Genomic DNA, 138,674 nt, shown 5'->3' with positions numbered 1-138,674 from the left:
GGGGCAGGAGCTTGCTGAGCCAAGTGTGGGCAGCCTAGGGCCGCGTTGGCCGAGAAGCTGGCCGCCTCCAGAGCCCATGGAAATGAAGAGAGGGCTGCCATTCTTCCAAAACTGTGTGCTTTTTGTATATTGTGTTGTTTTTAGTAGGCAAACTCACCCTACAGAAACAAGGGAACTAAAAACAGGTGACGAGATAGAACTCAGGTGTTAGAGTTTAGCCTTAATTGATAGGCTTGAGTGGTTCAAGCTGTGACCTGGTAGGCTTAAGGAACTGCCTTGGAGAACAGACACCTGTCCTTTAACACCTGGCCCTCGGGAGTTTTTGCCTGGAGGGCGGTGACAGGCGGCAGAACCCCCATTACCTTCAGTGACACCCCGACTAGGGACCAGACCTACAGCCTTGGCATAACGGAACCATGCTCTGACCACCTAAACTACCCTTCCAGGGCAAAATAATAAAAACTGATTTTATATACCCAAGGATACAGAGTTAACATAAATCCACACTTCTTTAAAATAAAATGACTGACTGAAATCTTTTGGTCTGCTATCACCCGCCTCAGGCCAGACCAGGCACTCTGCGGGGTTCGGGGGGCTCCTGAGAACAAGCTTGTTCACGGACGCCCCAGAAACAGGCCCGCCGGAGGGAGCGCTGGACTCTGTTCAGCCCCAGGCCACGGGGGGGGGGGGCAGTACAGCCCGGGGCCGCCGGGGGCAGTACAGCCCCGCAGGGAAGAGGAGCCAGTGCTACAGAAACGAAGTGGAGAAAACTCCGGGAACCGCCCCCCGCCTTCCCCAGCGGACGCCCAGTCTCGCTGCGTGCCCGCCGCTCGCGCATCCAGCAAGTCTAAAGCACAACGCAAGGTCTGGCTGCTCTTTGATCTTCACGGAGAGCCTGTGCTGACCAACACTTTTCCTTAAGGACCCAGGAAAGCCTGGGGAACTGGGGGAATTTGTCTGCTGCAGACACCGCAGCCTCTTTCCCCGGCCCCGGTGCATAAAGGAACGGAGGAGAGGGGACGGGAGAGAGCACTGGATAACCCTGGTGATGCGGCGAGAGAACAGTCCAGGACTTTCTTCGGCCATTCGAGGAAGGCAGCTTCCGCTGTCTCCACCGCCACTATACGCCTACAGGACCGAGGTAACATCTCCTTTCTTGGGCAGCCTTATTGCAGCAAAGCCTGTCCCTCCGCAGCCCGTGATCATCCCACTGGGAGGGAACCTCTCAAGAGCTTTCAAGGCCAGACTTGGCACGGTCCTTCACCGGTTGCTTCCTCCAGAACTTAGAGGAGGAGCCGAGGGGTCATGAAGCCCCTCCCCCTCGAGAAGTCCCGGGGCGGGGTTCAGCATCCCGGGGGGCGTGGCCAGAGGGGGCGCGGAGCGCATTTCAGAGGGCCCCCGCTAGCATGCGGTGGGCCTTTGTCAGTCCCCGCCAGCCGAGGGACAGAGAGCGTGGTGGTGTCAGGGTCAGCCACCGCGTGGGACTCTTCGGGTGAGGGCGCCACAGCGGCGGTGCTCGTCATGCGGTCAGGGCGCTCTTCCCGGGTGTTGCCAGGGAGCGAGGTGCTCCTTCCGGAGCCTGTGCCCCGCACCCAGCATGCGGGCCGGCTCTCAGCCGCCTCCTCCCGCGCCAGGGCCAGGGCCAGGGCCGAGTCAGCCACAGTGAGGGCCGTCTGGAGAGAGGGACCACTTGCAGATCGCCCAGCAAACCTGGCCATGGAGATGTGCCTGTGGGCCACCGGCCGTGCTACCAAGGTTCTAGGTGTGCAAGACAGGTTTCGATAAAAGCTTTGGACAGTTAGGTAAACCGGCAATTACGGTTCATGACCCCAACGATTGGTCTTGAAACCAGAATTGTGTCGCTTCTCTCAGTCGTTGAGGATTCAGCGCACGGAGAGTCACACGACAAGGCGGAGCCTGCTGCCCCGTGCACCACTGCCGTTTGCCCGGGGGGCATCTTGAATTGGACGGCTGGGCGTCCTGCCTGCTGCCGGGTGACGGGTCTACGTCTGCCCCAGCCAAGGTACCTTCTTAGAGCGTGGTCCCCCAGTGATGTGCTCCTGCTTCTATCACATAAAAGTCTCAGAGGCAAAACCTGGTACCGAGACCACGTGAGTCACACACGCGATAGAGGACTTTGTTAAGAGGAAGTTTACCCTCTTTTCTGTGCAGGCCTTGCCTTGGCAGGCAGAGGGAGGCCTGGGAGGGAGGGGGCGCCTGGAGGTGCACACGGCCCTGCTCTCGGCGAGAGCGCCCCGCAGGCTTGGAAGCACCCCGAGTTTGAAGAGGGAGGTGAGCTTGGCTGGGAAGATGGGGTGAGATGACTCACCGAATACAGACTGCTCTGAGGGAAGACGGGCCAAGAGCAACCACGGTCAGGCAGAGGGGGAAGATGCCCCACTGACGTCTCAAAACTGGCTCTCCAGCGAGCCCCGCGGAGAACCTAAGACTTTCCCCGGTTTCCAGCCTGGCCGCCGGCGGAGGGGCGTCCTCGGGCGCCACCTGCTGGTCCTGGGGGATCCTAGCGGCAGACGTGGAAGTTGAACGTTCCGCTTTCAACCCCACCCTGGACGGAGATCCTGGGCACCCTGCGACCATCAGAGTGATCTTTACAAGGGACCACATCTGCTAGGAAAGCGGCACCTGGACATCGCCCCGTTAGAAGGGAAAAGGGGAACTAAACTTGAGTTGCAAGAACGAGGCAGGGTGGCCACGCAGAAGCGGCATGAAGAGGCAGCATGAGGAGGCAGGCTCGGGTCCATGGCTCCTCACGACGCGAGGGGGCGCACTTCACATATCCCTACCGCCTTCGGGGCTCCTCTTCCACGGGCTAGGGCCTCGGCGCAGGAAGGGAGACGCAGAGTTCGGCGGTCAGCTGTGTCGGGCTACAAGTTCTGCAGTAAGGGGCTAGCACACGCAGAAATCCCGAGCTGGGGAGGCCAGCACTTCAGGGTGGAGCCCCCACCCTCCCGCCATCCGCCCACCTGCTCTGGCTCACTAAGAGAAGGCCCTGGAAGGTAGCCAGCACTGCCTTGCTGAGCAGGTTTCTCTGGGTAAACTCCGTGTTCAGTTCCTGCGTCTCACAGGGTCAACCCCTGGAGGCTCTGCGGCCACCCCCCCAGCCAGGCAGCTGCTCCCCTCCCAACACTCGTGAGTCTGATTGTGTCTGCGTTTCCCCACGGAGCGTGGCCCCGGCAAGAGGCGGCTAACCGGAGGCACCACGGAGACGTGGGTCAGTGCGAGGGAGCCAGCCGGGCTCCTCTCTGGGCCGCAGACCCTACTGTTGTGTCCCCGCCTCTCAGCCTCCCCAGACCCCAGTACAGAAGCTCTGCTCAGCCGGGGCGGGGGGGGGGGGGGGGGGCGCAGGCAGTGGCTTAATGCAGTGCAATGAAGCCTCTTTTTTCAAACCCAGCTGGAGCCTTCTAGTATAGGGTCGCCATCTTTTACCAACTCCCCCCCCCCCCAAAAAAACAATTTCATTCGCAGGATAAAATCCTTGCCAGCTCAGAGTCAGCCTCCAAGGCTAGGCCCCCAGCAGTCCAAACTCCACCTGACAGTGGCATGAGCCAGAACTGGGGCGTCAGACAGCCCTGGGCTAACCTGGAATTGAACAAGTAGCACAGATAACCAATGAAGGCCAAGTCCACCTCATTTCCACGAGCCAGGTGTGCGCTGTGATTTAGAGCATCAGCTGATGAGCACGGATGGCGGTCTCACTCCGACGTCTGACCTCCTATAACGTCCAAGCAACTTTAGTTATATTAGCAATTTGATGGGCATCCAAGAGAGGTGTCCAAAAGTGGAATCGATAAAAAGCTGTGTATTTATTTTTACACATTTAAACTTCAAGCACCTTGAAAGCACTTTCCATCTGATGCAATACACCTATCGAAACATTGATTTCCACCGCTCAAAAACAGTTTTCGAACTTGCTTTGATGCCTTTTAGTGCTGCCATTTTTTGTTTCACTTCTTCCACATCGGCAAAACATTTCCCTTTGAGGACTTTTTCACCTGGGGAAACAAAAGTTGCTCAAGGTGAGAGCCGGCACCCAGGGAGGGTGGGGCACAGGAGTCATGGGACCGGTTTTGGTCCCAAACTGCTGAACACTCAGTGCGGCGTGGACAGGCACACTTGTGAACACCCACCGTGGAATGGGCACACGCACTGAGAAGTCTCCAAAACAAATTCTCTGGAGCCAAATGCAGCTTCTCACAACAACGCCAGCTGGTCCACTGCTACAGATGGGTTCTCCTAGGGCCTTCACCTGATGGGGGAAGCCTGTGCTACAAGGGGCCCGTCCTGTAGAAGATAGTTCTGGTGTTTTGAGGTCTCCACTCACATATTTTTACAGCCAAGCTATCCCCTTAAGTCTCCAGCTTATTTCTCAACACTAAAGTTTATGTGCTAGCCCAGCACTACTAGCCCAGCCAGCTCCCATAACAAAGCAGAAGTCAGCTCATTAGCGTCATTAGCACGCTAGCCACGGAGGACACTGGTTGATTGCTACCTAGTCAGGCAGACATAGCTTCAGGGAAGTAACTTGGGGACTCCAAGTCTTCAACTCGGACTAGGGTTGAGAGGGCTGGAGAGCCCGCTATGCTTTCTAAGTCCAGGTGATTTTACCAAGTGGGGACAATGCAAGACAGGCACTTGAGGGGAGATTGTTCTGCACCATGGCTGCTGGTGCATGCAGGCCAGAACACGGGTTGCTTGTGCAAGCGCCTCTTACACGCTGATCTTCATGATCCTTCTGAGAAACCAGTACCCCTCCCCACCTCCTGCTAAGTGCTGGCTCCTGACCTGGCCAGCACGTCATTTCCCGTACCTGGTAGCATTCAGGTACTGGTACCGCTGACGATCCCCGCTGCACCCTAATGTCAGTCAGCCGACTGCTGTGGGAGCCCTTTCCTCTTGCAGGCACCCAGGACACGCCTTGTAAGTTTCCCTTCAGGACCGGTTCGTTACCAGACTGAGGGGCCTGTCTCGTGGGTCTGTCTCTGCCCTCCCCATGTAGAAGGCGATTTTCAGTCCCGGAGCCTTTCCCTGGTCTGTACATAGGGACACCTGGCAGGCAAGCCAGCCAGAGACAAAGAAATGGTCCTCGGGGAAAGAGGCATCTGTGAGAAAATCCAGGGTTGGACACCCACGTCTCCGTGGAGTGGGGTGGCCCGTATGTTGGATACAGGTGGGCTGCAGGAGTACGGGGAGACCCCCAAGACATCGGACGGTGCCATGCATTTGAGGAACGATGCATCACATGCTGTCACAAAGAAGGGAAGTACACGGGCTGGGCCCTCTCTTGTGGGCGGTTCAGCTAGCCGCCGCCGCCCAGGCTGAGGCAGAAGCAGAAGCGGGGTCGGAAAATAAGAACCGAAATCCCAAGATGAAGTTAAAATGTCTAAAACCCTGTTAGCGTCGGGACTGGCTGACAGAGCCGAGGGGCAAGACCAGCAGGGGATCTGAGCTTGTCACTCTGCTGAACCTCGAGGGGACAAGCTGCCACAACCTCAGGTCTGCACGCAGGGACCCAGCCAGGCTGGGCTGCAGAACCTCGGAACAACGCGCTGGAGGGAGAAGACGGCGAGGGAGAGGGCGTTACAGTGGTAGACGGTGAGACGGGTGGCAACGCCCCGTGCCATCCGGCCCTGGGTGCGGGAAAAGGCAGAGACATCAGCAACAGCAGCCCTGGGAAGCCTTGGTCCCACACGGGAGGCCCCCAGGAAGCGCCGGTCTTCACCTGCTGGACTAGTCGATGACGTAGCTGCCGAGCGTCAGCCCGAAGCCCTGTTGGGCACAAACACTTCACCTTCGCACACGCACTCCCTTTCACATTTGCACTTGGGCCGTTTCTCCCGCGGAACAGGACCTGGCCTTCTCACGTGAGGGAGGGAGCCGTGGCCCGTGGCGCCAGAGCACCGCCAGTCCCTGGCGCGGTGCCCGGCACCCACGAGGCGCCGCTCACTCATTCATCTACAGAAACGCATTTCCCGTACAGCCGGGTCGTAGCTAGGTTCTGCTGCTTCCCCAGCACGCTCAGTTGGAGAACGCCGGGCTCCAGAGGGCTTTCTGTTGGTGCCTGCACTCTCGGCGTGCGTGCCGGGGCGCGTGTGGTCCCCTCCTGACAGGTAAGCAGGACTCTGATACTCCACATGATCAAAGTAGTACACCCTGATAGGTTGGGCTTTTCACCTCTGCAATTATGCTTTGAGAAACAACGTAAAAAAAATCGACATTTAAACATGCAAGTCCTTCAAAGTAGTTTATACTTCTGAATGTTCAAGGTCCATAGGTTTCCTATAATACAGTACAGTTTTTAAACAACTCATTAAAGTGACACTGATTTGATTGTCTGGGGTCCTGTGGAATTCAAAAGTTCCCTATGAGGTGAATTTGTTCTCCACAGGTGAAATAAAGTGATTAGTTTATTGAGATTTATTTTACTCTCTAGCTAATACAGACAGAAAACTAGTGGTAATTTATAGCATCTTCAAGTAAGTAAACAAAACATCCAAAATGTTGTTAACTGCTATGGGCATGATTCTGGGAGAGGGACAGTCTTTACAACATTCAAGAAGAAAAGACATTTCACCAGTTACCAAGAGCCGTGTGACCCATTACCCCCTAGGGCGTGTCTTCAAGATGACGGGACAGTTTCCCCTTGGTCCCGGCGAAGCTGATTTCTGAGTGGGTTTTCCCTCCCGAAAGTCAATGACCCAGGGCAAAAGTCAAGAAACGCAGTAGGTGTTTGGCCCGGCGATTTCGGAAGGCTGCTGAAAACGCACAGCTCCGACAGTCGGTCTCTCTGCACGCGGCCAGTGAGGTGAGGAGACAGGTCACCCCCGAATGTGCGCATCAGCGCCGTGGTGGGAGAGGATGCCTGCCTTGCCACTCACTCTCGGACCCGGTAACGTCGTTGGTTTAGGCGTTTAACAGACTGCCAGCCAGAGAGGTTAGTAATGAGAGGTGGAAGTTATAGCCCACACAAAGAGATACATTGTGCCCAGAGGCACGTGTGTCTGTGTGGAAGCTACTGCGTAAAGGGGGAACCTGTCTTCATTAAGGTCAATATGATGTCAAACGAAATTGGTGCAAGTTCAAGCACACCATCATTTAATTGTTAAAATGTTTCAAAGACTTGATACGAATTTCATAGTCCAAAGACTCCAAAAAGAAAATTACCACATTCCTTACCCTGCCTGAGCTGAGTCATTTTAAGCCCCCTTTGTAATAGTCCCTGTCTGGGTGGGGGAGCAGGCGGGAGGATGTGGGCGGGAGGTGCCAACAAAGGAAAGCATCTTGGTATTATAGAACTGTTTTCTTCCTCGGGCCTTCCAAAAATTTACATTCTCTTTGCCTCTAGGTAGTGTGAGCTATATACAATGGCTGGCTGTCGAGAAGTTGCTTCCAGAAACTGAAGTTCCAAGCCTCAACCAAGTCTATACCCAATGATCAGCTGAAAGTGTTTTGCAGCTAAAAAGTTCCTGAGGCTTCCTTTTTCAGGTCATCTGCCGATTTATGTAGTGCCTGTAAGAAACCTAGCACAGCTTGGGTTTCAACTGAGATGTCTTCCAATCAAGCAGTTATTTACGTTCTGGACGGTGGTATTGCTCGGCTCCTTTCCTGGCCACGGCTGCAGCATCTTAAATGTACGAATTGTGTCTCTCTTGGCTGCAGCATCTTAAATGCACGAATTGTGTCTCTCTTCTCCGGGGCAGCAACAGTAACACCCGAGTCCAGCCGGGCAATTGCATCTTTACCCACTCCTTCCCCCGCTTCCCGGCAAGGGTGCTCAACGAGCTCCTGTTAAAGGGGAGTTGGCTCCACCTGAAGCGTCAGCCAGCTTCATCCCTGTCCCGTAGCCCCCCCCCCTTCAGGTAGGGCGCTCTCCATTTTACATTGCCCGTTGCCCCTTGTGCTGCTTTTTGAAATGTTCCAACTGTTGTCATCCTGGACCCAGACACACTGTTTCACTTTCCGTACAATCTCATCGGAATCTACTTCGACCAACAGTAATTTAAAGCTCTGCTGGTTGCTCCAAATAAGCTTCAGTATAACTTTTCAGGTTTAAAAGTGAACCATTTATCAATTCAATTTCCTCTGGGTGATACTGGCTTTGGGTTCACCGATCAGTCTGTATTTCTTCCCACTCCACAATGGCTTCTGGCAAACAGGAGGTTTGTCAATTCTCATGGGTTTCCTAGGGGTTTACTTTCTAGACGTGAAAATATCCCGGATGAAGGGGTTGTTACTGGTTACTACGTACACGTGAAAGGGCCAGGACGGATTCTAGTCAATGACTTTGTATAGAATCGCAGCCCAGTGGTGGTGCAACCTTCCTCCACTTTGAATAACAGCCCCCCCACCACGGGGAACAGCTCACAGAACACTCCACAGCACATTCTAACGGCACCCCAGAACTGTGAATGTCATGTCGGCATCATGGTGACCCAGGAAGAGGAAATGGGGAAACTCAGTGGAGATAAGAGAGATCGGGTCGCATTCAACATCAAACAAGTCTCCCGAGAACCCGGGGCTCAACCACCAGGTCTGCACCTTTGTCCCTGACACTGACAACACGCAGTGCTCGATGTCAGCTCTTCTGCTAGCCTCGAGTGTCAGCCCGTTTCTGTGCACTCGTAAACTCCCTCTGAGTCCAGCTCCAGTAACCACTGTCCCCCGGAAAGAAGTCTGGGGGTGGCTTGCTCATTGTGTTTATTTTCAGCATCGCGGCATTCACAGCGAGGTTCAATTTCAATAAATTCCTGAGTGGACGCGTCCTCAGTGAAGCCATTTCTCCCAGTTTCCCCATCAGTCACTTTCAGAACTGCCCTCACCCTCCGCCGTCCTCTCCTGATTTAGAGGCCGGCCCTCGAAGTTTCTGGGTTGGAGCCAGGGCCACCTTTTTCTCCTGAACAGGCCACGTGATCACCACCAGTCTCCGGGCCACCGTGCCTCAGCTCCTGGTGGCTGGCGGCTGGGCGGGAGCACCACGCACCCACCAGGCTCCCCAAGGCCGCACGAGGGCCTCGAGCATCCGGAGGGGCCGACACTGCCTGGGGATGTGCTGGCTCCCCCTCCCCGAGGTCAGGGGTGACACTCAGAGTACCACGACTGAGGAAAGATGTCAGAGCAGGAAAGGATTTCATGTAAAATCCCTTTTAAACTGGAGGGAGTGAACTACGCCAAAGAACACGGGAACAGAGCAGCGGAGACACACTCTGGACCACTTCCAGCTGAAAGAATGATACAGGAATGGAGGAAACGGGAGGATCAACTGCAAAAACGAAACTGTTTTCACATGCATGCTGCAAAATGGCCCCAGTTAGGAGCGGGTAGGAAAGACCGGGTCACACGTCCCAGGAACAATGGCTTTCCGGCACCTACAGAAATGATTGTGTGTGGAGCCAAATGCCCCGCCGCAGAGAAAGGCGCTGAGGACTCGCTGGCGCACCATCGTGGTGCCGCAGAGACCTGTGGAGAGATGTGGCCTCGCTCTGCGCACCGGAACTAGGGCTGCACAGGACGATGCCTATGGAATGTGAACCCGAGATTGCGTCTTTTCACAAATTTGTACTGGATTGCAAGGAAGAAAAGTGGATTTGGAATAAGCCAGATTGGGAACGTGGATGAAGTCCCGCTAACCTTTGATGTCCCATCAAACAAGGTTGCTGATGGGAAAGGTGCCCAAACCGTGACCGTGACAACCTCAGGGCATGACAAAGCCCATTACACACTTGTGTTGTCCTGCCGTGCAGATGGCACCCAACTGCCACCAGTGCTGATTTTCAAGAGAAGAAACATGCCAGAGAAGAGGCAGTCCCAAGAGGAGTTACTGTTCATGTTCACGACAGAGGATGGGTGAATGGAAATGGCATGAAGAAATGGATAGAATAAGCGAGGTCCAAACATCCCGGAGGACTTCTGGAAAAACCTGCTCGACTAGTGCTTGACCAGTTTAGGGCACATATCACTGAAGCCACAAAAAGATTTAAAGGAGAGAAAACCCATCTAGCCATAGTTCCCGGGGGGCTTACCAGCCAGTTGCAACCTTTGGGCGCTCCCAGCGACAAGCCACTTCAAGGTCTCGTGAGAGAAGAGTGGAACAAACGGACGGCTGCTGGAGGTCATGACCTCACACCAGCTGGACGAATGAAGAGGCCCACTGTTACCCAGGTCTGTGGGTGGGCGGAAACCTCACAGCAGGCAGGGAAGGATGGAACCGTTGTGAGGTGCTTCAGAAAACGTGGCACCGGCAATGCCTTAAGGTGGCTCTGAACATGACGTCCTCTACAAACAGTGAGGAACAGAGATTCATTATAAAGGTGGACCGTAGTGACGAGGAGTTCTTGGGGTTCCCTGATGATTAGGAGTTTCCGTGCTTAAAGCTTAAGGTCAGTAATAACGGTTGTTAATGCTGCTGTTGAGTTCTGTGTACATTTACATCGATGAAAGTTATTTATATTAAATATTTTACATTTTTGCTTCAGGTTTTTTTTCCTATTTTCCTCTAAAACTTGGGTGCGTCTTATGGTCCGAAACATACGGTATGTGGTAGTGGAGAGGCGGGTAGTGGAGGGGCACCCGAGGGACCGTGTTGTCAGCCAGTGCTGACGTGCTGAAACAATGGGCTGACCCCCACCCAACAGCGAACTCAGCATCCGTGCAGCCCAGGATCGAGCACTTGTGGTTTCCACGTTTTAGCCGTCACAAGGGCACCACTGAACATTAATCGTGGCTCCGCCACTCCTGGAAACCACCTCTCCCCGCTGATTTTCTTGCTATGGGGAGGCTAAGGATCATTTATTATTCAGTCAGCACCACACACCGGGTAGAATCTGGGTTCATGGCCGATACGCACAGATCATGTGGCCTGACCTTTGTCACCTCTGCCCTGCAGTGGGGCAGCCTCCCCTGAGGACCACTCTCCCCCCCCACGTGTCCGTAAATCTGTGGCCGACTCTGCAGCACCCCCCCCCCCCACTTTGGGGAATCCCTCAGGACACAGACATGCCAGCTCCCTGAGAACTAGCAGCTACAGCAAAGATCTTCAGGGCGTCCCCGGGACAGACATGCCCAGAATAAGGCTGCAGGAAGCTTCTTTAAAATCAAAACCAGAGGCCAACTGTCCCCAAGCGTGTGTCAGCGGTGCTACTTCATCTGTTACCTTTGAGTCTCAGCTCATTCGTCTCCCACCGCACCTCTGCACCTCTTTGGACTACTGCCTTGAAGACAAACACCCTACCACTCTGCTGTCTGCGTCCAGAGGCTCGACAATGCCACGGGTAGGGGCCTGGGGCCCACCCCGCCAGGGGCTTCTCCGGGCCCAGATACAAGCAGGGGTATCGAGGCAGAGCAGGTCTCGGCCCTATGCAGCTGCGCTCGGCCTCAGGGGTATTCCACGTTGGGCTGAGGAGGTTATGCCCCCCGTTGGAGGGAACAGACTCCGAGGACTCGACCCTGCCTGGCCGGTTCCCGGGGCCCGTCTGCTGGTCAGATCACTTCTCCCCAGAGAGAAGATGCAGAAACAGGTGTGTCCAGGTAAATCGACATTCCCGTCTCCATGGAAGCAAACAGGCAAGAGCTCCCTAGGCCAAAATACCACCCCCCCAACCCCACCCCAGTGTTTTCTGTTCCTGGGACAAAGGACCTGGGCCCTCTGCTCACGTTTCAGAGAAACGGACTACAGAGAAGACCGGGAGCGTGAAGAGGATTTGGAGCTGGAGGCAGTGGTGTGCAGCAGCCAGGGTGAATCCCCAGAATGCTTAGACACAGATCCTCAGAGTTACAGGGAAAGGGGCTGGAGCCAGCTCCGCAGAACGGGAGCCTGAGCACGCCCTGTGCTGAGTGTGTGACATCCAGAAGCTCCCCACGCCTGCGACACGCAGAAGGACCCACATGCTGAGCAGACCAGATTGCACAGGCTGGCCTGGGCTTCCGCCAGGATGCTTTCCGCAGGGAGCAAAGCACCCTTGACCCCAGGCTGCAGGGTGTCGGGCCTGACCCCACCACACAGCACTGCAGGATGGCAAGGAAATGAGGGTGCAAGTTTTGACAATACACTTGAGCACAAAGCGGCGAGCAGGCACCCAGCCTGTCTGAGTGCACAGACTCTTGGGGGTTTGGGGGCTTTATGCCTGTAGTAGCCAGCTTCTAGGTTCCCCCTCCTCCTCCCCTGCTTCCAAACCTTGGGATGAACGCAGTTTCAAAGGCTCTCTTTTCCAGCTAGTGGAAATCATACAGACGGAATTTCAAGGGCTCCCTGCCTCCTGTGCTGGGGAAGAACATCACGGTTTTCCTTGCGATGTTCGGAACTCCTGGCAGTCTTCTCAGAGCGGGCTCAGGAGTGCTGGATTGCCGGGTGAGAGGGGCCTCCCCTCCTCCCATCCTCCCCCTCTGCCTGGGTTTACTATCTACCCCACCTAACAAACTCATTTACGAGAACAAGGTTAAGTTGCCTGGTTCAAGAAACACGACTAAGACTGGCAAAGGCTCAGCCCTTCCTCACGCGTTAACGAAAACAGCTCAGGCTCTGAAGGCAGATTGGAGCTTGAATCCTGGTCACACCCCAGCTTTTGACCTGGAGCAGGCCATAACCTGACCCAAGGGAGAGCACGTCTCCCAAGGTGCTCGGGGGGGTACGCCTACTATTCTAGAAAGAAAGGGTCCCTCCGGGAGGCTGAGGACGAGACCACCACCTGTCCTCAGGCTACCACTTTATTTAGTTAAAACAAGGTTACGCAGGAGCCGGGTGGACCTTAATCCACGGTGGCTGGTGTCTTTTAAAACGGGGGTGTTTGGTTCACAGACCCTCAGGGTCTCAGGCAGCAGGGGAAGTCAGGGAAGCATGCGTTCATTTTGTAGCTCGTGGGAGGTTTTCTGAGATGAAAGACTTTTTTTACAGTTTATTGAAGTAACGTTGGTTAATACCAGTCTAGTATCACTCCACTATCATTATACTTGACCCCCTTTACCCTACGCACCCTTCCCTCCCCTCCCCTTTCCCCCAGTAACCACCGTTCTGCCGTCTGTATTTAGGAGTTTGTTTTGTCTGTTATTTGCAACAACAGGGGCGGACCCCAAGGGTTTTATGGGGAGTGGAACACGTCAGATGGAAGAGGACGAAAAGCGCATGACTTCCCTCACTGGACTTCTCTGTGCGAAATAAGGGGCAGGGGCCGGAGCGAGTGGCCCAGACCCCGGCCGCTCAGCTCCGCTCCGCGGGAGAGGAGAGACGGGGAAGGGGGGAGGAGGGGGCCGCAGCACACAACACGGGCTCGGGCCAGGTCTCTGCAGCCGGGGTGGCCGGTGGCAGCCAGTTAACCCTCCTCACCCTGGACCTCAGAGGGATCGAGTAACCCAGGTCTAGCTGCCTGTGAAGTGACGGTTTAAAGAAATAGCAGGTCAGTAAAACTTGAAGCTCTAGTCCCTAGACTGTTGTTAAAACTGGTCTGAAGCTACGCAGTGACCCCGAGCTCTCCTCTCGGAGGCCCATCACCTGCAGATCACCCTCAGGTGGGGACGCACCTGAGGCCCCGGGCAAGCACAGGTTCCACGTGCTCCACACCCACCGGCTTACAAAGCACGCCGCCGCCCGTGGGCCTTGTTAAACACCACTTGTGTTCAGCTGCGAGGCCCACAGAGCAATCCAGCAAATACATCCACACTCAGGGTTGGAGATACTTCTTGCTCTTGGCCTTGGCATTCACGCCCAGAGGTTATCCCTGTTGCCTAGGTTTATACAGGTGGGTCGGGGGTGGGGGGTTGTGTTATCAAGTCTTCTGAAAACCCAGAGGACAAGAGCAGTGGAGAGCTTTTGGGGTGACAGCCCAGCCCTCAGTAGTTCTCCCTTCTAGTAGGAAAGCCCAGAGCTCCACCCCAGCATTCCAGAATCACCAGGTGGGTACCGTGTGGCCAGGTGAGCCCCAGGTGACTTTGCCTCCAACCCCCTTCCATTGCTAAGATGACCATGAATAGACCCCCCTTGATCCAATTGGGGAGAGCGTTTCTGGGAATCTGTAGGCAAGGGGCTGCCCTTGGGGAGCACTGGGGGAGATGGCGGCACCAAGGCCGGCTGCAGGGGGTGGGGGTGATCTGCCCCAGACACACTTCAGAGATGGCCCTTGGGTGTGGCACACCCGAGCTACAGGGAAGGATCCAGAAAGGCCGATTCCTAGATGGAGCACGGCCCCGCCCTCCCAGGATGGGGACTAGACCCCCCCCCCCCCCCCCCCCCCCCCCCCCCCCGGCAGCATGCCCCTGAAGAGGGGAATGCCCACCTCGCTCCCTGCTGCTCCCGGCACACAGCCCTTTGTAGGGGGCCCGACCCTCTTGAGCAGGAAGGAGCAGTTGCCTCTGAGCCTGGACAGCAGAATGTGGGGGTTGCAAGAGAGCGAGTAGGTTTTACGGGCCTTGGAGAGAAGTTCAGAACTCCTGTCCGATCCCTCCTCTCTCTGTTCCTGCCTGAAGCTCCTGGGAGCAGGGGCCTAACTCGTCTCTTCTGTGCATTCCCATTCACGGGAGCGGGGACAGGGCTCTGAGGCTGAGCGTGCACAGGAAGACGGGATTCCCGTAGAGCCACGCGTCCCCAGCCCTCGCTTTACTACGAAGCTTGCAGCAGACGTGACCCAAAACCCATTCCGGCTCAGCGAGGGGAATCCGTAAGGCCTCCTACACACACCTGACGCCAGTTCTAAGGGTTTCGTCCAAGTTACCCGGCTCACGTGACCGCAACCAGCTTATCCGAAGCCAGCCCAGGGATTTCCTCGAGGAAGATCTGAGGAGGTGCCCTAACAGCACGGTTTCCAGACATGCTGATTTACACTTTGGAATGCAGTGCAAGTCCAGGCGGTGCTCTCCCGGTCCATTCCCTCCCCCCTCCAGGGCACGACAATCAGCTTCATTGGGCTCACCTGGTGGGCCCCTGGCTAAGGGAAAACACGTGGCCCCTGTTCCTACGATGTTTACCACGTGGAGGGGAGGCAGGCCGACTCGTCCAGCAGGCGCAGGAGTGAGCATAACACGTACTTCAGTCTACTTTGAGAGTCCAGTTGAAGGGACTGGCCTCCTACCCCTGCCTGGGTGCCAGGGAGACGGTTACACAAGTGAGATGCTGCGAAGTCCTGGACTGACACGTAGAATCACTGTGGAGACCCCTCAGGTCCCCGCTGAAGGCCAAGGGCACACTCTGTCAGACTATATTAATGAAGGTCTGGGGGAGGAGATGGCAAACTCCAGGGAAAGTGCTGGAACCACAGCTAGGCAAAGCTGGCTCCACCCTGGTGTTACGGAGCCCACCACACCGAGATCACCCGCAGAGGAACCAGGGGAATGGCGCCCTGTGCCCTTGCCTTTCAACCCCGGCAAATGCCTGCCAGTCATGTTTGCAGACATACTTATGAATTTTTTACCACAATCGGCACCACTCCCCACCCCCCTTCTCAAGCTCCTGAGCACCTAGATCCACACAGGGCTTCCACAGAGCCTGGCACCCTGCCAGGGACTTGGGAGCGTTTTTACCCAAGTTTGCTTTATAGTCTTACGTTGAACAGCGTTAAGTACGACAAGGCTTTTTCTGCACCTACATAAGGGTTTATCCCAGCTTGCAGGAGGCTTGAGGTTGGTGCCTTAGTGTTATGCCCCTAAGTCAGCCCCTTCCCATCACATGAAAGCCCTCGGGGTGAAATTCAACTGTCACACCTGCTCTAAATCCAGTCCATTAAGGTCTCAATTAAATGCTGGCTTCTCAGAATAGTTAACAGCCCTCACTTGTGGTTTGCGAGTTTCTGCTGGAAGAATCCCAGCATTTTGCACCAAGACAACATTTCCAGGGTCGGTCAGTTCATAGAGAGACCTTCGAGTCTATATTGCTCCTTAGCTTGCATTTGGGGTGTTCGACCACCCCTTGACTCCAGACGGAAGCCAGGGACGGGCGTATCAGAAGTGTTTGCAAGGGAAGGTTGAACTTTCAAGTAGTCAGGGTGGGTGGCTTGAACATTTCAGTACTTTCGGACAAGTAATTCAAGGTAAAGAACACCGAGGCCCTGGGGCAAGAACAACTAGGATATTTCCGGGCGGCCAAGGTCAGCTTAGGGGAGAGAAGCCAGGCGAAAGGGTACAGTGTAGATGGGGCTGGAGAATCCCTGAGAACTATCCCAGGGGGTCTGGTGGGCCATTTCAGGAACTTGCAGCTTTTACTTTGAGACTTGGAGCTCCTGTAGGTCTTAAGCTGGGGAAGAGTGAAAGTGTTTTCAGTCTGAAGGAAGCACCCAGGCTGCAACCTGGAGGACAGACGAAAGCTGGGGAGGGGAGGAGCCCAAGCCAAGGTAACGCAGGGACACACCTGCGATAACTACCCCAGGTGAGCCTTCGGAACTTGGTTGCGCAGAACAGCCAAGGAGGCAGAACATGCCTCAGCTGGATACACTTTTTAAAAAACAGCCAACAGAATTTCCCATTACACACGAAGTCACGAGTCGCTCAAACGTTCCAAGCCCAAGCTAAAATAAAACACGAAAGTACAAGCAGGCTCTTTACGTCTTCTCACATGGACCCTTCCCCGCAACTCGGGGGGGGGGAAAGATAGTACCCCCCCAATCGAAAGGTGAGGCTCCAACACCTCAAAACCCTCGCTTTCCCCCCTAAGAGCCGTGGCTTTGATCCTATAAAATGAAATTCCCCTTTCCTTCTGCTTTCTTGATGAGGGAAAAAACCCCGCGTTTCTTGGAACCGACACCCCTCCCCCACCCTGCACGCTCTTGTTGGCTTAGCTTTTTAAGTTACGAGAACGCTCGGGCCCAGCAAAGGACACCCCTCAAGTTCCTGAGCCTGCCGCTGTTTTTGAGGGAGACTCCCGCTCACCCACTTTTTTTTTAAGAAAAAGCACTATGCTTGCAAAACCCCAGCGGGCGCCCCAAAGCTTCTGCAAACACAGGGCGCCGACTGGGCCGGAAGCCAACGGCTCGGGAACGCCCGCTACGCAAACATAGACATGGAGGACTTCCCCAGGCTCTTTCTTCCCCCCTTCGCACGCCGAAGCTTCTCAGCGCCCCCAAAGCCCAGCCTCCCACAACCCAACCCTCCTTCCCAGCACCAACCCCGCCACCGCATCCAAACACAGTCTGACGGGAAGCGCGGCTCGCGCCACCTTTTCATACGGCCGCCGGGTGACGACACTTCCGGAGGCGGGGCCTCCGGGCGGGGCCCGCGGAGGGGGAGGGGCGCGGCCAGGTCCGCGCAGGCTCGCCGGGGCCGCAGCGCCGAGCCGAGCGCTTGACTATATATGGTCAAAGCTGGGGGCGAGCCGCGCGCGGGGCCGCGCTTCCGGGTTCGGCGCGTCCGCAGCGGCTGCGCGCAGGGCAGGGCGCGAGCAGACCTCGGAGCCCCGGCCTCGGACCGCCCCCTCTGCGTCCGGCACGCCCGGCGCCGCCGTCGGTCCGTTTCCCCGGCTCGGCCTCGGCCAGGTCTGATTCGCAGCGCGGGCAGCCCCTGAGGATCGCGGCGGGCGCGGGGCGGTAACAAGTGGGCGAGGATGCCGTACGAGATCAGTAAGTGCCGCGGCCCGGTGCCCCTGGGGTGGACGCCCGCGCTGCGGGACCCCCTCGGCCATCGGTGGGGCGTGGGCGGCTCGGCGGGGTCCGCGGACGCGGGGGAGGGGTGCGGCGCAGGCTCGCGAGCGCCTTGTGGCTCTCGGGGGCGACGTCGATCTTGGGGGCCCCAAAGTTGGAGCCGCGGGCCGGGCCCTGTGGAGCCCCCGCGTCCCCGAAGGGCCTGGAGGGGATAGTGGACCAGGAAGTCGCACGATCCCCTGCGCTCCTTCAAAGTGCCGTCCGCCCCTCCCGTGGAGGCAACAGGTGACCGGCTGAGACCGGTCCTGAGCCCCCGCTCTGCTCCCCTCCGTCCTCCGCCAGCAGGGGACCGAGGCGGGGCGCTCCCTAACGTGCGCCGCTGCGTTTGTGTCTCCGCAGAGAAGGTGTTCGCCAGCCTCCCGCAAGTGGAGAGGGGCGTCTCCAAAATCATCGGCGGCGACCCTAAAGGCAATAATTTTCTCTACACCAATGGAAAGTGCGTTATTCTACGGAACATCGATGTAAGTATCCCCTTCCCCCCACCCGGCGCCGGTTCAGTCCTGAGCAGCGTAGCTCGTGGTTAATTCTCCTTCCCCTTCCACCCTTTCCTTCCCGGACCGTTGGCCTGGGAAGGAGAGGACACCACGCCCCCTCAGCCACGGGACCACACCTCAGAGGCCCTGGAAGACTGTTTTGAGTTTATCCAGAACCGGCTCTCTTCATGGGGAAACCGAGGCTCGGATTGATTCCCATAAGCGTAAGGGCTCTGGAGTTGGGGGACGACACAGGCCCATCAGCTGCTGCTTGACCTTGGGGTGGTTGGTGACTTAGGCCTCTCTGAGCCCCAGTTTCCCCTTCTGTGAAGATGATGAGCTGAGGCTCCCCCCACTTCCCCTGGCCGCCCTGCCCAGCTGAGCGAGAGGAGGTGGCCCTCCGGCTCAGCACGACTGGCACACACCCAGCACTTGGTAAATGGGCACTTGGGCTTAATCTCTGGTAACACGGGGGTCTCCCAGCGTGGCTGAGCCCCCACTCACACCCAGGCCTCTGCACTGCAGCCTCACCTTCCCCTTAGGAATCTGAGCCCCAGTGCAGAATCAGAAACCGGTTAATTCCCATGAATCACCAGCCAAGGCGGGCCTCCTGTCCCCAGGCTAAGAATGCTTCCAGAGCCAATTCCTTGGGAAATCCTCGCAGATTTCTGCACTGCTCTGTGATCATTGAAATGACCCAGTCTGCTTGTCATTCTCCTCACTGCCAGGGTGGCACACTGAAACCTTTCTTCTCCCTAACTCAGTCTGAGGGACAAGGTGGGGGGTGGAAGCGAAAGATGCCAGCAGGACCATTTGGGGCCAGAGAGGCTTCTCCTCAGCCAGGCCCGGCCCTTTTGCACAGGATGTAGGTGGGTGGTTTTGCTTGGCGATGCTCCCCAGGGGTGTCTGCTTCGCATCTCTCATGAGTAGCTGTGCTCCATGGGCTGGGATTGTCACTGAGCAGGTGTGCTTGCCTTCGGGAACCCCACGGCTGGCTGACGGAATAAAGGGCGTCTGTGGGCCTCGGTTTCCTTGTCTGTAAAAGGGGAGCCCCTCCAGGGTCAAGGTGCTGCTGGTTTTCCCCCCTCTCTCTGGCGAAGCCAGCCACTGCTGCTTCTCTGCTGGAAAACAGGAGCTCGGTTTAGCAGCTCCTGCCCAGGGCTGTTGGGCACCTCCAGTGAGGGGGCGGGTGGGTGTGAATGTGCTTTGGGGGTGCTAACAGCTAGTCTACTACTCACACGGGTTCTTAGAAAGCTGATCTGGTCTCGCTCAGAACTGGGGGAAGCATCGCCAAGGACTCTGATCTTAATGACCTCCACAGTGATCTCCAGAGCGAGGGCCTGAAATTTTGAGAAGAGCTGAGGTGGCCTTAAGTAGATCCTCACTTGTATAGTTCGGCAAATAGAACGGACGAAAGCATCTCAGGGATGCAGGCTGTGGACCCCTTGGGCTTGCCCCTGGCAAGGCAGGCGCGTGTCATGGCCGCCTGCACTCACTACCAGACGCCGACCTCACACGAAGTACCTGCTGCATCCGGTACCGTGACCGGTTGTTACACTGCAGTGCCTCCTTCGACCCCACAATGGGCCCATGGCTCTCAGGGCGTCGGGCTCCGTTAGGTGAAGGCGGCCAAGAACTGGAGCTGGTTCCTGTGGAGAAGCTGTTGACAGCCACGGACAAGCACCCCCATTGCAGGAGCCGGCCCCTGACTTGGCAACCCCGTGCCGGTCCTTTTTTTTCTGAGCCCTGTGCTTTGACCACCACCCCCACGTTGACCATTCTCCTTTGAGGATGCAGTTGCTTTCACTTCCCAGCTGTGTGCAAGTTTCTGCAGGGCCAGGCCAGGACGGGATGCCGCTGAGGTGTCCCTCCGTGGTCTGGGTGTAAACCAGGCACGCGGGCCCTTGTGTGGTTGGTGGGCCCCTGGCTCTGCAGCAGAGCTGGTGCGACTCTCAGGCAGGAGGGCAGGTGCTCCTGTGACAGAGCCCTCGTCAACGTGCAGGACTGGTTGGAGGACAGGCTCGGCGTGTGGAAGAGGGGCAGGAAAGGGGGGTGGGGACCGGACGAGGACTATCTGGTTGGCATCTCAGCCTCAATGTGCCCAAAGGACACATTGGGGTTGCCCGTGTGTCCTTCCCCTGAACAGCAGTGCGCTCCCCTGCAACCCCAGGGCTTGGCTCGCTTCCGCCCTTCTCTCCCACACCGTATTTAACTCTTCGTGGAATCCTGCTGATGCCACATTCACAGTAACTTCAGAGCCTAACAAGTTTTCACTACTTCTGCTTGCACCCTCATCCAAGCTACCATCCCCTCCTGGACGGCAGAAACACACACAGCGCCTGGGTCTACGCCGTGCCCCACACTGGACCGGTTGCGTTAGACCAGGTTGCTCCTCTGCCCTCCCACACTGCTGCGGCTGAGGAGGCCTGGCCGTCTGGCCCCAGGTCACACCTCACGCTGCTCCAGGCAGAGCCCGTTAGAGCCCGTCCTCGGTGCTTGCTGTCTGGCAGGGAAAGCCAGCTCGGGAGCCAGGGTTGACGCAGAGGGAGCTGTGGGGCACTCCACACGGGAGGCTCCGGGCGCCTGCAGGCTCAGGGGAGACCCCTGGAGGGTCGGTGGTGCCAGTCGTGGGGAGCATGGCTGGCAAGAGGGCTCCCCGGGATGGGTGCAGGGTGCTGGCAGTGGGCGTCAGGCAGCCCTACAATGGAGCCCAGCCCTGGTCCAAAGGGCACCAGAACCATTACAGAGTTACCCAGCCAACAGTGAAGCCTGCCGTAGAGGGAGTGGATTCTCTTGTATCTGAGATTCGGCGCAGGGTGACCAGTTCAGAAGCCACCAAGGATGTACGTACCACTCAGCAAGTGCTCGTCAGCTGGTACAGCCAGTCTTCGCTGCTTGGGGTTCCCCGCACACGGCCAGCCCCATCTCGCTGAGCCCTGCCTGTGGCCGCGGTGCCCAAGGCTGAAATCAGGGCTCCTCCGGCCGGTTGCCCCACCCCCTGGGGGGATATTCAGCGATCTCGGAGGGCATCTCTGTGCTGTGCTACTAGTGGGCAGAGGCCAGGGATGTTGCCCAACACCCTGTAAGGCCCAGGACTGCCCAGCAACAGAGTTACCCAGCCCAAGATGTCAGGCGTGGCCGGGGAAGAACCCTGCCAGGTGAATTCTGATGCACCGGGTTAAGCACTTTAGAAGAAGAGTGTCCCAACCAATTTGGGGACAGAACCAAAGACCCACGGTGCCACCGAGCAGCAAGGAAGGCTTCCAGAGAAAGGGCACTTTCGAGCTGGGGTTCGGGGGTGAGGGTGAGTTCTCCGGGAGGAAGGTTGAGGCAGAGGCTGCAGGGAAGGGGAGAAGCCAGACAGGAGTCAGCGGTCTGCCACCGAGACTGGGAGAACGTCCTCTCTGCGCTGTTCGGACTCCCGTGGGGTGCGTGGGGACGCCGAAGCCTTGCTGCAGGAGAAAGAGGAGGTTGCAGCCTCCCACGTGCAGCCAGCGGGGAGGTGGCCGTGTTTCCGGTTGGGCTGTGGACATTGCCCCTTCCTGGGAATGGCTCGCCCAAGTCCTTGCCCAGTTCCGACCCTTGGGAAGTCCCTTCCTGCGCCACCTGCCCCGCCCAACAGAGACTGTCACGCAGCCTTAGGGGCAAACTGCTGTGGGGACCTCTGGCCCTGGCTCCGCACCCAGGCAGGAGTGCAAAAGCTTGGGGGCGCGGGGGCGGCTCAGGTCGACACTGCTGGTGCGCAGTGGACATCGGTGGTTCCCCTTCTGTGCTGCGTGGGGCTGGTCTCCGTGGGCTGGGCTGGGCAAGGTCTCGCGGTCTGTTGGGTGTGCTGCCCGTGGGAGGGCCCTCTGCACGGGGCTGGGGCACAGACAGGGACGGTCTGAGGCTGGGCCCTGAACCTGCCCTCCAACAGCGCCATGGGAGCACCCTCCCCCATCCCGCAGACGTGCGGTGGGGCGGCCCATGGTCCAGAGTCCTGTCATGTTTGGGACTCCTCTCTAATGGTGTCTTGTGTGTCTCACCTGCAGTCCAGCCCCGGGGTTCAGCAGCGGGGCACCTTGTAGGACAGAGCATCAGGCCAAGCAGCTCCGGCCCGGAGCTGAGCCCTGGCAAAAGCGGGGGCCGTGGGGTCAGAGCTCGTAGCTGCTGAGGGAAGGGTTCCGAGGCAGGAGTGGGAGACCTGGAGACCACGGTGGACTGCTGGCAGATAGAGATCAGGGTCTCAGGGAGGGGGGGACAGGAAGAACTCAGTGGAATCTGGTTGGGGTGGAGGGAGGAGGTGGGTTTGGGCACTGTTAGAAGACGGGGCAGGGCTGGGGTGCCGGCAAGGCAGCCCCTGCCCACATCTGCACGGCGCCCCCAGGGCCTCGGCGCCAGGCCTTCTGCCCAAGGCCCCTGACTGCCGGAGCTGGTGTGTCCGCAGCTCAGGAAGGAAGTCCCGGGGCTCGGGCGCCCCCCTGGAGCCCCTGGTCTGCGGGTCTCCCGAGGATGGGGGAGGGGCCCCGGCCCAGCAGCATGGCTCCTTGGCCCACCCACGTTTGGTTTTCCTCCCTCCCTGACTCCCCAGGTGAGCTGCTCGCCCCGGTCCTGCTGGGCCCAAGTCCTGGTGCCTCCGGGCCCACTGCCGGGGGATGGGCCTGATCTGTGGCAGGACGTGTTGGGGACAGGGAGGGTGTCACTTCTGCCACTGGTGGCCAGGCTCCCTGTGTGGGGAGGAGTGACACAGGCGGTCCTGTCCAGCCTGCAGACCGCTGCCCCCACGGGCCGGTTGTATTTGGAAGAGGAACATCTTGTCCAGCCCAGAATTACGGGGCTGAGCCTGCCAGGGGCAGCCTCGGGAGTTTCCCACGCCCTGCCCTGCGCCCGCAGGCGCCTGCCCCTTTGGGGGGAAGGGATTCCTAGGACAGCCTCCTCTCGGGGCCACTGCCCGCTGCTCTTCCGTCACCCACCCCTCCCCGAAGGCCCCCCGGGCCGTGAGCGCCAGCGTGGGTGGGTGGTTGCCCTCCCGGTGATGGCCTGGGCACACTGTGGGTGCAGCTGCTTTGTGGGGGACTTGTCTGGGGCAGGACAGGGGACCCGGAAGGACTGCCCTGGGTGGGAGCAGGTGGGGCAGGCAGGCGTCTCGTGGACTCCAGGTGTCTGAGTTTCATTGAGGGGTGATGGAGAAGGAAGAAGCCTTCCATTTTAAGTACGGATGGACAACTTGAGTTTTTGTGAACTGTAGTCCTGTAACCGCCCCCACAGTCCACAGAGAACATTCCAGTCATTCCACCAAGCCCCCCTCTGCCCCTTGCAGCCAGCCGGCCCCCTCCGCCCCCAGCAGGGACCCACCTGCTTCCTGTCACTTCGGGTTTGCCTTTCCTGGCATTTCCCGTGGGAGGAGGTGTGCGCTGGGTGTGGGCTCCCCGTGGTGGCGGGGTGCTCCCGGCTGGTCCTCGTGTTGCCGGTCCGGGTCAGTTGGTTTCTCCTTCTCCTGGCGGGCGACCTTCTGGTGGCTTCCATTTTTGGGCCCTGATGCATAAAGAGTCACTGGCTGTGACTGTGTGCGGGCTCTTGTGTTTATTTCTCTTGGAGCACTGCCTGGGGGTGGATTGCTGGGTTTCTGCAGGGTGAGTGCGTGCTTAACTCCAAATGCCCAGCCCAGCCCGGCTGTCCTCTGGCTGCTCGAGTTCCCTCGGCAGCGCGGGAGCACCCCAGTGCCCCCGCCCCCACCCCTCGCGCAGGCCGCCCTGTGGCATCCGTCTCTAATTTTACTCGTCCCGGTGAGCACACAGCAGGATCTCACTGGGGTTTGATTTGCATTCCCCGGAGGACCAGCGATGCTGAGCGCCTTTTCATCCCTTATCTGCCACTCGGACTATCTTTTTTGGATATCTGACATCTTTCTAACTTCATTAGCAAATGTTTATTCCAAGACGAATTAATTTATGAGCCCGTCACAGTGAGCGTGAAGTCTCGGGGGTGAAAGAGCAGGATGGGGAACTGTTTCCCTTCAAAAGGCGTTTCTCGGGCACCCGCTGGTCACTGACTGCCGTGGTGGCTGGAGGGGTGTGCACGGGGAGCGGGTCCCAGGAGAGTCGGAGGTGGGGGATGGTGGCGGGTGTCGTGGCTGCCTCACAGAGGAGGGGACGGGCCATCTTGGGGGGCTTGGTGGAGAAGATGGCTCCCAGGGGGAGGGGGTGAGATGCACTGGTGGCGATAGCAGCCAGGGACGTGGGGCTGGCAGGATCGGCGGGAGGTGGCCGGTGGGTGACAGGGCTGGGATTTAGGGTTTGCTGCTCTGGTCTCTGTCTGGCGGGGAGGAGGGCTGTGGGGCTCCGGTGGCCGGAGGCTGAGCAGAGTCCAGGCCTCTGATCTTGAAAGGAGATGGCGGGGGGCTGCCAGGTGGCCGGAGCAGGTTGGGGGTCTGTCGGGGGTCAGGCTCATTGTACCTGCAGCAGCCTAGTCTGTGGGAAGCTGCCTCTTCCAGAGAGAAAGTTGACAGCGGGTTTCGGGGACTCGGGGGCCGAAGTCCCTCCTGAAAGCCATTCCTGAATGGCCTCCTGCCATTCCCTCCTGAAAGCCAGCTCGGCCACGGAAACAAATCGAGAGCATCTCCGTGTGTGTGTGTGTGTGTGTGTGTGTGTGTGTGGTGGGGAGGGGAGGGGGTGGGCGCCGGCACTCACGTCCAGTGAGTCACGTGTGAAAACTCTCCTGTCTCTCAGTAGAGACGCTTCTGGCCCCGAAGGCCGGCCCCGCTCTTGCTGCAGAGTCCGGCCAGTCTTTGGTCTGCGCCAGCCAGGGGCTGGGAGTCCCCCCTTCCCACCCAAGGGTGCTGCCAGGAAGAGGCCCCCAGCCCCGTGCCCTGCTCTGTTCTCCTGCCTCAAAGCAGAGACTCTGGTTTGGGTCCTACCCTGCATGGCCACCAGGGACAGGGCTGCTTCTGGGGGGGGGGGGGTGAGGGGCAGCTCTGACTGCAGAATCGACTGCTGCTTGCACACATCGGAGAACGTTTGCTTCCGACTTTTAGAGAACGAAACTTCTGTTTCGCGTGTATATTTCACAAACACCTGGGAGGGAAAATTACCTTGACTTCTCTAACCACAGATAAGAGAGTTACGATTCCCTAGCATTCTACCCCCCAGAGGTAGGCAGGTGGGTATGCTTCTGGGCTTTTCCTTGTGAAGCTTTGGACTTCGGTTTTGCGTCACTGCCCCCTCAAATCCAGCCGTCGGGAGGGGGGAGGTGGTTCCCGCGTGCCTGCGTTCACTCGAGCCCCCCTTGCAGAACCCAGCCGTCGCTGACATGTACACGGAGCACGCCCATCAAGTGGTGGTGGCCAAGTACGCGCCCAGCGGGTTCTACATCGCCTCCGGAGGTAGGTACCTGTGTGCACGAGGCTCGTAAATGCATGTGGGGCGGCTGAGGCGGCCCTACCTAGAGCCGGGCTGGGCCCCTGTCTCGGGAGGGTGGGGGACGGCTGAGGGGACGTGGCGGGCGTGCAGCCAATGTGATCGGTTCCTTGGGGCTGACAGGAACAGCGTAAGCCACCAGAAAGCCCTGTCCCATTACCTCTTAGCTCGCAGCTTGCCAGCTGGTCCGCCCTCGGAGGTCAGCAGAAAGGCTCTTGTGCGGCTGGCCGGAGGCCTTGCAGGCGGCCGTGTCAGGGTTACTGGAGCTCGTGAGTGTGCGCGCGCGGGCGCCTCTGAATGGCAGCTTTGTCTCCTGCCGCCTTATCTGCTGCTCCCTGCCCGGCACCCCGCGCAGTGCCAGCCTCGGTCTGGGCCCCTGCCCCCGCCCGCCAGGCTGTGGCGCAGTGGGCCTCTGGGCCCAGAGCTCTGCCCCGTGGTGCCGCCTTCGTTCGCCTCGTCCTTCCGGGTAGATCTCGCTGTTCACAGGTGAGAAGGGGGCACAGGTGGCAGCGACGGACCCCGACCCCACGTCCTGCTCGTCTACACGCTCGGCGGGTGTCCGCTGTCCGCCTCGCCTGCGCCCAGCCCGTCTCGGACCCCAGGGAGACAGCCCGGCGAGGGGCTGACGTGGGCGTCCCCGTGGCCCCGGAGAGCGGCACACAGAACCCAAGTGCTGGCGGAACTAACCAGCCAGGAGGGGGGGCCGGGATTCCCACGCGGCAGCAGTGGCCTTGTCTGCACCGCCCTCGCTCCGGGCGTGGCTGGCGGCGCCGGGGCCCAGCCCTGCAGGGTGCACCCTCCTGGCCGCGCAGCCTCCCTTGGATCAGCCGCCTGTCGTCCTGGGCCCCCGTTTTCTCTGCTGCACACCGGCTGCTGGTACCTGCCAGGTCGGTTTGGGCAGGGTCCCGTGTGGCGATGCCTGTAAGATAATCTAAGCCGGCTCTTGTGTGGTGGGCACCTGACGGCAGGTGACCACAGCGCCCGTCACCCCAACCGGACGCACCGGGCAGCGGGCCTGCTGGCTGAGCGCAGTGCCGGCCAGTCGGGTCGTGTAGGAAGGGCTTGGCCAGGCGTCTGGCACATGGTGGGCACTTACTGGGTTTTGTGTGTGACCTACTCCGACTCCTGTAAAACCTGCTCTAGTTTATCTGCCGTGATTTATTTTAGCCCTCTGGATTTTTTTTTTTTTGTTCTGGCCTAGCTTGCCAGCAAAGTGCCTCTTCATTAAAACCCCAGGATTGGCCCTGGGGCCTTGTAAGAGAGTGTCTTCTCGAGAGAGCAGGGTCGGGGGAGGCCCCACTGCCTATGGGGGGCCCAGCTGTTGCATCACTGGCCCGTGTCCTGGGCAGGGCATTCAGCCAGACAGACATCGCTAGCCTTCAGATGCTGCTGCGGAGTCCTCGAGGAGGGCCGGTGCAGAGAGGGTCACAGAGGACAGTCCACACACGTCAAGGGTCAGCTGGACATTCTCTTCCGAGCGCGCGCCCTGGCTGCATGGGGGGCCCGGGGAGACTCGGGCTGCACACCGGCCCGAGTGTCCTTGGGCGGAGCTCACGTCCGCGATTGAGTGCACTGGCCCTCCGCCCAGGTCGAAGTGGGTGACGTGTGCTGCAGAGGCGAGAGGAGGAGGAGGAGGCTGAGCGAGCCCTGTGCTCCCTGCCTCCATGCGTTGCCCGGTGCCTGCGGTGCCTGCGGTGCCTGCCTGGGGGGGGTCCCAGGGCCTCGAGAAGCCTGCTGCTCGCTCCCAGGCAGGGCGCCGGCCCTCTGCCGGACCTTGCGGCCTCTGTCGGTCCGGCCGGTCCACTTCTGCGGAACGTTTGAGCCCTCGGGAGCACCTGTCGTGTGAGGAAGCCTGTGCTGGGGCCTGGCCCCAGCCCCAAGCGAGGCAGCCCGTGGTGTGTCTGCTGTCGGGAGGGGCCCACGGTGCTGCCGAGTGACGCTTCCCGGCGTGGGGCCACCTCCGGGCAGGTCCTCCCCTCTCCCTAGCGTGATGTTGATGCTGACGGTCTGCACCCCCAGCAGCGATTTTCAGGGGACCCTCAGAAAGCAGGATCCCCGGGGCCTGAGCCCGGAGGAGGAGGAGGACGTGGGCCTTGCCCAGGCTGTGGGCTGTGGGGAGCCGAGGCCACTGTCCCCGCAGTCACTCTCCCCTGGCTCTGTGGGGTGGCCAGCACGTAAGTGGCTGTGTACTCGCCGTCTGTTGCCCTTGAGACCCCAGACAGCTGCCTGTCCACGGTGCCCCCGGCACGTGCCCGTGGCGCTCCGTCACTGCGGGGTGACTGCCCGGGGTGCCCGCGCCAGGCGGGGCCCGAGTGCCGGGTCTGCAGCTCCGTGGTGGCGGTCTGGCCGCAGCTGCTTCTGAAAGGAACCTGATGAGCAAGCAGGGCCTGATGGAGCGGGCCACTGGGGGGCGGGGGCGGGGGTGGGCAGCGAGCCCGAGCTGACGGAGCACAGGCAGCGTGTGCCAAGCCCAGGGGGATGGGAGAGCTGGGCACACCCCTGTGCTGTGGGGCGCCCCGGGCCTCGTCCTGTGGGCAGCGCAGCCCTGGACGGCCCTGTAGGCCTGGCCCCCTGCCGTTGCCTCGAGTTTCCCTGCTGGCCAGTTTGTTCAGTCGTAACTCCCCGTGGGTGGTAGATATGCCAGGCGGTCTTACCAGACGTTACCCAGAGAGGACCGGGGCCCCTGGGAGCTCCCTCAGCTGGTGACATTCCAGTGGGAGGCGTCTCCGGTCTGCCCCATGGCTGGCCCGTGGGTGCAGCGCCTGCTCCCGGGGAGGGGGCCCCGCAGAGCCCGCGGTGTGCCGAGGGCTCGCTGAGACTCTCCACCCGGGGATACGTCTCAGCTTGAGGATGGCCCTCCAGGCGGCAGTTACTCCCCCTGCTGTCGGCGCGGGAGGCCCGTTCGGACCCGCTGCAGCCAGGCGCTGGCCCCTCCTCTCTTGTCCCCCGAACAGGACAGAAGCTGCCCTCGAGGGACCACTGTAGAGTCTGCGTTGGGTGCTCAAGCGGCCCAGGGTCCTGGGAGCGGCACCAGCCCACCTGCTGGGAGGGCGTCCCCTGGGCCCCTCGGGGCCGAGGGTTTAAGCCTTGAGTGTTGGTGTCAAGTTCTCTGTTTTTCTGCTAATTTGGGGGTCCGTACTTGTGTGCGGTGGGGTGTGCTTGGAACTTGGCGACAGGCTGGTGGCAGGGAGGGAAGGGCCTGTTACCACGGACCCACGGTAGGGGCTGCGAGGCCTGCCCCTGGTTCTGACGGCAGCACGACCCCTCCCGGCACCTGCCCTGTGCTACGTCTCACCGGAGGCTCGCCTGGGGCCACAGCTGGGAGCTGTGGCCTGGGCTGGGCTGGGCTGCGCTGCACTGCCACAGTCTGCCCGAGGCCCCGGGCGGGAGCTGTGAGGGAGCAGGTGTCTGCACACCCCGTGGGCCCCGTGAACGTCCTGGCCTGCTTCTGTCGGTAACGCACTGACTGCATGGGGGAGGCAGGTGTCCCTGGTGCACTCACATTATGCAAACGAAGAACTTTAGTCCCCTGGTGTCTTGGAAGTGGCCCATGTCGATCCCCTACAGAGGAAGAAATAAAGTGAGGCTGCATCCCAAGGCCTTGGGTTTGCCACCTGTGTCCCTGGGCTTGCCGCTGCCTGTGTGACCTCGTGATGTGGTGGTCACCGGCCAGGGACACAGACCTAGCAGTGTCCTCGTGGAGGCAGCGGCTGGGGTCAGTGAGTGGCCAGGGGCTGTCACCCTGCAGACACGTCCCTCCACCCAGACAGCCTGTGCCCACACGGCCCTGGACCCGTGGTGACGTAGCTCTCGCCACCCCGCTGTGTCTGCAGACGTGTCCGGGAAGCTGCGGATCTGGGATACCACGCAGAAGGAGCACCTCTTGAAGTACGAGTACCAGCCCTTCGCTGGGAAGATCAAGGACATTGCTTGGACGGAAGACAGTAAGAGGATCGCAGTGGTCGGGGAAGGAAGGGAGAAGTGAGTCTCTGGCCTCGGCCCCTCCCTGCCCGTGCCCCCTGCTTTGCTTCTCCCTCGGTGTCCCGGGGCGGGGTGGGGGGGGGCAGTGCAGTGACCTCGGTGTGCCAGTGGGGATTGGGATGTGCCAGGTCCGTTCCCAGAGGCGCCAGGCCCTTGGGCCCTCCTCACAGAGGTGTGACCAGCACGAGCCGCGGGCTCCCTCCGGGTGGGCTTCAGTGACGGGTCGGGACGGGCGAGCCCCCCAAGTTGGTCTCGGGGCCCAGGCACCTCCTCTCTGTCCTTGAAGTCCTGGGACTCGTCTCGTGCCCACACTGCAGGCTGCAGGCAGCGGGAAAGGGGGGAAGGGGGAGACACGGGTCTTAGCAGCCGCACAGGGCCGAGCCTGGCTGCACGGGAGACTGGAAGTTCTCCCTAACTGGGCACGTCACCCCGGGTCCCCCTACCACAGGAGACGGGGCAAGGGGACACTGGGTCGGTGGCCCTCGGTGGCTGCTGCAGTCATGGGCCTAATGCCCAGTGGGGCCGGTCGGTCAGGGCTCCCTCTGGGGCACCACGGCTGCCGTCACGGATTCGACCTGGGCAGGCACAGTCTTTATCCCCCGTCACGGGGGGCTCTTCTTGGTGCATACTGTGGTAGGTACCAAGTCTTCCGTAGCGCTCAAGTCCTCCTCGTTGGTCCTGACGGTTCCTTTTTGGTTTGATCGCACGCGGTAACCAAAACGGCGCACCCTCACTGAACGCCCGCCGAGCGCAAGGCGGCCCCTCCTCCCCCGAGGGGTCGTCGTGAGCGCTGTGTCCCTGGTCCTGCCCAGCGAGGAGACCGGCGGCACCACGGAGCCGGTCCCCTGGCCAGTGCTCTCTAAGGCACCTTCCGTGCGGGAGGCCCGCGGGCCCTGGGCCGTACAGACGTGTCTGGAAGGACCTCTGGTCTCTCCCGAAAGGCACGTGTCCTCGGTGCTCCCGACAAACACCGCGTAGGGCCAGACCTCGGCGCCTTCAGGGTGCACTCTGCAGACGGGCGTGCGTCCTGCACAGCCACGAGCTGGGCCGCCCGGCGGCCCGTGTGTCATCAGCTTCCCAGGGCTGACTTGGATTCCCTGTGACCCTCTCGTTGGTGAAGGTTCGGAGCCGTCTTCCTGTGGGACAGCGGCTCCTCCGTGGGCGAGATCACGGGACACAACAAAGTCATCAACAGCGTGGACATCAAGCAGAGCAGGCCCTACCGGCTGGCGACAGGCAGTGACGATAACTGTGCGGCGTTCTTTGAGGGGCCACCATTCAAGTTCAAGTTTACAATCGGCGTAAGTGGGCTTCTCTCTAGGGTGGCTTCGGGTGAACCTGGTGGTTGGTTTGTGAGGTCGGGGAGCCCAGACCTGCTCGCCGCTGTTGGCAGAGAGGCCGCGGCACAGGCCGGGGGCTCGTGGGAGGGGAGCGGGGCTTGTGAGGGGCTTCGCCCTGGTGGGCACACACCCGTCCCCAGTCCTCCTGCACTCACGATGGTGGGGGTGGTCCCAGCTCCAGCAGGAGGCCCCCCCAGGGCTTCACTCCAGGACACAGTGTGCATTTGGGGGGGGGGGGGGCGGGGCGTGCCTGCGAGCTGTGTGGCCCAAGAGCGGCAGCCCAGGGCTGGCATCAGCCTGCTCTCCCGTTGTGCTGCCTTCTGAGCCACCGAGGTGGCAGAGGAGGTGAGCTCCCAGTGACATTGGGACTTGTCTCGGGTGCCTTCCCGGGGAAAGAAGATGGGTGCAGGGGCACCCTGTAGAGAGACACGCGAAGATTGATGGGTGCTCCAAGTGCCCCAGCGAAGGGTCACAGGCGTGGAGGGTAAATGTCTTGGGGTCTCGGTCCCTGCTCCCCGAGTGCCCCTGACTGGCATGAGGGCCTGACCCTCCCCAGGCCTCCCCCTTCCCATCTGCAAGGTGGGTGTGGGGGCGCCGGCCTCAGCAGGTTAGCCAGGAGCTCAGGCTGTGCTCGGCCTCCCGCAGGTTCTGCCTCATCGAGGGTTAAGTGAGGTCGTGTCCTTCAGGGTGCTCCTTGAGGACGCCTGTTGACTTGGATGTCGATGACGCAGTGAACCCTGACCCCGGGCTAGGTGTAGCTGGGAGGGGTGGTGATGCTGCCTCAGTGCTCCCCAGCGGGTGGGCAGTGGGCGGGACCTCCAGCCCCATCTCAGTTCGGCCCTGAGGACCCCCGGAGGCTCCCTGGCGGTAGTGAGGTGGTCTTCGTTCCATCGGGGGCCGCTGAGCAGGGCCTGGCCGGTGCCCGAGTGCCGTGTGGGGAGTGTGTCCTCCCCAGCCCCCTGCACTCCTCCGCTGCCCTCTCCTGGGCCCACTGCCTAATTTGGGGGGCCTGGAGGGGTCTTTGGTGAAGGCTGGCTCGTGGTCGGTGTTTCCTGAGTGGGGACGTGCAGTGTGACAGGCAGGGCGACCTCTTGGCGGCCGTGGCTGCCCCAGTGGAGCTGTGCCTGTGCCCCGAGCCCCCACCCATTTTGTCTGGTTTCTGGACTGTGGGGGGTGGGGCTCCGGCCCCTGCCTGGGGGGGCGGTTCCTCTCTGCACAGGCGGGTTAAACCCAGCGCACTGGCTCAGGGGCGGGTGAGGGGACCTGACAGTGGAGCCCAGAGCCTGCGCGGGCCTTTGCCCTCACTGCCCCGCCAGCCTTCTCCATGTGCTCGCTTGGCCGGAATGTTCTCTCTCCTTCTGTTCTCCTTTCTAGCCTGAGAACACAGCCCTCACCCTGAGGCCCCGGCCTGGGGTCACGGGTGGAAAGGTTCGCCCAGCTGGCACCCGTCTCCGGGGCGGGCTGGCAGCTTATCCCGAGTCCTCCTGTGGAGCCCATTGCGCCGGGGCGTAGGGAACCTCTCTGCGGGGCGTGGAGCTGTAGCTCAGTCTCCACGTGGAAAACCAGTGGGGAGCGAGCGGCACGCAGGGCCATGCCCACAGAGAGGGTTTCCCGTGGGCATCAGGCCTGCATTGCACCCAGGCTGCTGCGGCGGTGAGGCTTGCTTCTGCTAGAACTCCCTGGCCCTGGACCGAGGCAGCAGGGGCTCACTGCACCTTCCTGCAGTCTGTGCCACACCTCCCAGGGGTGGCGTGTGACCGGCTCGACCGCCTTCCCCCTGGGTCCGCGCCATCCTTCTCTCTGAAGCAACCAGCAGCATCCTTCCCTTTGCCACCTGTAGAAGGTGGTCCCCCGCAGTGAGCCGGCGCAGAGTGAATGAGGACTGCGCCCACGCAATGTCCCGGGGAAGCAGTGAAGGCCTGGCCGGGCAGGGACTGGCTCTCTCTGGCCCTCTCGCCCTCTCTCCCTCCGAGAGTGGCCACGCCGTCCCTTTTTCTGCACAGGACTCCTGCAGTCCGAGTGTGTCTGTTCTCTAGCAGCCACAGCACACACGGGTCCTGCCGGCCAGGACCCGCTGCACGGGGGTCCCACCCAGGGACCTCGGAGAGGTCCGAAGGGACTGGGGCAAGAGCAGGGCACACTGCATGTCGGCCCAGCCCTGCAGCCAGATGGCGCTGCAACCTTTAGGCCGGTTGCCCCGTGGCCCTCCCGGGAAGCAGGGTGATGACAGCCTGCCTCCGCTGTCCCCGCAGAGCTGGGGGCGGGGCGCCAGGGGTGCCGCTGAACGGCCGAGTGTCCGAGTGGAGTTCTGGGGCTCCTGGCAGCGTGGAGTCTGACAGGCTCGGCCGGCCTGGTGTAGAAGAGACAGGAGGGCTAGGCCCTCGAGTCCCCGCACCCTCCTCCTGGAGTGCCCAGTGAAGGTGTGGATGACTTCGGGGGTGGGCCTGCGGCTCTTCGGGGCGCATGTGCCGTGGGCCCTCACAACCCCGAGCGGAGCTGTGATGTGGAGGGCTGGCGGGGGGCTGCCTGTCCACCCAGGTTCCAGCCCCGGGCCCTTCCCTCTGGACCGTAGGATAAGTGGTAGGCATGTGAGGAGCACAGGGGTCAAGTTCAAGTTACCACCTTGCAAAGGAGCGAGCTGTGTTCTGAGGTCAGTCCAGGTTGAAACAAAACTGTGTGAATGGGGGGGGGGGGGCAGCAGGGCGAGGAGTGACAGCAGTTTCCCAGACGAGCCACAGTGACTGGACTCTAGTCAGGCCATCTGCTGGCCGGAGTGAGGGGTCGCAGGGCTGTCCCTTCCCACTCAGACTGGCTGCTGGCTCCCGCTCGGGCCCCCCGCCCAGCCTTAGCCCACGTTTGCCTGAATGTGAAATGGGCTCGTAAGAGGCCGAAGAAGCACAGGATGGAGGGGCCTTCCACCTGGAGGCCTTGTCCCCTGCCACCCTCATTGCAGATGCGGTGGCATCCCGGGGAGGTGACTCCCCAGCATCACAGGACACAGGCGTGGGCGGAGTTCTCCAGGCAGCACGACGCCCACCTCCGTGCTGCCCCTGCCGCACTCAGCGTCTGCACTCGTCTGGCCCGGGGTGGGCTGGGGCGCTTTCTCCTCCTCTCCGGCCATCTGCCCCTCCTCTGTCAGGTGTGCGAGGTGGCTGCCTGGGGGGCGGGGCGCCCCTTCTGGCACCCCTGGGAGCTGCGTCCCCTCAGGCCCGGGTGTTGCACTAAGCGGGGCAGTCGGTTGAATGGAGCGATCGCGGAGGCCGGCGTCGGGGCCCCGTTTGCCCCGGGCCTGCTTGTCCCGGCTGCCACGGCTGTGTGACCTGGGGCGGGGGCTCCTGCCACGGCTGCCTCGGTGTCTGAGCCGGGGGGCGCACCTGCAGTGGAGGGGACACCTGGTCTCCTCGGGGCCGGGATGCGGCAGCCAGCTGCTCTGGGACAGGCCTTCACCTGCCACGTGCAGGTGTTCTTGCATGTCACAGCCGCTCCAGACGGGGGTCACTTCCTGTTAACCGGGCGCGGGTGAGTTAAGCTGGAAACCTCAGCCAGGACTGGTGGTGGAAGTCTTGGCTTCCTCGACAATGAAGTCGGGTTTGAGCTCTGACACTCAGGGTTTTCTGCTGGTGGGTTTTCCTTCCCGTTTTCTGTTTCCTGTTTCCTTGCTCATGACTGGGCTTCACGCTCATCGCGCTTGAGCCATGTGCCAGCCTCGGCCCTCAGCCCCCGGCGCCGGCCGTGCCCGCTGCCCCACGGCCGGGGGTGCGTTAGTGCTGGTCACACCAGGGGTCAGCAGAGCAGGTCGCCTCCCCCCCTCCACCTCCCCCCACCCCATGGCCTTCTGAGCACAGCGCAGCTGATGGCAGGCGAGTGATTGTGGACAGTGGGTGGCCCGAGGGGGATCAGAACAAGTCTTCTGTCCCTTTGGTGACAGGAGGGCAGGCAGAGAGCAGTGGCCTTGGTGTTTGTCAGTCCAGCTGAGGCAGGTGACCGGTGTGGTACTGCCCCTTGAGGCGCCAGACAGGGAGCCGTCGGGCGAGGAGGCAGGCGGCGGGGGTGGGGGTGCCGGAGGATGGCCCAGCAGAGTTCCCAGGCCGGGGCAGAACCCGTTCCAGAGCTCCGGCCGTGGGGCACGCGCCCTGCTCTGGGAGGGGGTGACGGAGGGCACAGGCATGTGCGCCTGTTTCTCTCTGGGGGCTCACGACCAGGGGACGGGCAGGTGGGCCCCGGGCGTGTCAGTGCGAGGGTTGGAAGTGGGGGACAGCACGGGCTGCTGGGACCGGGGAGGGCGCCCAGAGGGACACCCGAGCGGCCTGGAGTCCGGCCCTGGGGCCCGGTGGCTCTCCGTCTCCATCAGTGACGTGGACTCAGATGCATTAATTATTACCTAAGTGCTTCACTAAGCCTCTGCTCTCTCAGCGGCGACAGGGAGGGGGTGGTGGAGGGGAGCCAGTGATGGTGGGGCAGGTGACGGCCGGGGCGGGGGGGGGGGGGGTCCCTGGGAGCTTCAGCAAGTGCCAGCTGGGACTGAAGGGCAGCAGGAGGGGACCTGCCACCCAGACCCAGACCCACAGGATTGCTCTGAGCCACGAGGACAATGGGGAGGGCACGGCCCACGGGCCCCAGCCTAGTGGGTGGCGGCCAGGTCGGGCGGCTGCGGGAGCCCGAGCCCCGGTCTCCTGCAGTGCTGTCTCCTGCAGTGCTGCCGCCCCAGACGTGCCTCCTCTGCCCCTGCCCCCACCGTGGGAAGAGCTATTTTTAGCTCTCCCTCTTGCGGTTAATGGGCTGTTCAGGGCACCCTCCCTTTGAACGGGCTATTTCAGGAGCAGACGCCAGTCTTCTCATCTGGACGCTTGGCTCCAGTTGCAGGAAAAGCTGACAGGAGCTTCTAAAGCCGCTCAGCGCCTGGTGCTCGGACGGGGGCACTTGTCCAGCCCCCACTAAACCCCGTCCAGCAGGGTCCCCCCCCCCCAGGAGGCTGCGTCATTCCAGGGCCTGGAGGGGCGTGGTGGCAGGGAGATGGGACGACAAGCACGTCAGCACATGCCATGGGCCACATCCCGGTGACACGGGGGCAGCCGATGCTGGGGCTGAGGAGATGGGGGCAGTGTTCAGCGAAGGCTTTTCTGTGGCGAGGCGGGGGCACCGCAGTGGCAGCGCTGGGCACCGTGCGGCACCAGGAGGGGTGGGCGCAGGCCCAGGTGTCGGTGCTGCCTTCCAGGTGGGCATCCTGACCTCAGTGAGCCAGGCTGTGGGGGAGGTGCTCTGTTCCTGCCCGTCTCATCAGAGGTGGGAAGCCTGGGCGTGCCTGTCCCCAGGTTCTGGACGCCACCTCTTCTGGCCAGGGGGCATGGGGCCACGGCCTGGACCGGGTGCGTCTGGGGTGAGCGCCGCCTACGCAGGGGGCCCTGTGTTCTGCCGACCCTCCCAGCGGACTTCTCGGGGACATGGTTCCTTCGATACCTGGCTCGGTGGCGCCCTGCCGGGAACCTCGCCCCAATCTCTCTCCTGGACTGGGCTCCTTCCTCAGCGTGGCCAGCACGGGTGACCCGAAGGCCGTCCCGTGAGCGTTAGCACCGGTCACCCGGGCGCTCCCTTCCCGGGGCCCCACAACGAGGTGCCGCCGCCTGGGCAGCGGCAACGGCAGCACGGCTCCCCCGCTCCCGGGAACCGAGAGTCCGGGGTCCGGTGTGGGCGAGGCCGGGCTTCCTCTGCTCCCTTCCTCGGAGCTCCCGGGTCTGCGGGCCAGGCCCCCGCCGGCTCGTGGGAGTGCGGCCCCGGGCCCCATCCGTCTCCTTCCCTCTGTGCGTGTCCGTCTGGACCTCCCTCTTCCAAGGAGGACTCCAGTCAGTGCAGTGGAGCGCACCCCGGAGACGTCGTCTTAACTCCGTCTCTCCCGCAAAGGCCTCGTTTCCAGATAGATGGTAGCGTTAGGTCGGCGCTGTACCTGGGGGAGAAGGGGCAGGTGGTGAGCGCTGCATCTGCTGGTTTGTCCTGAGGGCCGGTGTCCGCCCTGGGGAGGCAGTCAGCACCCCGGGGTGGGGGCGGGGGCACAGCTGCGGCTGGGGTGGAGGGGCGGAGCCGCGGCCCCTGGGAGAAGGGCCCGGGCTTTGCAGTTGGGTTGTTAGAGGGTCGTCGTTACACAAACGCCTCTTGACGCAGTGAAGAGTGAGTTTGCACTTCCTGCACATAAGGAGCCACCCCTGGAGGTCATTTCTCCTCCTCACGTAGATCCCTATTCCTCACGAAGGTCACAAGCACTGTTTAATATCTTCACATACCAGTCGATTGCCAGCCGAGTACCTGCCATGGGCCGGGCTTGGGCCAGGCCTGGGGACTGGGGAAGAGGCCTCGCCTGTGTGGCCGGCGGGAAGTGTTAGAGGCGGAGCTTGAGCTGGCTCTGGGGGGTGGGGGGGAAGCAGGGAGTGCGCTGGGTGGGGGGAGGCTCGGCCAGCGGACGGAGGGCCGTCCAGGCAGAGAGACGGGCCTGGGCCCCGGCGGGCGCTCACTGGGACTCACCGAAGCCTGCGTCGTCCCGTGGGCCACAGACTCACACGGGGGGCGGCAGCTGCTGGACAGAGGCCGCTCATTGCGCGGAGAACTTTCCCGACCCTCCTGTCGCCGTGTGGCTAACTGTCCCCTCTCCCGCAGGACCACAGCCGCTTCGTCAACTGTGTGCGCTTCTCTCCCGATGGGAACAGATTTGCCACGGCCAGCGCAGACGGCCAGGTGAGGGCCGGGGGCCGCGCGGGGGGGTGCTCGTCCGACTCACTAGAGCCGGTCTTGGGGATCCCCCTCCTTCCCACCGCCCACCTGGAGCGAGGCTCGGTCACCAGGCTCCCCGAAGCCCCAGGACACGGCTCTCTGTCCCCCTGTAAACGGAGAACTCCGAGTCGGGGAGCCTCTCTGGGTTGATTCTGTGTGTGAGCCTCGGCCGGGAGCTCCGACAGCAGTGATCGGAGAGAAAGAGCGCGTTTAGCACACTCACTGCCTGGAGACTCGCGCAGGGGACCCACTCGCCTCTCCCCTGTTGGCAGATCTACATCTACGACGGGAAGACGGGGGAGCAGGTGTGCGCCCTGGGCGGCGGCAAGGCGCACGACGGAGGCATTTACGCTGTGAGTGTGTGGCGTCTCCCGGGCTCGCGGTCGGGCCGCGCCTGGGTTCACGGTCGTCCCAGCAGATGGGCCGTTGGGAGCTTCGGGGTTGGGGTGGTGGCACGGAGTACCATGGCCTGGACGCTTGTCCTGTCCCCGCCCTGGCGTGCCCCGCCCCCGCCAGCCTCGCTGCTTCCCGCTCAGGAGGGGGCGGGTGCCAGGGGCTTGCTGGGGCCCCTCCCCCCTCGGTTCTCCAACACTCAGTGCGCCGTCTTGTCGGAGCAGATCAGCTGGAGCCCGGATAGCACCCACTTGCTCTCTGCTTCCGGAGACAAGACCTCGAAGATCTGGGACGTCAACGCGAACTCGGTCGTCACCACGTTTACCATGGGCTCCAACGTTCTGGACCAGCAGCTGGGCTGCTTGTGGCAGAAGGACCACCTCCTCAGCATCTCCCTGTCCGGGTACATCAACTACCTGGACAAGAACAACCCCAGCAAGCCCTTGCGGGTCATCAAGGTGGGGCGGCGCCAGGTGGCCCTCCTGTGTGGGGCAGCGGGGAGGAAGGCGGGCTCCCAGCCCAGGGAAGGGAGAGACGGGGAGGCCGCCAGAGGGCTGGGCCTGGGGCTTTGGGAGAGTGGCAGGGCCCGGGTTGCTTTTGGGGATGTGGCTTCAGCCAAGTGGGAGGCCGAGGGCCCTTCCCATCCTCCTGTCCTGGGCGGAGTCCGGGCGGAGCGTGGCCAGCGGGTCGCAGAGGCAGGCCGGCATGTCCTCGGCTCACCCCGCCCCGCCTGCCGCCCCCACAGGGTCACAGCAAGTCCATCCAGTGCCTGACGGTGCACAGAAACGGCGGCAAGTCCTACATCTACTCCGGGAGCCACGACGGACACATTAATATCCTTTGACTCACGGGGCTGGCGCCCGGGGGCCCGGGGGGAGGAGCGGGTGCGCCTCGCTCCCGCAGTGCCAGACGCGGGGCAGCCAGCTGGCCTCAGCCCCTCTGAGCGGCCGCGGCCTTGACCCGACAGGTCACTCCCACTTTGTAGCCTCGGGTGGTGCTCTCCTGTGCGTGACTCTCATGCTGGCCTTGCCTCTCCCAAGCAGTGGTCACCGACCTCTGGTTCGAAAGCCCGTGGGCCCTCCGAGCAGAGCCTCTGGTCTTACGAACGGGAAGACAGGCCGAGGCTGCAGGGGTGCCTGTGCCGGCGCCTGCTGGCGGCAGGGTCCGTGCCAGAACCCAGCTCGCTCTCTTCCTGGTCGGGGCTCTGCAGTCTCTCGGAGACGGTCCCTGGAGGCTCTGTGCACCCCCAGGCCCTGCCCCTGCCCCCACGTCTGCGCCTGGGGCGCGTCACCCCACCTCCCAGTACCGTGGTGAACACGGAGCAGGGCTCCAGCCACAGGTGCCGGCTCCAGCCTGGCTCCCAGCGGGGGCGTCGCTGGGCCGCCGCGCCCTCTGCAGGGGGGCCGTCAGAGAGCTCCGCTTCCCACGCCTCCTCGGGCCTTCGTTGTTTTGTTTTCCTTTTTCCTTTAAAAGGTTTTACTTATTTAACTTTAAGCGGGGGACAGGGAGGGACAAAGAGGGGGAGAGAACTTTGTGCAAGAGATGCATCCACCTGTTGCCTCTCTTTGCCCCCAACTGGGGACCTGGCCTGCAGTGTAGGCACGTGCCCTGACCGGGAATCAAGCTGGAAACCGTTTGGTTCACAGGCCCGCACTCGACCCACTGAGCCCCGGCAGCCAGGGCTGACCTCTGTTTGCATGAAATCCACAGAGTCTGCCCGCAGTCCTGAGAGAGGAGGGCATTAAAGTCGCCCTCGGCTCCATTAAATGTAAGGAGATACAGGGTAAGGGCGTGGCTGTACCCTTGCTGGGGGGGAGGAGGTGTTAGGATCTGCCTCTCCCGGAGAAGGGTGCGAGCCTGTGCAGCCACACGGCCTCCGGCCCACGTCCTCCCCTCCTGGCGCCCCGACACCTCCTCCTCTCAGTGCATCCGCACGCCGGGCACCTCACAGCTCACAGGCCAGCCCCACTGAGGGAGGTCAGCCCGGGCTTTACCTGGGGGCCCTGGGCCCAGCCAGCCCCCTGCCGAGGGTCGGGGCTCGGCAGCAGCCTCTAGGGAGAGCAGGATGCGGCGTCGGCTCAGGCACACAGCAGTGTCTCTCTGGGGCCTCCCTGCGAGGCGCCGGTCCTCACTGCCGAGCGCCCCCCGTGGTCAGGCTGTGGCCTGTGCACCGTCACCGAGCACCTCAGGCTATAAGTGTCCCTGTGGACTTGCAGTCGGTCAGCTTGCTGGTTTGCCAGATGCCTCTCTCTGAAATTCAGACGTGGCTGCTCTGTCCTGTCCCTCACGTGCTGCCCCAGACGGCGGCTGGCCCTAGGCCCTTCGAGGCGGGGGGCACCCCTCCGCCCTGGAGTTGGGCTTTCCCTTAACTGGGCCCCACATTACTGGGACTCCGAGACCGGGGAGAACGACTCCTTCACCGGGAAGGGCCACACAAACCAGGTGTCCAGGATGGCCGTGGACGAGTGCGGGCAGCTGGTGAGCTGCAGCATGGACGACACGGTGCGCTACACCAACCTGGCGCTGCGGGACTACAGGTGAGCCCCCGGGGCTAGTCACCCGTGCCCGGCGGGTGACAGGTGCCCATGAGGGCAGGTGGGCGGGCGCCCAGGATATGGGCGTGAATGCAGTCACGCTCGGTCTGCCCTGCACCGCTGGTTGACAGTCGCTGGAGCTGCGGGGGCTGCTGTGACGGTCACTGCAGTTCTCAGGGCAGGGCGGGGAGGTAGGAGAGGGCTGAGCCCCACTCCTGGGCAGACTCCGCCCACCACCCGCTGGCCCTTGCCCGATGGCTCTCTGTTCAGTCGTGTAGATGCCACTGTCCCCTCAGAGATGACGGACCCTGGGGGGACGTCTTGGTGGCCCTCACACTGGCACAGCACCCGATCGTAGCAAACACGAGTGCCTCGGGCCTTCCTCTCCTGACGCGCCTGCGTCTGGTCGGGTCAGCCTCGGGGTGAGTGCAGAAGCCACCCCGCAGCCCAGGCGTTTGGGCCCGCCCCTCTGCTGCCCCACGGTGACCCCGGCTGTGCCTTCCCTCGGGGCACCCCGAGCCTCAGCCTGCTCAGCTGGTCACGGGCTGGTCACAGGGTCTTTGGGCCCCGCACGTGGGACTGTCCTCCGCGTGTCGTTTTCAGGAAGTTCGCAGATTTTTCTAGGGTGCACTCCACGGTGTCAGCCGAAAGTAAAGATAACACAATTTTCACTCTTTGAAAGTATTGGGTTTATTTTTAAATGACCTGCTGAGAAGACTGGCTTTGCCCTGGGGTGGGGGCCGCGGAGCTCAGTTCCTTCTGCACCCGGGAAGAGCCCGGGACTGGCGGGCGGACAGGAGACACTGGTGGCGGGTGCGGCCGGGCGGTGGGGGCTCCTCTCGGAGTCACACGGCAGCGGCAGGGACTCCCGGGGCTCCTCTCGCCGCCCCTTTCCCAGGCCCAGCTCCCGCCTCGGTGACTCCCAGTCCCAGTCACTCCCCCTGGGCCCGCCGCCCCTTCTGTGCGGGTTGCGACGGCATCTCCTCGGAGCAGCCGGAGCGGCTGTGGGCTGCAGTCGGGTGTGACACCCACCGAGCCCGCAGCGGTGGACGTAACGCTCCCCGTGTCTCTCCCACAGCGGACAGGGCGTCGTGAAGCTGGACGTGCAGCCCAAGTGCGTGGCGGTCGGCCCCGGAGGATACGCGGTGGTCGTGTGCATCGGGCAGGTATGGGGCGGGCGGCGGCCGCGCGGCGTCCGGTCTCTTCTGAGTCCCGTGCGTCCCCCGGACGCAGCCCGGGCAGACCTTTGTTGAGCGCCGTCGGCCTTCACCGGGTCGGCCTTCACACGCGTTCCCTCTCGGTCCTCATCAGTCCTGTCCGCTCCGGGCACCGTCATCCCCTTCTAGACGGGGACGGAGGCACAGAGGGGACAGCTGCTGGCCCAGGGCGGCGCTGGGTTTGAACCCAGGCAGCTGGGCGGATGCTGCACCCCAGGTCAGGCCACGCAGGGTGCCTGTCCTTGGAGGCCTGCGAGGGGCCGGCCGGGTGGGCATGCTCCTGCCCCAGCCCTCTGGTGGCGCAGCCGTGTCACTGCAGGCCTTCTCCGCCTCGCCCCGTGAGCTTCCGTTTCCTCTGTCTGACAGCGTGCGGGGAGCTGCTTGCATCTTGGTGAGCTGCTTTCCCGGAGAAGGAGGCTAAAGCTTAGTGATCCAGGGACGTCCCCAGGGCCGAGTGCTGGCGGGCGCCAGCCCGGACTGGGTCTGCTGCTCAGCCCCACGAGGGTGGTTCTCACTCCGTGTGGCCCGGGTCCCTGGGTGGCTTCCCGTCCGGAATTTCTGGACTGACGTGCCCTTGACAGACCCCGGCCTGACCCACGTCGTGCAGCATCCTGCTGTCGCAGGCGCCATCTGTCCGCCTGGGGTCCCGGCCTGTGGGTCACAGGGGCGGGTGTGACAGAGCCGCGCAGGCAGGAGAGACGAACCCGCTGAAGAAAGCTGCCATGCGGCACCCACAGCCCCTCTCCCGTCCTGTGGACTTAATTGCTTCAGGGAAGATGGGTCCCGTGTCCCAGATAACACAGACTCTCTGCCAGGCAGGCCTTGCACGCGGCCTGGGTGGTCAGTGGGGGCTCACCGGAGTCGGGGGCTTGCAGCACCGAGGGGAGTGGGGGCAGGGGCTGGAGGGGACGTTCTGGGGCAGGTGGGCACTCCCCAGCCTCTCTCTCTGAACACCTGTCCTTTTCGGGGGAGGTACGAGCTGTGGGGCTTCGGGTACGTGGCAGGTGCTCTCTGCACCCCATCTTCTCCTCCGTACGACCGGGGGGTGATCCTGCCAACTCCCGGGGACTCCGCTCCGGCACACTCCCAGCACGGTGCAGGGTGCCAGTTGAGTGGACACGGCTGCTGGTGTCGCTTGCCTGTCTTAGGGACCCTCTCCTGAGCCTGGATTCATCCTCCCGGGGCCTGGGCCCCACTGGGCTCCTATCCTCTGGGGGGCTGAGACTTCATGAGCTGTCCCTAGAGGACACGGTGGCTGAGGTGGGATCCAGCCCCATCCTGTCTGTCCCCAGAGCCTGTCGGTACGCCCACGGCCCTACCTGAGGACTCACCCTGCCCCCCCAGAGCAGGGAACCAGGGCTGGGGGCGTGCAGGGGTCCTGCTGTGAGCACGGGCCCCACGCCCGGCCTGCTGCGCTGTCGTGCTACAGCAGCACGGAGAGCCCATGGGCCCGGGGTTCCCGTTCCCTCCATGAGACGGGCCGGCGGTGCCCCCCCGGGCTGTGGCGGCGCACGCCCACCGTGTCGGGTGCTTCACAGGTGGCAGGTCGGGTCACGAAGGGCGTGTCCTCGGGTCCGAGAGACCAGGACTGAGAACGCTCGCGCCTCGGGCTCGTGCCCAGGGCCGGTTCGCAGCCCCGTCCCTCCCAAGTGCCTCTGTACTCGTGCGCCTCAGGCAGCTGGTCCCCAGAGCGCGCTTGCTGCGCTCGTCGTACAGCCAGGGAGCGAGAGTTCAGACGTCAGTCGGCTTCCCGAGGAGTGGGCGCTCGTGGTGGTGACAGCGACAATAAGGGGGTGATGACCCCCCCACCCCCCATGTTCGCTGTGATCTCGTAACTAGGACCTGCTCCTGTCACGCTGACTGATGAGGGAGGGCGCATCACTCAGGGCACAGGGCTGGGGCCGGCCCCCGCCGGGCCCGCTCCTCACAAGGTCGGGAGCAGAGCCCGCCCAGCCCGGCCCCGTGGTCTGACTGGCCGCCGCGTGTCCCCAGATCGTCCTGCTGAAGAACCAGAAGAAGTGCTCCAGCATCGACAGCCTCAGCTACGAGCCCGAAGTGGTGGCGGTGCACCCCGGCGGGGACACGGTGGCTGTCGGGGGCGCGGTAAGCTCCCTCCCCGCCCTCTGCCTGGGGTGTCTGCCTGCGGGGCTGCCTTGGGTAAACAGGAGGGAGGTGGGACTGGGGCCCTGGAAGCCAGCTAGGGGCACCTCCTGCTGCCCAAGTGACAACCTCCATAGTGACCCTCAGTCCCCGGGGGTGGCCCAGCCCCCGGCAGTGTTCGTCCTGGTTCTCTCTCTGCACCCGGCACAGGACACCGGGGACAGGGCGTTTGGGACCTCGCCGGGAGACCCTGACGAGGGTCTCTGGAACACGGGCAGCTCAGCCGTCCTAAGGTTGCAGCCGGTCCCTGGTGTGCTCCTGGGCCAGCCTCAGGCGGTTGCAGGGACACCGCCACCCACCCTGACACTGCTGTTCCCTTCTCCGTCCCAGCGAGTATCAGGCTGCCCGGTGCCAGGCCCCAGGGGCATGGAATCGAGGGCTCCCCGCCCCGCAGGGGATGTGCTCAAGGTGCATCCACCCTGGTCAGGCTCCCTCGGCACAGGCGGAACCATCGACATTGGCCCCTCCAGAGGCCACGGCCAATGGGAGCCGGGCAGAGGTCGGCCACGGGCATCCCTGGCCCAGGTTCCCCGGGGGCTTGGGGACAGCCATGGGGCAGAGTGGCTGCACGAGCCCTTTGAAAGAGTAGGAGCCTCTTCCGTAAGAAGAGGTGCCTGGGGCAGCACGTCCTCCCTTGCAGGACGGAGGGAGGTTCCGCCAGAGGCAGCCAGGCGTCCTGGGGGGCGGGGTACAGAGACCTGGAGAGTGCAGGTGTTTCCCAGAGCCTGGCCTGGGAGCGCCTGCGCCAGAACTTTCTGGACTGTTGGTAAGATAATGCAGACCCCCGAGCACCCTGTCAGACAGAATGGGAATCGGAGGTACCTAGGGCCCCTCACCAGCCCACCTCCCTAAGCTGTGTGTGTGTGCACATGTGTGTGCACGAGTGAGTGCTCACAGACCACGGGAGTGGCTCACTGTCCCCGTCCCTGTGCCCTGCAGGACGGGAACGTCCGCCTGTACTCCATCCTGGGCACCACGCTGAAGGACGAGGGCAAGCTCCTGGAGGCCAAGGGCCCCGTGACCGACGTGGCGTACTCCCACGACGGCGCCTTCCTCGCCGTGTGTGACGCCAGCAAGGTGGTCACGGTCTTCGGCGTGGCTGACGGCTACTCGGTGAGTGGGCTGTGCGTCCCCGGTGCAGGCTGTGCAGGCGGCGAGTGGAGGCTGTGGCTCTCCCCTCCTGTCGTCACCACCAGGGGGAAGCACGAGACCGCGTGACTCCCTCGCTCTTAGAGCGTGAGTGACGTGGAACGCAGCCCTGCTTCCTGGGAGCCGGAGGTCTTGTCGGAGAGCCGGGTCACGGTCGCCAGGAAGCTGGGAAGCTGGCGACAGTGGCCGTCTGGAGCCGAGGCCGCAGAGGGGTTCAGCTGAGGGTGGCCTGGCTCTCTGGGACCTGCCTCTCTCTGGGCAGAGGGCTCTGTTTCACGTCCTGGACGGAGGGTGTGGGTCGTCCGGCACTGCCTTGCGCCCGGGGCATGCTGCTGCGAGGGGGCCCGGGGAGGGAGGGCCTGGGGGCCTGGAGGCCCCTGGGAGCTCACTCTGCTCCAAGCAGAGACGGCGTGGGAAGTAGCGGTGCACGCGTGAGGGTGGGGACTGCGCCCCGGGAAGCGTCCATCCTGTCCCACAGAAGAGGGGGTGCACTTGGGGGGTTCAGCCCTGAGCGGGGGGAGGGACAGGCACAGGCTGCCCAAGACTGGGAGGGGCTCCAGCCCCAGGGCCTCCCCCGACACCCCAGCGGTTGTGACAGGTGTGGAACCTGCGGTGGAGGGGAAGGGATGCCCCGTCTCGCCGCTCCGGTGAGGGGTGCTGCATCGCCTCATCCGGTAACCTGGGTGCTGGTGCGTCCGCAGCAGGTTCCAGGCCGTCGGTGTGTTTCCCGTGAACACTCCCCATAGCCTGCAGCCGGTGGGCCGGAGCTCAGTAGCCGCCTCTGGCTGTAGAGTTTGTGCCGGGTGACAGGTGCCAGGAACGCAAGGGCGCATTTGTGCTCACCTGCCTGCAGCCTGGACCTCCTGGCCCCGCGAGGGTCCCACTTAAGTGGTTCCGTTCGCCTGTGACGAACCGTGTTTGAGACGTGCTGAGCCGTCTTCGGGCGTAGAACGCACTGGGGCCGGAGCAGGCAGACCCGAGAGACAGCCGTGGCCAAGCTGGCCTTTCCTGGGGCTGCAGAACGAGAAATCCCCCAGAGGGCTTTGAGGCCGGGCGCACTCTGCACGTGGCCGCGGGCAGAGCCCAGGGCTGGGCCCAGGCCGCCCAGTGCCCTGTGCAGGGAGGACAGGAGGGACCTCCTCGCACTTCCCCATCTCCATGCTCCTGTGGGCAGCATTTCCGTCTGTCCCCTCGCCGGGCTGAGAGCTCTGAGGGTGGCCAGTGTGGCCGGCACTGTCCAGGGGACTCTGGAGGGCGGGGGCTGGTCAGTGATGCCAGGCCACACCTTCTAGGAGCAGGGGCCTCGTGGGCATTTACAGGGAAGCTGGGAGGCGTTGCCTCACGCGCACTGTCGGCCGGGGGACAGGGAGAGGGCGTGTCCCCCTGGGTGGGCGGAGCCTGACCTGCCGCCTCTGCTGTCGCCTGTGCCCAGGAGACCAACGTGTTTTACGGGCACCACGCCAAGATCGTCTGCCTGGCCTGGTCCCCGGACAACGAGCACTTCGCCTCCGGCGGCATGGACATGATGGTGTACGTCTGGACCCTGAGCGACCCCGAGACCAGGGTCAAGATCCAAGGTGACTCACTTACCTGTCTTGGCTCCCAGGCAGCCGGTCCTGGGCACCTCCGGTGGCCCCCCTGTCCTTCGGGGAGGGCGTCCAGGGAGGGCGAGTCTCTGCCTCTTCTCCATCACACCCCCGGCTCTGCAGCCCTGAGCTAGGCCTCCCAGGGACCGAGAGGTCCCAGCGCGAGAGTAGGTGGTCTCCGTACACGGGACGTGTGCTGGGTCGAGGGGCTGCTCCTGGCGTTTCTGGCTCAGTCCCTTCTGCCCACTGCGACAGAAGCCCACGCACGGGGTGGCTCACACGTGACAGGAGTTAGCTGCCCGCAGTCCTGGAGGCTGGAAGGCATCGGGGTCGGGGTGCCGGCGTGGCCGGTGAGTGGTGCGGACTCCGACCAGCGGTGTCCGCGGTGTCGTGGCTGCAATGAACAAACTCACACGGACTGCAGAGGTCCTGTGGGGACAAAGGGGCGGCACGGCCACTCTGAGTGAGAGAGGGCCCCGACCCCCGCCTGGACGGGCTTTTACTGCTTTTCCGGGCACGTCACATCCAGGGTGGTCCTTGTGTGCTGTGCACAGGTCCCTGATAGGTGGTCACCTTTTACAGGTGACAAGGAAAGGATGTTTCTTTGAAGGAAAAGAACAGCATGTTGCAAATTCTAAGGGGAAAGCAGTCAAGCTGGTTACACTCCGTCCTCGGGAGGATTAGCACAGACTTTAAGAAATTACTTTAAAGATATGCAGTAAACGTTTGCCGCTTACGTGGGTCGGTTCCCTGTGCACGAGGGCCTCCTCCGCATCGCACACTTCTCGCGTGCGTGTCCCCACGGCGTCAGGCTCGGTGGGACCTCTTTCACGGGAGCACTGTTCCTGTCCATAACCCGAACTCCTTGCAGCGCTGCCTTGTGCCAGACTGGGGTGTTCAGCCCGCTTTGGGGGAACAGTAACACTCACTGGAATGCTTGCACTCCGGCCCCTGGAGGGGCCGCCTCGCTTCCCCTGCCCTCCGGTCTCATGTGTCGGCTGCAGCAGCATCCAGGAGGCGCAGCCTGTGAGCCACATGTAGACTTGGTGTTTTTCTAGCAGCCACGTCCCAAAAAGTCAGTGTTCTTTAGCCCAGCATTTTATTTCCTTGAGGTGGCAGTAGCTCATGCCATGGGCTGTGTTGACCCCGTGGCTTCTGCCCTGGGTGGGACCGTCCTGTGGAGGACAGGGCCCCGCGTGGCCAGTGGCAGCCTAGGGCACGCCGACCTTCCCCTCTCGTGCCCGGGTCCGATCCCTCTGGGGAGAGGGGACAGGGCCGCTTAGCAGCAGTTGTGTTTGGCCTCCCGGGGCCAGCTGGTTTCGGCACGGGTCGCTCCGTTGCCCTTGCCCAGGGTGGGGGAGGGGCGGAAAAGCTGGGTTTCCCTAGAGAGGGTATCCTTCCTCCGCAGATGCACACCGGCTGCACCACGTCAGCAGCCTGGCCTGGCTGGACGAGCACACGCTGGTCACCACCTCGCACGACGCCTCTGTCAAAGAGTGGACAATCTCCTACTGAGGACCCGCCTCCGGACGGACCGAATCAGGGACTAGAGTTTCACCGCAGCAGAACACAGCGATCCTCTAAATATTTCTGTAACGCCCCCGCGCCCCCGCCCGCTCTCGAGGGAGGGGCCCTGACTCCCGGCGACCCTCGGCCCTCGTCTCCGCAGGGCGTCCGTGTCTATCCGTGTCCTTCTGAAAGCTTTAGACAGTGACAGTTTGCACATGAAAATAAAGCGAGCACTTAAACAGTGTGTGGAGCATAACTCAAACCCACCCCCAGCGCAGCCCGAGTGCGGAACATTCCAGAGGCAGAGCCTCAAAAGCACACAGACCGCTCCCGTGGCTCCTGCCGTCTGTCGAGGGAGGCTGTGTCCCAGGCCCACCTGCCCGCGGTGGCCGCGCAGGGAGGGGAGGGTGCGCCGCAGCTCCATGAGGCCCGCATCACGTGGTCCCAGAGTGCGTGCCACGCCCTTCGGTCACCTCCAGGGAGCCTCAGAGCGGCCGGGCACACACATGACCTTGTATTTCACTGTCCGTTTTTGTGCTTGATTTTAAGAATGGAACCGTGAAGGTTTTTTTTCTTTTTAATGTGTCTTAACTGTTGCTTGTCCTTGTTTACAAGCCTAGTGGGTTGTGGGCGCTGTCTCCGGGGCGTTTGAGCCCCTGTTAGCCAGACCGAGGTGTCCTGTCCTCATTTTACCGTCACCCCTTGGTGTTTTTCTGTCTTACCCCTCCTGTCCCCGAGGTCAAAGTTAATTTAAAGGTAAAGAAGCCACTGTAACCCCGTTACCATTTTCACCTCTTCTTTTTCAGTGCAGAAATTAAAAGTAAGTATAAAGCACGGTGATCTGGAGTTTTTTTGCGTGTGTCGGAATCACTGGTCAGGTCGATGTCGGCTAAAAGCAATCCCCCCTGCACTTGTGAAAACACTTTGAGCGCTTTACAAGATCAGACTGAGAGACGATTAAAGATCTTTTCTCTCTACTGTGGATGGCTGACTCTGTGTGGTGGGGCACCTGGGGGCTGGGGGCGCATGCTCAGAGGAGACGGGCCGGGCCCTGGGGTGGTCAGGTCTGCCTTTCCGTTGGGGAGGGGCCCTTGTCGCCATGCCAGCCACCAAGTCCCCGCGTCACCTGCTGGGCCACCACAGCTCAGCCTTTGTAATCTCTCCCTTTACAATCTGAAGACATTGGACCCTCATTCCATCAGTCCACCGAGATCGGCTTGTTGGCACCGCCGGAGCCCTTCCCGACCGACTCACGTGGGCGTAGAAAGGGTGGGCAGAGTGCACCGATGTCCACCTGCGTGGGGTGGGGATGATGATGGCGCGCCTCCCCGAGCTGTGCGGGGAGTGCGGGAGACACTCCGGGTAAACCCTGAGACAGGCTGGCCCACAGTGAATGGAATAAACCGTTATTCCATTTACGTTAGTACATTATAGACGCAGTACGTTACAGGTGTAAAAGGCAATTAGTTATATGTGCATGTGGTAGCTGCCACTGTGGTGGTGGACACAGTTACTGCCCAGCTAACGATACACAGCAAATAGTGCCCCATGTCCCAGCAGCAGCCGGGGGAGACCGGAGCAGGAAAACCAGGGTGGGCCTCCTGGAGCAGGCGGCCCTCCAGGTGGGGGAGGCAAACAGGACTATGGTTGCACCATCCTGGAACATACCCAAGACCAGGTCCACCATCACCCAGGGTTCTTGCGGGGATGCCTGCCTTCTGTGAGGGTGAACAGTTGCAACCCAACATTCTTTGACACAAAAACCTGTTCTTTTCCATGAAGTCCTAGACTCCTGGGAGTGTGGTTTTCTGACTGACCCCTCTGGCCACCACTTCCTCACACCAGGCTCTCAGACACCTCAGCCCCAGTAGCGCCGGGCAGGACGACCCTCTGCTGTGGCGGCTGTCTGCCCCTTGCACGCGGTCGGGCAGTGCCCTGTCCTCTGCACTCTTCGGTGCCCCCGGTGGTGACTGCCGGAAGTCTCTCCCGACACTGGCGGTCCAGGCCAGAGGGCCCCTTCTATTCAGACAGGGTTTGGGGGGGGGGGGGGGCTGCTGGGTGCTGGAAGAGGTTTGCAACTGAGATCCTTCTGGCTTCGTGCTCTTAAAAGGAATAAAGATGAGTTACCTGCCTCTCTCATTTCATTCAACAAAGCCCACTCAAATCCTTTACTCACTCATATTCATTGATTCTCCACTATGAACCAGACACCCCAGTCCCCGGCTCAGGGGACGTGCTGCCCTTGGAGAGGAGACAGGCGGGACTCGTTTCCTGGCTGGGGAAGCACCTAACTCGGGATTCCATCTGTCCAGCACAGCCGGGCTGTGCCGAGCAGGCTCGGGAACCTGAAGGACAAGCCTGGGGTTGGCGAGGATGGGGGGACGGGGGGGCAATGGCAGCCCACCTTTCAGGGTTCTAGAGCTCCCGGAGGTAACCCTGCCTCCCTCCTCCTGGAAGGCCTCCTTTCATTTCCCCGGGCCCTGCTGCGGGCCAGTTGCTGAGGCACCGGTTGTAGTGGTCACCTGGGAACAGCAGAGAGCAGCTGGCAACCAGGCCGGGCGGTGAGGGTGGGTGGAAGGCGGGCCAGCAGGCTGGACGCGCTGGAAGCTGGAAGGGTGACTGGCTGCTAGCAGGGCGCCCAGGTGGCCAAGCCCTGCCCACACACCAGGGCAGCGGAGTTGAGCAGGCCAAGCACCTGGGGAATTCTGGGGCATTGGCAATGTGGGCCTTGGCATGTTAGTTATCTGTTGGGCAGGTACACTATGACCAAAAACCTAGCAGCTTAAAAAAGTGCCTGGTGACTGTCTCGTGGTTTCTGTGGCTCAGGAGTCTAGGTCGCTTGGCTGTGTCCTGTGCGCAGCGACAGTCAAGGCTGGAGGCTCCTCCAGGCTCAGCCGGGGCAGGCTCTGCCTCTGTCGGGGTTGCAGGCAGCAGGCAGCACGCAGCAGCCCACAGCATGGAGGGCCCTGGGCTGGCCGGCTGTGGGCCAGATGCAGGGGCCTCTCCCCCAGGCGCTCCCAGCTCGGCGCGTTGCAGGCGGTCCGCTCTTACATGCGGTTGCTGCGCACACGCAGTCGTGGGTAGCCCTCACCTTTGCCGTGTTCTCTGTGTCTAGAAGCAGGTGACAGGTTCTGCCCACACGGCACAGGAAAGCCAGATCCCGGGGCCTCCTGAACAGTTTGCCGAGGTAGTCACACGGTGCCTGTTCAATTTTTAGATTGTGTGTGTGTACGTATATATAAAGATCAGATCATATATAAATTATAGATGCATAATAAATATGTAAATAGACTTGTAAAATATGATAGCTACATAAATGTATAATATTGTACAATATATAGCTGTAATATTATACAATAAATGTGTAAATATTTTTACAGAATAGAATAGTCATAAGATATATAATACAAATATGTATGTGTATTATACAGGGTCCGACCTTTTTTATTACAAAGTCTTTTATTACAAAACCATAAGCATGTAACTCTGTAACATAACAATATCACACAAGCACGCCCTATGACACTTTAGGTGAAATGTTCAAATTCAAACTATAAATCATGACACCCATACTATTACCCTACCCCCCCCCCCCCACACTCAAGGAGGCGTTACTTCTGCCGGACCCTGTATCTATGTAGTTTATAGATATTCAAAAACCTATGGTATGTTTCGCAATTAAACAATTTCTAAACCATGGAGCCTTTTTGGGGGGGAGCGGGAGAGGGTAAATCAGCTTGACAACGAGTGCTCCCAGGTGCAGCCGAGCAGAAAGGCTCTCGCTGCCCTCGGCGGCAGCAGAATCCGAAACAAGCGCCGGCTGGACTCGGGTGCCGGGGAGCCCCGGCTGACTCCTCCCGTCTCAGGTATTGGAAGTGATTTGGAAGTCACTCCACACATTACACGCTGAACTTTTTTGAAAGTGTCTGGAAATTACTTCAATGCCTGATTTTGATTTGAAAAACGGAGGGAATCATTTAAACCTATAACCGCTTTGCAAAGAATGGGCATTTTTGCAGCCCCTAGCACATGCGCAGTGCGTCCCTGCGGTGGTGACGTCCTCCGCCCCTCAGCAACGCTCGCGGGTCACCGCCCGCGCGCCGCGCCTCCCGCACCCCTGCGGTCCCAGGAGTTCCATGCGCTTCTGCCCGCTGTGACCAGCTCTGCCTTCTTAAACACGACTGCCACTGCCGGGCTCTTCTCCAGGCCCGTGACTGAGTTTTGGACACGCACCAAGTCGTCACCAAACTCCCACACTAATTCCTAACCGTGTGTTTTCACTGCCTGAGGGTCTCCAGGTGCGCACGGGTAACATCTGGAGACCATGGCATTCGGGGCTTCCTCCTTCCCCGCGGCCGTAATAACTCTGACTTTGTCTCCTGGAAGCCAGGCACAGGAAAAGCTGTACCCTTCCAGGGTGTCTGGCACATCCCAGGCTGTCAGCATCCGCCTGGGGCAAGTCTCTTAACCCCGCCTGGGCCCCCGCTTTTTTGTTGAGAGCCCGGGGCTGGCGCAGGCTCCTCCTCACCAGGTCACCGCGAGAGGAAGCAACACCTGCTTGTAGCGCCGCGCCAGCCGGTCTCCCGGCTCCGCGAGCAGGAGGAGACGCAGAGTTGTTACTAGCGTTTGGCGGGAACCAGAAACGCCAGGCCAGGTGGTTCCTTCCACGTGGGTGGTGGGAACAGGCCTATGTTGACATGTGACATGTGTTGTGTCACCTCCCTCCTGCGCTGGGAGCTTTCCCAGGGTTTTCTTTTCACCGCTCCCCCTCCCCCAACCCCAGCCTGAGGGAGGGGCAGAGGCCGTCCCAACACCCCAACACTCGCGGGAAGAGAAGCAGGGCTCCAGCCCAGTCCGCCTGGCTGGGAGGCCTGGGCTCATCCCGCTGGTCCGTCCTGGGGTCGTTCATTCAGCCTGCAGGCTCTCAACCCAGCTGCAGGGAGGACTCCCCGAGGGTCTCTGACAGTGCGCCCGTGCCCGAGCCCGGCTCACACCAGATGGCTCTGCCTCTCCCAGGGCAGCTATGACACACATATCTCTTCAAGGTCATTGTTATGACCAGGGCTGAGAGCCACTGCGGGCGGCAGGGTGGCATCTGTAGCGTGGACATCTCAGACAGTAACCACAGAAGCCTGGCCTCACCTCCTACTCTTTGTCATACCTTCATTATCACTGCCTGTGGTGATTCACTGTATGTGTCAGCTTGGCTGGGCAAGGCGCCTAGGTATTTGCTCCAACATTGTTCTGGGTGTTTTGGTGAAGGTGTTTTGTGGGTGAGATCAACATTTAAATCTGTGCGCTTAGAGTGAAGCAGATTACCTTCCGTAGTGTGGGTGGGCCTCGTCTAATCAGTTGACGGCCTGAACAGGAAAAACAACTAACTTCCCCCGATCAAGAAGGCGTTCCTCGGCAGACAGCCTCTGGACTCGCACTGCACCTCTGCCCTGGGTCTCAGGCCTGCGGCCCTGCCCTGCAGATCTTGGGACTTGCATCTCCACGAATCACGTGAGCCAATTCCTTAAAATAAATCTCTTTTTATACATACACGCATCCTATTAGTTCCATTTTTCTGGAGAGCCCCGACTCATACAACGCCATGGTCAAAACTGGCCCCTTGTTGGACGCGGCTGCGTGTAAAGCATCCGACTCTCGTTCTTCTGTGGACGGCCACGACCGCAGAGCGGGCGGCCCGGGGCACAGGACGCGCAGGCCAGGGGAGGCCAGTCCAGGTCTCCTGGTCTAAGCAACCGCAGCAGAGGCACAGCGATGGAGGTACGGCCGCCCGAGGTTCATGCACAGCCAGGGACGGGACTCTGTGGGGTGAGGACAGTGGCCCCCACCCGGGCTGGTGTGCCCCCCTGGGGGACATTTGGCAATTCTGGAGACATTTTTGGTTGCCGAGATGGGGTGAGGGAGGGGTGCTGGGCTCGCCGCTGGCACCCAGCGGGTACAGCCCGGGATGCTGCAGCCGGCCCCCAGTGCACGGGATGGACAGCGGCCTGTGACAGGAGCAGCCGGCCAGAAACGTCACACAGCCCAGGCAGACAGACCCTGGGTTTGCATGGAGAAACACTTAGTCACTCAGGAAATTAAGGTCTCGCCCCTTGGCAGGAGGAGGGTTGCGCTGCAATCAGGAAGCCAAATCAGGAAGTTGCCTAACCGGGCAACAGGGAATACGCCTGAAGGACTGGAAAAACAGGCTGGGGGGAACGTGGCCGGGACCAAAAAGGCCCGGGAGCTTCGAGGAACCTTAAGAAGCCAGCCAGGCAGCCCTGGAGGTAGGACCAGGAGCCCAGCCCTCGCCCGCGTGTGCAGCTTGGACTGCGCTCCTCGCCTGGGGAGCCCCGGCTCCGAGTCTTAGCTCGAGAGACCAGAGGTGGTGAGTGGCTGTCCTGCGTTGTGTGGCTTGCAGCTGGTGTTTTTACTTTCGGGAGCAAACGGATAAACTCAGCGGGGGAGCTGGGGCAGCAGAGGTCTGGACTGCCCTCTGACTCGGTGACCTTTGGTACCTCGGTGGTGGGGACGTGGGTGTGGGGACGGATCCCACTGAAGGTGGGGGTGTGGGCGTGGGGCACGCTCTGGGGCAGTCTTTCTCCAGTCGTCGTCTGAGACCTGATGATTCTGCTTCTGGGCACAGGAGCCGGACACACCCTCCCTCAGGCGGTGAGGGGAGAGGGGACAGGGCAGAGGGCACAGGGGGCGTGTGTCAGAGCACTCCTGCCGCGCTGCAGGGCTACTGATGGCCTCTGTCCCCATGCTCTGTCCCCACGCTCTGTGTAAGTCCTCAGCATTCCTTCCCTGCCGGCCCAGGGAGGCTGGCGCTGTCTCCCCGTTTCACAGCTGAGCAAATGGAAGCTTGTGAGGTTACGTACCTTGGTCAAGGGCATGCCGCTTAGAAGCGGCAAGACTGGGAGTCCAACACCCCTCCCCGCCGGCCCCTCCGGCAGTGTGTGTGTGTCCACAAGACCCCCCCACCCCCCCTTCGTGATGAGAAACAAGAGGGGGGAGTGCGGGAAGTCCTTTTCCCGTCACTACGGACGGTCCTTCCCTCTCGTGTTTCTTCCTTCTTCCTTCCCCGAGAAAAGTCGCAGAAAGATCGGCTTTCTGCTGCAGAAACAGAGGCCCGCAGGTGTGGGGGTGAGGGCGCAGCTTGACCTTCTGGAATTTTGGCTGTTTGTGAAGAATCTTAGCTAAGCCCCCACGGGGCTGCTGGTGACCAACATTCTTACAGGAAAAGTGACACCTGACAATCGCTGAGCCCAGGGGCCAGGCGTTGGAAGGGTTTTCCTTGTCGTGGGGGCGTTAGTTCGTCCTCAGGGTGACCCTGTGAAGCAGGTGGGACGTGCGTGGCTTCCTGGGAAGAAAGAGGAAACCAGAAAGGAGGAGTAGCCCGCCCAAGGTCAGCGGCTGGGGCAGGAGCCCGGCTGGGCCGGTGTGGGCTGCGTGTGTCCAGCCGCCAGGTCCGGGAGGCCGAGCGGCGAGGTTGCCCGCTCAGCTGAACCCCTGCTCCGCTCCCTGCGACCCACATTCTGGACGCTCCATCGAACTGCTCTTGGCTTCAGCGTTCTCATTGTAAAATGTGGATGAAAGCTGGGTTCCCCCCACCCAGGGCGGTTTGAGGGGTAACACCTGTAAAGTAATCAGTAATGTATCGCCATCAAAGTTTCATGATCGCTGAATTGTGCCTCTGTTCCCTTTAGGGACCCAGCTAGTGCCCCTGAATGAGGCTGGGGTGCTGGGTGCAGCGCACAGCCCTGTGGGATGGCCCTGTGGGGGGAGGGGGGAGGTTGGCTGGGGATCGGTGCAGGGAGTGACGTGTTGGGGGGGGCGGTGGGGTGGGGAAGGGTATGGGGGCTGCGTTTCAAGAGGAAAGAAGAGAGTGTGGACTAAGACCCTGGGCCCCGGCCGACCGACTGATCAGGGGCCTGGAAAACCCAGCCACAGGGGTTTCCCAGCCTCCACCTGGACCGACCCCCCCCCCCACCGCCACCCCCAGCCCACAGGCACCATCGTCAGGGGAACTCTTTGTCTTCTCTTTAGAGGTGAGGACCTCCTCATCCTGCCACCTTACACCCTCTCTAGCGTTTTCCATAATTGCACCTAAACCCCCACTCCAGTGCACGGGCGCTCCATGTCTGATTCGCCTGCCCCCTGGCACCCTGCCCCTTCCGAGTCCCCCGGGAGCGGCGGCCCACGCAGACCGCGCAGGGAGGCTGCCGCCCTGCCTTGGAGGACACAGGGCAACCCTCGGCTCTCTGGCTGGTCAGGGAACGTGAAGCCAATTAGATGGGACCCGTCAACAATGCAGCCTGCGTTCACACTGTGCACAGCCCTCCTGCAATTAGGCGTGGCCAGGAACGCAAGGTGGGGCGGCGGCTGTTCCCCACAAACGGCGGATGGCCAGGTAGCTATGAAGCTGACTAAAGCTTAGCTTCTCTGATGGTCATGAAGCGTTGTTCCCGTTTCCCAACCTGAGCAGAAACCGGGAGTCCGTGACAGGGGCGAGCACGGGAACACCAGGCAGCCTGCAGAGGGCTGGGCTCGCCCCGGCAAACGCCCTTGACCCCCGCCCCCAGCCCTCCGGAAATTCTCTTCTGACCAGGCGTTACCGACTGGTGCCCACGTGGAGTCCCGTCACCCCGCAGTCCAACCTACTGGAGGGGGGCCTGCCACTTGTCTGCCCCTGCACGGGGCACAGCAGCTGGAGTTGAATTCCATCCAAGCAGCTTGCTAATAATGCTAGAGGACTCAGCCGTTGGGAGCCTCTAAGCCTCAGCGTGCCAATCTGTAAAACAGGCCTGATCGTGAATGACCTCCCGCTTGGGGTTGCTGTGGCGGGTCACAGGTCACATGCGACGTGGCCCGAGAGGGTCTCGTGCGTGTGACAGACTCAACGAGAGAGAGTCTGTTTCTTTCTCCACGTGGGCCCGAGAGACCGGAGGGGTCTCCCGGCCAGTCCGGGGTGTTTTAGAGCATGGAGCCTGGGACGCTTTCTGGCTGTTTGTGGATGAGCGTGCTGGTTGTAGTTTTTCTGCCCGCATTTTCATGTCTGTTTGATTCCCTGCACGTCGTTGCTTAAAATCGTCCACAGACCTGTAACAGCGCTCCAGCCCGGAGAGGGGCCTGGCTTTGGGTGCTTTCGTCAACAGCCAGGCGGAGCTCGCTGGCTTCAGGCAAAGCGAGGTAGAAAATATAAATAACTCTAAGTTATTTATAGAAGTGATGTGTCGTGGGTGGCGAGCTGAGGCTGAAGTGTGGGAGCACTGGTGAGCCCGACGGTTCGTCTGAAGGCTGCGGATCGGCAGGGGCAGGGGGCGGTGGGCTTGGCGTGTGCCCCGCCCCATCCCAGACCCGTCCCATCGGAATCCCAAGGGGTGGGCCCGGGGAAGTGCCAGTTCTCATCAGCTACCCTGACCCTGGCCTTGTGGGGGCAGTAATGAGCCACTCATTTACAAAGGTCCAGACCAAAGGTCAAGACCCGGAGGATGCCTGCCAGCCTGTGCCAGGCAGTGGCACGTTGACACCCGGGAGGTGCTGAGCCAGTGGCCACCCAAGGCAGCGAGGGGCACAGAGCTGCCGTGCTGGGCGCACTGGGGCTCTTTGGGAAGCTCTGTGCTCGATGCAGAGCTTGAGGCTCCTCTGAGCGTGTCCAGCCTGGTTCCCCGGGGACAGGAAGGAGTCCGAGAGGCCGGACAAACGCCCAGTCCAGCGACATGGTCTGAGGGTGCGTTTGGCGGAAGTGGCAGATTGCTCAGGCGGATTGCAAGGCGGTGAGTAACTCCCACACCTGGAGCCTCCGGTATCTGACGCCCAGAGGCGCTGCGGAGACCGCCTGAACACCCCACGCCTGCACATTCCCCGCGGTGCCCACAGCCTGGTCACCGCAGGTGCTCGGCGACCGCAGCGAGCTCGCCGGGGGAGGGAAACCTCTGTCCCCCTGAGGTACACCCCCGGGCAAAGTCTATGTGTAAAAGCAGCAGGATGACGGGCCGGCAGCTGGCAAGCCGCTCACCCTCCGAGGCTCGACGTATCCATCCCGCAAACAGATTCTTTCAGGGCGATTCGGGGGGAAGAATGCCGGAGTTTTACGTGAGGGTCTAAAAGTGACAAGTGGCTGCTTGTTATTGGACACCCTTGATCCATGGATATTTCCATCTTTGCTGCAGAACCGGACTCCAGCGTAGTAGCCGCGGAAGCCCCGCTAACTCATTGTGGTGGCTCTCTCCAACGCCTTTCCGGGGGTCCTTGCGAGTCAGTCGGCCCAGTGTATTCCGTGGTCTCCCGTGGCTGGCAGGAGAGGCGGCTGAAGCCGGGAGCGGGGGTCAGGGGCGTTCGGGTGGTTGGTGATGAGGTCTGTGAAGGAATTCACAAAGAGAAGTAAGGGTACAGAATAAAGTTTTTATTCCCTGTCCAAGAAAGGAGAGGGGCATGGTGCGGAGGGATACGCCAGCATTGCAGTTGGGGTTGGGGGGGGGGGGTTGAGTTTTTACTGGGTTATCATTGGAATCAAACGGGGGGGGGCGGTTGCGGTTGTGTGGCCCCCGGGCTGTCGGAGTGTTCTCCCAGGAGGCCGCAGTCTGTTCCGATTGTTATCTTCCGCCCGTGGGTGTGGGGAGTGTTCTGTTGTGTTTTGCTTTCCAGTCATTTCCAGTCCCGGGGACAGAAGCTCAGAAGAGCAGGGTGGCCGTCGTGTTGCACAAGGTCACAGGCCTGCTCGGCCGATGGTGCCGCACTAGCAACCGCGGCTGGCGTTATCCTTCCAAGGGGGCGGCCTCTGCTCCTTCTGGCGTCTCTTCCCAGGGTCCCACCCAGCAGACACTCCCTGGCTGGGGTGCTGGTGGCTTTGACCTTTCCCAGCCAGCCAGCCTTGGAGGTGGTTCCAGCCAAGGCTGTCTCACGGGTTGTTGCTGAAACTGGATGAGATCGTGTGACCTCGGAAGCAACACCATGAACAATGTTTTCAAATGGAAGATGGCCGTGTAGTTACTTAAGTCCTGATTGACAGACAGATGGATAGACTGACTGATGGACTGGCTTTGGAAGCCGCAGGTGGGGAGAGCCTCACTGTCGTGGGAGAAGTGGGAGGAGGCCTGGGCGGAGAACCAGGACACCTGGCTTAGAGGCGACTCAGAGTGTGACCTTGAGTTACCTCTCCCCCGCTCCGGTCTTCTCATCGTGAGTGTGAAGTGCGGCCCAGTCCGCCCCACAGAATCCCCCGGTACGGTTGTTTCTGGTAATGAATGTGAAAGGGTCTTGTAAATGGTCAAGCTCAACACAAAATATTATTGGTTCCCAGTATCACTTACCTGGCATCGCTTATTGGTTTCCCACAACAGCCTGTGAGACGGGCTTGGGGAGTAACTTCCCCCAGCCCTGAAGGCACAGAGCATGCACCCCCACAGTGCCGGCTCCGGCTCTGCCCACAGGCTCTTCTCTGAGCCCCGCCACTGCACCCCGTAAAGATCACCCCGAGTGTGGGAAGTTCCCGGGGGCAGCCAGGAGCCAGGCACGACGGAGACCCTCAGAGGTGCACGCCACCTGTACCCTGAGTGTCTGCCACACTGGTCCCCTCCTCCACACTGTGGTTTCTTCGTCATGACTTATTTCTTTCCTTTCTTTTAAAAAATTATTTATGGATGTTTTAGAAAGAAGGGAAGGGAGGGAGAAAGCGAGGGAGAGAAACATCGTCAGAGAGGAACAAACAGCAGTTGGCTGCCTCTTGTATGCACCCTGACCGGGAACCGAACCCACAACCCAGGCATGCGCTCTGACTGGGAATCGAACTGGAGAACTTTCCATTTGTGGGACGACACCCAGCCCACTGAGCCACGCTGGTCAGGGTGATTTCTTCCAGTATGAGTCCTGTTTTACTGGTGTCCCTCAAACCTTCCCGGAATTAGGGGGGCCGCAATAGTTCAGCACGGGGTGAGGCAAAGCAGGTGTGCCGTTGTTCGTACGGGAAATACTACAGCCCTGAGTAAATAATAACACAACAACACACTGTGTTTTGTGTGCTCTCAAGTGCAATCCTACTTTTGCCCACCCTGCGTGTCCGTGGGAGTGACACGCAAGCCTGGGGTGGGGCTGCAGGTCGGAGCCCCCGCCTTTTTTGGAAGACTGTGTCTTCCCAGAAAGTGATGTGACATCCCCGTGCCCACTGTCTCTGGAGGTGAACCGACGTGGAAATCGGGTCAACACAGATGTTGTCAGTGCAGATACAGTCACACCGGAGAGGGTGGGCCTGGGGATACTAGGGCCACGTGGGGATCAGAGCCCCCAGCCAAGGAGTGCCCGCCCGCTCCCGGAAGCCAGGGGGAGGGCAGGGACCAGGCCGGCGCCTGCAGCCCTGGAGAGAGTGTGGCCCTGCCTCGGACGTTCAGCCTCAAGAGCTGTGAGAACGTACATTTCTGTCGTCTGGAGCCCCCCGGTTTGTAACGGTTCGCTCTGAAGCCCTGGGGAGTGTCGGGTGCAGCGGGGAAACGTGGCGAAGAACCTGGGCCGCAGCCCCGCCCAGCGACAGGCTCCTGTGCGTCCAGCGGCAAATCCCCAAATCTCATCTTTCCTGTCTGCAAGAAGGGCGGGGGGCATTGTGTGGGACCAGCATTTGCCAGTTTTGCTAACACCTAGAATTGCCTGGGACCCATTAAAATTGTAGTTTATGAGACCTTTCCTCTAGATTTTCAGAATCGCTGGCTCTGGACAGGGGCCAGAGATATGTTTTTGAGAAACTGTCCAGGTAGCGGCCATGAACAGGCTCTTGTGGTTGCTGCCCTCTCTGGCATTCCAGGTTTCTCCGGGGTCTGGCGCTGCCCCCTGAGCCCACACACTCTGTGTGAGCCTGCCTGCCTGTCTGGTTGGCGCGGTGTCTGCCCCACAACCAGGCAACCAACCCAGGACCGCAGAATCACACCCGTATCTCCGGCACGCTGCTGGGAAAGTGGCCAGTGCTTAGGAATCATGTATCGAACAAAGAGGCAAACTGTCTTTTTTTTTTTTAGAGAAAAGCCATTATTTTAAAAATTTTATTTTATTTATTTTTAGAAAGGGAAGGAAGGGAGAAAGAGAGAGAGAAACATCAATGTGCGGTTGCTGGGGGGGTCATGGCCTGCAACCCAGGCATGTGCCCTGACTGGGAATCGAACCTGCGACACTTTGGTTCGCAGCCAGCGCTCAGTCCACTGAGCTACGCCAGCCAGAGCTGCAAACTGTCTTTATGTACAAACCTCCTGCTCTGGGACTGGGTTCCGGGACTTGTGAGAGGTCCTTCTGGAGCTCTCAGATGCACCTGTGCTGTGAATGGGACCTGGGCCCCCCACACACACCTCCAGCTCCCCAAGCCTTCCCATGCCCTTTCAGAGGAATACATGCATAACGCAGAGGCGGTCTAAGTCACCTGATCCTGTGAGGGGGTCCTGTGATGCTCCCCATTTTGCAGAGAGGGGAGAGACTGAGCTTCAGAGAGCAGAGGGACTTGCTCAGGGCCCCAGAGCCAGAGGTGGAGCTGGAGTTGGAACCCAGGGGCGCTGACCCAGTATCTTAGCCTCTCCATCATTCATTCCATTAGCCCGCCTCTCAGAGCAAGTTCATTGCCGGCAGGATCCAGTCTGAGCAACTGGGCTGGTCCCGTCTTCTCGTCCCGCTTCTGTCTCCGGAGAGATCGCCCATCATGGTCCTCACCCTGCACTCCGGCCACCCCTCAGCCTGTTGGTCCTCCTGCTGGGAGTCTTCCCCTCTCCCTCCTGCTGCCGGGCAGTCAGGAGCCCGGTCCTGGTTCTCACAGACGCCTGTGTCTTCAGCAGCTGTGGCCACAGCCCCGCTGTCCACAAGGCTTAGCTTCTCCCGTCCTCCAAGTCTTTGCTCAGATGCCCCCCTGCCAGGGAGGCCTTCCAGAACCATCTTTTTAAAGCCTGTAATCTCCCTAGCTCCACCATCACCCTAGCCCCCCATCCCCATTGTTACGGTTTTTCCCACAGCCCCTGCCACCTTCGAATACACCGTGTCATTGACTCACGTGTCTTGTTTCAGGATCCGTCCCGCTCCCTGGAATGGAAGCTCCGTGAGGATGGGCATCGCTGCCTGGGACAGCGCCCGGCCCGGTGCCGGGGTTGCACCTCAGTCAAGGTGTGTGGAGTGAATGGAGGGACATGGACCACGTGGTCACAGCCATATGTCATGTGTCTCTCCTCCTCCTGGCACCGTGAGCTGCTTCCAGGAGGGACTTTGTCAGATTCATTTCTGTGTCTCCAGCCACTCACCAAGGGCCTGGCTCTTAGTAAGCCCTTGGGAAGCCTTTGTTGAATAAATAAATGAGTAAGTGAATGGATGGATGGATGGATAGTTGGATGGTTGGGTGGACAGGTGGACAAGTAGATGAATGAATGGATGGGTGGATGAATGGATGGACAGGTGGATGGATGGATGGATGGTTGGATGGATAGATGGATGGATGGGTGGATTTCTTTCCCAGAGGAGAGATTGCTTGGCAAAATGTAGCAAATGAGTACCCCCTATGGCCTCGCCTGTGGCTGCTGGGATGTTCAGAGCCCCAGGAACTGATCACGACTATAAAAGTTGAACACCAGGAGCAAGTCCAGCTGGCTGGGGCAAAAGAAGGAAGCAATGGTGGTATCAGCCTCGACTCTGCCCCGGCCCTGCTCTGCCTCTTTGCCCCTTGCCGGGAGGGAGACCCTGTCCTCCCCTGATGTCTGAGAATCTGCCCTCTGTACCCTGTTGCACAGAGAAAACCCCTGCCTGCCACCCCGCCCCCAGCAGCTGCTTCTCAGGACACAGAGCAGGAAGGAGGCGGCAGCTCCCCGTGGCTCCTCGGGCCAGCAGCACTTGGCTTTGCCGTTCTGTTTCTTCCTCCCTGTCCCCTTGCCCTGACCCCAGCTCCGACAGACCCCGAAATGCAACCGCCCACCTCGGAAGGCTAAGGTGCTGTGGGTCTCTCCGCTTAAAAGAGTTGTCACAGAGCCGCTGTGACAACCAGCTGGCTGGAAGTGGGACGACCGAGGGAGTCCCGAAGAGCTGGTGCTCGTGCAGTGCTCCTGCTTAGTGAGGAAGCTCTCCTCCTGCTGGAGAAGTGGCTAGGCTCTGCCTGTCCCCCGCGCAGAGGCATGAGTCCTGGGGACCTTCCCCCCCCCCCCCCCCGCCCCAAGCAGGGCAGGAGTCTTTGCTGCCTCACCCGGGCAGAGTGTAAGCCAGAACTCTCTGTGCACAACCTCCACTGGGAAGGTGGGGCTGATAGCCGCGGCTCCAAGGTCAAGGGGATCGCAGGGACGTCATCCATCTGGCTGGGAGGAAAGTCCTGTCACCTGGACCCTGAGGGTAACAGCCAGTACAGGTGACAGTCTCAGTCAGGACTGCGCTGATCACACAGTCCAAAGGGACCTACAGAATCTGCCGCGGTCCGGCTGCAGCGGGGTCCAGGGGTTCCTGAAAGGTGGGTGAGGCGTCGGCGACGGGAGACAGACGACAACACGCCTCAGAGGACGGTGATGCTCTGTTCCGTTTATTGCAAGTACAAGCAGGTTTTTATACTTTCATTTTTGGTAGTGATTAACATTTACGCTTCGGTGAAGCAGAAAAAAATCAATACAAAGGTAACCAGGAAAAGTACGAAAGTTTCCATAGATTCAGTTACATTAACCAAAGATTGTTTTGACCGGGAGAGCCATAAATCAGACAATTAGAAATAGCTGTATATACAAAGTTTGAATGTCTTATTGTTTATTAACGATCTCAGAATTTGCCATGGGGCAAAAGGATATGCTAGATTGAGTAAAGGTAATAGGAAATTTAAGGCCTTTGTGATGTCTAATTTAGCTATCTATCTTTTCTGTCTAAAATGTTTCTCTATGCACCATGGACTCTGACTCCCTGGTAACTGTTTCTACATGCTTAGTTTGTAACAGCTAACCAGCTTTTCTTATTTCTTTGCCCGTCTAATTCTACTTGATGTATATTCCTATTCAAGGTAAAGGCGGGGCTGTTACTCCAACAACTTTTAGACATTCAGGGGCTATTTCATTAGAGGGGATTTTGTTCTCTGGCCAAGAAATTATTTTGTACAACTTCATTGGAATTATGCGAATCAATAAACCTGAAATACAGGTGTCTAACAATCCTACCACCTTTTGATCACCAAAACAAACATGTAAGGAGAGATAAACAGGAAATTTAGCCACAGTAAAACATTTTTGTTCCTTAATTAATAAACACCAGGGAGGTCTGCTTTGAGCTAGCCTTTCCATGAAATTTAGACTATTATAAGGCATTTGGACTCCATCCTTATTGACCATTTTAATGCCATCCTCATTATATGCTCCTGTATAAGGCAATGGGGTATCTGGAACCCTCTGGAGACTATTAGCTCCTCTTGGGGGATACCGTAATTGGCCATTAATCCAATATGCTACCCAGGGGTATCCCTGGGCTGTGGGTAGGGGTCTATATAGTTCTTTCTTGTTTTCTTGGAAGACCCTTTGTATTTATGGGTATAGAACAGGCGAGGGAAAGTCTGCCAATAATTCAACCTGTTGTAACTGATTCATGAATTCTTTTATGGGAACAATCAGGGATAGTTTCTTACTCAGGTCTATAAACACCTTGTTTAAAACAATTTGGGCATGATTCAATAGTCTAGGGAGAACTAGTTGTCCCTTCAGAATTTCCCTCAAAGTTAATTGTTGACTCACTTCGAGCCTCTTTCTCCTCGTGGCCTGTTCTTATGGGAATCAGGGTACAAAGTAAGACCATGATCTATATTAGCCAGGAAATTATTAGGAGCAGTCCCCAGGAAAATCACCACCCCCCGCCCTTTGTATGCCACGCTCTCTTCCAGGAAGATGGATTCCTTGAATTCCCTCTTTCCACGTTCGGACCTTGTCAGACAACATGGTTGGAAGAGGACGTGGCAAGAATCTGTTCACAGTTTTGTTGTTGTTGTTGTTGTTGTTGTTGTTTTAATTTCTGATGTCAGGACCGTGTAAGTGGTGGTGGTGGCGGCGGTGGCGGTGTGTGTGAGGGGCAGGGCAGGGGCAGGGAGAGGAGGCAAGAGGCTGTGTGGCAGCTCGGACTCAGGCACAAGAGCCGCTTCTGACGAAAAGTGGTCGGATTCTGGGTGGGTCCCAGGGTCCAGGTGGGATGTGGGTAGGAGGCGAAACGAGGCTGCCAGCTGCCTGCCAGGGGAAGCCCACAGAGGAGCAGGCTTGCGGGGGCGGGGGAGGGGGTCTAACGACGTGGGGGGAGCCGTCAGCACACAGACGGATCTGGGGTCGGAGACCCTGTGCAGCCAGTGCAGAGAGGAGAGGGGGCGGGAGCCCCACCGAGGGATCTGGAAGGAGGCCAGGGAGAAGGGAGAGAACCGAGCAGGGGCTCGGTGAGGCGGCCCCGGTGAGCCTGCCCAGGTCCGAGGAGGACCCACGCCGACGTGCATCTGGTCCACGGCCTTTCTTTCGACGTCTAAGCCACGTGCTGAGTCTCCCCGGGAATCACAAGGTCACGGGGACCCTCCGGGATGGCCGGAGGCCCCTGCGCGCCCGCATGCCCACCCAGGTCAAGCCGCACGAGAGACCGGGAGCACCTGAATGAGCAGCTAAGTGTAAATATTTATGTGGGACCTGCTGAATTTCATGAATGATTGACTTAAACCGATGTTAAAAACAGGTCCCACTCACCAGTCTCTGCTGCCCGGCAGAGTATCGTGTCCACGCGCGATTACGAGCCCTCACACAGGGACGCGGCGTCACGCTTGCGACGCAGCTAAGGAAGCTGCGCTGAGAGAGGTCGGCCGTGTGGCTCAAGGTCGCACCATTGGGTGGGGGCAGAGCCAGGGACGGAAGCCGGGTGGCGGTGGGTCCCAGGTGGCGGTGGGTGCCGCCGTACCCTTCCTGCTTTGCCCAGACTGATGAGCGAGGAGGAGGAGGAGGGGCTGCGTCTGAGACCGTCCCACGCCACTTTTTCAGAAACAGGTTGAAATTTTGAATGGACTTCAAGATGCTGACGTGTCGGAGGCCTAGGGGCTGACCATGAACCAGCCGTGCAGGGTGTGTGCAGTTGAGGCTATGGCCCCGGGGGGACTTCAGGGAGACCCAGCCAAGCCTGAGATCGGCAGTCTTTCACCTTTGCACACTTTTAGAAGTAGTTCTCCAAGCCCTGGCTGGCGTAGCTCAGTGGATTGAGCGCAGGTTGCGAACCAAAGTGTTGCAGGTTCGATTCCCAGTCAGGGTACATGCCTGGGTTGCAGGCCATGGCCCCCAGCAACCGCACATTGATGCTTCTCTCTCCCTCTCTCTTTCTCCCTCCCTTCCCTCTCTAAAAATAAATAAATAAAATCTTTAAAAAAAAGAAGTAGTTCTCCATCCTAACATCTAAACATTGTAGAAAGCACTTTTGTCATTTTTCTCTCGAAAATGTTTTTAGCCACAAAAGAGGGCCGCTTGTTTTCTGGGCTTCGTTTTTACGAGTGTCGTAGTTACACATTGACTTTTCTAGAATGAAAGAAGGGAACAAGCCCGGGGGAGTGGCACCAACTGTCTCTGAAGGCCCCCGTGACCAGACAGACAGTCATTCACCGTCCCCGCTCTCTGAATGACTGACATTCCCAGGGGGTCTCCAGGGCTGCATGTGAGCTCACTGGGTTTTCTCACCACGAAGGCCTGGTTCCTCCGCCCGAGTCGTCAGGCCCACATCAGGCCCGACCCAGGACGGAATGGCCCGGCGCCCGGGGCTTTCCGGTTGACCTTCCAGATGAGGGGCGTGGGTGTGGAGAGGTCAGAACGGCGCACCTTGCAGGAGCCAGGTAAACGGGCCAGCTGGGCTCCTGGTTATAGCTGCCTCAGACGCGCCCCGAGGGACCCAGGCGGAGAACAAGTTGAGTGGCGGGGGAGGGTGGAAGCTCCCGGTTGAATCAGTGGGGAAACTATGCCTCCGGGCTCTGCAAACGCACAGGAAACGGGGGAAGCAAGCAGCCAGAGAACAGCCTGCTCAGCAGGTCCCTGACCCGCCTCTGCCTGCCTCCCTGTGCTTCCCCGACGGCCCCTGCCTCCCCGTGTCAGACTCTGGGCGCAGCACCGGTAGGGCCACCCACCTTGTGACCCAGGACCTTTATGACCCGCTTATGTCACCCAGGGGGTGGGTAGCACAGCCAGAATTGGAATCCAGGTCGGGGATGCCAAAGGCGTGTCATGGGGCCGGGCGGGGAGGAGGGTCTGAATCCGGCCGAGGGCACAGCAGGCTGGGGTCTGACTCCAGGAAAGCCGCTGGAGGCGTTAAGCAGCGTGAGTCACGTGGTTTTGCCCTAGGAAGTCACTCTAGCTGCCACTGGATGGGCAGGGGGAGCTGAGCAGGGACTGCTGTCAGGAGGCGGTGGTGGGCAGTCTCCAGGGGACAGATGATGTCGTCGGCCCAGATGCAATGGAGAGCAGACTCGAGGGGGGTTTCAGTGGTATGGCCAGGCACTAGGAGGGGGTCTAGAGGAAGGGAGGGGTCTTGGATATCTGGGCTGAGAGACTGGGTCGGGGGGCGCTGGTATGCGATGTCAGAAGTTCCGTTTGGGTGGGACCCGCTGTGTTTGGGAGGCTTCTCAGCCAGGCGAGGGCGAGGACTGGATGGGCAGTGCAGGGGCCTGGGTCTCGGGGGAGGGTCTGAGCCGGGGGACAGATCTGGGAGTCCGCAGCGTGGCGTCGGTGTCAAGGCCACGAGTCTGGGCGGGGTCCCTCGTGGGAGGAGAGTGGTAGCCCGGAGAGGAGGGCCGTGGGCCGAGTCCCAGGCGTGCCACCTTGGAGGTTCTGGGGAGTGGCACGGTGGGCTAAGGAGTGGTCAGGGAGGTGGAGGGGAAAGCAGGCCAGTCTGCTGGCTGCAAAGGGTATTTCTAGAAGGACCCAGAAGGAAGAGGAGTGGTCACCTCACCAAAGCTGCCGGGAGGTCAGGGGGCACTGACATCTGGCTTTGGATCACTGACGCCCTAGAGAGAGCGGCCTGAGCGGTGTGGGGGGCCGACCCCTGGGCAGGAGCCGAGGGGAGAGTGGGAGGTGGGGCGTGCTGACAGCCAGTTCTCTCTGGGAGGGTTTCCTGCAGCCGAGAGCATGGGGAAGGGGTGCTCACAGGAGGCCACGGGTCACCCTGAGTGCTGTTGTTGTTAAATTGAGGTAAAATTCACTAACCAGCAGATCAGCTGTTTTACGGGGAACCACTCAGTGGCCTGCAGCACATTCCCAGGGCTGCGCAGCCGCCACCTCTGTCTAGTTCCTGAACATTGTCACCCCCGCAAAGCAACCCCCTCACCTGTTAAGTAGCTGCTCCCACATGCACCCTCCCGCCAGCCCCTGGCAACCACTCGCCTGCTTCCTGCCTCTGTAGTTTGGCCTATACAGAACACTTCATTTAAATGGAATTATATAAAGCGCGTGACCTTTGGTGTCTGGCTTTTTTTTTTTTCACTCAGCATGATGGTGTCAAGGTCCCTCCATGTTGTAACATGCATCAGAACGTCATTTCTTCGTGTGGCTGAATAAGATTCTGTTGTGTGGATAAGCCACAGGCGTTTAACCTTTCCCTCGCTCACGGGCATCTGGAGTGTTCCCACCGTTTGGCTCTTGTGAAGAGCACCTCTGTGAGCTTTTAAGCACAAGTTGTTTTTTTTTTAAGATTTTATTTATTTATTTTTAGAGAGAGAAGGGAGAGAGAGAGAGAGAGAGAGAGACATCAATGTGCGGCTGCTGGGGGCCATGGCCTGCAACCCAGGCATGTGCCCTGACTGGGAATCGAACCTGCGACACTTTGGTTCGCAGCCCGCACTCAATCCACTGAGCTACGCCAGCCAGGACTTGAGCACAAGTTTTTGATTTCAGGTCTCCTGGGTACCCCCCTCGGATTGGAACTGCTGGGTCATATGGCAATTCTGAGTTTAATTTTTGAGAGACCACTGAACTCTTCTCCACAGCGGCTAAACCGGTTTGCATGCCCGCTAACAATGTACGAGGGCTCCAGTTTCTCCACATCCTTGCTTTTGTAGTTGTTGTTTTTTAAGTGGTGCTACTCAGACATCTGTGTACCTAGCCGGGAGAGGAGAGGGAGAAACTGATGGTGCTGAAGAGCCATGGACCAGTGGCCGGGGGAGATCCTTGGGAAGGCAGGAGGGACGGGACCACCAGACCCACGGTGGGGGGGCCCTCATCCCCAGTGAGCACGATGGGCAGCGGGAAGTCGGGGTGCTGGGCAGCCGAAGCCAGAAGGGAAGGTGCCCTTGACGCCAAGGCCCTGAGGCTCAGTCTGCCCAGCGTGCCCCCTGGTGACGGGCACTCCCACAGAGCAGCAGTGGATGGGGGGCGTCGGGACAGGCCGCGTGGGGGGTCTCACTTTAAACCCGAATTCTCATTCACAAGCCGTGGTGCTTTGGGCAGGTGGGGTGACTCCTAGAACCCCTGTATGCTCAGCCATAGAGTGGAGAGAACAAAGCTCCAACAGCTGACTTATAGGAGTAAGTCAGTGCCCGGCACATAGTAGGTGCTCATTGAACACAGTTCCCTTAGAGTGGCTCATCCTTCTTGCTAGCTTCTGAATTGCCCGACTGAAGCAACAAGTTTACCCTTCTCAGTATCTAGCACGGTGCTGGCCACCTGCTAAGTGCTCCATAGATACTTGAAAAAGAATGAAGATACACCTGGCTGGCATAGCTCAGTGGATTGAGCGCGGGCTGGGAACCAAAGTGTCGCAGGTTCGATTCCCAGTCAGGGCACATGCCTGGGTTGCAGGCCATGACCCCCAGCAACCGCACATTGATGTTTCTCTGTCTCTCTCTATCTCCCTCCCTTCCCTCTCTAAAAATAAATAAATAAAATCTTTTAAAAAAAAAGAATTAAGATACAGGAATAAAAATAATGATCAAAAAAGAGATCTCCTGGTAATAACAGTAATGGGGAATACTTACTATTGTTTGCTATGTGGCAGGCAATTCCAAGGGCAATGTCCCGTTTGACCTGCGCAACCTGGCCTGGGATGTGTGCGCCCTTACCTCACCCTGCAGAGTAGACCCGTCTGGCGTGACGTGACTGGTGAGGGAGGTCTGACGTCGAATCCCAGACTCTTCATCATCATCTTCTGCTGTCTGTCCACATGCTGCTAAGCCAATGGTTGGATAAGCCAATGGTTGAATGGTTGAATGGTTGAATGGTATCACGGAGCGATTCATTGCAGCTAGAGATGTGACTAAGTTCAAGTGTGTACTATGCACCGCACGATGGCCAATACGCTGAGGCACAGGTGTTGGGACAAGGAAAGCACTTCATTCGGAATGCCAGCAAGCCGAGAAGATAGTGGATTAGCCTCCTACAGAGCCACCTTAGGAAAACACAGCCTTGGCCAGCGTGGCTCAGTGGGTCGAGCACCATCCCGCAGAGGGGAAGGTCACTGGTTCGACGCTCAGTTGGGGCACGTGCCTGGGTTGTGGGTCTGGTCCCAGAGAGGCAGCTGGTTGATGGTTCTCTCACACAGCAGTACTTCTCTCCCTCTCTTTCTCCCTCCCTTTGTTTCCTCCCTCCCTTCCCTGGGAAGGGAGGAAGGAAGGGAGGGAGGAAGAAAGGAAAAAGGAAGGAAGGAAGGAAGGAAGGAAGGAAGGAAGGAAGGAAGGAAAGAAGGGAGGGAGGGAGGGAGGAAGGGAGGAAGGAAGGAAGGAAGGAAGGAAGGAAGGAAGGAAGGAAGGAAGGAAGGAAGAGAGAAAGAAAGACCAGACTCTGGCCAGGTGGCTCAGCTGGTTGGAGCACCATCCCATCATCCTGCACACCAAAAGGTTGTGGGTTCAGTCCCCGGTTGGAGCTCGTATGGGAGGCAGCCAATCGACGTTTCTCTCTCACACCAGTGTTCCTCTCTCTCTCTCCCCCCCTCTTCCTTACTCTCTCTCTAAATCAATAAACCTATTTCTAAAAATTCCAAAAAGCAAGTACAGAATTCAGGCTTTCCTAATGCAAGGGAAGGGGGGCCACGGGAGGGGCCGAGGTCAGGAGGTGACTGACAGCGAGAGACCTCCAGGAGACAGAGAAGGTCGAGGAGCCGACTTTTGTTCTCGGCCAGCGGGCTCCAGTGGCCACGGTTTTGGTCATGGGGTCCCTACCCAACTTCCACAAACACTCGTCGTTTGGGTGCGTGCCTCTTCTCCTCAGGGGAGGCAGGTTGGAGTAAGGAGCTGGGTTGTTTTGTTTTGTCTTATTTTGTTTTGTGTTTGTAAAACTTAAGCAGCAAGTGGAATTTCTCTCTCTAATGCTTATTGTATCTATGTTCAGGGCTAGGCAGCTACCCAGAAGCTAGGAGCCGAGGCGGGTTTAAGGTGCAGTCCGGGAGGCCAGGCTGTTCACAGCGTTCTGATAAGACTTGGAGAGCTGGGGACAGGGGGCGGGGCACCAGCTGGGGGATTGCCGGCGGTGTGAAAAGCCTGGACAGCAACGCCACTGCTCAGAGGTGACCTCCAACTTGGTGTTTGCATTTCCCAAGCACAACCAAAATCCCCTGGGCACAGAAATGTCATCCTTCTACTGTGCCACTTGTCCAACACCAGAGGGTGGTTGATAAAGACATCTCAGGGAGACCCGTATCTGGCACCTGCTGGTCCGACACCGAGGTTCAGGGGAAATGGGGTTAGCGCTGGGAAGGCTGCCTGGTTGCTCTCAGTCAACACTCAGGGCGCCCGATGGACTTTCCCATGTTCCCAAACACGGCCCGTCTGCCAGGGCCCGAGGATGTGCCGGAGCCAGGCACAGCATCCTTCTCCCAGAGCGGGGGACTCCCTGCCACCCGCCTTCCTCAGCTCCGTCCACCCCAGAGCCCTCCTTCACTGCCCACGCCTTCCCCTCCTCCTGGTGCCCTTGGCTAAACTTGGACTTGCCCCAGCTACACAGGCACACTCGGGTCCCTTACGTCTTCTCTGCCACTCCAGCCCCCTGCTCCTCTCGGGGTCCTGAAGGGACGGTAGGATTAGCCCGTGTGCATCACTTTCGACCGGAGTGACGAAACACAACTTGGTGTGTTTCTCCACGGGCTGATTTTACTCCTGCATCGACGGAGTAGCAACAATGAGCCCCTCATCCTGGTCCTGTGGGCCGAGGGCTCGATCAGCCTGCATGCACCTGTGTCCTGCTTCATGAGCTTGCATGTCATTTCGCCGGACCTTCCCCACGGCCCGGGCAGGTTGGCCCCAGGCGGGCACAGCCGCACGTTAGCGAGAAGGGGTCCAATACCCAGGAAGGTCAACTCCTCGGTCAGCAGGGGCTTTGCTGGGATGCCTCTGCCTTCGACTCCCGGTCCAGAATTTTGCTGACCCGAACCTGGGCATGTTTGTTAATCATTTATTGCTTGTCAAGATAGGCATCGTAGCATGTTTATAGGAACAGCTGTCCCGGAGGCCACGTAAGCACTAAGGGTGTTTTATAATTTCCCAGGTTTATATCTGATTTTGTCGGAAGCTGATCTCCCTGCAGAGCGCCTTCTGTGTCTTCCTCTGTCGGGGACAGGCGAGGGGAGCTCCCGGAAACAGGTAAGCCACGCTCAGACTCGGGTCGGCTGCGGGGATGGTGTCGAGAATTGCTGGCAACTCCTCCAGAACGGCGGGAACCAGGGGTTTGAGAACTGAGGGAGTTTAAAATCAACTCGGTGAAGAGCAAGTGGGAGAACGCACAGGAAGTGCTCCGTGCGGTGTCTCACAGGCGTGAGCTTGAGGACGACATTGATCGTGAGCGATGGCAGCTGTTCCTCCGCGGGCTGGCGGCCGGGCCGGGTACCCTTGTTCCTCTCGGTCTCCCCTCCTTTCCGTCTTGTTCCCTTTCTTTCTTTCTTTCTTTCTTTTCTTTCTTTTTCTTTCTCTCTTCCTCCCTTCCTCCCTTCCTCCCTTCCTTCTTTCCTTTCTTTTTCCTTCCTTCCTTCCTTCCTTCCTTCCTTCCTTCCTTCCTTCCTTCTTTCTTTCTTTCTTTCTTTCTTTCTCTCTCTCTGTCTCTCCCTCTCTCTCTCTGTGTCTCTCCTGCTCTGTTCTTCACATTCCTTTCCAATACCTTGATTTAGGCTTATCTGTAGCTCCAGGTCAAAGTCAGCAGAGACTCCATCCTAAAAATTAAGAATAACGTCACATTCAAGCAGTCATCAGGCAGGGAACTTGGGGGCCAGGGAGTTGGTGGCGTTTCCCGCTCGGAGCTGTCAGCCAGCGGCTATGGACCCACGGGGCTTCGCTCGGGGCAGAGCTCCAGGTCGCGGGGAGGCGGCCTCCCCTGGCGCGCCGGCGTCGACAGAACGAGGCCCTTGCTTTGCTGTCCACCGCCCTCTGTGCCGTGCCGTGCTGGTGTGAGCAGAGCCTGTGCTCCGTCTTCGTCCTTCCACCCAACACAGGCTCATGAGCCAGGGTCTGGCTTCAAGTCATCGGGCCCGAGCTCTGGGGCGGGCTGGGCGGCTAAAGCCACTTGGAACTTGCTGTGTTCTCACCCGGCGGCTGTGGTGTCGGACACAGGGTGCCCCTGAGGGGTGTATGATCGGGAGGAGCAGCAAGAGCAGAAGCAGAGGTTGTTCCCGTAGTACTTAACCCCAGCGACGGCCTAGGCGGCGGCCAATCAAATTGTTGGGAGCAGAGGCCCGGATTGGGTAGGTGGGCAACCAGGGGGCTCGGGACGTGGGCAGTCCCCAGTGAGCACTGCAGCGTCCTTACCTGTTAGGCCTGGCCTGGCCTGGCCACACCGGCAGCGTGGGCACTGTGTTAGGTTTGAAGAGCAGCAGTGTTCGTAGCGTTGCTGTGGACCAAAAGGACGGGAAACCAGCATTTTTAGAGCCTTGTCTATGGAGCTTGTATTTAATGTTATGTTATGTTATGTTATGTTATGTTATGTTATGTTATGTTATTTGTTATTCTATTCGAACCTTAGAGAATAATTTTGGGGCAGTGTGGGGTTCTCTAGTCAATCACAAAATGGTTTCCCCCCCTTTCTTCTTAACCGGCCCTAAGACACCGTCCGCTGCGTGCGGCCCTTGCAAACAAGAAGCGCCCAACCTGTGCTTCGCAGAGGCCCCTGGCTGGGAGTCTGCTGATGATGACAATAGTGTGTGGCCGCTTAGCATTAATATATTTGATCCTCACATTTAATAGCCCTGTGAGGCAGACCCTGGTCGTATTCCCCACTTGACCTAAAGAAGCGGAGGTCCAGAGAGGTGAAGGAACTTTCCCCAAGTCACACAGCGAGTGAGCAGTGGAGCTGGGACTTGAACCTCTGGCTCCATGCTGCCTGGGGTGCCAGCTCTCTGCCCTCGGCTTTGTGCCACATGGGCAGGCAGCTTCCCACACGTGACCCGACCTCTCAGGGATGACGAGGCCGTCCGCAGCTCTGAGCTGGTCTCTGCAGGGTGAGGTGCACAGGCTCGGACCTTGGCCGCACGCAGCTCCCCTGCGCAGTGGGTCCTTGTGGACTGAGCCACCCTTGCCCTCTCCTTGCTGGCCTGGAAATGGGAGCTCCGAGGTGACTGTGACCCCAGAGGAAGCACCACCCACCACCCACACACCCTCCTGGTGCCAGGCCCGTTCCCCTGTGGGAACATGTTTTCTGGGCAGAAAGCACCAGCCTGGCCCCGTCCTGGCCATGGGCACACCCCTCATCAGAGGGTCAGTTCTAGGGGTTCTTTATACATTGCGGGTATTTTTGTCTTGCCGGTCCTAACACCTCGAGCTCCCTGTTTTCTCCGACTCAGTCTCCTCTGCCATTCCCCCGCCCCCCCGCACCTGCTCTTCCCAGGTGGGAGTTCTGTCGGACCCCTCTCTCCCCACACTCTCCCAGGTGGCCTGGCCCGGGCCCCACCCTGCTCCGGCCCCCACCCCACTCCGGCCCAGGCCCGGCCCCAGCGCCACTCTCGTTTCCGGCTGCCCCCATGACATTTGCACGTGGACGCCACACAATCACGTCGAGCTCACTTTGTAGACAGAACCCTTCCTTTTCTGCCATCACCACACCCGTTACTTTCTGGGTGTCTCTACCTAGCACCTGAGTGATAGGTACCAGTAATCGGACCCCGAGCATCCTCCCGCAGGGCCTGCTAGCTCAGTTACCCTCACCTAACACGGGGGGATGCTATCTTCCACTGGTTGACACGGAACCGGAGCTCAGATCCCTGCAGGGCCATCGGGAGGCGTAACTCCAGGGGGCCATTTACAGTGCCATCTGGGTGAATGGTCCTCCCTGGAGTTACGCAGCGGCAGCCACTCAGAGAAGGTCAAATGGGAAGGCGGCCCCTGGATGGGGCAAGGGGTGGCTGTAGACACCCTCACACTGGCTTCCTCCGTCCCGTCCCATCCTGTCCCATCCCGTCCCATCCCATCCCATCCCATCCCATCCCATCTGAGCCCAGTCTGGTGCCCTCTGCCCCTCCCTCACCCCCACCCCAGCCTGCCCACCCTGCTTCCTGGGCTCCTCCGGGGCCAGGCCCATCCCAGACTCTGTGCACACAGGGATGAGTCGGCTGCGGCCCCGGGGTGAGGGCTGTGTCCGTCAGGGGTCTCCAGAAGGACAGAACCAGAGGGACCTGTATCTGTGTGTGAGATTCGGTGATACATATGGAGAGAGAGCGACGTGGAGATGGAGATACACAGACTGGGAGGCAGAGGCAGAGGCAGAGAGGAGGAGGCAGAAAGAGAGACACAGACTCCAGGGAGCTGGCCCTCCTCTTGTCCAGCGAGAAGGGTTATGCGCGTTCCCCCACGACCTGAAATGTTCTTGGACGGAAGGTTCTGAGTGCTGTGTGTGTTTACACCCGAGGGAGGTGCCACGATTTATTTAACCTTTCCTCTTAGATATTTTTTTCCTGTCGTGAATGCCATTTCTTCTAACATGAAAAAAAACGCTGCAATGGTCATTTCTGGCTGCAGTCTTGGTGCACATTTTTTTACTGTTTTAGGATAAATGTCTATAAATGGAGGAGCTGGCCAAAGGGCCTACGCCGTTTTATAGTTCTGGAAACATGTTTCCACTCTCTGGGGGAGAACCGCACGGCCCTTCACTTCTGTTGTGCCGGGGACTCGGGGGACCCTTCCGGGCACCGCTTCCACTCCGACAGGGGGGCTGGCACTTTGTCTCTTCATGGTCACAGCTTGTATGCTCCCATCTTGGGGACAGAAGGTCCAGTGCTTCCAAGGTGCACCCTGCTGTGAGGACAACCGTCTGTAGGAGACTGTTCCGGGAGGGGCCTGGACTAAAGAGCAGGTGGCCAGTGTGGGAAGCATGGAGTCCGCCCAACCACCACACAACGCAGGCCTGAAGCCCAGGTCTGCAGGGGAGCCGGGGTCCCCCATCGTGGGGTGGTCGCCAGGACCCCTCGCTGGTTCAGGGCCAAGTCCCCTGCGTCCCCTGTCTCCGACACCATCTAACAGCGTCTTCCTCTCTCCTCTTCCTCAGGAACGAGAAAGCCCAGTCCCAAACCTGGGCAGGAAGCCATGAAGCTGAGCGAAAGGAACCTGGCGGATGACAAAGACGGAGACTTGGAGAAAAAGAAATCGGTCAGTCCTGGCCTCCTCACCTCTTCCGTGGGAGTTTTCTGGTGACTCAGGGTGGGGGCGGTGGTCCCTCCTTGCCCCCAGCCTTCTCCCCGGGGGAGTGCAGGCTAAGGCGAGGTCAGGCCAGGAGAGCAGAGGCTGGAAGCGGGGCTCTGTGGGAAGGAGCGGGTGGGCCGTAAAGTGTGTGCCACGAGGCCCAGGTCGCCGGTGGCTGGTGCTCCCGCTCATACGAGCACTGTCTGCCGGGGACCTCCCAGGTTTGGAGGGGAGCACGTGTCTCCTTTTCTCTAGAGGGCACGTGGGTGTTGAAAGTGAGGATGGCGTCATCCTTGAGGAGACGCTGAAACCCATCCCCCACCCCACCGCAAGGCCCCGTTCACCTGCCTTCTCCCCCAGGAAGTCCTGGCCACTTAGAAAGCCTCTCCCCCTCCTTGAGACTCCTTGAGACTCCTTGAGCCCAACTCTCTTCAAACCAGATGCAAACACCAGCAGCCGGCCGGCACCCCCTCTGACCTAGACCTTTGCGCAGGGTCTGCATTCGGCTCTCTCAGCCACACCCCAGGGAGGCATCATGATGCCGGCTTCACGGGAGAGAGACCAAGGCTCAGAGAGGGCTGGAGCTGCTTGTCCAAGGCCATGTGGCAAGTTCAAGGTGGAGCCGGTCTCACACCTCGGCCCGTTTGTGCCTGGTCTCCTGTGATGTGTGTGGAAGCAGCCAGGACTCAGGGGAGAATGTGTCCGTGTTGGTCATGAACCTTTACTTAGCAGGACAAAGATCAGCACGAGCCTACGTGCCAGACTGCCCGGGAAGTGGGACCTCAGCAGGCTGGGCCCCGTTATCCTCACCTCGGAGGTGCGAAAGGGAGGTCCAGGGACCCAGGCCACCTGCTGCAGGTCCTCCTGGGACACGGCGGAGTCCTGTCAGTAGACACTCCCTCCAAGTGGGCACCGTGTGCCTCTCCTGGTGCTCACACAGGGCTGAGTCGAGGCCCCGCTGTGCAGGTGCCTGGGGTGATTCGTGCTGCCCCTCACCCCTGGGGCCCCACCCGCACCCCACGACTTCACTGCCCTCGTACCCCGGGCCTCAGCTCGGTGCCCCCCCACCCCATGCCCTTCTTGGCCTGCATGCTCCCCGGGCTGAGTCACAGGAGCCACCTCCTCCGGGAAGTCTTCCGTGACCCAGGCCCAGGTTGGCTCAGCACCTCCTCTGTCTCCCGGGGACTCCTCAGCCATCGAATGTCATGTTGTCACCGCGAGGGTCCTGCTCTGGGCCACAGCGGCACCCGGCAATGGGGTGCAACGGGCAGCTAGCTAAAAATCAGCTCCATAAAGAGCCAGCTCCCCGAGTGTCCCTGCGGGACTGACGTGCAGCATGGTGGCCGCACTGAGTGTTCCGTGCGCTCACCCAGTCACTCGCCTGCTGACGGGGGCTCGCCCCGGCTCTGGAAGCCCTGGTGCCCCCGAGCAGCAGTTCCTTCCCCACCGCTGTGCATCGTGGGGCCGGGTGTGCTCACCCACGTGTGACACCACACCCGCCCGGCGTGTCCGCGTCTACTTCAATGTGTGCTTTCTGCCAAACCCAGTTTGCGGGCGTCTTGTCTCTTTTCGTGGGCTCGAGGCCACAGGGGCCTCCTAGTGCTTCTGCGTCCCCCCCCCCCCCCAAACACACACCTGCCGGTCTCCTCTCTGCCTCCGGGAACAGACGGCCAAGGCCACCGGTCCTGGACACGAGGCGTTTCTCTGGCACTGGGGCAAACGGGCCACGGGGCGAGTTAATTCCCACCCCATCCTCCCATGCACAAGGGGTCTGACTGCCTCGGTGCTTCCCTGGGGCCAGGCGGGGCCGGCACATGGGGGGCCTTTTCCCAGCCACTGCGGAAGGGGCGGGCCGGGGCGATGACCCAATGGCAGATCCCTTTCCTTCCAAACCCACAGCCTCCCCACGTGTTCCAGAACTGCAGGGCACCTGCGTCGTGGTTTCTCTTTGAACCTCAGACTAACTGTGCAGGACCCTGATCGGTGTGGCTCAGTTGGTTGGGCGCCGTCCCGCAAAGTGAAAGGTCACTGGTTCGAATCCCGGTCAGGGCACATGCCTGGGTTGCAGGTTCAGTCCCTGCATGGGAGCCAATTGATGTTTCTCACATTGATGTTTCTCTCCCCCGCTTCCCCTCTCTCTAAAAATAAATACATAATTTTTTAAAAGATTTTATTTATTTATTTTTAGAGAGGGAAGGGAGGGAGAAAGAGAGAGAGAGAGAGAGACATCAATGTGCGGTTGCTGGGGGCCGTGGCCTGCAACCCAGGCATGTGCCCTGACTGGGAATCGAACCTGCGACACTTTGGTTCGCAGCCTGCACTCAATCCACTGAGCTACGCCAGCCAGGGCAAAAATAAAGAAATAATTTTTTTAGAAAAAGAATAACATTGCAGGACAATCAGGGGGGCTCAGTTCCCCTTTTGCATTTGCTCATGTGGTAGCTCAGAGAAGCAAAGCAATTTGCCTAAGAACACAGTAAAAACACGGGTGATTGGCAGTGTATTTCATGTATGCTAATGAAGAGCATCAGAAGAGAAAAAAGGGGTGGAGTCAGGGTTGGAATTCCATCAGGCTTCTTTGCAACAAACAGTCAGTGACCTTTTCATCTGTTCCAGTCCTTAGGCAGACGCACCCTGGGTTTATGCTAGTCTCTCCCCTCCCTGCTCTGGCCTTGATGAGAAGGAAAATAAAAAGTTTCCAAAGGCAGGATCTACACCCAGGGGTGAGTCCTGAGAAGCCAGTTTTCCCTGGTTGCTCCAGTTGCTGTTAGGACTTAGGAACAGGAGGGAAAAAAAGAAAGAGAAACGTTGTCCATTTCCTGTTCAGATAAGAGACAATTGCCACACTTCCGCTGTGGTGCCCCGCCCCCTCCCGTGGACTCTGCCTCCTCACCCGGCTGCCTGAGATGCCCTGGGAGAGCCCCTGGGCGCCGCGGGGGACGGAGCATGGACTCCCAGGAGCTCAGCTCGGCTCCCCTCACACAGGACCCTAGCCACCGGGGCCCCCCCAAGGGAGCCTGGCCCAGGAGCGGGAAGCCAGGTGGGAGGAGAAACCAGGTAAACAGAGACAGGGCCTCTGCCCCCCGGGAGGGCTCGGAGTCCCCGTGTGGGTGGCAGTGGGTCCCTGTGACCGCCCTGCCCCGCAGGTCGTGGGGCTTGCATCCTGGTCCCCGTGACACTGGCCAGCTCTCCAGCCGCGGTTTCCTGGGGCTGACAGCGCTTCCTGTCAGTGTGGCTGTGCTCACTTGCGTGACGAGACCACGCCGGGCGGTGTTCCTTCTTCCTTCCCCCTCTCCACCGCGGGCATCCTCTGCCCCTGGGGCTGCTGGGGAGGGTGGTGGGCTCGGGCGGGCCGTGCAGAGCAGGAGTGACGGTGCTGGGAGCAAGGGAGGCCCCGGGAGAGAAGGCACCCGCCCAGCCCAGCTGGGGCGGCAGGGCAGGGACAGCCGAGCTGAGACCCAGGGGACGAGTCCAAAGACAACAGGGGACGAGTCCAAAGACAACAGAACACAACAGTGTTCTGTCCCCGGTGGGATTCTGTTCCTCAGCGGATCCCATTGAGTTCACACTCCTCTCGTGCGGGAAAGCACAGTTGTCCCCAGACATCCACAAGGGGACCGGTCCCAGGACTCCCCAGGACACCAGAATCCACGGGGGTGCAAGTCCTCTGTGTGAAATGCTGCAGTGTTTGCACAGAACCTTCGCACACCCTCCTGTGCACTTCAGATCCCCTCTGGTTTACTTACAACACCTAATACGGCACCAACAGTCATTATACTGGATTGATTAGGGACCCATCATGACAAGGTAAAAAGTCTGTACATGTTCCGCACAGACACAACCATCGTGAGTACGGACTGCGTGTCTGCCACAATGTAACTTTTCAATCTGTGATTGGTTGAACCCACGCGGCGGAACCCGTGGGTACAGAGGCTGACCATACTCATCCCCACGACCCATAACCTCCCCCCACCCCGTCTCGCCCTCCATTCCGTCGTCAGCACCTCCCCTGCCTCGGGCTCGGAGCCTGGAAGCAGAGAGCAGAGGCAAGGCCCCCACCCGTGAAATGTAAGACCCTCCCCACCGGCCAGCCTCTGCCGCTGGCTCTCCTGGGCACCCGACAGAGGGCCGGTGAGCACCTCCCCTGCTTCAGCTCCTTTCTCCAGCGTACTGACTGTCGTAGGGGGCGGGTTTCGTATCACGCCCATCGTACGGATGAGGCCCTGAGTCACCGAGCCAGGTCTAAGACCACACAGTCCTAAGTGGCAGAGCTGGGGGTCAGGCGGAGTAGAATCGGAGAGACAGACATAAAACGAGGAGGTGGAGCTGTCGGGGGCACGGGGGAGACGTAGGCAATGGGTCGTAGGTGGTCTCTGGAAGGGAGGAAGGACCGCAGATGGACGCCAGCCAGGCCAGGCCAAGAGAGACCAGCATGTCCCTCGGGCCGCAGCCATTCTGGGGACTGGGTGGAAGGGCGTGGGGAGAGAGACAGAGTCAACATGCTTTCTGCACGCTCCCTACATGCACACAACACCCTGATCATCCTCACGCACAACACGCAGACCCTCCGCCAGCCGTGCAGCCCGTGCTGTTGTTGAGACCCCAGGGTGCCGCCGGGAAGCCGAGCCCCAGGAAGGCCGGGAAACTGGCGCAGCGCCACAGCCGGTGGCGGGGCCGTCTGGTGTAGAGGCGAGGCTAGAGGAGGCCACCAAGGTGGGCAGAGCAGGGAGTCGGCTTCGGGGGTCCCGTGGCCCCTTCCAAAGAGCATATGGTGGCACACTTCCCTGAACTGTGGGCCTCATTGGCCGTGCGTCCTGCCGCACCCCGCGAGCTTCGTCAGGGCCTGGCCCTCAGGACACGCACACAGTGACGGCAGAGGATGTGCCTGCCGAGAGCACCCGGGCCCCCACACCTGGTGAGCGGCCCACCTTCCCTGGGCCAGCCCCAGAGGGCAGCCCTTCCTACTCCAGCTTCTGCCAGTGGGCCAGCCTCTGCCAAAGAGCCCAGACATCTCTGCTCTCTGGCTCTGCCGTGGCCGTGGCCATGGCCGTGGCCATTGGGTGGAGCCCACGGGGGGCTGGACTGCATGGACGCCACATCCTGTAACTCTCTGTCTGCAGGTCCCTGTCCCAAAGTGTTCGGACTGGCCTGTAAGACAGGCGCCTCAGCCCGGAGCAGTGGGTGGCTGGGTGTGGTGGGCGCGTCAGTAAGGCTGCCAGGAGTTTCGGGGCCCAAGACCTCCGAGGCCCCCGCCCAGATGCAGAGGCAGGAGGGGGGAGGCCGTGGGCACAGTGGGTGACTGTGTGGGGGCCGGAGCCGGGCCACCTGGGGCAGCTCTGGTCCTCTGTCTCCTTACCCATGAAATCAGGACAAAAGGGCACTGATGTGTGGGTTCCCCGATGGGACACCCAGCGGAGGGCTCAGAACAACGCCCGGCCTATAGCTCCGCCTGGCTCCGCTTGGTGCTCCTTCCCGTGTGGTCGGAAGCGGGCCCCGCTCAGCTCCCACAGCTGAGCGCTGCGCCAGGTCTGACCTGCCGCCGCCCTCTCCTTCCCAGGGCTGGACCTGCTCGCTCGTCGTGGCCTCGCTCGTGGGCGCCTTCGGCTCCTCCTTCCTCTACGGGTACAACCTCTCCGTGGTGAATGCCCCGACTCCGGTGAGTGCCCTCGGCCATGGGCGTGCTGGGCAGGGGGCTCCGGGTGCTGGCTGGTACCTACCGGACTGTGCAAACCTTTGTGGGGCAGGCTCTGTGCCAGACCCTCGCTGGACCCTGGGGGCAGCCGGGGGAGGGGAAGGGCAGAGAGGACACCGGCCCCCGCCTTGAAGGGGAGGTGGAAAGTACAGAAGCGGGGAGGATGTGGGGGGCCAGTGGGGGGGGGAGTGTCAGTTCCTTGAGGCTGGAGGGTGGGGGTCCTGGGGCAGTGTAGGAAGAGGAGGGGCCTCCAGAGTTGCCAGGGGCGACCCCAAGGGTTGTCTTCCAGGGCAAGGAGCGAGGAGTCTGAGGACCCACCGAGGGGCCGGAGGCAGAATCATTTTCCTGATTCGTTCTGTCTGTCTTCGCGTCTTTTCACCAGAGCCAGGGGTCACTTGAGAATGTGTTGCTTACAATCCACTGTTGGCTTTTGTTTCCTGTGGAATCGGGTCACTCGGTGCAATTCCCCCAGCATCCCCCCTCCCCCACCCCCCAACGTTGCCCTGCTGGTGTGCGGGTGACGGTTTGGCTCTCACCTGTCTCGGCTGCTAGGTTTAGGCACTACCTGTTCCTAGGGGTGCTGGCCTCTACTGGACCCGCCTCCGCCCTCGGGGTCAGGTGGCCGTGGCCCGAGGGAAGATTTGCCGGAGGATGGAGGCCCGGCTGTGCCTGGAGGGTGGGGCGAAGGCACAGGGGCCTGACAGAGGACCGTGTGCGGGAACGCTGCAGAGCTGCAGGTGCGATGCGGCTGGGGCGTGGGGCGCAACTTGGAGAGCGCAGGGCAGAAGCTCGGAGGCAGGCAGGCGCCAGGCCATGTATGGTTTTTTTTTACTGTTAACTCTGTGCAAGTTCATTTGAAAAAATGGATTCTGGTGCTAAAAACTGTTCGAAAACCAGAGGGTCAAAACCGTGTCTCCTAATGCTGACAATGATCCGTGGCTTTGGTGCTGACATTGGGATATCACCCTGAGATGGAGATCGGATTTGTCCGTGTTTGTCCTTAAACGAGGTTGGGAAATGACACTCTTGCTTCATCTTGTCAGTTCGGCGGAAACCCTGGGGGCGGGGGGCGGCGCGGGGAGCCTTTGCGCTCGAGGCCGAAGGAGCAGGCACGTGAAACTCGAACCTGGAACAGAATGGCGTGGGCGGACAGATAACAGTTTGGGCAACAGCTATGGGAACAGGAGCAAGGGCCAATTCTGGCTTTGCTTCCAAAGGTTTTTAGCCCTGCGGAGACTGTGTTTTCTAGGGCAGATTTTGGTGGACGGCCCAGCTGAACAGAAGGTACAGATTGCCTGTGCACCTTTCGTGCCCCGAGGCACGTGAGCACACAGAGCTCCTCTGTCCCCAGCCCCCGCAGGGGCTGTGCCTCTGTTACGATTGATGAGCCCGTCTCCCTACGTCAAGGGTCATCGGTCACTTTCACAGTCCCCGCAGCCAGCCCAGGGCCCGCCCGCCGTGCACGCTGGCCTCTCAGAGGACGGCAGCCCCCGGCCGCTGCGTTCACCGCCCTGCACAGGAGACCTGCGTCCTGCTACGCAGGTGACATTAGGGTACTTTGCCCTTGTGTGGTCCTCACCTCCAAGAGCCTGGTCTGGTGGCAGGCGCTTTCGTAAGGACGTCCAGGCTGTTCTCCTCGCTGTGCCGGGGCGGTCAGAGGTGTGGTCCGTCTTCACCAATCCATCCCTCGGGTCCTGTGCTGGGTGACACGGTGGGCGTGCACTCCGGCCCCTCCACGGAGGGGACGTGCTCTGTTTCTGTGTGTTTGTACAACACTCGGAGGGGAATCTCAGACAGAGTCCCAGCAGGCCCTGCGTGAAGCAGTGGGGAACAGGAATATTGGGGAGCAGGCCACACAGCCATCTGCCTCCCACTGCCTGGCAGTTTGCTGTCATCCTTTGCAAGCGCTCTGAGCAGCTCTGCCCCACTGTGGGTTGAAGTCCAGTGTGTGTCCGGGAGCCTGACCGCTGAGTCACTGGCTGGGAGACGGCGGTAAATCATTCGTGGATCCACAGGCCCGAGAAGGGAACACGTCCGGGGCCCTTATTTTACAGACACAGACATGGGGATATCGGCGCCACTGCCAGCCACCCCAACTTCCGAGTCTCACTGTGCACTTCCTGTGGACCCGCACTGAGCTTTCTGCTCATCCACACGTGACGTGCTTGTGGGTCCTCTTTAAGGAGGGAGAGGATTTCACCGATGAGGAGTCTGAGGCCCAGAGAGGCTGAGTAACGCACTCAGGGTCACCTAGCAGGGAAGTGGCAGAGATGAGTGTGGAATACAGTGGGTTCCCAGCGCCCTGCCCCACGGAGAGCCTGGCCTCAGAGGCAGAGAGACTTGCTGGAGGTCACAGACAGACCCTGGGCATGAGCAAGCCTTGAACCCAGGACTCTGGGCTCTTGGCTCAGCCTCTTGTCCTTTAACCATGTAGCCTCTTATTCATTTCTTTGCAATTTGCAGTCCGTACCCATCAAAATATGAATCTTTCTTGGGGAATTCATTCAAAGGTTCCATCCTCCTCGTCCTGTCTGACCAGTTGGAGGAGCCTCCCAACTGGTCCGGAGGCCTCCAGTCTGAACCTCCTGGTGTAGCCTCCACGCGGCACCTGCAGTGACCCAACCCGCACGTCGGATCCCTTGAGTCTGAGCGCAGATCCGCCAATCGCTCCCCAGCACCCCCGGGTTCAGCACGGGCTGCTGGGGCTGGCCGTCCAGGCCCGTCCCAACCAGCCCCACCTCGCTCTCCAGCCTTCCTCCCATTGCCACCGGGCCAGCCTGCAACCCCGCCGCATCGTCTGTGGTTCTTCCACGTCGACACGTGGCTTCCAGCTCTGAGCCTGTGAGAGCTCCGACCACCATCGTCCTCCCTGGGCCCACCCCAGGTGCCCCCCACCTGCCCTTCTGGCTCACCTGACCTGGCTCCCGGGGCTGTGTTTCCACAGCCTTCCACCCAGGGTTATCGTCACGCGTGCGCCCTGCCGTGGCCTCCGCTAGACCCCAAGCTCCTTGAAAACAGGGGCTGTGGAACTTGTGTGCAGAAGACGGGCTGGGAACCTGGGCCCCGGAGGTGAGGAAGCAGGTAGGCGGAGCTGCCAGAGAGACCCAAGCACGGGCCTCCTGGAGATCAAGCTCGGGGAAGTCCGCCATGGAATCCGGGAATGAGGTGGCCCCGGGGGAGGAGGAGCGGTTCGCTGGGACAGCGGGTCTTCCACAAATGTGGTTCCGTTCACCGTCCTCTCGTCACACCACGGACGAGATGCTGCAGGCACCTAACGCTGGTTTTGATCCACGAGGCTGCGGTGCACGGGTTTTGTTGGACGTCACTTTGCGTTAAGTCACAGCTGCTACTGATGATGCCAAGGGAGGACTTAGTGTATAAGTAAGATGAATGGGTTACCTATTTTCATTATTATACCGTGAGTAACTCACAGCAGAGATTCAATGAAAGCACAAACACTTGCTTGAGAACCTGGAATGAGCCATGCACTACCAGTCAGTGACCACAGATGTTAGGTCCGCACATCTCACACTCAGTGGATGTTCGTGCAAATAGCAGAACAGCCTTCATCTCCCGGTGCCCGAGGCCACGTAAGCCTCCAGCCTGGAGGCAGCCTGCCTTGCACTGGTGAAGACAGACATTTAACCGCCAAAATCATCCCTTGGAAACCAGCTTTCCGGGAGCCTTGGAGAAAGGTGCTCCCGCCCGTGCACAGGCAGGCCTGCCTGGCTGTGTCCCAGCCTGCCCCACGCTCTGCAGACGCCCCTCAGCAACACCGAGCAGTGAGCGGTGCAAAGCCGCCCCCTTCCCCTCCAGCCTCCTGAGTGCCCGGAAAGAACAAGAGAGAACTTCCTTCCAAACAGCACCCTCTTAGTTTCTGCACACGAACTCCGGGAAGCTGGTCACGGCGGCCTGTGTGTAGTAAGAGCCTCTGGGGTGGGGGTCTGCAAGGCAGCTGCACTCACTTGAATCCATGCAGGACGGCTGTAGGGGCCAAGGTCACATCCAAGAACCCCCTTCTATGCCTGGAGGTCTCCTGTTTATCGGACAGCGAGCAGGAGGGGTGCCTGCGAAGTCCTGGGTACACCTTCCAGCTTCTCCAAAGGGGCGCGGCCCCATAAACGCTTGCTGTTGCCCCCAGGGCCTCCTGCACCCCTGCCTTCCGGGGGCCCCTCCACCCCTTCAGCTCAGGAATCATCACAGTTTCTCTGGCTCTACTCTGGGTTCCTGGGGGGTCATTGCTGTCACACTCACCAGGGCCACAGAGTGTCTAGCCCCCAGCGGGGGCCTCACTGGGGCTACTGTCAAATCAACGAGTGCGCGTCAGACTCAGCGCTTCTCTCCCACTCCTTCGCTGTGAAACGAAGGGGCCGCCAGTGGATTGGGTGCATTCTGGCCCTGAGGTCAGGCCAAGGCCAATGTCACATGAACCCTCCTCTGCCACCTCAGCCAGGTGACTGAGCGAGCGACAGAGCTCTGGCTTCCCTCCTCTGGAAACGAAGGTTTCTGACACCGGGGCTGTCGTGAGGGTCACATGGGAGCATGCAGAGGTTCTGGCAGAGTTTCAGCAGTTGTAAGCGACAACCACCATTTCATCTGATGGAAGCAGGAAAAACAGGTGTTGGAAAAGTAATGGGCCGTTCGCAGGGTCAACAGGAGGGCTGGCCAGCCAGGCCGGGAGCTCTGCAGCCTGGGGTGATGCCCCAAAGCACGCCAGAGCGGGGCCTGGGGGTCCCCTGCAGCCACCTCTGCCACCTACTGCACCTGGAATAGGACCTCAGCTCCCATGGGGCCACTGCCACCGCCCCAAAGCCACTTTTGCCAGGGAGATCCCTCTGCTGGTGGACAACCCCTGGCCCCATTCCTTAGCTTCAGGAGCCTCATGCAGAGCCCAGGCCTCTGATTGGCTGAGCCTTAATCACGTGTCTACTCCCTAGCTACGAGTGATGCTGGGAGGGCAGGCATCCGGCATTTCCACCCTCCGCAGTGACGAGTGGGCCCTGCTCCCACTGGGCTTGTAAGGCAGGAATGACTCCTGAATGGGATGGGGGCTTCTGACACCGGGTAGCCGAAAAGATGACAGATGCCACCGGCGTACATGAAAACCGAGGGTCAGCATTAATGCCAGCTAATGACAGAGGGCAGCTCGGGGAGGCGGGCAGTCAGTGGTCACGGCAGCCCCCGTGGCTGTGTGCAACGCTGTCCTGGGCGTTTGCAAGGATGAATCCCAGGGCAGGTGGCAAACAGGTTTTTAGGGGAGTTCTCTAGAAATGGATTTTATAGGTTGGACAATAGATTAGGGGTGCCCTCAAACTGGTTTCCAGGGTGGCTGGGCACACTGAAGTCCCACTGCCAGTGCGGCAGGGCACACGCTGCTGGCGGGTCCCCGGGGCCCTCGCCGGACATGCGGGTTCTCGGGCTGCTGGGCCCGTGGGAGCCCTCCCCCAGTGCTAGGCTCCTGTCTGGGCCTCACAACGGCCCCGAGGAGTCAGTGTCATTGCTCCCGTGTTGCAGATAAGGAGACCGGGGTCCCACAGGTTTAAATGATGAGCAAATTGTGACACTGGGACTCATGCCCAGGTCTTTGCAACCCAAACCCGTATGCCGGCTCTGGAGAGCCTTGTGGACCCATGCTGGGCAGCAGTGGGTGACTGTGAGCGTCTTGGGGAGGGAGCCCTCAGCGAAGTGTAGTGTTGTGACCTCAGCCTTTGGTTCACATCCCAGTCACCTGGTCCCGGTCCCAAACCCACTGCATCGAATCGATAGCAACGAGGGTCTGGTGGGTGTGAAGGGGCGTCTCGCTGTGGTTTCCAGTTGCACTGCCCTGTTGACTCACGGATGACGTTGGGCATGATGGCATTAGCTTGCTCGTCACTTGGATTTTCTCCGGAGTCTGTTCGAGTCTTTCGCTCGCTTTAAATTGGGCCGCGTGTCTTCCTATTGGCTCGCATGAGTTCTTTATGGATTGTGAGTGCCAGTCCTTTGTGATAATGTGTGTTGCAAACCTGTTATCTCAGTCTTCAGTTCCGAGGAAATGCAGATGGCCACTTTGTTTCTCTTTTACAGTTAGAGTTTTCTGATCTCGTGTCTTGGCCTGTGGCCGGGTGGCACGGGAGCTCTCTTGTGTCAGGAGTGCGCATCTGTAACACACTCCCCGGGACTTGCTGCTGGGCACCCACGTGGGAGGAGCCCGGGCATCGCGGCTGCTCTGGGTGTGGAGTCAGAGCTGAGTCTGAGTCCCAGGCTGGTCACTTACTAAGCAAGTCACTCTGTCTCTCGGAGCCTCAGTTTCTCTATCTGCAAAATGGGGTGAAAAAAAATAGGGCCTATCCACAGACTCAGTTAGGAGCGGACACTGGAGCACAGTTCGTCCGCTCGAACGGAACTTGGCGAGGTCCGAGCAGGGAGGACGCACCCTGCCCCAGCTGCTCTGTTCTCACCCCAGCCAGCTTCCGGCGGCGGGCAGGCGGGCGGCAGGAATAACCGGGTTTGCTGTCTGTCCCCAGTACATCAAGGCCTTTTACAACGAGACGTGGGAAAGAAGGTACGGACAGCCGATACACCCGGACACTTTGACTCTGCTCTTCTCAGTGACCGTGTCCATCTTCGCCATCGGCGGACTCGCGGGGACGCTAATGGTGAAGCTGATTGGAAAGTTCCTCGGGAGGTCAGTGAGCCTGTCTCTGTTTGCGGATGCTCTCCGTGATGTTCATGGTGTGTCTGGGCTATAGCGGGGATCCCAGCAGGCGGCAACATGCCTCTTAGTTCACCTGGAGAGATTTTACCCTTGAGCTTAGCCAAAAGGCCGAGAAGTGGTCAACGGGAGACGGGTCCGAGGCCCGAGAGGCCCAGCAAGGTGTCCCGGGCTCCACAGAACACAGCTGGCCTGCAGTTCGGGTCTGGGTCTGCTTGACCACGAGCCCGCACTCTTGCTGCCACATGGTGCCCATTGTGATGCTTCTGGAGGCCTCATTGTTGGTCCCCTCTGGGGGCCATCGGGGAGGAGGAGGGGGCTGGGCTCGACGTGCATGGCTGGGGTCAGAGCCCATGGAAGGGGCTAGGAGAGAGGTTCAGCTGGAGCCGGGCATCCTGGGAGTCAGGTGGGTGTGGTCACAGGTAGGTACAGGTAGGGCATGTTAAACTCACCTTGCTTTAGGAGAGGGGTGAGGACAGGGCACACAGGGGCTAGGCACTGACTCTGGATATGAGCTATCCCATCATCTGGGCTCAGGGGCGCAGGCTCTTGGTCTCCTGCACGCTCCAGCTTGGGGGATTCTGGCCGTAGAGAACCGCTTTGCAGCCCCAGTCCCTCACGTGGGGCCATTAGTCCTCTGCTCGCATGGCTTTGGTAAGAGAGAGGACGATGGCCATGTGGGCGCACAGGTGCTGGCTACGGGCTCGGCCTCGAGTCCCTATGCTCACAGCTCGTGGGGCCGAGGATGCGTGTCTCAAAGTCTCTGGGCTTCCCCTGGCTCCCAGGAAAATGAAGACCGAGTCACAGGATTGTCGTGTGGCTGTAGAGGGTTCATCTCAGCGACCGATGCAGAGTCGGCGCCCAGCTCAAGGTCACTGTCCTCGCAACACCATCATCGCTAGCTCTTCCCAAGGGCGTCCTGCCAGCAGCTGGCAGAGCCAATGTGCGTGTTCATGAAATTGCACCGAGAGGAGCCTCCTTACCCGGCACTGGATCTGGCTCTTCTCTCTGGAGCGGAGCACAGAAGCTAGGGAAGAGACGTGGGGAATCTCCCAAGGGCTTGGGCCTCAGACGCTGGGCCCGCATCTTGGGCAGCCCACCCACCTGTGCTCGTCCACTCGGCAAGCCTTTCTGAGTGCCCTCCGGCAGCCGGGCGCTGGGCCCGTGGTGGGCGGAGACCAAGGCCTGCTGCCCAGGGCAGGTGCTGCAGCAGGGAGACAAGCCCTGTGCAGTTCATTATGAAAATCGTGCTGACGTGTCCCCTGTCACTCAGAAGGCTGTTTAATGCCTGTGACAGGGAGCCAGATCAAATTGGCCTAGGCTCAAAATTGGAACTGGCTCCCACAACTGAACTATACCTCGGTTGAACCCAGCAATTCATACAGTATCATAAGAAATGCTGTTTTCTCCGTCTCTGGGCTCTGCCTCGCTCCGTGTCGGCTTTGTGCACAGTGGTCTTCCCCCATGTCAGCGCAAGGCGGGCCCATCTGCTCGGGCGGACACCGTCCCTGCTGGCGCTGCAGCACACATCTGTGAATCTCAGAGACCCAAGTGAGGTTGCACGCCCTCAGGGACCCTCCACCAGGGGCAGTACTGCCGCATCAGGAGACGTTTGACAGTGTTTGGAGACACTTCTGGTTGTCGCAGCTGAAGGGTGCTACTAGTCAGGAGCGGCCAGGGATCCCACCGATGCTCAGGACGCCGCAAAGAAGTTCCAGCTCCAAATGCTACTGGTGCCAGGGCTGGATTCCTGGCGAATGACATTTCCAATGTCTTTGAAGATTACTGATGTCACATGCCCATCCCTAGGTCCACCACTGGGTGGAGGCGGCCACCACAGGCCCCCACACTGAGGCTGAGGGCAGGAAGGGCTCTGGGGGGGACTCCGAGGGACTCCCACCAGGAGAAGACGGACAGATAGTCAGCAAACACCGACAACCAGCCCCCTGTGCATCACGCCAGGCGAAGAGCGGGTTTTGAAAAGTGTCGTTTTTCTCCTCCTCTTTTTCTACTTCCATATTTGAAAGCATGTCTTTATTTTATAGCAGTAGAAAAGAATGTTAGCTCCCTAGATGCCGGCTGGAGAAGCTCACATTGCACATCTAAGCATGTAGCGGTCGGCTCGCGCTGCCATAACAAGCTGCCGCAGCCTGAGCCCTCCACTCTCTGGAGGGCTGGGAAGACGGTGAATATCGGCCAACGAGATCAGCGCGGACCCGCCACTGGGTGAGATCTGGAAAGCGAGAGAAAGAAGGAGGCAGCAATCCGCTGTGCCCAGCGCTGCCGAGAAAAGCAGGCGCGGCCTGAGCTTCAGCGGTGAATTCAGCATCACCGAGGTTGCCAGTTGCCAGGACGACAGTCATTTCAAGGGCACCACAGAGGGGACAAACGCCGGACTGGGTGTGAGAGAGAAGGAGACATGAAGAAGTGGAGACACCCAGTGAGATGCTCTCTTTGAGGAGCTCCGCTTGGGGGAGCAGAGACCACGGTAGACGGAGGAAGCTGGAGGCCCAGGAGCACCGTTCTTGTGCTTTCTTTCAAGACGGGAGCTACGGCAGCACATGAATGAGGTGTTCCAGCGGAGAGAGAAATGCATAGTTAGGACCGAGAAGTGAAACTTCCTGAAGCAATATCCCTGAGCGCCGACAGTGGGTGGGCAGCTAGTAGGTAACTGGAGGGCTTGCCCTCGGAGAGGGGTGGGGGGGGGCCCATGCAGGGAATCAAGGCCGGCAGAGTGTCTGGGCATGGAAGCCGGCGGGCCTGTGCACGTGGAGGGAACGTGGGAAGGGCCTCTCGGATGGCTTCCGTGCCCAGTGGAACAGGAAGTGAGAATAGAAAGTAGGAAGAGATCTAACTCCTAAAAGCGATAACGAAATCCCCTTTCCAATCCTGAGCGTCTTACAATTTATAAAACAATTTAATATCCATTAACTCATTGAGTCTTTAGGGGGAAAAAATATCCCGAGAGAGGCTAAGATGTTTCCCCAGGTCCTTGACTCACTAGTCATGTGACCTCAAACAAGTTTCTAATTTGTGCCCTGGTTCACTTCTCTGTAAGATAGGAATAAGACTCTTACCTACCCGATAGGGTCATTTTGAGCCGTAGATGAGCTCCTCATTCATGTAAAGAGCGTATAAGGAGGTCGATCACAGAGCGAGAGTCCCGTACATGTGAGCTACTGTGATCACTTTGCAAAGTCACCCAGCTCCTAAAAAGAGGGAGCTGGTGTGGGAACCAGGTCCCGGACCTCCACACAAGCCACGCTTCCAAACCTGAAGTCTCGGGTACATGTTCACGAAACAGTGGTGACAGTCCTGCTCAGAGCAGTCCATGGTCATGGCGATCACCCCCTATGGTAGACCCAGAGGGAGCCAGTACCTCGCTCAGAATCACACAGCCAGAAGTGGCCATGGGGACCGTGGGGGACCCTGCTCCTGGTGGGACAGGCTAGTAACAGCCTCATGGTCGGGCCTCCCCATTGAACCCCTCCTTCTCTTCCAGGAAGCACACTCTACTGGCCAACAATGTCTTTGCGATTTCCGCCGCACTGCTGATGGCCTGTGCTCTCCCGGCGGGAGCCTTTGAAATGCTCATCGTGGGCCGCTTCATCATGGGCATAGATGGAGGTGAGACTTCTCCAGGGCTGGGGAGGGGCGGGGACATGTTCCTGCATTCCTAGGGGGTGTTTGTCATTTTACATGAGGACAATGAGGTTCAGAGATGTGAACACATTCATGCAGTATATCTGAAAACTTTAGATAAAATGTACAGATGTCTAGAAAGAAAGAAAAATGCTCACCAATACTGACAGAAGAGGAAATAGAATATCTAAATAGTCCTATTTAATTAAATTAGTTGAACATGTCATTTAAAACTTTCAACAAAGGAAATTCAAGGCCTACATGACTTCTCAAAGAAAGAACACCAACACCAAACAAACATTACCATTACCCCCATCATCACCATCACCACCATGAGCACCACCATCATCACCATCACCATCACCATCATAACCACCACCATCACCACCACCATCACCACCACTGTCATCACCACCATCACCACCATTACCATCACCATCACCACCACCACCACCACCACCGGCAGCACCTGTATCACCATCATCAGCTGTTTCCTCTTGTGTGGAAGCCACCTCCCAGCCACACCTCATGGACCGAATGACACAGTGCGCGGTGAAGCACTGGCGGTTAGTGGGGAGTGCTGGGAATGGGGCTGTGGCTGCCGCGCCATCTTTGTCAGGCAGAGGAGGTGCCGCGACCAGAGTCTTCCTCAAGGAGACAGCTTCCTCACTGACCAGGGTGCTCCTCCCTCGGAGGAGATGACTCTCTCATCACTGCTGTGCTCCCTCCGCAGGCGTCGCCCTCAGCGTGCTCCCCATGTACCTGAGCGAGATCTCGCCCAAGGAGATCCGCGGCTCTCTGGGGCAGGTGACCGCCATCTTCATCTGCATTGGCGTGTTCACCGGACAGCTGCTGGGCCTGCCTGAGCTGCTGGGCAAGGTAAGCGTGGCTCCCCAGCCCAAAGGGCAATCAGAGGTGAGCCCTTCCTCTGGAAGCTTGGCCCTACCTATGCCTTGGAATTCCTGAGCGTTCAAGCCTCTCACTTATTGTTGCAGAAAAGTTACCATCGAATACTTTGGGTTTGATTTTTTTTTTAGGATATAAAGAACCCTAACAAATTCCAACCTTACAGAATGTTCAAATCTACCCACCCCGCAGCTATTGCTAACAGTTCAATTAGAGTTCATTTAGGCTTTTGCAAACCCATACAAGCCTGTATCATTTTTGTCATGGCATCATGCCGCATGCACCGTCCCTCCATTTGCTGTTCTCATTCAACGGATGTCGCGCAACTTTCTGAGATGTTCTGCTTAGCTCTGCCTCCCTCTTGAGCCTTCCTCTCCTGCATGAAGAGGTAGTGGCCCAGTCTTCTGGTTTTGGCTTTCTGTTCTGGAAGCAGAAAGGCCTGACTCTGAATCCCAGTCCAACCACTCACTTGCTGTGGGCCTTGGCAAGGAGGAGTGCCTGGCCTGGGTCCGCGTGGCGGGAGGGGGTGGGGGGGTGGGGGCGGGAACAAGGAGGGCTTCCCAGAAGAAGTGGCCTCGGAACTGAGACCTGAGCCCTGCTCAAGGGTGAGCAGAGGTTAGGCAGGTGGTGGTGGGGTTTGGAGAGAAGACATTGCAGAGAAAGAGAGCAAGGGAGGAAAAGGCCGAGGTGGGGCACAGCCGGGAGATGGGGCACGGCCCAGTGGAAGACCCGAGAGTGGCTCAGGGCTGAGGGACGAGCCTGCGTGGGGAGCATGACGTGAGGCCCCGTTCACTGAGCTGCCCCGACACTGTCCTGGGGAACAGGGATCCCGGGCAGGAGGCACTAGAGGGCGTCTGAGGAGGGAGTGGAAGGGTGAAGGGGGAGGAAAGGGCCCGGCAGGAGGCTGCTGTGATTGGGGCGTGGGGAGGGGGAGCTGAGGCAGGGGCCCTGGGGACCGCGAGGATGGGTGGCTGAGTCCAGGGCCTGCCTGCTGCCAGAGTATCCGAGGAGGAAGACGAGGGAAGGAGAAGGGCTGGGACGCCTCGCAGGGATGCAGAGGCTTTACCTCCCCACTTACACCCGAAGGCCAGGAGGGAGGGCGGAGATGACCCCGGGAGGGAAGGTCAAAGGTCGAATGCACTGGAACAGAGCACAGAGGATGCGCCCCTGCCCTGTGAACACTCGCCAGTCCCTGGCCTTTTGGGTTTTTATGGAGCTTTTATCACATAGACGTGGTTAATCAAATCATGGCCCGGAGGTCCAGCAGGGGGCGCTGGAAATCCCAGCCCTCCGACCAAGGGTGGTTCCCCTTGGCCGCCAGCTCTCATCCTTAGGTACCTTCCAGAAGCCACCTCATTAACTAAACTCAGGTGTGGCTGGAAGGGGCTTGTTACAAAGGTCGAGACACCTTTATTGCTCCTCTCACTTAGGAAATTCCTTCAGTTCTAGGAGTTCTGTGCCAGAAATAGAAGACCAAATCTATGTTTCCTGTTGTAAGTCACAGTATGGCAGTGAGAGCTTAAGTAAGGGGGTCCCAGAGCCCCTTCGAGCCTGAGCTGAGAAACCCTAGAGCCGCCCCTGCCTGGTTCGGGGAAGGTTGTCCACGCGGAGGGATCCAGCGCGGAGGGATCCAGCGCGGAGGGATCCAGCGCGGCGGCCGCGCGGGGACAGGCGGGGTCCTGGGACCTGGTTGGCACTTGTCCTTCAAACACTGGGGCGCTCTGCTGACTGTGTTCACTGCGGCAAAACATACATGGCACGTGGCTTACCACTGTCACCGTTTGAGAGCGAACGACCCCAGAGCAGGAAGTGTGACTTTTTTATATTTCCACTGATGCACGTCGCCGCAGAGGCACCTGCTTCTGATCTTTTACTATCGACCCTTTTGGGATTTTATGGCTCCAGCTTGTTTCTCTTCTTGTCAAAAAAGAAAAAAAAAAAAACAACTCACACGTCCCCTCTGCGGTCTTCGCCTGCATCGCAATTTCTGTGATTAACGTGAGCGTGTTGGAGACGTCTCCCCAGCAAAGCGAGGATCCGTTCTAAAGAGACTCTTTGCCTTTTGTTTTGGAGCTATTTTAACATTCTAAACATCTTAAACATTATGTGTGTGACAAAAAAAAAAACCCACCACAATATAACAATTACAGCCTCAGCTCCCTGAGGATAAAAATATATTTTAAAGTCAATGAGTAGCACTATTGTCCTCCAGGGGGAGAAAGTAAGTAACCATCTGTTTCCACAGAGGTTCTGCTTTTTCTTTTTTGAGAGTTTCCCGTTGCTCATCGCTCATCCAGGTCTGCTTTTGTAAACCGATACCAGGCCATTTCTGCTGGCCGGATGCCGTCTCAGTCCCTTGGGGTGCTGTAGCAAACCCCACAGACAGGGGAGCTTGCAAACACCAGAAACTCGGTCCTCAGAATCCTGAAGGCTGGAAGGCAGGGGTGGGGGTGCCAGCACAATCAGGTTCCGGCGAGGGCCCCCTTCCTGACTTAGAGACAGCCACCTTCTCGCCGTGTCCTCTCCTGGGGGCGTGAGAGAGAGCATCCCTCTCGTGTCCCCTCTCATAAGGAAGGTCCCTGGTCCCATCCAGGAGGGCCCCACCTTCATACCCTAATCACCTCCCGAAGGCCCCCCTCCTCATCTCATGACCTTGAGGGTTAGGATTTTCACATAAAGTATGTTTGGAGGGGACAAGAGTGTTCGGTCCATACAAGTTCCCCGGTCTTCCCTGTACCTCTGTGTTCTCTCCCCATTCGCTCGTTCGGCACGTTTGCCCATCACTGCGCTGGGTGTGGGGGCTGCAGCCGAGCCTGGGAGGTTGCGCTCCGCCGGCGGAGAGTCGCTGGGAGCTTGGATTTGGGCCACGCAGTGGGCGTGGAGGCAGGCGGAGGAGATCGCTTAGTGAGTGACTGGCCGCAGTGTCTGGGGGCGGGACCTCTGGTGTTTGGCCAGTCGTGCAGGGAGAATGGGGTACCGGATGCCAGGAGAGGGAGCCCCGGCGGGAAAGGAGCAGCTTTCGCAGAAGGTAGAATGGCGAGGCCACTGGCAGGAACTGCCCAAGTCGGAGCAGCTTGCAGGCAGAGCTGAGGGCGGGACTCCGGTGTGGGGGTTCTCTGGGGTGGGCACTCTCTCCCTGCAAAAACAGGGCTCCTGAGCGTGACGCCCTCCTGAGGGACTCCATGCCCGAGTCCGCCTTCTGACCAGAGCCCCTGAGAAGGTGTGCCTTTGGTTCGTTCTCAGGGTCTGTCTTCCCCATCGGGTTGTTTTTTTCAGATGCTCTGGGAACTGGGTGGGGGGAACGTGAGTGACTCGGTGAATGTCTGGGTCTCCAGTCCACACTCTGGGACATGAGGCTGTGGTCCGGGAAAGAACACCGAATGGGAGATTTTCTTTTTTTTTTTTTAAGATTTTATTTATTTATTTTTAGAGAGAGAAGGGAGGGAGAAAGAGAGAGAGAGAGAAACATCAATGTGTGGTTGCTGGGGGTCATGGCCTGCAACCCAGGCATGTGCCCTGACTGGGAATCGAACCTGCGACACTTTGGTTCGCAGCCCGAGCTCAATCCATTGAGCTACGCCAGCCAGGGCGGGAGATTTTCATCATCTCTTTGGGCACTTGTGACACTCTGGGCAAGTGCGATCCACAGTTATCTCACTAAGTGTCAGAATTTCATTTTCTCTGTATTAATCTTCCTTCTCATTTGTCTTTAAAGACAGAGACAACTGAGCTTGTAAAAACATTAAAGAGAGAAAAACCAAGCTTGTAAAAAAAAATAATAAAGGGAGGGAGACTGCCCTTCGATGCAGATGCAGGTGATCGCTTTGAAGCGCAGAGGTGGCGGGAAGCATCCAGAGGCGGCACGAAGCAGCCAGAGGCGGCACGAAGCAGCCAGAGGCGGCACAACGGGCTGCAGGCGGGGGAGGGGAGGGAGGGAAGGAAAGGCCGGAATCAATGTGCTGTCGGGACTAGAATCCAAGACACATCACAGGTACTCTGGGGGGTGGGGTTTTAATGACGTTTTATGCCTCCAAAGGCTATTTTAAAAAACATACTAACTTGCTCTTTCTCCTGCAATGAAAAAGAAAGAAGGAACTTGGGTAAAAATCCCGTGCAGATGGGTAAGAAGACACGGGAGGAACACGGGGTCAGGGGCGAGTGGTTCCGGGTGCCTGGGAGGAAGCTCAGCGTCGCTCAGATGGCAACACACTTCATACATGACACATGTCCATTTCGTTCCTCTGTAGAACTATTTTGTGCTCAGCTTAGGGCATTTGGGAAAAAAGAAGAAGAAGTAAAGCCACTTGAAATTCTGCCATTTTATTTGGGGGGCAGCCACTTTCAATATTTTGGTTTATTTCCACATTTCTGAGACCTGTCGCATGACAGAAATACTGCTGAGCTTGGCTCTGTGCTTTGCCGTAAAACATCACTCGCCATCAGGCCGACATCTCTTCCCCACGCCTCTGAAGACTCTTCGTGAACACGCAGTTTAAACAGTGTCAATGTCTCCTTCCATCTCAAAGGCGCACGGTAACTGCTGTCCGTTGTTGATGCCTTTGCTCCTTCTGCTTTGTCACCAACGTGAGTGAACTTAAAACAAATACCTGTTCTGTACATCTTTCAGCTCCTTCCTTGCACTTACTTGATTTTTATGGTTACGATGCAACCATTGTGTGCCCGTCACACCCAATGAGGAAGAATTCGGGAAATAAAAACATTTCTCTATCTCATTATTTCTGGATGAACACTAACAGTTTTAAAATTCCTTTTCATTTTGTGCACATCACTTATGCACACACACACATATGCACCAATGCACCATCGGGTTCATTCTATTTATAACTCTGGTGATTATTCTGCGACGTGATATTGTGAGCAAGTCATTAAAATCATTTGCCATGATAATTTTAATAATTGTATAGTATTCTCCTTTATGAGTTACCATAATTTGACCCATTGTTCTTTTAGTGCTGGGCATTCGGATTGTTTCCTGTGTTTATTATTAAAACACTGCAATGTGCAAACCTGGGGTGAACGACCTTCTACAGAAGTCATCGCTCAAACCTCTCATTATTCGTGTAGGTCAGTGTCCAAGAAGTGGAAGCAATGGGTGAGAGAACACCAGTTCACTTAAGGCTTTTCTACGTGTCATCCAAGTTCCCTCGCATCGAGGGGCTGCCTCGACGTGCTTTCCCACCAGCGGTGTGCACGCGGGAGCCCGAGTGTGACCCTATGCTTGTCATCGTAACCATTTAATTAACTCTTTGACATTTAATAGGGGAAATAGTATCATATTGCATTATCATTTTTTAAAGATTTTGTTTATTTATTTTTAGACAGAGGGAAAGAGAGGAAGAAAGAGAGAGGGAGAAACATCAATGTGTGGTTGCCTCTCAGGCGCCCCCTACTGGGGACCTGGCCTGCAACCCAGGCTGGGAATTGAACCAGGAACCCTTTGGTTCGCAGGCAGGTACGCAATCCACTGAGCCACCCCAGCCAGGACGCATTATAATATTTTTAATTTTTCTTTGCTTATTAGCAGGATGGGAGGTTTCATAAGGATATTCGTTTCTTGTTGGTGCTATATCAAATTACCACACCAGAGACTAAATTTTATTGTCCCGTTCCTGGAGGCCAGAAGTTCAAAACCATTTTTGTTTTAATATTTTATTCATTTTAGAGAGGGGAAGGGAGGGGGAGGGAAAAGGAGAGAAACATTGACGCGTGAGAGACCCATCGATAGATTGGTTGCCCCTCACACGCCCCCAACTGGGGACCCGGCCTGCAGCCCAGGCATGTGCCCTGACCGGGAATCGAGCCAGCAACCTTTGGATTTGCAGGCCGGTGCTCAATCCACTGAGCCACACCAGCCAGGGCCAAAACCAGTCTTATTGGGCAAAATCTGACACCTTAATCTCACTGTGCCTCTGTTATCTTGGTTCATAAGATGAGGATGAATGTGCACAGTTCACTGAGCTGTTGTGAGAATTCAACCAGTGACACACGCAATTCTTAGGGCAATACCTTGCGTGTGGGAACCACTCCTGAGATCTTAGCTCCATTTAGTGTCACTGCATGCAAGGTGTGCCTCTCTGGGCACATCTCAGGCATCGCCTCTTCCCTGTGGCCATTAGAGGTCGCTGTCCCACTTCAACCTTCCCCAAACAGTACTCCTGTCTTAGAGACAGAGGAGGCGACTGACTGGTCACCCACCCGCTGGTCTTCCCCAGGCACTGAGGCCAGAGTGAAACCGGAGGGCAACCGGGCCTGGGGCCCAGGCTGCCTTTTCCGGCCCAGCCAAAAGGCAGGGACAGGGGCTGGATCATAGTCGTGCTGTATTAATAGCAGAGGCCAGCAGCCTGAGCAGGAGGCCGGTGAACCCCTAGCATTCACCTTCCCTTGAGCTTTCAGAGCAAGTTTATACGGGGAAACGTGGGAATTTGGGGGGGGGGAATTCCTAGTGGGTGTGCAGATGTGCCATTTCTCTTGGGGGGGGGGGGGCGCGCAGGGTGGGGAGCTGACAGGGGCATCGGCAGCTTCTTCCCAAACGGCCTCCCTAGGTAGGTTCCGGTGTTGTCTCTCCATCTGCGTCTACATTAGAATTCCTCTCTGCCCTGGACACCTGTGGTTTACAGCCAGCTGAGGTTATGCGTTCTCTGGTTAGGGAAGATAAGGCCTTGTGACTCACCGGCTGCCAGTAAACAGCTCAAACCGTTGGGCTCTGTGTAATTTTCTTGTCTCAGTGTTGCTGTCCCACTTGCCCAGGAATTTTCCGAGCTTCTTACTCTCCTGTGTCAAGAGGTCTCGTCTCTGTACCGCCATAGATCTGACTGGGGTCTGTGGCCTTAAGATGCTCCCCGATGCTGCTTTGCTTGTGAGAACACAGACAGACACCGCCCCTCACCACCACCACCACCCCTCCCCGGCCCACCTGCTATGCCGTGTGCAGTGTGGGCAAGACTCAGGCCAGCCCAGTGCTCAGTGCTGGGGCTCTGGGTGAGTCCCCTCTCCTGCCCTTGAGCACTCAAAGGAAGGTCTCGAATCAAAGCCCGCCCCCCCGCCCCCCCCCCACACACAAGGCTCCTGCCCTCTCGGGCTGCTGGGTTGAGGGGTAATGCTGTGCGGTTGTGTGCTGACGCCCGCCCAGGGCTGGGGGAACTTCGACCTCTTGACCCGCTCAGCCGGGATCTCAGTCTGCCAGCAAGGAAGGTTGAAGGGAGTGGAAAATAAATTCAATAGTGCTTGAAGTCACGTCATGTGGATTTTAAAGAAAGACTTTGAATCTTGCCTGCACTTGACTGTTCTGTCTTCAAGGCAGCCTCAGGGGAAAACGGTTGTTCAGGTGCACCTGGAGTCTGTGGCCTGAGTGGGCGTGGGTGTTGGAAGGGAGAGAGGACTTCCCGAGTCCCAGGGACGGAAAGGTACGTGGCTGTGGACGTGGCCTGGCCACGAGGCCCTGGCAGCCAGGAGGGTGCTGCCCGCCTGGTTCACTGACAGGCTGGAGAGTGCAGGCCTTGGAGGCGGCTAGGTGGTCACACTAGCATGAACGGTGGTTTCCTCTGTACACCTACTATGTGCCAGGGCCCACTGTCAAAGTGTGACTTGATCCCACTCTCAGGACAGCCTGACAAGTGGCTGGGGCTGTCCCCACACTGCAGGTAAAGAGATGGAGATACTGGCAGGCTCTGAGAATGGTTTCCAAGGCCACACCCCCGGGAGGGCAAAGCCCCTCCAGGCTTGCCCTGGTGCCCGGAGTCCTGGCACCCATCAGAGTCAGCCCGTGGCTCCCTGAACTACTCCTTCTCAGAGCTCCCCACAGGTCGCCACCGGACAGGACTCACGGCCTCGTGGAGAATTCCGGAGACGTGGGGCCGGTGCTAAACTGTGTCCGGCCCCTGCCCTGGCCTTCACTGGTGGGGGTCGCACTGGTGCAGGGGAGGGACCCTCTGCAGAGCTGAAGCCGCACGGCCTGGGGCCAGCTCCCGGGCAAGGACTGGAGGCCACGCCCACCCACTGGACCCCTCTTCTCCTTTCAGGAGAGCACCTGGCCGTGCCTGTTTGCCGTGATTGCCATCCCCGCCGTGGTCCAGCTGGTGAGCCTGCCCTTTCTCCCCGAGAGCCCACGCTACCTGCTGTTTGAGAAGCACGACCAGGTGGGCGCGGAGAAAGGTAGGGCCCTTTGCCTTTGCCAGGGGGCATCTTCCCAGGGTCTGTGGGGGGGGACACGCAGGGGCCTGGGCCACCACCCCTCTCTGCGGGCGAGGTGCTGGGCGCCTGAGGACACTGTAAATCATTCCATCTTCCCGACAGCCTGCTATGGGCAGCCCAGGAGGGGACACGGGTCACGCCTGGGAGCCTGGGAAGCCAGGACAGAGCAGGATGAGACCCAGGTCCGCTCACTTCTGGGCTGCGCGGTGTCTGTTCGTTGGGTGGTCCCCACCACAGAGAGGAGAAGGAGGCAGATTTCTCAGTGGTGTCGGTCTGTGGTGGCCCTCCCTCTGCTCCTCCTCTCCCACACCGCCCCCCCCCCCCGCCCAGTTCTCCTGTCCTCACATCCACGTGCAAGGGAGCGGAGTTCACGAGCACAGAGAGAGCGCCAGCATCGCACTACCCGGGGCCGGGAACGGCCGGTTAGAGAGGACGAGGCCGCTGGGAGATGCTGTCCCACAGGGCGCGGCGCCCGTCCCCAGCACGGCTGCGGAGCGCATCCCAAGAGGCGGCTCCTGTGGGTTCTGTCCGCCGCACAGTGAAGACACCGTAAAACTTTGCAACAATAAACGACTTACTTACAAATGAAAGAAACAGGAGCCACAGCTACGAATAGTGCTCCTACTGTATGAAGGCGCTTGTCATCTCAGGGCGTGTGAACGCAAGCGTGGCCAGGACAGGGGGCCCGCAGACAGCTGGAGAGCGCCGCTGGGCCAGAGGGCTTTCCGGGTGTCTCCTGGCGGGGCCTGACCTCTCGGACAGACAGGGGCGGCTCGGGGCAAGGAGGTGCGCTGTCTGTGACCGCCTCTGTCGACGTCATCCTCGGAGCCAGACCCCTGTGGGCACGCAGCAGTGCCGGAGTGCGATTGCCAGCTCTCCTGTGTGACGCGGGCATGTATGTCTCTTCATCCCTCGGAGCCTCAGTTTCCCCGTCTGTTAAATGACAGTAAAAGCACTGCCCCGGCCGGGCTTTGTGAGGGCCCTGCAGGCCCGGCCTCCGGCACTGCCTCCTGGAGTGGCAGTTCCGTCCCTCACACCTCTGAGCAGAAACCACGCCTCGTTCCTCCCTTCACGCGGTGACCTTAGCACCAGGCCCCGGACCCCTGCTCAGCACCTAGCAAGCCGTCCAGAGCTGCAGGGTAATGGAAATGAACTGACTTTGGTCCCACAAGCTTCTCAGCTTTGCAGTTGCTTTTCCATCGTTCTTTGAGGGGTGTGGCAAGAAAGATCAAAGCCATCCAGTGGGACGTTGTCCCTCTCTCTCTACCTGGGACCTCTGTCCCGTTCCCCCACCTCCCTGAGGCTCTGCCCACTGCACAGCATTAGGAGTTGTGCTCAAGTCTGTAGGACGCCTAGCCCCTGTCTGGCACCCAGTAGGTACACAGTAAATGTTAGCCTCCTCTCCCCCTGAGTACAGGCGAGTCTTTGACTGGGGCAGATCCTGGCTACAGATCCTGGTTACATCAGGGCTCCCTTTCCCAGCCCCAGAGCTGACCAGGCCCCCAGAGGGCTTGCCTTCCAGCTGGGCAGTGCAAATTCTCCTTCCCCTCCCCAGCTCCCTGGAGTCAGAGACTGGAACGTGAGCGGGAGTAAGAATGAGCAGGAGCCGTGGGGAGACTCTCACTTTCCAGTGCGGGCGAGGGCGGGAGGCTGAGCTGGGAGGAGAGGGCCTGGGGGAGGTGGGAGGAGCTCTTTAGGCGACTTGTACGTGAAAGAGAACAGGCTCCTCTGTGAGGGTTACTTTCCTCGGGTTTCTGAGGTTGCTTTGTCTCTCTCCAAGGACAGCTGGTTACAACTGCATGTCTGTGCCGTCCCTCCCCGTCCCCGTCTGCCAGGGATGCTGCACACGCTGGATCTCTGTACTTGCTTTCAAGACCTCCGGGTCTACCTTCCCATTCAATGCCAGGGTCCCTCCCACAACATCTCCCACAGGTGGTCATCCAGCCTCTCCTTGCACACCTCCGGGGATGGGGAACTCACTGCTTGTGAAACCACCCAATCCACCCTTGAAAACATCTGTCGGACAGTCCTTCCTTTTGGAGAGCTGACCTCTGACACATCACAGCTCCTGACCTTGGTCCTGAACTCAGGACCCAGGAGAACAAGACCAATCCTACCCACATGCATTGAAACATCAACAATATGAGGAAGGTCCAGTGACACTGATCCCACCTGGTTGGAGCACCTGTTGTACGCCAGGCCCTGAACAAGACCTGGCCTCGGGCAGGAAGTGGCATAAGCCTTACACCAGCACAAGCACCTGCCCTGAGCTGGTAGGGTCACAGCGATGACAGGAGAAGGGGCGGCGACCATCTGCCAGCTGCAGGACACCCCGACACTGTGCCTTGTCCCCTCCCTGCAGTTTCCTGCCCTTTTGGGAATGGATTTCCTGCCGCAGACTCAGGCTCCAGCCCCCCCGCCCCCCCACCGAAGACTAGAGGAAACATTCTTACTCATGGGCTGTGGGTGAACCAAAAACGCAAGTCCAGCCCCGCCTGGGCTTCCCAGCCGAGGTGCATGCCCACGAAGCTGACAGCTGCACTGCCATGCTCACAGCCTCGGGGGTCCGTTCCTGAAGGGACTGAGTGCACGTGTTCGCCATGCTCGTCCCATAAGACACACTTCCTCACCCAGGCGTAGGAATCTTATACGAAGGGGAATGGGGCCAGCAGAGCAAACTATTTTTAGGAACACATATACGACAGGAAATTAAATTTGACGCATTAGAGGAGGAAGAGATCATAACTTTTAAGAGAAAGAAGAGAGATTTTTGTTCTAGGAAAGTCTTTTTTATTTTATTTTAATTGTTGTTGCAGTACAATTTTCTATCTTTTACTCCCATCCCAACCCACCCACCCAGCCCTCCCTTCCTCCCTCGCCTTTCCACCCACCCCTAGTTTTTGTCCACGTGTCCTTTATACTTCTTCCTGCAAACCCTTCCCCTTTTCCCCTGAAATTCTCCTGAAATTCCCTCCCCTCTCCTCTCTGAACACTGCCAGTCTGTTCTTTATTTCAGTGTCTTTGGTTATATTTTGCTTGTTTCTTTGTTTTGTTGTTTAGGTTCCTGTTAAAGGTGAGATCACATGGTATTTGTCTCTCACTGCCTGGCTTATTTCACTTAGCATAATGCTCTCCAGTTCCATCCATGCTGTTGCAAAGGGTAGGAGCTCCTTCTTTCTTTCTGTTGCTGTCTTTTAAGACCTGAGCATTAAATTTAGCTGAGAGCTTCCCAACAGCCAAGGTGAAAAGGGGAAAAATAGGTTATAAAGTTTCCTTATTTTATATGGAAAGTACGTATGACAGGGAGGAGAGAGAAATATTTTCCTGACCCAAACCTCTAAGATTACTTTATCATATAAATGTTGCATTTTAAACTCGGCAGAAGTACTGGAAATACTACGGCTTAGTGCATGATGTGGAAATGTTGCTCATTCAGCTGCTTCTCCCATTTCTGCTTAATAAATGCTAGAAGTATTAAAGCGTAGCTCACAAAAGAGACATTCTGGAGCAGTTTTTAGTGCACTCCCGGAAATAACACCGAGAGCCTTCAGGGCTTGCTTCTTGGAGAATCTGGAGCAAGTTTAAAGGCCTTTTTTTCTGCTAAAGAGGAATTTCAGGTGCCCTGTGGCTCAGAGCAGTGTCTTTAAGATGACGCCCACTGTGTCCGGAATGGACTGTCCGCAGGAGCCGACGCCAGAGCCGCCTGCCCCCGTAGGGGGATGAATGTGGCAGCGCCGAGGGTTTAAATCCGCCCTCTCAGGGCCTCTCCCGTGCCCTGATTATTACGACCTCAGGGGCCTCCTCGGTCACCCATCTTCACACATCCACCTGTGGAGGTTCACACAGCGAAGACCTTGGTAAAAAGGATAGGCTCGCCCTGGCTGGCGTAGCTCAGTGGATTGAGCGCGGGCTGGGAACCAAAGTGTTGCAGGTTCGATTCCCAGCCAGGGTACATGCCTGGGTTGCAGGCCACGGCCCCCAGCAACTGCACATTCATGTTTCTCTCTCTCTCTCTCTTTCTCCCTCCCTTCCCTCTGTAAAAATTGATGAATAAAATCTTAAAAAAAAAGGATAGGCTCACTAAGGCTGGGCATTTGCAGTGTTGGCGTGCAAAAGGCATACGCCACCTGGGTTCGTTTGAACCCTGGGAAGGCCAGCTCCTCGGGACCATTTCCCGTGGTCTCTGCATTTCAGGGGTCATGTGCCAAGGCCCTGGGGGCCCTCCTCCCAGTGACAGAACCGGCTCCCGGGCGCCCTGGTCAAGTGGGGATCTGACCTCCGGCTGCACGCGGCCGGGAGGACGAGCCCGCAGGCGAGCGGGGGGTGTGCCTGTGTGTGCATCCGTGGGCAGTGAATCATGCCGTTACCATGGCAGCCACGAGAGGCCAGAATGGGCCCGGAGTGTCCATCCACCCAGAGGCAGACACAGGACTTGAACCCTCGGCACACTGAGCTTTGCTGGGGGGGGGGGGGCAGTTGGGAGATCCTGGGACTCTCCTGACTCTTCTCCCGGCCAACTGGGCGACCACGGGCTGGTCCCTCCGCCTGCTGGGGGTTTGTGTTCCTATTTTTAAACCCCGTGGTTCCAAAGGTCCCTGCCACCTCCTTCCCTGGCAAGGTGCGTGTCTGGGCGGCCGGGCCTTCCCTAAGGGGCCCCGTGTCCAACCCAGCCAACGACCCACTGTCTGCTGAACGCCCCCCCTTGTCCCCGTGCGCAGCCCTCCAGAGGCTCCTGGGCAAGGAGGACGTGTCCCGAGAGCTGGAGGAGGCCCTGGCGGAGGGCCGCACGCAGAGGGGCATCCGCCTGGTGTCCGTGTGGGAGCTGCTGAGGAGCCCCTCGGTCCGCTGGCAGGTCCTCACGGTGGTGGTCACCATGGCCTGCTACCAGCTCTGCGGCCTCAACGCGGTGAGTGCCCAAGTGGAGCAGCCGGGGGGCAGGGTGGGACGGGGGCGGGGCGGGGCGGCGTGGGGGGGCTCCCAGCCCCAGCTCTGCCACCTCGGCCAGCTTGTGCCGTCGGGCGTACTCTGCCCCTCAGTTTCCTCATCTGTCAAATGGGACAACTGAACACACAAAAGTAATCCGTGCGAAGTGTTCCGTGTGGCAGCTAGCCGGTTTACCCCGTCACGGATACTGCCTATCAGTATAATGACTTGCTCCTAAAATGCGTAAAAGTTGTATTTGCTAATAAAATGGGTACTAGGAAGTCATGAGGAAGAGACCTTGAGATGAGTTAAATAAAAGCACTCGAGGCTGGACTCGCTTCAATGGTAACTTTGGCCTGAGGAAATCTCAAGGTCGAAAGACTAAGTGTCTTGGGCCCGAGCTCACGTAGTGGGCAGGAAGTGGGGAGAGAGGGGGCCCTCCCGGGGAGCCCCCAAACCCTCTCTGGTGAGCTCAGCTGCTCCTTCTCTCTCTCAAGGGCCCCAGAAATTAGAATCTGGGAATTCGGGGGCCGGGGAGGAAAACAGGGGGCTGCCTCCAGGGGTGGTGAGCTCCCCACTCATGGAGGTATGCAGAGTGAGGAGGGGCCTAGGTCCACCGCATGACCTTGGACGAGTCCTGCTGTTTCCTCCTCTTCATAAGGTCGAGGTCATGCTTCAGGGTCTCAAAGCCACCGCCCCTCCCACCCGCATTCTGAGAAAGCAGGGAGGGAGAATACGTTGGTTTCTTAAAGCCCAGACTTGGAGTCGCAAGAGCCACGTGGGGAATCCGTGTGTGCTGCGGCCTCTAGACTGGGAGCCGTGGCGTTTACTCAACGGCATTCCCTCTCCGCCGGGACCCCACTTTCTGATCTGCATGCCCCACGTGACCTCATACATTCCACCAGGGTGTGTCCGTGAACCCCGCGGCGTGAGCACGTGGTGGGAAAAAAACAATCGCGTCTGCTCCCCAAGTCGGCCGTGGGGACAGCCGGCGTCCGAGTGTCCTGCGCCCAGCCACACCCCACGGGGCCCCACCTTGTGACGCTGGATTTGCGCATCGCGAGAGAACACCGCGGGCCTGGTTTTAATGCGGGACTCGGATGCCCCTCGCTGACCCCGCTCCCTCCTTCTGCTTCCCTGCGTTACAGATTTGGTTCTACACCAACAGCATCTTCGGGAAAGCTGGGATTCCTCCGGGAAACATCCCCTACATCACCCTGAGCACGGGCGGCATTGAGACCCTGGCCGCCATCTTCTCCGTAAGTGAGCGGAGGGAGGGTGACTCCCAAGAGTGCCGCCGGGGATTCAACAGGGCTGCGGGGACCCTCCGCCGGCCGGCCCCGCTAAAGGGGCGTGCCCTCTGTCACTCCAAAGGTGTCCAGTTTTAGGAGTTGACTCCTGGGAGAGAAAGATAGGGCCTTTCTAAAATCAGGACTGGGAGTCACAGCCTCTGGGGGTGTCTCCCTGCCGTCACCTTCCAGTCTGGGTCACGGTCATGGGGATCGCGTGTGTGTTCCGGAGGTTCAGGAGCCTTCAGGTGGCCCACCGTGGGGAGTGAGGCTCCCTCACCCCGGTGACATTTACGCATCCGGGCACTCACCCACCCCGCCGGCACCCTGGGCGCACCCGTGCCATGCTCACGCTAGGACGTCACCAGTGAAATTGTCACAATCCAGAGAGAAAGACCCAGAAACAGACACATACCACGTGCAACACGGGGAAGAACGCTCCTGTGAGGGAGTCCGGGAGGGCTTCCTGGAGGAGGGGACCAGGAAACCAAGCGGCAGGGCCAGCAGGAGTTAGCCAGGCAAATGGAAGGGAAGTGCGTTGGGCAGCCTGTCCCACGGCCCCGTGAGCCTGTCCCCAGTCGCCTGTCCTCCTCCCTGGTTCATCTTTTAAAAGAGCGAAAGCGACAGACAAGTCTATAATGTAACAGTCTATAATAGTCTGGTCTGAGGACCATTTTGGACATGGTCCTTAAAATGGTGGCACGTACCTTAATCCCTGGAAAAATCATGAGGTTCAGTTCAGCGTGAGTCCAGGAATCTGAATAGAATAATATGCTGGGGGGAGAGAGCTTTGGCTTTGGGGCCTGGCAGCTCTGCGTGCAGACCCTCCTCACCCTTGTGCCAGCTGCATGGCCCTGGGGAAATTGCCTGACCAGTCTGAACTTATTTGCTCACCTTTAACATGGATGTAACCGTGCTCATTGGTGGCAGGCAGGGGACCATCCCCTCCCCCGCCCACAAATGTCCTCATTCCCGGAAGCTGGGACTGTGTCACCTGAGATGGAAAAAGAGGCTTTGCAGGGGTGACTAAGTTAAGATTCCTTGGGATGGCGGGGATTTCCTCGATTATCCGGGGCGCAGTGGATCACGAGGGTCCTTACAGGCGAAGCTGAGAGGGGAGGACCTAGAGTCAGGGAAAACATGAGGACAAAAGCAGAGGCTGGTGTGGCGCCGTTGCCAGCCTGGAGGGTGGGACTGTGGGACCGCCGGCCGAGGGAGGCAGGAGGCCTGGAGTGGCTGGAGGAAGCCAGGGACAGACTCCCCACCCCTGGAGCCCCGACAGGGAGCACCACCCCCAGCACCTCAGGATTTTGCCCGGGCAACCTACTGCAGACCTCTGACCCCCAGAACCGTGAGAGAGAATTATGTTCATGAAGCTGCTGAATTTGCGGTCATCGGTGACGGCAGCCCCCGCAGGGAGTCACCACCCTAGACAGTCGTCATGGAGATGAGTCTGGAGGTGCCCGAAGGCCCACCGCTGGGGGCGGAGTCAGCAGGCCATGCAGCCTGGCCCTGGGCCCCGCCGGAGTCTTCATTCCGTCTCCGAAAACACAGGGTCGGTTTCACCCAGCCCTGTGACGCTCCAGCCAATCGAATAGGACTGTGCGGTTTTTCGTCCTTTCTTCTCACGGAGGTTTAGGCAGTCTGCGACAACGACTTCGGAGCCTGCTGACGTTGAGAAAGGCGTGTTTGTTCGTCTGACTCGCGATCGGTGTGGGCTCCGCGTGGGCAGCTGTGAGTAATGGCCGTCCTGCAAAAACAGCTGGCGTTCCAGACATTTTCCTGGTGTGGCGTGAGTTCTCCGATGAGGGGAACTTCCATGCATGCCATTGAGGCCACGGGGGCCCCAGCACACACAGCCACGTGGGCCAGCGGCCCATGACACGAGGCCCACTCTGCGGAGAGGCTGAGACTCGGCGCTTTCTCAGATCGGGGGAAACGGAGCCCAGAGACGTGGATCACTTCCTTGGCACTCGCCGCCATGGGTTTGGGTAGCTGTCAGGAGTGCACTCTGCCGTGGGGTTGAGGCCAAAAAAAAGGGGGAAATGTCCTATTGGTTTCCACTCCCCACAGCCCCCCTCTGCTTCCTCAGTAACCTCCCGGTTTCAGAATCAAAGGCTGTGGAGTTCACTGCTGCACCCGGAGCCCCCAGACCCTGAACCACGCATCACAAGGGAGAGTGGGGGGGGGCGACAAGGCGGAATCTGGGGCGGCTGGGCTCTGGGCCCTGGGCCCCCTGGCCCTGCACTTGCCGGCTGGGGTGAAGGCCGAGCCCCGCCCACTTCCTGCGGGGGGAGGGGCGTACCCTGTGGGCCCCAGGTGCGGGCTGCCCCAGCCCCGTCCCCCATGCCCCCCTGGCCCTCCGCCCGGCCTGTGTCCTGATGGCCTTGCCCTGACTCCTCCACCACCTGCCACCCAGTGTCTCTTTCTCAGCTCCATGTGAGAGCTTTCTTTAAGAGCTAACTTTTTTTTCCCCTATTTGCCCCAAATTGAGAGCAGTTTTAAATGTATGATCATAAACCTCTTAAAAACTCCCTTGTCCTTTCCAAGGGGGCGGGGGGGAGGGGAGGCATTCCCCTCAGGAGCTGCCGAAGCTATGGCTTCGGCCCAGGGAAAGTTTTTCCCCAGGACGTGGGGACTCGCAGGAGCCTGGTCTGTGGCCAGCCTTTCCTTGGAGTCCGGTCGGCCCCTGTCCACGTCCGAGGTGGCATGTGGGGTGAAATGTCTCGAGACCATTTTATTATTTTTAGGGTCCCTGAACCACCCTGGAATGGCAAGCATTTCAAAGTCACTTTTTCCATTTCTCCTAGCTTTGGCCTAAACAGATACACAGGCCTCACACATTCGTCCTTCGAACAGCAATTTCCAAACAGAGCGTATGTTTCAATGAATTCATTTTTTAAATGTTCAGCTGAGAGAGAGCATGTTCCAAGGAGAAAACTTTTTCTGAGACCCTGTTTTCTGCAGATAGACTTTAAAACTCGATGACCTTAAAAATAGCCACCGCCGTTTAAGCTCTCGGCGTCTTGTCAGGCAGACACCAGGGAAAGCGAAGATGAACCCTCGCATGCCTGGAACCAGGTGGCCGCCCGTCAGCGGTGAGCCACAGACAGCTGGCGCTCCTTCTGGGTCTGCCCGGCTTTCTTCCCCGGGACAGAGCGGAGTCAGCGATAATCAGGCTCCTCCCCGTCCCCCCTCCCATATTCCCGGCGCTCAGGCTCTGGCGGTAACCCGGTTCCTGCCTGGGGAGTCACTAAGTGCTGTGGGGCGAGGCTCCTCACGGACCCCCACCCCCCCGCACTGCCCCAGAGTGTCAAGCTCAAGGACAGTCATTTGGAACACCAGGGCGCTGGTCCGAACCAGGGTGGCGTCATCTCACTCTGGTGTTCCGAGTGTGTTGCTGCGTATCCATGCACCCGTGTGTGTGTGTGTGTGTGTGTGTGTGTGTGCGACATTGCAGATATAAAGAAATGGCTATGGCTATTGTCGTATCACACCTCTGCCATCCCAGTCTTCGTGCCCCCCTTAGGCTGGGTGATGGCCCATCGCAAACACCCCGTTGGAGGGGCTTAGTTAGGGCCCCTTTGAGGCTGGGTGAAGAAAGTGCGTCTGCTGACGCGGCAGACACTCTGCCTTTGGCTCCGCAGCCGGGAGCAGTCAGAGGGCCTGTCCTGAGCGGGATGGAGAACCCCCACCGACAGCGCTTCCTCCTGGAGGAGCCCCACACACAACGCAGTGAGCCCCCGCAGCCAGCCCCCGCGGCCCAGCAGCTCACCAGTGCGGGTCACGTCAAGCCAGGCGAGTCCCCGGGGCTGAGCAGGGTCAGAACAGGCCCAGCCTGGCGTGGCGCAGAAAGAACGGGCACCCGCTATGATCCCGGGGCCCACCCTCGTCCATGAGCGCACTGTGCGGTCGTCGAGGTGTCGGGACGTCGGCCAGCACTGTGTGTGCCTCACGCACTTTACACTGAGATGTGGACCCGGGACACGGTGTCAACGAGACCAACCGACACGTTTCCCGGAAAGTAACCTGTGCGGTCCTGTCGTCTGCGAAGCCACGTTCGGTCAGGTCTGGGAGCTTCGAGCCACGTTTGGAATCAGTGAAGCTTCAGGCCATCTCTTCCTTCTCCCCCCCCTCTTTCTCCTCCTTCGTGCATTGAGTCCCATAACGGACACCCGGCGTGCCCAGCCCGGCCCTCCGCCAGGCGTGAGCTCCCTGTGTGCGCTTGCTGGGGCTGCCCAACCAGGTGGCACCAACTGCGTGGCTTCAGTGACAGACGTGTGTGGTCCCGAGGTTCTGGAGGTCAGAAGTGTAAGGTCAGGGTGTCAGAGGGTAGCTTCCTTCTGCGGCTGAGGGCGCATCGGCTCCAGGCCTCTCCCCACCGCTGGGGGTTTGCTGGCCATCTCAGGTTTGCGGGCCTCAGCTTGTGGAAGTGCCCCCAGATCTCTGCCTTCCTCTCCATGGGGCCTTCTCTCCGTGTGCATGTCTGTGGCCAGATTTCCTTTATGCAAGGACACCGGTCACGTTAGATTGGGGCCCAGCCTGAGGACCTCATTTGAACTTGATGACTTTGGTAAAAGTCCCTGTTTCCAAATAAAGTCACATTTCAAGGTACCGGGGGCTAGGGCTCTGCCATCTAGTTTTGGGGGAGGCCTCAGTTCAACCCATCACTTTCCCGGAGGGTAAGGACTCCCGCCTCTTTCTTCCCTGTCCCCCGCCCCCCCCGCCCCCGCACCGTGCCCGGCCTCCCACAGGTGGAGGGAGGGCAGCTGTGGAGAGTGGGAGTCTCCTCTTGATAAATTGGTATGAGTATCTCTCTCGCCGACAGTAGGGGGAGCAGGAGAGCACAGGGGGTAAAAGCAAGCCTGGACCTAAATGCTCGCTCCGCCACTGTGTGCCCTTGGGCAGGTTGCTATGCCTCCCCGAGTCTCAGTTTCTGGATGTAACAGGGGAAGCATGTGCCCCATGGGATATTATGAGGGTGAAATTATTTCTAGCGGTAAAGCACCTGGAGCCGGGCCTGGCACCCGGTGAGTGCCATGACAGTGCTCGGCACACAGCCATCAAGGCGGCAAGGTTTTGGGCTCAGGACAGCCACGCAGACCGACGGGACAGGACGGAGTCCAGAAAGGCAAAAGACGCCAAGAAGAAAGACGTCATAGAAAGGCCGTCTCTATGACACACGGTGCTGTACAAAGCAGATGTTTTACACGGGAACCCTTCTCTCACGGCATGTACGAAAGCTAACACAGAATGGACCGAGGAGTAACAGGTGGAAGCTAAATGCTAAAACTTCTCCAAGGAAACGCAGGAGGAAGGCTTTTCAACCTCAGGGGACGCAGAGATTTCTTAGGTGGGGCCCAAACAGCGTGAGTCGGTTTTGAAATGGGGTCGGCTGGATTGCCCCACGATTCAGAGCCGTGACTGGTTACAAGCCATCGCTGAGGAAATGCGGGGCGAGCCAGACCGGGAAATGCTCACACAGCACGGGACTCATGGGGAACTTGAATCCAGAATCCAGAATGGGTGAACGCCTCGAACAGACACTTTACAAAGAAGATATCAAAGCGTCAACGAACAGGTGAAGAGGTTCTCGACACTGTGAATCGTGGGGAAATGAAACTGGAACCCGCAAGGAGACACCCGTGTTCGCAGGAAGGACGGTACTAGGGCCGGTCCCACCACGGGCTGCAGAGGAGGCGGAGCGACTGGAACGTGCACCCTCTGCTGGTGGGAAGCGGGAATGGCACGACCCTCCGGGAAAACGCTGCGGCAGTTTCCCATAAAACCGGTACCTGTGCATCCCGATTGTTCTTTCCCAGGTACCCACCCAGGAGAGATCAAAGCACACGCTGCACAGAGACGTGGACGCCGAGGTTCATAGCAACTTCGCTCGTGAGGACCCAAACGGGAAACAGCCCATCGTCCGCCAGCGGATGGAGGAAGGAGCAAAGCGCGCTGAACCACGGTGAACTACACCGACAGTTCGCTCCCTCGGCACTGGAAGGGGCGGACTGGCGGCGTACGCAGCGGGTGGGCCTCTAGAGCACAGCGGCCAATCATCTGCGTGGACCGCCCCCATCTCCCCCACTCCAATCCGGACTGATCTGACCGACAGTGACGGACAGCGGGTCGGTGGGAGCCGGCGGCTAGGGGACTGAAGCTACCCCGTATTCCAGCCGCGAGCAGCCTGCGTCTGCTGTGCCAGCGGAGGTCTGGGCTCAGGTCTGGGCTCCGCCCTGTTAACCGCCAGAACGGTTCTGACTCCTTAGAGTAAAGCAAAAACACACCCTACGCGGTGATGAAAATTTGTCGGTGCAGGAACTGGAAATACCTGGACGTGGCGAAAGAGTAAAGATTTGTAATTTGGGGGCACAGAAATCTGTGTCTCCATGCTTGAGCTATGTGGCTCTTTGAGTCTTTATTTTGCGAGGTGAAAAGTCTCGTTGTAGGAGACTTGGAAAAGGCTGGCAAACGACAGGTGAAATAATAACCCCACGAAATAATAACCCCAGCCTGAGTCCGCCGCTATAAACTATCTCCAGTGTTCTCCTGTGAAGGGGAGGGGAAGGGGCGAGGATGGGAAGCAGCTGACAGAACCCAGCGTGTGTGATGGATGTCATCTCTCACCAACCCGCGCAGCACCCCCAGACCCACACAGCCCCCCGCCCCAGACAGCCTGGCTGGAGGGTATTCGGTCCTCCTTTCACCAGCGGGCCCCATGGGCCTCTGGGGAGGGGAGGCCCAGGCCAACATGAGCCCGTCTGCAGAGCGGAAGACCTGGGATGGAAGGCCCAGGCCAGCCCGTTTCTGAAACTTGGCTACAATCACTGTCCTCCGGGGTCCTTGGCGTTGGAAGGAGCTCAGGGAGGAGCCAGCCCCGCCTTGGCCCACCTGAAAGGCAGACACAGGTCCAGCAAGTGGGGGTCAGGGGCAGTCCTACAGCGGCAGGAAGCTGGGCTGGGGGCACCGCCTCAGGGACCACTGTCCCCTGGGCTTCCTGGTGTCACCGCAGAATGAAATGGGTCGCCCCAGGCACAAGCAGAGCGGGAAACAAGGGAAATTTCCCTGCCCACTCCCACCCCTGCGCCTGGGCCCTGGGAGTGTGCCGTCTGAAATCCACAGCGTGGGGCACAGAGCAGTACAGAGCGTGTGGCCTCCAGGGCCGCGGGGCTCCAGGGCAGCGTGGCAAGGGCTGCAGCAACCCTGTCCTCCTGGCCCCTCTCCCAGACCCCCCAGCAGATAAGCCCCGCCCCCTGACAGGAGATTGGTGGGGTGGGGGGGGGGTGAATGTCAGATCACACAGGTGCTCAAAAACTGCAACTTTCTTCCTTGTTCCTTCCTCATAAAGTAGAGACCACTGCCTCAGCGGCCTGCCTCAGGTCAATGCCACCCTTCAGCCAGGACCCCGGCCTGGCTCCCCGTCCCCTCCCCCTCCTGCTGGACGTGCAGTAGTAACTGTCCCTCTCTGACCCTGACCCAGGGCTTGGTCATCGAGCGCCTGGGGCGGAGACCTCTCCTCATCGGCGGCTTTGGGCTGATGACCCTCTTCTTCGGGATCCTCACGGCCACGCTGACGCTGCAGGTGAGACTGGGTGCCTGGTGCACCCCGGGGGGGGGGGGGGTCAGCAGGGAGCTGGCTTGTGGCTTCGGCGCCCCAGGGCTTTGGCTTGGGAAGTCAGCGTGGCCTGCGGACGCCTCTGGCACCCAGGCTTCCCCGGGGCCTCTTAGCCCTGCCGCTGTGCGGGGGAGGGTTCCGTGATGGGTCCTCGGACTGGGAGACCAGAGGCCCGATGAACTGTGTGACCCTGGGCAAGGGCAAGACACACCCCTCTCTGAGCCTCTGTTTGCTCATCTATAGAATAAAAGAGGTGACTCTCTCTTTTCTTTTTACATGCATATTTTTAAATCATTGTTCAAGTACAGTTTTCTGTCCTTTGCTCCCATCCCAGCCCACCCACCCATCTCTCCCCACCTCCCTCCCATTTCTACCCCCTAGTTTTTGTCCACGTGTCCTTTATATTTGTTCCTGTAAACCCTTCCCATTCTCCCCTGAAATTCCCTCCCCTCTCCCCTCTGGTCACTGTCAGCCTGTTCTCTATTTCAGTGTCTTTGGTTATATTTTGCTTGTTTGTTTGTTTTGTTGAAAGAGGTGACTCCTAAGATGCCTGGCACTGCCATATGAGGCCCTTGCACGATTGTCACAGCATTGGCTGGTGGGGACCAGCAGGGGTTCTCGGGCCAGACCGCCTGGGTGTGAGTCCCCGGCTCCCCCACTGGCTCACCATGAATCTTTGGGCAAGTCACTCAACCTTTCTGCTCCTCCCGTCTGTAACACGGGCGGCTGGAATGGCTCAGGGGTCATCATTATGCCCCTTTTCTGGACACCGAAGTTGGGGTCAGAGGTAAAGAGACCTCTCCAAGGTCACGCAGATGGACGGAGGAGGCGCTGGGGTGGTGGGAACCCAGGTCCTCGAGGAACACACCTGCCCCCTCACCCGCCTGCTGCTGCTCTCTCGCAGGACCGGGCTTCCTGGATCCCCTACCTGAGCATCTTCTGCATCCTGGCCATCATTGCCTCCTTCTGCAGTGGCCCAGGTAAGGTGCCCCTCGCCTTCTGCACCGGCTGGCCCGGGGCTCACGGTGCCACCACAGCGGGGGTTTCCCCTGTACAGACGGAAGTCCGGGGCCCAGGGAGGGGAGGCCTGCTTGGGAATGGAGGGGGACGAGAGCGTTCCCCGGGCATTTAAATTCAGTGACTGCCTTGATTTCCATCCCGCAGATGGCAGGTCACGTGCTCCCCGGAGGTGCATTGATGATAACATACAGCCGCACCGCAGCGGTTGGTGGGGGGGGGCGGGGAACGAGCCCCACACACTAGTTTGGAATGGACTGAAGGGACACAGGTTGCAGCTGTGCCCACCCACAGACCAGGTACGGTGTGGTGTGGGAGACAGAGCAGTGATGATGATGATGATGACGGTGGTGACGGCTGAGACGTATCGGTCACTGAGTGCCGCACGGGGCTCGAGGCCGCTCCAGAGGGGGTGGAGATAGGCGGAGCCGTACATGGAGCCGGCCGAGACGGAGGGCCTGTCACCGGTCCCTGACCACCCCTTGCCCTTCCTCTACGGGCGTGCAGTCTGGAATGTGCTAAGCTGTTCACCCAGGACTTAACTTCCAGCCCCGCCTCTGTCATGGCTCTAGTGGGAAAGCCCTCTCCTCTCCATGGGCCTCAGTTTCCCCATCTGTAATGTGGCCGAGGTGGGTGAGCCTGAGAGCCCCGCCGTTCCCAGCCCCGTGTCTGTGCCCTCCCCCCAGCCGCACCCCCTGGCCCGGCGGGACTGAGAAGTGGCTCAGGGCAGGTCTGGAGCGAGCACAGAGCTCTCCTCCCCACCTCCAGGGGGCGCTGCCGAGCCTCCTCCCCGTCTCGGTTTCCGTGTGGGTGCCCACCGCTCCAGGTTTCCGGCAGAACAGGCAGTGCCGACCTCCTGCTTCTGCCTTGGTGTGGTCGGTTCTCCATCAGGCCCACGGCCCACCGTGTTCTCGGCGGGTGAAACACATCCCTACCCATGTAGGACACCGGGAAGTTCCGATGAAATGGCAGAATGGGCCGGGGCGTGACCAGGGCGGGCGCCAGGGCCACACGCCCACGGACACGCACACCCACGGCGCTGTGGTGATGAGGACGGTCGGACGGCGGAGGGGGAGGGAGGCCGGAGGCTGAGCGAGGGGCACACGTCGCACACAGTTCAAGGAGGGAGTGTGTGTAGCCCCACAGGGCCACCCGCCCTGCCATTCCACCGGCAGCCTTGGCCTGGGTGCCCCAGGAAGTGGGCGACCGGGGGGCCCCCAGGCCAGGCCTGGAAGCCCTGGGGAGCAGGACACAGGCAGTGTCTGCCGTCCCGGGGCTCAAAGACGGGCGTGGACGTCTCGCCCGAGAAGCCACCTGCCGGGGAGGCCTCTCTGAATATCGGCCACCACGGGGTCGTGCTGTCAACATGGAATCACAACAGTCAGAGCTCTGTACGAGAACCCAGCGTGGCTAATAACTCGCAGGGCACCAGCGACTGCAGCCGCAGGTGAACCACCTGCCATCTCCCCAGCCCCCCACCCCCACCCACCCGCCACGTCCGGCACCCACAATGGCCCCGCCCGGACGTGTGAGGTCCCTAAGAGACCCCTCGAGGGGCGTCACTGAAGCACAGGAAGTGTTCCAGGCACTTTCTCCTGGGGTCATCGCACAGCTGACAGTGACAGGTGTCCGTGGGCGTGCCCAAGGCTGCCATTCCAACCTCAGCAACGGGCCCGGTGAAGCCTGGTGACACGTCTTACACGGGAGGACCCCGGTGTCCCTGCCGGTCACACCGCTGTAACGTGAGGGGGCCGGCAAGTTTACCGGCACGGAGGGCGGGCCGCACCGGTTTTCTCCTTCTTCCCTCCTCCTCTTTCCCAGGTGATAAGGGATGAGTTACCTGCAGTTCAGCTGCTGCAACTTTACTTTCCAAACCAGTTGGAGTCCCGTGTTATAGATGAGAAAAGCAAACCAACAGATCAAGTAATTTTCTCCGAGTCACACAGCTAAGAGGCAAGGTCCGGATTTGGCTGTACCCTCCTGTTCCAGGACCTGCCGTCTTAACTCGTACCTGGGCGCACGGTGGGAGTTCTCTGGCCAGCTCCTGGGCTGCCGGACACCTGTGCCCAGGTGAGCCGGCCACACTGAGCCCTGGCCATTCACTCCCCCTGGGCACTCCCTCAGGGCAGGACTAGAAGGCACAGGGGTGATGGCAGCGGTGACACTGGGGACAGTGGAGTGTCTGGCTGGTAGCTCGAGCTCTGTGCTGGGGTCTCTCTCGCTCCAGCCAACTCACTGATGCCTCGCACTGGCCCCGAGAGGCTGACCGGCATGTGCCCAGTTTGCACAGGAGGGGCTGCGGCCCCGGGAGGTCACACGGGGCAGATGGCCCTGCAGTCAGAGGGATGGCAACGTTCATGTGCCTACCTACTGTCAGGCGTGAACAGTGTCCGCCGAGGTCCATGTCTGCTGGGAGCCTGAGAAAGGGACCTGGTTTAGAAACAAGGTCTTTGCAGATGTAATTCGTCAAAAATCTCAATCCTAAACCCAGCAACCGGAGTCCTTCTACGACGAGGGGAGGACACACAGACCCGCGGAGAGGACAGCGCACACGCCCAGGCAGAGACTGGGGAGGCGCGGCTCCCGCCCAAGGAGCCCCAGGGATGTCCCAGGCCACAGCAGCAGCAGCAGCCGGGGTGGAAACACGGGACCTTTCCTCCCTGCGGCCTCCAGAGGAAGCCAGCCCTGCTGACACCTTGAGCCCGGGCTTCTGGCCCTGGGGCTGTGAGAGACGAGTTCACGGCCATTGGTGAGCAGCAGCCTCAGGACCTCAGGCAGCCGTGAAGTTAGCAGAAACAATGCCCCGCCCCCAGACAGCCGGAGACGCAGGGCCAGAGGCGTTGGGAGCGAGAGCTTTGCACCATCTAACGCTCTGTTCGGAACAGATGGGTGGCAGGCTGCCCACGAAGCTTATGGTGCGCCTTCTGCTCACTCAGGAAGGCCAAGGGAAATGTAAAAGTCGACGGGATCGTCTTCCGTACGCTGAGCATCCGTTCAGCGCTGGGTACTTGCCCACGCACCAGAGCCTGACACCATCCTCAGAGGAGAGGGCCTGTCCCCTCCCCATGGGGACACTGGGCACCAGGGTGCCCACCCTGCCCCTGTCACAGGGCATGCAGGTGGCCCAGGCGGGACTGGAGCCCACGTCTACCCAGTTCTGAAGTCCCACCTTTCCTGCCGTTCCCCCCCCGGTTGTGCTCAGTTTTCCCTTCTCATCTCTTTCCCACAGCCGGAGGCAGAGCTAATTAGTGAGAGCTTATCTCCTGAAGCAGAAACGTAAAAATATAGCGGTGTTCCGTACAACTTTATGCAAATCCTCTCCCGAGAGGACCATCCCTCAGAAGCAATCCCAGCGACGCACAAACAGGGGGAAAGGTGTCTGTATGAAGCCAGGTCTTCAGCAAAAACATGAGGAGGTGTGAACCCCTGCCTCGGCAGCCCCTGGGGTCCGGGGCCACCAGCTGGCCGGCTCCTAGGGCCCTCCTGTGGCATCCGGCTGCCAGCCGCTGCCCGCCTCACAGCTGTGCCCAGGGCCGTCCCGGGAACCGGGTGGAGGAATGGGTGCTGTAAGCCGCTCCTCGCAGCCGCTGAGACAGCGACAGGGGGTTGTCTGAGCGTGGCAGGGTCCTGTGGCTGCTCCGCCAAAGCCCCACCGGCCGGGGGCTTCATGGGACAGAAATGCACTCTCTCGCCGTTCCGGAGCCCAAAGGTCCAACGCCCGGGTGTGGGCAGGGCCACGCCGGCCCGGAGGCCCTGGGGAGCAGCTGTCCCTGCCTCTGTCCTGGAGGCCGAGGTGTTCCGTGACCTGCAGCTCTGTCACACCGCTCTGTGTCCCTGTCCTCAAACCACCCTCCCCTCGCGCCTGTGTCCCCGAGTCCCTCTGCCTGTTATTGTTATGGGTCACGTGGGCTCGGGGCTGGTGACCCAGGAGCAGCGCCTCCTCTAGTGTTTCTGAACTCAGTCACATCTTTCACCACCTGAAGTGACATTTGCACACCCCGGGGATTATGGGATGGGGTGTGGCGGCGTAAGGAACATGCAAACCCACAGGGAGTTTTATGAGTTTATTCGAGCCAAACCCACCACAACGGCCGGGAAGCAAACTCGCAACAGACTGAGGAAATGCCCCGGAAAGTGGCCGTTTTACTGCTTGTTTTGCACACTTTAGAATCGAAAGGGAGGACGTGAGGGGGTTCCGTGAAATCTAGACGTGACGGATTAGGGAGGCGGGAGAAAGCAGAGCGGGGAGATGTCTGGGACTGGATCGGAAGGAAAGGGAATAGGTACCACTTCTGTTCCACAGGCGGGCACAGGGTAGTTAACAGTTAACAGTTAAATCAATACCAGTAACCATGGGGTGGGGGGGTGGTCTCTGCTCTGGTGCAGCGAGGGGTCAGGGGAAAAGGAAGTTACTTTGATATGCAAAAGCCCCGGCACCAGGTATGTTATCCCAGATGCAAAAAGAGACAACAGACAGACTCCACTGAGATATAAAGATTGACCTTTGCTAGGGGGAAATGTGGCCCAGGACACGACTACCCGCCACGACCGACCTGCCTTTAGTTAGGAAGCGTTAACCTCGGGCCACCCTCGGTGGTTACCCTGGCCTCTGGGTCTGTAAGGCCACCATGCAGGCCTCCCCTGAGCTTGTCGGGATTAGTGTGTGGCCCTTCTGTCCACGGGTGAGTGGAGCAGCGCCCCCCTCTCCTGGGGGGGAGGGCTGGAGAGCTGTGACAATCACCCTTGCTGCCTGTCCTCAGGTGACCTGCAACTGGGCAACTGGAATTCGTTGATTCTGGGCTCAGAGGCCAAATGCAGCTTCTGTTTTAGCACCCAGCTCCCCGCCCCTCCGCGCCAGCAATGTCAATGCCGACCAGACGCGATGAGGGTTCAAGGCCAGAGACGGTCGCCTCTGCTGGGGCGGGCAGGGAGGGGGAGAAGGAGCACAGGCCCCTGGTCTCGAGGAGCGGATGGGACGCAGCGGTGCGTGGGAGGGCCCAGTGAGGTGGGTGGGGCTGTGGGGCTTCCCCACCTCTGCTGTGGTAAGGGACCGTGGACCTGGTGACTCAGGACCACAGACTCGTGCTCTCCCGCAGACCTGCTGCCCAGAAGGCTGTGGTCACATCCACGGGCCGAGATCCGTGGTGCGGCTCGGCCGGGCCCTGCGGGCTCCAGGGTGATGGGTTTCCTTGCCTTTCCCCTGCAGAGGCTGCCGCCTCAGTCCTCACCGCCAGCCGGCGGCGTCTCCTCTCCCCTCGGCTCCTGCCCCCTTTCATAAGGCCCCTGTGGCTGCACTGGGGCCACCCAGACTGGATAAGACAGAACAGTAGGGGGTGCGTTGCAGCTGAGGCCGTAGGGAAAGGCCTCCCAAGGCGGGTGGAGCTGAGTGGAGCTCTAGGCCAAGGCAGGTCGGGCTCTGAGCCCTGCAGACAGACACCTGAGGGGACCCTCCCCCACCGTCCGCCCCAGCGGGGGCGGGAGGACTGCCTGAGGAAAGAACCTGCTGGGCCTGGCCCCATGGGCCGCCCACCAGAAACACACCCCAAGGCACAGATGGCATTTTAGCCCCAGTCAAAAAATAAAAAAAGAAACAAGTGAAACTACTTTTAACAGTAGATTGTGCTCAGAACTGTGTATCCCGAACATGCCCACTTTTGCATGTAATCGTTACATAAGATGTGTGCGTGGGGACTCAGAAGTCTTTCTTTCTATGGTTAGTCTTGGGAACCGGCCCGTAGTCTGTACCCCCGAGCAAGTCTCGGCTCGCACTGGCTGCATTTCAAGAGCCCCGCAACCCCCTGGGGCGAGAGGCTCACAGGCTGGGGTAGTTCTAGGACGAGCCATGTGGCTGGCGGGAGCTCCAGCCAGAGAGCGGGAGGAAGCGAGCCCCTGTAACCGGGGCCGTTTGGCTGTCGGACTCACAGGGCGGTGGAGACCGTCCAAGGGCTGAATCAGAGGGCCGACCCAACCTGATTTCTGTTTCAAATGGTTGCGTTGGCCACCGTGGGGCTAACAGGGTGGAGGCGGTGCGCCCCCGCACCACGTCCTCAGAGAGCTGCTCGGAGGGGGGTCCTCCAACAAAAACAGTGACAGCGGGAGTAGTGCTGAGGCGACAGTAATGAGCAGCCACTGGTCCATCCATCCGTCGCCCTGTTGGGTCAGTGCGCCCATTTCACAGATAAGGACACTGGGGCCCAGAGAGTAAGGAATTGGCCCCCCATACCGCAGTTAGTGTCAAAGTGAGGGCTGGGGCCTGTCCCCCACCCCCCCGTGCTCCTGTCCCCCCTCCCTCCCCCCACTCTCCTGAAGTCACCTGCCACAGCCCGGGTGCTGGACCGGAGCCCTACACACCGGCGGGGCTCCTGTGGGGCCTGGGGCCGGCTCACCTGCCGCTCGGCGGATCTGCACAGGCCGTGTGGCTCCGCTGCCCGCTTCGGCTCTCAGTGAGGAGAGCGGGAACTCGCCCCTGCCTGCCATGTGGCACCAGGGAGAGGCTTGGGCGTGGGGTCACGTCAGGCCGCCACTCCCGCTCCTTGTCACACCCTTGGAAGGTCACTCAAACCAACAGAGACTGACGGCCTCCACCCGGCCACGCAGAAAGGGCTGTTTATGGCGACGCGCCGTGCCCAGGACAGGAGGCGCGTGGCGAATGTTAGCTCCCTTCCTGGCCTCCTTACCAAGGCAGACTTCGACGTGTGGTGTGCCTGGCTGGAGAAAGTTCTAGCACGGCTGGTGTTTGGGGCCCGATAACCCTGTGCGTCCGTTATGTGACATCCAGCGGCATCCCAGGCCTCTCCCCACGAGTGTCTGGTAGCAGCACCTTTTATCGTGACAACAAAACGGCCGCCACGTGTGGCCAGATGTGCCCTGGCGACAGCACCATTCGGGTCCAGAGCCACGGCCACTCCTTGGTGTTCCGAAACAAGCGCGAGCTCAAGGCTCAGACCCGTGGGGCTCCATGCCCTCCTGTGTGACGGGGGGGAGGGGCAGGTCTAACCCTGCTCCTCCCTCCCCCCTCGCCCGCCTCGCTCCTCACGTCTTTTACCGAGGGTCCACTTCATGTCACACGTCAAGTCCCGTGACTCTCGCCAAAGCCTGTGTGAGTTGTGTCCGTGGAGAAACCGAGGCACAGAGAGAAAAGAGAGAGAAGGCACTCCCCCCAGGGGCCACACAGCCAGCCACAGGCACGTGGGTCCCAGGTGCGAGGGCATCCCATGAGCAGGGAGGCTCCCGGTGGGTTCGCCACAGCAGCAGCTGCGCGAGTGGCACCCGCCCCTCTGTCGTGGCGGCAGTGTGCGCTCCGTGTGGCCCTGAGGCCGGTGTTAGCACGCTTCCGTGTGCAGCCGCTTCCGTGTGCAGCCGCTGCTCTTGTGCGTTTTAACAGGTTTCCTAAAGATGTGGGGCGTCCTCTTGCTTTGTGGGGAGCAGCGCATCCGGTCTTCTCAAAATCAAATGTGGAGAGTCTGGTTCAAATCAGAAGTGTCCCCCGCGACGTGCTCCCCGTTGGCCCGTCCTGGGGGGGCGAGGGCTGGTGTGTCCCCCTCCGTCGGTTTTGGGGAGCAGGGGTCCCCATCTTGTGGCGGCGGCAGGGTGGGGTGTAATAGCGAGAGCTCAGGAGCAGCCCAGGCTGGAGGGGTGCTGGCTCTGTGACCTCGGTTGACCTTGAGCATGAGTGTGGCCGTGTGCCATGCTCCCTCTGGGAGCGCTGCCTCCGTGGGGTGGAGGGTCTCCGAATCCGTTCCTCGCTTCCATCCCCGAGCCCATGAACAGCTGCGCCCCCCCCCCCCCCCCCCCGCACCGCCCAACAGCCTCCGCCGCTGCCTGAAACCCCTCCTTGCTTTTCTCCACGGCAACCCCTCTCCGCTCCACCAGGTCCTCTCTCCTGTCCCAGGCAGGCTGCCCTTGACCCGATCCCGCTCAGGCTCCAGGCCTCTGCCCTCCCACCCCCTCACCCCACCCCCCGCCTGGCAAGACGTCCGTCCCCACAGCGTCACAAGCTGCGCCTGCTCCCCACAGCCACGTCTCCCCCAGCCCCTCCCGAGGGCCCTCCCTGCCCGCTGCCCGCTGCCCCCACGGGCGCCCACTGTCCTGAGTGGGGTGCCTACCGCAGGGTGTCATCACTGATCCACCCACTCATTTCCTTCTCCATGAACAAGCCAGCCTTTCCCGTCAGAGGGGGGAGTCCCAGGAGGGCAGGGACACTGTCACTCAGACACTGTCACCCCCGTGGGACCAGCCCAGAGCAGTCAATATTCATTGAGTGTCGGTAGAACGAGTGACTCAGGCCAGTGGCTTCCGATCTGGTGCTGGTGAAGACCTCTTGGGGTTCCCCTCCCTCACCTCCCCGTCTCCTGTGGGCGCTGCTGCGTGGGCCTGAGTGGGGGCAGAGTGGGGGCTCCGGCCGAGGATGGGGGTGTGGTGCAAGCAGGACCCTGGCAGGCGCACCGAGCCCCAGGGACTGGGCAGGGGGCCCACCCCTGAGTGTCAGTGAGGGGAAGGCGGGGAGGGGCGGGTGCAGAGCTCAGAGACCCTGAGCGCAGCACGGCGCCTGAGGGCTTGTAGACGCTCAGAGAGGCAGCGTGGGTCGCCACGGTGACTGGGCGTGGTGCTGGCATCCAAAAGCCTGGTAAACACCCAGGTCTGCTGACCCTGGACGGCCTCTCCAAATAAAGACTGGCCCCGCCCCAGTGATAACGGTATTTTCACTCACACCTCCCCTGCCGGGTGACTCAGGAGGCCAGCACTGGCCCAGTCGTGGGCGATACGGAAGGCAAAGCTGGGCTAGCTTGGCGGGGGAGGCCCCACCCTCGCAGGGAGGGGGTGGCAGGAAAAGCCGAGGTTGGGAAGCCGGAGTCCCAAGCCTGCGTCCTGGCTCTGCTCCCCAGGAGCTGGGGGACCACGGGTGAGAGGCGTCACCCCTGTGGGCTCCCAGGTCCTCACCCAGGAGCCAGGTGGCCCGTTCCTGCCCGACCCAGTGAATCCAGAGACAACACTGTTCGCACCCCTAACTCAGCGCGTTCGGGAAAGGTCGTCGGTGGCCCGGTACGTCAGACCAGCGCACAGGGTGCTCAGCGGTCCCGGCGTGGGTCAGAGGGCGTGGGGAGAGCCAAGGGCGTGGCCCGCCTCTCGTTTGGATGACCCGAGGCAGCAAACGGTTCTGACGCCTTCAGGAGTCCGGACTGTAACTCCTGCCCCCACCCCGGAAGCCATTGCTCACCCAGACACAGTGGCTCTTGCCAAGAGGGCGCCCCACCCCCAACCCCCACTGCAGGGGGGTGGGTGGCGGCCCGTGGCCTCCCCCTCGTGGCCTCCCCCTCGTGGGCTCCCCCTCGCAGTGATTAATTCCAGCCCCGGCTCTGCCTGCAGGCGGCATCCCCTTCATCCTGACGGGCGAGTTCTTCGAGCAGGCTCAGCGGCCGGCGGCCTTCACCGTGGCAGGCACCGTCAACTGGTTCTCCAACTTCGCCGTGGGGCTGCTCTTCCCCTTCATCCAGGTACGACTGCCCGGGGGGCCCCTCGCCCGTGGGGTCCCCTCTGATTCGGCGGCCCTCCGGGTGAGCGGCGACTCAGGGAGCGGAGGCCGATCCTCTCTCCACTGGAAACTCGAGCCCAAGGATGGGAGATGTGGGCTTTGGCGGAAACCCTCAGCCTTCTTTCTCCCTCCCGCACCCTCCGGGAGCTACCCCTAAACACCAGGGGCTGCTTCAGAGGGAGGGAGCTTCCCGTCGCTGCAGGTGTGCGAGGAAACCTGGGTAGGATCTCCAACCCACAACCTTCTCATCATTTTTGTTACGTGTCTGTCACTGTGCTAGATGAATTTCCCGTACAGTCACACACTGCGTAACAGCGCGTTTCGAGGAGGATCGCTTCCATCCCACTGGCTCGCTTTCGGCAGGGTGCTCACCCAGCTACGGCCGGATGGTCAGGAGGAGCCAGGGAGGAAAGCCAGCCCCAGAGCCCTCCCTGCAGGAGCGCGCTGGGTCCGGTGGCAGGGCCGTGGAAGCAAAGGGGCGGGGTCTTTGTGAGAACCAGGGGCCATGAGGAGAGCAGGGCAGGTCTCAGTGCAGGAAGAAGCCCCCCAGTGGGTGTGTGGGTGCCCTGTCTGCATCTCTGCCAGGCGGTCCCCAGGCCTTCCCGTGGAATCCTCTGGACGCGGGTCTGGGGGCTCCTGGAGGACAGGCAAGCCCATCATCGCAAATCCGACCCTTAGAGCGCCCTCCCCCGTGAGGGCCAAGGCGGCGGGCCCGCAGGTGTGGACTTCCGTGCCTGCCCCCGGAGCAAGGGGGCGGGAGTCTCTAAGGCACTCGGCTGTGCTGTGTCCAGATGTAGGGACAGTTGGCCACCCCGCCCCTCCCTTCCCAGCCCTCCGGAGGTCCCTTCCAAAGTGACCCCCCACTGCCCACCTGTCGGGCTCTGTCGAGGACCCCAGCTGGGGGGGACCCCACTCAGGAACAGAGCCACTTGGGGAATGGCAGCCCCTCGGCCCGTGTGCTGCTCTGACCGTCTTTATTCGCCGGGTTCTGTGTCCCACCCAAACGACACACGGGACACACTGCACAGACATTGGGGTCAGACAGCCTGACCTCGCCACGCCCTGGCTGTGCTGCTCAGCGGGGCAAGCTCGGTCTGACCTCCGTGGCTCTCGGGGCCGTGATGTCCACACCTAGGAAGCAGGAGAGTCGCCCGCACTTGGCAGCAGGGCTCCCTGAAGAATCGGAGGGGCGTCAGGGCCTGGGCTCAGGGCTGCCTGCGGACACTCGGGGAGGGTTGCTACCTCGGCCATCATCCCTCCCCAAAGGTGCTTCCTGTCCTGGGCGGAAGGGTCCGCCGGGAGGAGGAGAGAGGACAGGGGGCAGTTCACGCTCAGGGCCGGAGGCTGACGCCGTCCCTAACTGGCTGAGCTCTTCAGGACAAATCACCCCCCAAAGTGTGACTTTTCCCCTCCTCCCCCTCTTGCCCTCCACCCGACCCCTTTCCTGGAAAATATCCCAGACGTGGGGTCAGGGGGCTGCCTGGGCCCCGGGGGGAGACCGTGTCACTGTCCCTCTGCCCTCAGCCCCAGGCCGCCTTTCCCCCCGGGCCTGCGCCGTGGCCAGCACCAGGGTGTCCCTTGGGCCGTCCATTGTAACAGCCTGCGGACCCCTGGGCCAGGGCCCCCGGCCTCTGTCATCCACACCCTTCTTTTCTGGTTCCAAGAAAATTACATGCAAATGTGGCGCCTGCCTGTTTCCACCGGAGCCAGAAACTTCCATCCCAGGGCAATAAAACCTCGGAGCGGGAGAAGGATTCTTCTTGGCTGGAAAACTGTGGGGTCCTGTTCCAAATGCCCCTGCAAAGTGAGGGACAGCTGATGCAGGCCGGGCAGTGGGGTCTAACAGCAAACACACGGCCCTCTGGCCTCTGTGGCGGGCCCGGGGGGCACCCCGTGGGACTGGAGGCAGGGAGAGAACACCTCACTCACAGGCGTCAGGTGGCCGCACCAGCTGGTGCCGGGCCTGGGTGGCAGGGGTCGCACAGGAGGGGCACAGTCCTGGCCCAACATTTCAGGAGGAGCAGAGGTGACCCTCCAGGGCACAGAGGTAGTGAGGTTTCAGGGGAGGGGGCGAACGGGGTGCCTCGCTGGGCTGAGCAGGGCAGGGGCCCTTCAAGCCAGAGGAGACCGAGGAAGTAAGTGTGTGGGGGAGGGGGGGTGTGGCTGACCGAGGGCAGGGAGGTGCCGCAGACCACCAAGGGCTGAGGGCCGAGAGGACGGTGTCATTTCCGAGGGAGAACAGGGAGGCCCGGCCGAATCCCCAGGGCCTCCCAGGCAGGAGAGGGACGGCGGGTTGTCCCAGGGACTCCGGGAAGCCACTGTGTGGGCGTAAGACACGCTTCATTTTGTGCTTTTAAAAGCACTCTCTGGCTGCCTGGTGGGAACCAGATCCAGGGCAGGGGCAGGAGAAACAGACACGAAGGGGACAGAAACCGGAACCGCGGTTAACCCCGTGTGTGCTGGCAGAGGGGAGGAAGCGGCACGAGGAACTTTCTGGAACGCTGGAGATGATGCGCATCTTGACTAGCTGTCACTGACACAGGGGGGTGCTTGTCTCCAGACTCATTAAACGAAGCACTTAAGATCTGGGCAAGCCACTCAATGTCAATTTTACCCTAGTGAAAAACTTGCGTGTTTTTTTTTTTAAAAAAAAAAAGGAGAAAAGATGCGTCAGGGCAGCCCTCCCACACCCGCTGTGACTTGGTGTTTGAGCAGCTCCTCAGGGACCGCGGGGCCTCGCTGAGACACTCAGAAGGGAAAGAGGGGACAGGAACACGGGGACCCCACAGCTCCGGGCCGGCTGTGTCACCGGACTGCGTCGAATGCATTTGCACACGAGAGGCAGGCACGGAAGCAAGACAGTGGCCTCCAGATCAGGCCAAGTTCAAGGCCAGGGGCAGCCTTGCCAGCTGGGTGACCCCAGGCGAATCACTCACCCGTTCTGATCCCCATTTTCTCAGAAAAGGGTAAGACGTCTTACTTCCCGGCTGCTGTTGGGGACCCCTGTGGGGAACCCTTCACTCCCCCACCCCACGCCCAGCAGCGAGCCAGCGGAGAGAAATAACAGAGGAGAGAGGGCGTGAGCTCCCGGGAGGGCAGACCTCAGTGCGCGTCCCGTCTCCCGCCGGCCCCTGCGGAGCCGTGGCCGAGTTTCAGACGGTCTCTAACCCTCAGTGTCCTCTTCCGAAATGGACGTAAAAGGGGCCCGACCACAGAGTGGCTTTGGGGATCAGACGAGGTCATGTCTGGAATATCGCTGGCCCCCGGGAGGGGCTGCATTGGCACCTGCCTCCGCCCAGATGCAACACCATCCCGTCCTGGCAGTGACGTGAGGCCGTCCCAGTCATGGGCGGAACCGGGACGCCACCTGCCCCTCAAGCTCATAAGCCCTGCGTCGGGTTCCAAAAACAAAGGTCACATCAAAGAACAGTATGGAACCGACTAAAATCAAGATATTGCTTCCTGTAAGGTGTCATTCGAAATAGTGTACCCTTCTCTTCGGGTCTGTAGATGTTTGGTGCATGAAGGAGCCATAACCCAGCCAGGAACCCACAAAGTCTTTCGTGTAACCCGGGCTCACTGAGCGGCTCCCTGGGCCGGGTGCCGTGCCTCGCACCCCGCAGCTGCACAGGCAGCCGGGCCACTGGGAAGCTCAAGGGCTCGAGCAGCTGGCAGGGCCGTGCTCGTCCGAGCTTTAGGGGTTAGAGTCCGGACACAGGAGGTGGAGCAGTCGCATTCAACATTCCTCTTTCTCCCGGCCTCTCCTGTTTGCACAAGGCCGCACCAGAGGGCCAGCTGGGGGGGATGTCGTCTGTGTGTTAAGAAACGATGACGTTATCCCGGCTGAGTCCGTGCTCCACACTTTTCTGACGGACGGAGGCACGCTCCTTCCTTGTGACGTCACACTTTTCTCACACGCACCTTGCGGGGGAGGAAGAACGAGGTTAACAGCAAGTTAAGATAACGTGCTTATCTGACTTGCTGAACTCGCTGAACGTAAGGCAAGGTTCAGCAGATGACTCTGTGCTTTCATGATGATTCAGTGCTGCGCGCCTGCTCTTGGAGATGCTCGTTCCTCATCTCCACCGGCCGGTTTGTCCGTGCCTCCTCAGGTGAGACCTCTCGAGGGGATGATGGGGAGGCTCGTTGGCCCGCACAGCCAGCTGCACAGGTGCGGCGTCCTACCCAGGAACCTCAGCTTCCCGATGGGGGACGAGATAAAAAAAACAATCTGTTCAGAGATGGTTTTGCGGCCGGGTTGGGGGCCATCTGTCTGACGGCTCTTGTCTCTGCCTTTCCACAGAAGGGTCTGGGCACCTACTGTTTCCTGGCCTTCGCCGCGATCTGCTCCGCAGGGGCTCTGTATTTATATTTCGTCCTGCCTGAGACCAAAAACAGGACCCACGCGGAGATCACCCAGGCGTTTGCCCGAAGGAACAAGGCGCACCCCCTGGAGGAGAAAGTCGACGCAGCTGTTACCGACGACAAGCCCAGCGAAAGGCCTGACGCGGCGGGCCCCTCCTCCACGCTGGACAAGTGCGTCAAAAACGGGATCATCTGAGTGGATGGCCTCGGCACCTCGGAGGACCAAAGACCCCCCTACACATTTAACATTAGGAAATATTTAAAAATAAACTAATCTTTGCTCATCTCATCTTGCCACCCTTGGGGCTTTATTCATGGCTGACTCCCCCAAACTCTTCTGGAAGCTGGAGGGAGTCACCCCGCACTGTCCCGTGCGGGCCCACGGCCTGCCTCCTCCGTGTGTCAGCGTGTGGTGGCAGCATGGACCTGAGGCACCAGCGCTCGACTCAGAGGAGTCGACTCACTCAGAGGAGACCAGCCCGCTCCACCGACCCAGAGCTGGGCGGACTGAAAATCGCCCACTGCGGTCCGTGTCCCAGCTCTGCCTCTGGACCCTGGACCCGCAGCGAGCCCCTGGTGTTGGTCCTGGGTGGAGGTGTTCAGAACTCAGTTGGAAGACTCTTCACACCTTCTGAAACATGCCCATTTCCCATCGCTGGCTCTGCCTTGTGGGTCTCGGGCTCAGGAGAACCTGCGACCAACCCACCCCCCTCTAGGCTAGGCCTTTGTTAGACTGTATCCCACGGGGCTCCAGACCCCCAGCCCCGAACCATCTTCCCCTCAGAGGATCCGAGACGTCACAGAGAACACAAGGACGGCCACCACATGGAAGGCCTGGAGAGGCCCACGTTACGAGACGCACCTTCCTACTAGGTGGGGCAGACGCTGCCAGTTGAAGTTCTTCTCAGCCGGGAAAGAACAATGTCAGGGAAGGTTCTGAAGCTGCACCCAGGTGCGGTGGGGAAGAGCGCTGTGATTGGCCGGTGACATCTGCCACACGTGGGCTTGCTGTGTGCCACCCCCGGAAGAGCTCCCTCTGGAGGACAGCGTGTCAGCGGGGGCTCTGCAGAGGGGCAGACACACACACACCCAGGCATGGCTCCGAGACCCCGTGGGCTCGGCTGCAGGCCAGAAGCGATAAAGCCAGCATCGCTGTAAAACAAGTCACACACATTCTTAGGGCTTCCCGATGCACATAGGAGTTCTTTTTACTCCACACTACAAAGTTCGAAATAGCATCATATACAAACTGTGTACATCCCTTAATTTAAAATGCAAGGTCCTGCAGAAGTAAGGCCTGCTGGAGCGTGGTGGGTAGGGTAATGATACGGCTGTAATGATTTATAGTTTTGATTTGAACATTTCACCTAAAGTGTCTAGGGTGTGCTTGAGTGTGATATTGTTGTGTCGCAGAATTGCATGGTTATGATTTTCTAATAAAAGGTTTTGTAATAAAAAGGGGAGTGTATACAGGGACCCTGTATTTGCTGCTAAAATTCTCTCCCCCTCGCCTGAGCCTTCGGGGAGTCGCAGCCTCTCCCCTGGCAGAGGGTGTTGCCTCGTGCTGAGGGCTGCCGGCGGACCCGGGCGGCCGTGCCAATTTGCTCGGCCAACAGCGAAGTTCGACACACCGACCGGCTCTTTGTTTCACAGACGACGTCTCTGCAGCACGTGGTGCCACTGGACAGCGTTTCACCCGCAGCAGCGGAACCCCTTGCAGAACCGGGGTCCGTCCGTCCTCTGGGTCCCTGCTGCCGCCCGCTCAGCTGAGTTCATGTGACAGTCTGAACCCTCCGTTGTCATGTCGACGACCTTCACAGCATCTTCCCCAGTGGACTTGCCGACAGACGTGCCTGACCCAGAGTTGCCACACCCCTTCAGGGCGCAAACAGCGCGGCCTTCCTAAGCACGATAAAAGCAGGCGTGCCTGCGTATTGTGTAACTCAGACCCCGTCCCGACCCAGACTGGCCGTGAGCCTATCAGTCGTCTCGGCTGCCCCGCCTCACAGACGTCTGTCTCAAAGGAGACAGGCCCCTCTTCCTCCTTTCTCTCCGTCTCTCTTCCTCCTCTCCTCGGAGCCCCGAGAGTGCTGGCTTTCTAATCTCACATCGCAACAGGGTTTCATCTCTCTCTGGTCCGTGCTAGACACCAGGAAAACAATGGCCGTCACCAGAGGGAGGAGCAAATGAAAGAAGGTGGACACCATGACAGGTGCACAGTGGCCACCCACTTAGGCCACGGAGCTGAGGGCCACCCCCTAAGGGAGCAGGGCAGCGAGCAGCAAGGATCCTCCTGGGCTGGACTTCCCGCGGCAGACGCGCTGTGACAGCCCTGCACTGCCCAGCGAGAGCCTTTGTTGATGAGAGCCGGAACGTCTCTGTCGTCAAAGCTACTCCTGTCTGAGGTTTCTCTGAGTCGTGACTAGCCCCAAACTCAGGGTACACGGAGCCTAACAGGAAACAGCCAGGGCACATGAGAGTCCGCGGGCTAGGTCGGGCCCTTCAGACGTCCAGCAGGTGGTTTCCTCGGGGCACCGGTGCCTGCGGAAAGGCAGCAGGGACTGGCGCTCCTGGCTCCTCTGGGAACCGCAGCGTTGCCTTGGAGCTGTCTGTGGTGCTGAGCGGCTTCTCGGCCTGACAACGCTCATTTCGCTGCTTTTCCAGTGTGCAAGGTGCTGTCACGTGATTGCCTCTGATGCCGGAGAAAACCTGGGAAGTAGATGTTCCTGGACTCGTGTCATTTGAGCCAAACCCTGGTCGTCCAGCTCTAACTCCAGCCAGGTGTTTTTTTGTTTTGTTTTGTTTTGTTTTGTTTTGTTCCAGCCAGGTTTAATGTCCCTGCCGCTACTCGGCAGGACCTCAGGAAGTTGGCCCCGCCCCCCCAACCCCCAGAGCGATGACTTGGATGTGCATCCCCACCCATGTGCCACACCCACGCACCCATCCCTCCCACCGTGACGACCTGCCACCCACTGACCCGTGGTGTGGACTGAAGACTGCAATGGCCCTGGCGAGCCACGCCCCCTGGCCCTTGTGTCTCCCCTACCTATCACATCGAAACCAGACTTAGCCCTGCCACTGTCCTGGCCACGGAGACGTCAGAAAACGTGACACAAGCAGGAGCTTGATAAGCCCTTGTGCCCCAGGGCCTTCCCTCTTAGCCTGCTGATGTCCCAGCCCATCATGCAGGACGCCCAGCCCAGCCTCCTGGAGAACTCAAGTCCCCACCAAGAGGCGGAGCCCAAATCCAGGCGACCCTCCGGCTGAATGTAGCTGTGTGAGCGAGTCCATGAGGAAGCTACAGAAGAACCGCCCACCCGACTCACAGGACCACAAGAAGTGATGCATCGTCGCTTTAAACTGCCAGGCTCGGGCACGGTTCCTTTCCGTGCTCTCACTCACGGAGTCACGTAGCGCTGCTTAGAGACCGCACCCGAAACGAGAACAGAACTGCCCTTCTCTGGGGTGGAGTCTAGCTCGTCCATCCCGCAAACAGGTGTTGAGCCCCTACGGTGCACCTGCCCCAGGTGCAGGGGAATCAAAAAGGGATGCGGCCAATGTCTTCCTTCGAGAGGCTGGGAAGAAAGACAAACCCCTGGCAGTCCGCACAAGTCTCCCTCCTTCCCGTCCCTCGGATAACTTCCGTCCATCATCAAGACCGGGCAGAGAGGCCCCTGCCTCTGGCACCGCCTGGGTTTTTTCCCGTTGACTCCCGCAGAAGCCGACGTTCACCCTCACGGAGGATCTGTCGCTGCAGTAAGTCACTGCGCTGTGGCGATCCCTTCCTACTTGAATGTCTTCCCTCCCAGACTCGGAGGGCTGACGAGAAAACGACCGATTCGTCTCGGGACGCCGTGTTCCTGGTACGTGACCACTGGAGACTGACCACAGGACTAGACGCCATGATAACAAGGATGTGAAGAGGATGGCGTGGGGCCCCGGAGGAGACAGTGACTGTGGCTTTGGGACGAGCAGGGCAGATGCCCTGAGGGGTGGTGGCGTGTGAGCTGCATCTCGGATGGGGGTCCGAATTCCACCCGAGTGAGAGGCAGGGGAGGAGGGATCGGAGAGCCAAGGGTCAGTGACCTGGGGACGGCAAATTCGGGGAACAGCCAACCGCTGGCGGGGACATGCAGGGAAGGGCAGGAGATCAGGCTGGTCCGTGGTTTGGGTCTAGACTGTGAAACACCATGAGTGGGGGACCAACACCCTTCCCTCAGCATGCCCGGGACCAAGCCCACCCCACGGCTTCCGCCAATGGCTGCACACAGGCCTGTGCAGAAAACGTCCTCTTCTGACACGGCCTCTTACGTGAGTAAATGGTGGGACGCAGGGAGGTCAGACCATCCTAACGGGGTCGTGAACCCCTAAGGGCGGGAGCCGCGTTGAGTGACAGGGACTCTCCAGCTGCTCCTGGTTGCAGACATTTGCAGTGATTTAATGTGGGTGTGGTTTTCCTTATCAGAATCACTTCCCCTGGCAAATTTGTACGGGAAGTCAAGTCCATTTCCTCTCATTAAAGCGCGGCATTTGGAGACCGCACTTCGCCTCCGCCAAGAGCCAGAGCCTGGCGGTAAGAGAGGCAGAGGAGAAAGGAACTCAGGTCCCCCCCAGGGAGGGTGGGCGGTGAGGACGGAGACACGGCCCCCTGACTGTGTGCCTCTCGCATCCAGAGCGGGCTCCCCTCCCGCTGCTCCCCATGTGGCCAGTGGGGACCGTGGCCGTCCGTGTGAGATCTGGAAGCAGAAAGGAAGAAGGTATTTTCAGTGATGGCAGCAGACACTTCAGACAGGGGCTTACAGTCTTAGCCCGTGAGTGAAAATGAATATTTTTCTGCTGGAAATTTGTTAGGTGTTTTCACACGTACGATCCCCTTTGCTTCTCACAACAAGATGGTAGGTAGGGTAGGTGTGCGCATGCTCATCCTGTCCGTTTCTTTTTCTTCTTCAAATTCGACGTAGTCCTCACTAAACAGCCTGGGTTGGAGGGCGGGGACACTGGATGGTCCCTGTGCCTGCTACGTCCCCAGCACCTCCCCGGTTTCTTGCCCATAGTGAGTACCAAATAGAGAGCTGCTAAATGAATACATTAGTTGTCAATAAGACAATGTTCAGAAACCAGGGGTTTTTGACAGATGGAGGAACTAAGGTTAAAGATAACAGACACCCCGGGCCAGTCCAGTTGGGCTGGAACCTCATGACAGAGAGCACAGCCAGCAAACGAGTGTGCATCCATTAGGATGCTTTCTGTTGCAGGTAACAAAAGCCTAACCCACACTAGCTTAAAAAAACATGAAAGGAAGTTTCTTACTTGTTCAGCTAGGAAGTCTAGCAAGGAAGCCAGCCTCATCTTGGCTGGATTCAGGAGCTCAAACGTCACTCATGTTTCCACCTCTCTCTCTCTCTCTCTCTCTCTCTCTCTCTCGTCCACCCCTTGGTCCTGCTGTCCTCTGCCTGGCTTCCTCTGTTTGAGTTTCTCCACACGGCAGCCTCCAGTAGCAGTGGCCTGGCGTGTTTTCAGTTGGCCCCCCGCTGCAGAAAAAGTCTCCCAATGTGTCAGTTATCTGTCACTGTGGAACAAAACATCCCAGAATTTAGTGGCTTAGAAGAACGGCCATTCTTCTGCTCACAGTTCTCCAGGTGAGCAGACTGGGCGGCTGCGTGGACCCACGTGGAGGACTCTGGGTGCCACCAGGCATCTGTGGTCAGGCGGTATCCCCTGCAGGCCGGCTGCCCTCGGATGGCCTCATCCACATGCCAGGGGCTTCGCTGGCGTGGCTAGCGCAGCTGGACGGGTGGGCCCCCTCATCCTCACGGTCCCTCCCCACGTGAAGTGGCTCCATCTCGGGGGGGGGGGGGTGTCCAGCGGGCTTGCTCGCAGAGCAGCAGGGCTCGGGGGGAGTGAGGACAGAACCTGCAGACCCTGCCAGTGGGGCCGAGGCCCGGAACTCTCGCAGCAGCCTTCTCCTGACCCAACCAAGCCCCGGGAGCAGCCCAGACTCGAGACGAGAGGGAAGAGAGCCCACTGCCTCTCGAGGGGTTGCATCCAAAGTCACGCGGCAAAGGGGCACGTGGGACGGGAGGGGTTGTTGTGGCCAGCTTCGCCGACAACCTACTGCCCGCAATGTCCAGGCACCAACTTCACAAAGACCCCCATTCCCGGCTCAGCCCACACGGGCCTCCCCGGGTCCGTCACAGCGGCCAGAGAGGACAGCTCCATGAGCGGTGGGCAGGGGACAGGGCGTCAGACGGACAACGCTCCGAGAGCCCTCTGGAGCCGGGGGCCCCTGGGGAACCGGAAGAGGATGCAAGAGTGTGTTTAGGACGGAAAACTACAGGCGGCAGAGTCCGGGGCCGGCTCTGTCCATCGTTAGGGATGATGATCAGCTCCAAGTCCCTAAGGGCCCCTCCAGGACAAAGACGCCCCGCCTGGCCCACAGCCTCAGCCTGTCCAGTAGCTCCCAGTCTGGGAAAGGAGTGTGTGGCTCTCAAAGCCAAATGCCAGCCCTGGCTGGCGTAGCTCAGTGGATTGAGGTGCAGGCTGCTAACCAAAGTGTTGCAGGTTCGATTCCCAGTCAGGGCACATGCCTGGGTTGCAGGCCACGGCCCCCAGCAACTGCACACTGATGATTCTCTCTCTCTCTTTCTCCTTCCCTTCCCTCTCTAAAAATAAATAAATAAACTCTTTAAAAATATATATATATGTATAATTTTTTTGAAAAGCCAGATGCCAGAAATGACCAGTATTCCCACCGGTGGACTCCCGCCCTCTCTCCCCTCCCCGCAACGTCCTGGCAGCATGCTCATCGTCCTTTGGCCTCCAGAAAACGGGTCAAACCAATTCAAATGCTGATTTTTCTTTTTTTTTTTAGTAATTCTATGTTTCATAGCACAAATCAGTAAATTACCACATCTAGCTTGTATGTGTCTCTTCTGAGAGCAGTAGGAGTGAGCCGTCCCCCCCGTCCAGCTAATTCTCAGCTACTAAGATTTCCTCTCTAATGCTAAAAGCCAAATCACGGCGGGCTGGCAAAACTCGCATCCTGCGAGGTGTCTCCTGAGGCCTCCCTGGAGGTGCCTGGGCCCCTGCCGCGCCCCTAGGTGCCATCACCCCCACCTGACCTCAGAAGAAACTAAGGCTCAGCAAAGCGACTTGCCCAAGGCCCCCACACTGCAACTATTACCCAGAAAAGGGCTCCTCACTCACCATTCATTACAACCCATTTCTTCACCGGACACTGACTGTGGCCCTACTGGGTGCCCAGCAGTGTTCCGGGTGCTGCGGATGTGATGGTAAAGAGGAGTTTCCAGCCGTCGTGAAGCTGACATTCAAGTGGAGGGAGAGGGAGAGTGATGGCCAAATAAATCAATAGGTCACACCCCGAGCCCAGGGCTGGTGGACGCAATGCAGGTTTAGATCGGGCGGCCGGAGAACAATAATGTCAGAATAGACACAAACTGTCACCCAAAGGTCTCAAATGTCCCCCTACAAAACTGGTGGACTGGTGGACAAGATTGCCTCTAGGGTCTCAGCTCTGGAAAGACGAATCATGGGTCAGTAACGCCCGACAGGGACAAAGGACTTGGTTGAGAGGACAGGCTTGCCTGGGTCGGGACTAGTTACAACCAGCGATACCAACAGAATGCCTGACATGTACGGAGCCATGCTGGTGTCAAGGACGAGTCCTTTCCAGTCCTCGCAACCGCTCCACAGTGTTGCATGGTGTCAGCTTCCCCACGCCACCAGCAAGGAATCGGGATTCTATCCTGCATCTGTTTATCCACACTGAGGTGGAATGCTTTATCCTCAGAGAGGCTGGCAGAGGGCGGGCCATGGTGAGCCCCGTGGGTCAGGCACAAGGGCTGTTTGGACTGTGCTGGGCTGCCCGTTCCCCTCCCCAGCCTTTCCCCGATTCTTCCTCCTCTACCCAACGACTCCGCCCCCTCCTCTCTGCCAGGGTGTGGACAAGAGACCCAAGCCCGCCTCCCCAGACTGTCCCCCCGCCCCGCACTGGTCAGCAGGGGTTTCTGTTTGCGTGGAAAAGGCATCCAGCCGCCCACGGCCAGCCCCATTCCCTCCTACCCCCACTAACCAGGCGCAACCCCAGCCCCCGAGCCCAG

At 59.7% G+C, this 138,674-nt stretch overlaps 2 protein-coding genes across 3 annotated transcripts; both read left to right on the top strand.

Moving 5' to 3' along the window:
• The first annotated feature begins 17,329 nt into the window (after positions 1-17,329).
• Positions 17,330-48,962, top strand: WDR1 (WD repeat domain 1). Its single transcript, XM_028507092.2, has 15 exons — positions 17,330-17,546; positions 17,967-18,088; positions 25,370-25,460; positions 29,328-29,475; positions 30,596-30,776; positions 37,461-37,538; positions 37,847-37,927; positions 38,192-38,425; positions 38,713-38,800; positions 40,348-40,504; positions 41,580-41,667; positions 43,711-43,821; positions 44,818-44,991; positions 46,460-46,604; positions 48,022-48,962. Exons 1-15 carry the CDS (start codon positions 17,531-17,533, stop codon positions 48,126-48,128), a joined length of 1,821 nt encoding a protein of 606 aa, XP_028362893.1. The 5' UTR covers positions 17,330-17,530; the 3' UTR covers positions 48,129-48,962.
• A 5,322-nt stretch (positions 48,963-54,284) lies between these two features.
• On the top strand, positions 54,285-130,982 carry SLC2A9 (solute carrier family 2 member 9). 2 transcript variants are annotated; one of them, XM_028507254.2, is made up of 15 exons: positions 54,285-54,501; positions 62,148-62,243; positions 62,705-62,710; positions 76,539-76,632; positions 82,223-82,321; positions 88,864-89,024; positions 92,554-92,678; positions 93,427-93,572; positions 101,639-101,771; positions 106,529-106,716; positions 107,882-107,992; positions 115,506-115,607; positions 116,545-116,620; positions 126,024-126,151; positions 130,493-130,982. In XM_028507254.2, the coding sequence occupies exons 2-15, from the start codon at positions 62,185-62,187 to the stop codon at positions 130,748-130,750; spliced, it is 1,686 nt and encodes a 561-aa protein (XP_028363055.2). In that variant the 5' UTR covers positions 54,285-54,501; positions 62,148-62,184; the 3' UTR covers positions 130,751-130,982. The 2 variants fall into 2 exon arrangements, with proteins under 2 accessions (XP_028363055.2, XP_028363054.1); XM_028507253.2 differs by lacking the exons at positions 54,285-54,501; positions 62,148-62,243; positions 62,705-62,710; positions 76,539-76,632 and adding an exon at positions 79,495-79,722.
• Positions 130,983-138,674: the final 7,692 nt, after the last annotated feature.

Source organism: Phyllostomus discolor, chromosome 1, assembly GCF_004126475.2.
Source record: "Phyllostomus discolor isolate MPI-MPIP mPhyDis1 chromosome 1, mPhyDis1.pri.v3, whole genome shotgun sequence".
NCBI lineage: Eukaryota > Metazoa > Chordata > Mammalia > Chiroptera > Phyllostomidae > Phyllostomus > Phyllostomus discolor.
The sequence above is the reverse complement of the archived record's forward strand: the minus strand, read 5'-3'. Positions and strand labels throughout refer to the sequence as shown.

Bases quoted from the DNA above. Each gene is read 5' to 3' on its own strand.
- WDR1 (XM_028507092.2), top strand. The intron at 37,539-37,846 runs GTGAGGGCCGGG...CCCTGTTGGCAG, and splicing joins CGGCCAGCGCAGACGGCCAG to ATCTACATCTACGACGGGAA. The intron at 46,605-48,021 runs GTGACTCACTTA...CTTCCTCCGCAG, and splicing joins GACCAGGGTCAAGATCCAAG to ATGCACACCGGCTGCACCAC.
- SLC2A9 (XM_028507254.2), top strand. From the start codon at position 62,185: ATGGGCATCGCTGCCTGGGACAGCGCCCGGCCCGGTGCCGGGGTTGCA. The intron at 101,772-106,528 runs GTAGGGCCCTTT...CCCCGTGCGCAG, and splicing joins CCAGGTGGGCGCGGAGAAAG to CCCTCCAGAGGCTCCTGGGC. The intron at 107,993-115,505 runs GTAAGTGAGCGG...ACCCTGACCCAG, and splicing joins CCCTGGCCGCCATCTTCTCC to GGCTTGGTCATCGAGCGCCT.